Source organism: Microcaecilia unicolor, chromosome 5, assembly GCF_901765095.1.
Source record: "Microcaecilia unicolor chromosome 5, aMicUni1.1, whole genome shotgun sequence".
NCBI lineage: Eukaryota > Metazoa > Chordata > Amphibia > Gymnophiona > Siphonopidae > Microcaecilia > Microcaecilia unicolor.
This window is the reverse complement of record NC_044035.1, coordinates 224,165,566-224,309,744: the sequence shown is the minus strand read 5'-3', so window position 1 is coordinate 224,309,744 and position 144,179 is coordinate 224,165,566. Positions and strand designations below refer to the sequence as shown.

Sequence of the window (144,179 nt, the reverse complement as noted above, 5' to 3'; positions counted from 1 at the left end):
GGAATCAGTGTCTGTGCTGGTTTCTGTCTATTTCTGAGTTGGCTCTGTTTCTGTCTCTGGGTGCTGGCCACTTCCAGCATGGCGCTGATTGCCTCAGTATACTGCACCTGTGTGGGTTTAACCTCTCTGTGCTTCAGTATACTGTTCCTGAGTTAGCTCTAGCTCTGTCTCTGTGGGCTGGCTGCTCTAATGGCTTCACTACTCTGCACTTGTGTGTATTGGGCCTCTCTGTACTTCAGTGGGCTGTTCCTGAGGTAGCTCTGTCTCAGGCTGGGTGGGTAATTAGTGTCAATTACCTCAATAGACTACACCTGTGTGGGTTAGGTCTCTCTGGGCTTCTGTATGCTCCTTGCCTGTGGCCTGAAGGGGTGACCTCATCTGTCAGGGCCTTCTTAAGGAACTGGTGTTCTGGTCTTCAGCGCCTTTGCATTGCCAATGCCTACGCAGTGCCTTAGGTCCCAAGGTTAGTGTGCTGTTTGCACAGTTAGCTTTCCTTGTCTTTTCTTGTGGGCTTCCAGCCCTTCTGCTTTGTTACTTACTATCACCTGTGGGCCTTGCCTTCTGGCTCAGGGTATTATTGCTCGTGGGCTTTCTGCCTAGTCTATTACTTACCTGTGGGCTTCTTGCTTTCCAGCTCTGGGTATTATTGCTCTGTGGGCTTTTAGCCCTTCTGTGTCTATTGTTCTGTGGGCTTCCAGTCCTTCTGTGTCCAATGCTCTGAGGGCCTCCAGTCTGTGTATATCCCTTTTATCTGTGGGCTTCCAGACTGTATTACTGCGGCCTGGGGGTTTCTAGCCTTTCTGGGTGTATCTCTCTGACCTGTAGGCTTTCAGCCTTTCTGTGTATATTATTCTCTGTGGGCTTCCAGACTGTATTACTGCGGCCTGGGGGTTTCTAGCCTTTCTGGGTGTATCTCTCTGACCTGTAGGCTTTCAGCCTTTCTGTGTATATTATTCTCTGTGGGCTTCTAGCTTTTCTGTTATCCCTGTGCAGTGGCTCTGCTCCCTGTCTGAGGTTGGTTAGCGGCTGATGCTGCAGCCATTTCTCTCCTTTCTATCTGTTAGCTACTGTAACTCCAGTCTAACCCTTCCTCTGGCAAGCGTATCTGTCATTCCCATTCCCTTGAGCTTAGCTTGTATGTAGCTCCTGTATCCTGCTTCTCAAGCCTGAACCCAGCTGTAGGATGTTGTTCCTGGATTCCTTGTTGCTTGCCTCTTCAGCTCCAGCCCAGCCACTCCAGTCCTGTCTACTTCAGCCCGTCTTAGGGTTCCTGTTGGGTGGTTTTGCCTGCTGCTGCCACCTCCATGACAGCGGCCCAAGGGCTCACATTTCCCCGAGAGACCTGACACCAGTAAACCAGTTCTCTACATTCCTATCAAATCACCAGCTACAGCAACCACCCTAACCCTTACCTCCTGGGTAAGTGTCCCTGGAGACAAACTGTCAGTACAAGAAGGTAACATCATCTTGAGGGCAGGCCTAGCTACAGGATTGCTTCCTGCCACACCCAGGTGATGGGCTACTGCACGAGTAGAAGGCAGCAAAACACTACCGCCAGGCGTGCCCGGGCGCCCTGCGGTAGTACTGCTTTTTCCACGTGCCATTTCCCATACTACAAAATCATTTTTACTTTCTAGCATGGGGAACGGGGAGTAGGCATGTGGGCACATTGCAGTGTGCTGTCCATTTTCTGCACTAATAGCATGTAAGCCCTTACTACCTGCTAAGTAGGTGGTGGTAAGGGCCCAGATGGTAATGGCCATGCGCTAATTTGGAAATTAGCGCATAACCATTAATGGCAGAAATAGAAATTCGGCAATTTTAGAGCCACGCTAAAAAGTCAATCCTAGGTCACTTAGAGAACCCAGACTGAGATATAGGCAAGGAGGAAGGGGAGTCCGTCTGAGAGGGCAAAGCAGAGCCTAAATCTCCCCCAGCACGTTTTAAAATAAACGCCTTGTGCATAAGCACTACAAATTCTGGTGAGAAAGGCTCTGCTACTGAGCTAGTCACCATCTCTGACAGTCCTAACGGCAGCTCACTGCCTGACACGGGAGCTGCAGCCTTTTCGAGCGCCATGCTGTCCAAGCGCGGGAACTCTGAAAAAATGTTGCCCGCTGGTGCGCAAGAAAAACCAGACCCAGAGCCATCCGTTACACCAGCACCCGACGCTGCCCCGCCGTTGGACTCCCCAGGGGAGGCTAAACCACGGTCCACTTCTAGCGCTGCCCGACGCTCACACGCCTTGTACTCCCCCGACGCTGCTCGCCGGCTCCCACACCGGGAGCAGTGCTTCTCAGCCTCCGAGGGCACAAACATGCTGCACAATGGAGCCTCTCACTCCCCCCGCCGAACCACAGGTCTACAAGGAGTCCTTCCAAAGCACAGATATTCTGCTTACCTCGAGGCTGTTTAACTTTTTTTTTTTAAGAGGCAGGAGAGACAGCCAGCAGGATTTTCACCAGCAAATGAGAGGAGGGTCTGTGGGGGGAGGGACTTGGCACCACCAAGTGTGCACCTCAAATGCCCAGCAGAGGCCTCAACCCCAGTCCAGGCTCAACCAGATACTTAGAAAGCACCAGGAGCCGGATCCATCCACAGCTGCACAGTTATGACCACCACCTGCTAGAGGCTGCACATGACCACATATAGCAAGCCTCTGGCGTTCTATCTTCACCTGCTGGTAGGGGGACATAACCCACAAGTCTCTGGATTGATCTGTGGGACATTATGGAAAGCCTCAATAAACAGGTGGGCTTTCAGGCCAGGTTTTGAAGGCTCTAAGCAAAATGATGCCAAGAGAGCATTCCAGAGTAGTGGCACTGTGCAGTAAAAGACACGATGGGTGAAATCCAGTCTGGTACGAGAGACTGGAGGGACATATAGGTAACAGTCACTGAGCAAGCATAGGGCTTGAGCAGGAAGTATGTGGAATAATTAGTTAAGAAAAGAAATGTAGTCTGAAATATCACTATTATTGTAAACTACTAATTGCTTGTTTGAAGAGCAGAATATGAAGAAATTAAACATATGTAAGATTTTATGAGTAAAGATGAACATTTTAAGCTGGATTCACTGCTATATTGTCCCTATAGGTCACTTGTACATATATCTGTGTCTCCCTCAGATACTCCAGTTGTGCCACTCTAACCTCTAGAGATCAGCCTCATTCACTGAAAACTAGGGACCCTTTGCACCAACTCTCACTACTGGTAGATAATCTTTATCCCTACCCCCACACTTCACTGGTAGTCCACTGTCTGCACTTAATTTTGTCAAGTAGTTAGCTATTTAAAATTTCTAAGGAAGCAGGGTTGTTCAAACTAATTAAAGTACTTTTACTCTACAGGTTTATTTTATGTTTGTCTGTAAATAATCTTCAAAGGGATAACAATTATTCAGTTGAAAGGTCCTGCTTACTTACTTGCAGTTACTTAAACTTCTATATACTACTGATTATTCCACAGCAAAATTATGAAAACTAAATTATAACTATGGCTTCTGATTTTTAGCTATATCTGGAAAACCCTGATAAACCCTCCCCCCCCCCCCCCCCACAAAAAAAAAAAATCAAATACCAGCCATTCCTTGGTGTTCTGATGATGCCACTCCATAGCTGCTATTGCAGCTAAGTTCATCAGCAGTGGCAGGAGCTTATGCTTTGCCAACTCTGCCGGTAGAACTAGAAAGGCTTTGAAATGTGAAAAGGAGAAATTAGTTCTTACCTGCTAATTTTCTTTCCTTTAGTTCCTCCAGACATGTGAGTTTGTCTTCTCCTATGAGCAGGTTGTCTGAGAACTACTAACCAGTGACATCACTTAAGAATCTTGTGCAGGGATCTGACTAGTCAGAATTTCAGCAACAAACCAGATGGAAAGGACATACCTACTCCCCAATAAAATCCACAAAAAGAACATTATCTAAGAAAAATAAATAATTGCTGAAAATCAAGGACTGCAGATCCAGATGGTACTGTTTAATAAATAAAGGCAAGGAAGACCATGTGGCAGCTTTGCAAACATACTATAAGGAATGACAACAAGCTCTGCTCAAGAAGAGGTCTGAGCTCTAGCAGAATGCACCTTAAGTACCTCAGAGACAAGTCTTTAAGAATATAAACAGGCTTGATTTCCTACTTAATCCAACAAGATATAGCAGCTTTAGAAGCTGCTTCAATTTTGTGTCCTCTGAACAGCACAAACAGCTTATTTGTAAATCAGAATGTTTCCATTCTCCTTAAATAGCAATGCAAGGTCCTCCTAAAATCTTGATGGACAATCCTATTCCATCAACACAACCTCTTGACCACTCTCTAAAAAAATGGAAGCTCAACTGACTGAGGTGAAACAAAGATACTGTCTTTGGGAGAAAGGAGGGCACCGGATGAAGCACTACCTTCTTGTAGAACAAGAGTAAAAAGGATTCACTGGAAGATAAGGCCTGCAAACTTGAGATTCATCTCTCCAAAACAAATAGCTACCAAAACCACTATTTTTAAGGTAAGATCTTCAAGGGAAGCTTTGGGACTCTGCTTCAAACACTTGTGGCTAAGAGCACTCACAGATGTAGCATGGTGGCTGCAACAGGGAGAGAACACCTCAGATCATGCTTCTAAAGACCACAAAGCCCGCCAAACATTAAAGTGCTGTCAAACACTTGTATACAAAGTAAACATTCCCCTCTCTCTTCTGCTAAAATGTGGCAACTCGGAGACCTGCAAAATGGTCTTGGGTCTCAGCTAAAATAGAGTTGCTGAATGAGCATAATAGCAAGGCACAAAAAAAAAATCTCTTCTTTTTTTTTTTTTTGCAATATACTCCCAGTGTGCTCTGAAGCTCTCAAAGTACCCTTCATGGAATTGGGGAGGGGGACTGAGGCACAAATCAACAACCTCAGAGACAGGAATAGCAGCAGAAGGAGAAGGGAGTAGAGACTCAGCACCACTGGGTTTAGCACCCCACAGCAGGCAATAGTGTTATAAGAGAAAAAAATATCCTGTCAGTGTCTTTAAAAATAAGTGTATGTATATATATATATATATTATATCAAACATATAAATTGCGAGTGACCGTACTCACCTGCAAATGCGCAGTAGAGACTTTCCCTCTCTGTCCCGCCCCCGCGTCAATACGTGATGACGGGGGCGGGACAGAGAGGGAAACTGCGCAAAGGGGAGGGAGGGAGGGAACCGCCGAGGTCGCTACCGCTCCCCCCAACCAGAGTCACCGCCGCCGCCCCCCTTCACCCGGACCGGGCCCTCTCTTTGCAATTCAACTTACAACGCCGAAACCGCAGCAGGCAGATCAGCTGAGCTGCCGTTGGCCTTCCTTCGCTGCCTCTGTCCCACCCTCGCCAACGTTACGTCACAAGAGGGTGGGACACAGGCAGAGAAGGAACACCAACGGCAGCTCAGCTGATCTGCCTGCTGCAGTTTCAGCGCTGTAAGTTGAATCGCGAAGAGAGGGCCCGGGCCGGCGACTCCGGGGGGGGGGGGGGGGGAACGGTAGCTGCGACCTCGGGGGGAGGGGCAGCGGCGGCGACCTGGCAAGGAGGGTAGCTGGAAATCTCGCCCGTTTTAACGGGCATAACAGCTAGTATATGTATAATGGGAAAATACATGTCAATATTCTAAACCTAGATTAAGAATGGAAAAAAGAAGGCCGGCCCTGACAAGCATTTGGCCGACTTTACTTGGTCCCTTTTTGTTCACGACCAAGCCTCGAAAAGGTGCCCAAACTCACCAGATGACCACCAGAGGGAATCGGGGATCACCTCCCCTTACTCCCCCAGTGGTCACCAACCCCCTCCCGCCCCCCCAAAATTTAAATACATTTTTTTGCCAGCCTCAAATGTCATACCCAGCTCCATCACAGCACTATGCAGGTCCCTGGAGTTTTTAGTGGGTACTGCAGTGCACTTCAGGCAGGTGGACCCAGGCCCATCCCCCCCCTACCTGTTACACTTGTGGTAGTAAATGGGAGCCCTCCAACCCCCCCCCCCCCAAAACCCACTGTACGCACATGTAGGTGCCCCCCTTCATGAGTGGAGTGGAGTGGAACAGGTGGATGTGAAGCGTCTGTTCATGCTTTCCAAAAATACTAGGACTAGGGGGCACACAATGAAACTACAGTGTAGTAAATTTAAAACAAATCGGAGAAACTTTTTCTTCACCCAACGCGTAATTAAACTCTGGAATTCATTGCCGGAGAACGTGGTGAAGGTGGTTAGCTTGGCAGAGTTTAAAAAGGGGTTAGACGGTTTCCTAAAGGACAAGTCCATAAACCGCTATTAAATGAACTTGGGAAAAATCCACAATTCCAGGAATAACATGTCTAGAATGTTTGTACGTTTGGGAAGCTTGCCAGGTGCCCTAGGCCTGGATTGGCCGCTGTTGTGGATAGGATGCTGGGTTTGATGGACCCTTGGTCTTTTCCCAGTGTGGCATTACTTATCCTTAAGGGCTATGGTAGTGGTGTACAGTTGTGGGTTTTGGGGGGGATTTGGGGGGCTCAGCACCCAAGGTAAGGGAGCTGTGCAGCTGGGGGCAATTTGTGATGTCCACTGCAGTGCCCCCTAGGGTGCCCGGTTGGTGTCCTGGCATGTGAGGGGGACCAGTGCACTACAAATGCTGGCTTCTCCCACGGCCAAATGGCTTGGATTTGGTTGGGTTTGAGATGGCTGCCATTAGTTTCCATTATTGGTGAAAACCAATGGTGGCCATCTCTAAGGCCGGCCCAAATGTTGAGATTTGGCCAGCCCTGACCGTTTAATCGAAATGAAAGATGGCCGGCCATCTTGTTTCGATAATATGGTCGGGTACGCCACTTTATGGGGCCATCATTGCAGGTGGCCGCCCTTATAGATGGCTGGCCCCATTCGATTATGCCCCTCTATGTAATAACAGTAAATCCATTCTTACATTCAAGTTCATAAAAAGAGACCAATGTTGAAAAAATAATTTTACTCACAAAATTGTAAATGAAATTGTGCATCCAGAAGAACATAAGAACCTACTTACATGCATTACATATTCTACAGAAAAATTATGAAAACTACATTATAACCATGTAATAACACTTAGATCCATTCTTACATTCAAGATCCATAAAAACAAATTAATGTTGAAAAAATAATTTCACTCAGAAAATTTGTAATGAAAATGTGCATCCAGAAGGTGGTAAGAACAAACAAGTCAATATTAATTTGCTACTCTTTAAAACACTGGTTGGGGTAGTCAAAACATCTGGATTTTCAGTGCCACTACCTGGATATTAGCTGGCGCTGAATATCTGGATTGGCAGTCAATGCCAGAACTTATCCGTATAGTAGCAATCTATGATCCAGATAAATTAGGACAGCCTTCCCTTATCCAGACAGCAAACTGAATACTACCACTATTCAGATAAGTTCCCGAACCACCATGGCTCTGTCCACGCTCTGCCCCAGCACTATATACATCAAATTCAATTCTGTAAATGGCGCTAAAATATGAGCAAGCCTCCAACTGTGGCAGGAGTTCTGGCAGCAGTATGGGATTCGAAATGGCAGTGGTTCCCACCAAAACTGAAACCAGCGCCTCAACGCTGCCTCTGAGGAGTCTCCTGGCTCTACTGCTGCTCCCAGCATTGCCTGCGCTGGAACCACAGCTGACGCTGAAGCCAATGGAGCCTGTTCCCCCACACAAAATGAGCAAAACCCCCCCAGCGCTAACAGGAGGGACAGAGCCTCAGACGCTGTGCCACCATGGGGACAAGACAGCAGGAACTAGGCACACACAAAAAGAAAGTGCCTCCGGGACCACGCACAGCAGCTGGGGTGCCAAACAGCCCCTCAGAGCAGAACCCAATAAGCTCCAAAACTTTCCCGTGGAAAATAAATCTTTTTTTTTTTTTTAAATAAGTGAGAGAACAGCTGCAGGCAGACCCCATCACCTCAAGATAATCCTGCTGCCCTGCAGAAGCCAAGTAGAGTCAAGGGCACAGAGTAAGTTCAAGGGGAAAGAGGGGAGGGACTTGGCCATCCACGTTTGGCACCCCTGGGGTGACAGACACCCCCAAGGGACTCAACCCCTGTCCAGTTAGCAGGTAGCCTGATTGTCTAGATGTCTCAAGTTTTTTGTGTGTGTGTGTGTTTTTTAAGGTCCCTTGCAGTGGTCTCTACACAAGAGCCGGGTCAGAAAGATTTTTTTTTTTTAAGAAAGGCCTATAACTCAAAGGAACTGCAGAGACTGAGAACACAATGACTTTCACCACTTATACACACACTTGATATATGTTCTCAGTCTCCATCTATTCTTTAAATGGCATTCCAAGTTGGGTGCTGTTTATAAACTAACACTTAACACCAGGATCTGGGACTAATTTTGGGTGCGAGGATTTACACTAACTGAACTCTGGTGTAAATTCCCACACCTAAATTAGACGCAGATCCCCCGAATTCTATAACACTGTGTGCAAGTCCAAGGAACGCCCCTGACCTACCCATGCTCCTCCTATTGCCATGCCCCCTTTTTGGATCCAAGTGGAAAAATTGACACGCACCTCTTTACAGAATAGCATCTATAAAGATGCACGTGTAAATTCCAAATTATTGCCAATTAGCGCCAATAATTGTTAGCACCCAATCAACAGCATTAACTGGCTAGTTGAGTAATTAAATTGTGCACACTATATATAGAATTAGGGAGCTAGTGCTGAGGCATTTTGTAAGGATATTCAAAGGCACTACTATTCAGAGCGCCTCTGAATATTCCCATCAGCAGCATTTATCCATATAGCAGGTGCAGTTACCCAGATAAATTCTGCTGACTATGGAACTGATAATCTTATATATATCGCTAGCGTAAATATTTAATATAATTGCTAATCCTCAGTTACATCTTCAATTCTCAGCTCATCTCCACAGGTGCCCTCTGCTAGGCCAGAAATGCTAGCCTTAATTAATGGGTGAGTGTTGTCACTGTCATAATATGGCTCCAAGTGGGGGCTTCTTTTCAAGGATCTTCTCCCAGATGTTTCTGACATAAAATAATCCTCAGTAATGCTGTCATTCATTTCCTCTTCATTATTTTCACATTCATCATTCAGTTTTGGCTCTTGACTGCTAGCCAATGCTTTGCTCAGATAATAACCAACCATTTCATTCTCTGATCTTTCATCCTCTTCAGTTACATCTGGGGCTGTAATTCCCAAATTACGGGCATTGTCTAGTAGTTTGGCTAGAGCAGTTTTGGAGAGAGGTGGGAAGTCTTTGGCTGAGCAACAGGAGGAAGTAGTTCTATCAGAGTCCAAGGCTTCCTCCTCGGTAGCAGCACTGCTGGATCTCTGAGAGCAGAGACAGTCCTGAAGAAGGGACCTTAGTTGTTCTTCGGATAGAGACGCAGAGCGATCAGACAGAAAGTCCATGGTCCTCAACTGATGATCTATCTCTTTAAGCCGATTCTGCTGCTCCCTCTGCTCCCGATTATCTCTCAGCACCCTCTCTCCTGGGGCGGTTTCCTGGTTCCCATTTATGTAAACTACTGACTGCTGGTAGATTTGACTAGGAATGCTAGAGTAGGAGCTACGCAAGGCAGAGAAATCCTCTACAGAAAGGACAGCCTGTAGTTCAGCGTCTATTTTTACCAGCTGTTGGTGCTCCCTGGGTTCTGGGGTGTAGCCTTCTCCTGCCACTATCCTTTCACACACGTCTTCCTCTGTGCCTGGAGTGTCACTGATTCCCTCGTCCATATCTTTGAGCAGTTCCAGCAGTCGATCCTTCTCTTCCTCCAGCAAAATCATCACCTGATCCCCTGCCTCTTTAACGAGCTCGACGTTCCTCTTGATGAACTCTGTTTTCTTTTTCCCCCTTGCTCCCTTCCTTTTCCTTCCCATCTGCTGGCTTTGCTCTCCATCCCCATCCTCATCACTGGGAACCTGCGTTTGGAAAACCGGAGTGAAGGCGACTAAGTCCTCCTGCTGGGCAGATTTGGTGAGGACCAGGAAGTGTCCAGTGTTGGCCGCCTCCTCGGGGCTTGGGCTGCTGCCGGGCAACACAGAGGCCCGCAGCTCTTCCCACAGCTTCCTGCTGAGCTCCAAGCCCTGGGCCTTCACTTCCCTCTCCCGAGCCTGCTTGCGGGCTAGGATCTTGTCCAGCCTCCGCATAGTGCGCACGGCTTGCTGCAGCCGTGGATCTCGGTTCTCTCGCTCGGGTGTCCAGCTTCCCCCCCACGCATCCGGGGTGGGTGAAGGTGCAAGCTCCGCGCCGGCTTCAGGAGTTTTGGGTTCCGGGGGTAATACCTCCAAACTTCCAGCCGCCATGCTGACGATACCCGTTTTGGCCTTGTCCGAGCACGGCGAAACTCGGCTCCCGGGACGCGACTTGCCACTGCAGGCTGGTCTTGAGATCTCATCCAGGCTGCTCCGGACAATGTCCATGGCCTGAGCCACGGCGTTACCCGTTGTCCGGGCAACCGCGGCACCCGGTGCGCATGCGCATTGTGGCACGCGCCTGTACCCACTGAATTACGTCTGTAGTGGCCGTGGGCCCGGGGCCCGGGGCCCGGGGCCCGTTTCTGCCACGGCCCTCGGCCGAGTCAAAGGTGTTGATATCGCGAAGGACGTGCGCGTGCCTTCCTCAAAGCCTGGAGACTCATAAGCAGTTGAAATTTAACTTCCTTATGGCGTAGACCCTTCTGGCACCAGGGCCGCCCCCGAGGTCGTCGTTGCCGCCCCCTCCGTCCACTACCGGGCTGGTAAATGGCGCTCTCGCCGGTCCACCTCTGCGCCCCCCCCCCCCCTCCACAAAATTACAGAGCTCAGCTGGCTACAGCGGGGAGAGAGCCTGGGGGGGGGGGGGCAATGCATTACTCCAGGAAAAAAAAATTAAATGAGCCCAGGTTCCAATCTAATTCATGTTTAATGTGGGATAAAATGCCATAAATCTCTCTATATAAAAGACAACACCAACGTTCTATGAAGCCTCCAGCCGGAAGTGTGAAGGGGGCAAGATATCCAGTTTCCCTATGAGTGTCTGCCCCGCCCTCTCTGTAACACAGTCAGTGAAGGAAAACAGCAGAGCACGAAATCAAATCGCTGGCTCTGTAACAGTGAAGGACTCAGAGGGGGGGAGGGGAGAGAGGCCAGAGGGCAGGGACACACACACTCCCACATGCACACAGAAGAAAACATTGCTAGCCCCCGTTCCATTTGCATCAGAAATGGGGCTTTTTTACTAGTAAGTAAATAAATATAAACTTTTAATGTTGAGGACCTGATTCTCAAAGTGGACATATTCCAAACACTATAATGAAAATAAAATGATTTTTTTCTACCTTTGTTGTCTGGTCTTTGTTTTTCTGATCATGCTGGCCAGGGCCGTGCCAAGGGTCTGTGGCGCCCCCCCTCCCCCCCCGCAGACGAACAGTGGTGCCCCCCCCCCCCCCCCCGTGAAGGTGATTGCTGCCCTCCCGCTCCCTGGGCCATGTCCCAACTGCCCGCCCTCTTCTCCCCCCCCCCCCCCAAGATCCCTTTTAAATTTACCTCTGGCAGCGAACGAAGGCGCAGCGTCAGTGAAGGAGGCAGCGCTCCCGACGTCTCTAGTCTTCCCTTCGTTCAATGTCCCGCCTTCTTCTGACGTCGGGAGCGCCGCCTCCTTCACTGACGCTGCGCCTTCGTTCGCTGCCGGAGGTAAATTTAAAAGGGATCTTGTGGGGGGGGGGGGGGGAGAAGAGGGCGGGCAGTTGGGACATGGGAGAGGGCGAGGTAAGCATGGCATGGCGGGGCGCCCCCAGAGGACGGCGCGCTCCTGCGTGCTTACCTCGCTTACCGTGTTGGCACGGCCCTGATGCTGGCCCAGTATCCGATTCTGCTGCTACCTGTCCTCTTAACTCCGTTTCCAGGGCTTCCTTTCCATTTATTACTTTACTTTCCGTCTTTCTTCTTCATTTCTTGCCCTACATCTGTAAGTAAAAGCTGGGTCCTCTGCAGCCTTGACTATCCAGTGGCTCCAGCTTCTGCCTATTTTCTTCATCCATGTGCAGTTTTTCTCCTCTCTTTTCCCTCATCTCATCTCCTTCCTCACTCTTCCCTCCCCTCCATCCACCCATGTCCAGCAACCCTCCTCTCCCCTCCAGCCAGTGGTGTGCTGGAGCAGGCTCGTGAGAGCCGTTTGTTAAATTTTGAAGAATTTTGGGAGCCGGTTGTTAAAGTAGGCCCTCCATGGCTACTTTAACCACTGGCTCCCAAAATGCGGGCTCGGGCCCCCACCTCAATTCTCTTTTACTTTGCTGGTGGGGATGCTGAGCTTCGCCAGCCAAGTGAATAGACTACTGCTGTTCCCCGCTCCTGATTTCCAGCTCTGAGCAGCAGGCTGGGACTTCTGCATGTGCAAGAAGTCCCAGCTTGCTGCTCAGAGCCAGAAACAAGCAGTGGGGTGTGGTGGCAGGCCATAGCATGCCTATATGAGGTGGAGAGAGAGGGGCATACGTTGTCCCCCCAGTCCACCCATGCCCTGCCCCCCCCCAAATTGCAGGGCTGGCTATGCCCAGAGAGAGAGAGAGAGCCCGTTGTTAAAAATTTACCAGCACAACCCTGCCTCCATCCACCCATGTCCAGCGATTCTCTTCTCTCCCCCTGCCCCCCTCCAGCCACCTATGGCCAGCGATTCTCCTCTCTCCCCTGCCCCCCCCCTCCAGCCACCCATGGCCTGTGATTCTCCTCTCCCCTGCCCTCCCGTCAGCCACCCATGCCCAGCGATTCTCCTCTCTCCCCTGCCCCCCCTTCCAGCCACCCATGGCCAGCGATTCTCCTCTCTGCTGCCCTCCCTCCAGCCACCCATGCCCAGCAATTCTCCTCTCTCCCCTGCCCCCCCTCCAGCCACCCATACCCAGCGATTTTCCTCTCCCCTGCCCCCCTCCAACCACCCAGGTCATCCAGTGGATTCTTCAGGGCAGGCAGGAAAGATCCCCAGTCTTTCCTGCCCGCTGGCGGCGCTGACTTTCCTGCGGCGCTACTGCAGCGCTCTTCAAAATGGCCACCAAGACTTACAAGGGCGGCCTCCAAGACTTCAGCAGAAGTCTCACGAGGCCACAGCTGGAAGTCTCGGCGGCCATTTTTATTTATTTACGTCAATTTATATACCGTATCTTATTGCTACTGCAAGACAGAACGGTTTTAAAGAGCGATCCGGCAGCGGGAGAGGATCAGCGCTGGCAGCGGGCAGGCAAGACTGGGCATCTTTCCTGCCTGCCCCGAAGAATGCCTTCCTCAGGTACTCAGAGGGACCCTGCTTGGGGGAAGGAGGGAGGGAGGAGAGCCGGCTCGCCCTGAAGAACAACCGGCTCTTGCGAGCCGGGTCCAGCACACCACTGGGTGGAGGGGACTATGGTGCCGGGCCCCCCTTGGAGGCCCGGGGAATTTTGTCCCCCCTGCCTCCCTCTCTCGGCGGCCCTGTCTGGCACCTTTGTTATAGCTGGATCTACAAACCCCGTTCTGTTCTGGCTGCTAGAAGAACTTTTCCAACAGTTAGGGCTGGGGGATTCCCCCCAGGTATTTATTTTATTTGTTGTAGGTTGCTGGTGGTGCAAGGCAGAAAGCATTGTGGGAGGGGAATTATATGCCCACTGACTTTGGACTCAGGCCCAACCAAAATACCCATCCCACACTTTGTGTTGAGATGCCAAGTTACTCAGTTCCAGGTTGGAGACTTTTTCGGCAGTCCTGGTTTTGAATTTTTATTCCAAAGCAGCGTGGGATTTCTAGTTCCTGATCCTACCCATTGACATAAGTGTTACAAGTCCCATAACGTACCAGAATGGCGTGGTCAGAAATCCAGGACTGTCCCAAAATCTCTGTGTCAGCATTCCTGCACTAACAGCCACTAGCAAGGCTTTATAAAAGGGGGTAGTAGGGTAAGAGGGTAAAGTTTCTCGATGTCAAATTACTGCTTCATAAAACAGCTGGTCCTAGAAATGGGGGTGGGGGGGGGGGGAAGAGAGAACTGGTCTGGATTTCATCCATTAACATGAAGGACCTACAATTCGTTTTAACACAATGGGGGGGGGGGGGGGGGGGAGAGAACTAGTCTGGACTTCATTCTCTCATCTGAAGGACCTGCAATTCTTTTAACACAATCTTACGCTTAGTGACCTTTCTTATCAATCTCCTTACCGCAGAGGGACTGACTCTCAGATGGAAGGCGTGATTGAGATGGATGCCTTTTTGAAAATGCTACTCAAAGTCAGACCGTCCCAAACAGATGTCATGTTGTTATGAGTTCTCAAAAGAAAGAATAATAAAGTTACTACTTAGTAGCTTCATTCCGTGCCCCCTAGTCCTCCTGGTATTTTTGGAAAGAGTAAACAAGTGATTCACATCTACCTGTTCCAATCCACTCCGTATTTTATAGACCTCTATCACATCTCCCCTCAGCAGCAGCGTAGCCAGACCTGCCATTTTGGGCGGGCCCCGCATTAACCTGGGTGGGCTGTTCCCAACCCCACCCCTAATTTTAAAATATTCCCTCCCCCCCCCCCCCCCGGCATTTTCTTCTGTCTCCCTCGGCCTATCTTGGCAGCGCTTTCTCCCTTCGCCATCCCCTCCCTCTCTTCTGACGGCTCTCCCCGTCTGCATGATCTGTTTATTTTTAGTCCTTGAAGCGCCGTTCTCCCTCCAGCACCGCACCGGCGATTCCGATAGCCTTTTGCCAGCGTGGCGTGCGTCATCGGGGACGGGGCCTCTCAGGCGCATCCTGAGGTGGGATGCGCCTAAGGAGAAGCCCCGCCCCCGACGATGCATGCTGGCAGAAGGCTATCGGAATCGCCGGTGCGGTCCTGGAGGGAGAACGGCGCTTCAAGGACTAAAATTAAACAGACCACGCGGATGGGGAGAGCCAGCAGAAGAGGCAGGAAAAGATGGCTTGGGTTGGGGCTTGTTAGGGTGGGCGCTGGGCGGGCCTGAAGGAAAAGTGGCTGGGCCTGGGCCCATCCAGGCCCACCCGTGGCTACGCCCCTGCCCCTCAGCTGTCTCTTCTCCAAGCTAAAGAGCCCTAGCTGCTTTAGCTTTTCCTGATAGAGAAGTTGTCCCATCCCCTTTATCATTTTTGTTGCCCCTGTACCTTTTCTAATTTCGCTATATCTTTTTTGAGATGCGGTGACCAGAATTGCACACAGTATTTGAGGTGTAGCCACAACACAGAGCAGTACAAAGGCATTATAATATTCTCATTTTTGTTTTCCATTCCTTTTTAAATAACTCCTAATGTTCTATTTACTTTCTTAGTCGCTGCTGCACACTGAGCAGAGGATTTCAATGTATCATCAGTGATGACACCTAGGATCCTTTTCCTGGTCGGTGACTCCTAATGTGGAACCTTGTATCAAGTAGCAATAGTTTGGGTTCTTCTTTCTCACAATCATCACTTTACAGCGACCCCAGCACAGAACCCTAGGAAACCCCATATCTACCCTTGTCTATTGAGAATACTGACCATTTAACCCTACTTTCTGTTTTCTATCTTTTAACCAGTTTTTAATCCACAATATGATATTACCTCCTATCACATGACATTCTAATTTCCTCAGGAGTCTTTCATGAGGGACTTTGTCAAATACCTTTTGAAAATCCAGATACACAATATTGACCGCCTCACCTTTATCCACATGTTTATTCACCCCTTCAAAGAACTGTAGTAGATTGGTGAGGTAAACTTAGAGGCAGCATAGAATGTAACAGCAAATGGACTGCAAGACCCATATAGAGTGCCGTTAGCTCTGCTTTTTTATTTTTATTTTTAAATTTAGCTCATGCCTTTAAAGTAGTAATTTGCTTCCATTAATTCTTCTTATTTCATACAAATATAATAAAAATAATTTGATTGAAATGGCAGAAAATAGTATCAGTCTTTGTTGTTTTTCTCATTACAGTTCTGAAAACGAATAAGACAGCTACTTGAATAAACATTTTTACTTTTATTCCGATTGTAATCTGAATTCTTTATCCTGCTAGACCAGTTCAGACAAGTGAGTTGTTCTCCCACCTCCAGCAGATGGAGACAGAGAAAACAGCCTCAGTGACATTATCCCTGCCTCCAGCAGTTTTTCTTTGCAGCCTGGCTCCCTGTGGCTCCAAGGTTTAGGTTCAGTGCCTTGACCTAAGCTCTTAGGGATTGGTCTACAGATCTTTGCCCAAATGAGCCAGTGGGAGCTCCATTGCCAGGGATCTGGACCCATGGTCTCACCTTTTGGGGCTAAGTGAATGAGGCAGACTTGGCTTTGTGGGTAAATGGGAGCCTGAGTGTGTGGTTGCCAGTGATCATCCCCCTTTCCCCTTCTTGGTATTGGTTTTGCTGTATCATCTTTGGCCTTCTGTGGGAACATGTGTCTCCTTTGCTACAAGTCTCATTGTCTAAACGCCCTGGCACTATCCCTATAGCAAAGGCACAGAGAGGGGGCAGGGTAGCAATAATATCCATGTAGCAGTGATATTCAGCTTCTATAGGGATAAGCTATATATTTAGACTTCTTCAACAGACATCAAGTAACAGATATCAGTGGCTACAGTCACTGCACTACACATATATTCAGCACTTGTGACTATACTTATAAATTAATACATATAGTGAGCATTGCTATATGTAGTGGCTAGCATTTAAATACAGTGACCACCACTGCTGAAATTCACCTGCTGTTTTATAGTAAACAATGGGTTTATGAGCCTAAAAACTATTATTTCATGAAGTGTATTTCTCAGTTGGTGCTTATTTTGAGTTTTAAAGCTGTTGCAGAAAAAGACTCTCTCTCTTCCAGTTTCAGCTTATGGAAAGGCAATCTCTGCTGTACCATTGGGCAGCTACTTTCAAAATTGATGCCCAGGGCTCTAATTGGCCCTGGATTTCAAATCTAGCCTGAAGGTACTGGATTCCCCCCAGTTTTGACAAGGGAACGGAGAGAGAAAGATCTCTTTACTGAGGTCCTGTGAACAGCTACATTTCCTGAACTACCCAGATAGTAAACAAATGTTTAGATAGTTTTATAATTGATCCATATTCAGTTACCCGTTATTGCTTGCTGATTTCACCTTTTTTCTGTTTACTGTTCAAATTCTGTGACAATAAACCTTATTTATTGACTCTGCTGTCCTGGACTAAGAATCCTGGTTCGTATGTTTGGGTCTATGGGTGCTTTCTGGGAACTGTGGGACCCCTGGAGTGTGGCCCTGGTGTCTTAGAAATCACCGAGGAATAACCTGAGAGTGGGAGACTAGCCCAGAGGCAAGCGGGACCCAGTTGGAAGGTGCTAGTATAGAGCACGAGCCCAAGCGCAGGTGAGGCTAGGCAGACCCTTCAGGTGGCCACAGGGTAACCCCAGGCACATACTAGGTGTTTTGTGACAACACTATTAGACTAAAAGAGGTTTATTGTGAGGGGGTCAAGATCAGGAAGTGTCCGAGCTTGTTTAGATTTAAAAGCAGTCTCAAAGAGCTGGGTTTTTCAGTGGAACTTGGACAAGGCCAGAGATGGAGCAAGACACAGCTCTGCAACACAAAGTATGGAGTCTGGAGTTAGCAATCAAGTAGAATGGCACAGAAGTGAGTAACTTGTCCAATGAACAGAATTTAGGAGGAGGGATAGAGGAGGACACAGGAAGGCTACAGAGCTGGCAAGTTACCCATCCAGGAAGAAGACTTTTCTGATTGGTCCTGGATTTCTGCCAACTTCATCCTGGTGCATTATGGGACTTCAGTACAGATTTTAATGGGTTGAATCAGGGACTACAATACTACACTGTTTTGGAATGTAAGTTTAAAACCATCCAAAAAGTCTCCCTCCTGTAATGGGTAACTTGGCAGCTCTGAAGCTAGCAGGTAACTTTATAGGGGAGGAGTACTTTGAACTGAATGCAGAGGCAGATAGGTACGCAATATAGAACTCTAAGTCATGGGCGTAGACTGGGGGGGGGCGAGGGGGGGCATTGCCCCCCCAAACGACGACGACCCGCAGCGGCGAACGGGCGGCCAGCAGTAGTAAAGGCAGCAAGCAGCAGACAGGCTCGACTCCGCCTTCCTCTGATGTCATTTCCTTTCGGGCGGGAAGCAGAGAGGGCAGAGAAGCAGAGTCGAGCCTATCTGCTGCTTGCTGCCTTTACTAATGCTGGCCACCCGTTCTCCGCTTCAACTTCGGTACCAGGGGCTGTTGGTAGCGGCGCTGCAGCGATTACAACAGTCTGCCTCGGAGCCTCAGCCTTCCCTGCCACACGTCCCGCCTATGCGGAACAGGAAGTTGTACCAGAGGAGGCGGGACATGTAGCAGGGAAGTCCGAAGCAGACTGCTGTTATTGCTGGCTGGCTGCAGTGCCGCTACCGGCAGCGATCAATGCAAGTGAGTGAGGAGGAAGGAAAAGGGAGAGACGCTGGAACCGGAATTGGGGGGGAGGTGAGAAAAGGAGAAAAATGGAGGTACTGTTCAGCTGCACCTTTGGGAGGAGCGAGGTGATGGAACCATGTGGGTAGGGGTGAATGGTGGCAGGAGGAGGATCTACAGGATGGAGGGAGAGAGCTGCAGGTCTGCTGTGCTGGATATTTTTTTTGGGGGGGGGGGATGATGAACAGAGAGGAAGAGGTGATGGATTGGGGGGGGAAGGGATTGCTAGATGTGGATTAGCTGGTAGGAGGGAAGAAGGGAGAATGGATGGTAGGAGGAAGGGAAGAGAAAAGAGAGTGTCAGGGAGACAGAGAAGCGAGATTCTGGTCATTGAGGGAGCATAGAGACAGGGACACAAAGGGACAATGCTGGACAGAGAGGGGATAAGGGCATACAGGGACAATGCTGGGAGGGAAAAAGGGATAATGGAAGATGCAGGACATAGGGTGGGTAAGAGGACAGGGGAGATGCTGGAAATGGGGCGTAAGAAAATGATGGGGGGGTGCTAGACATTGTACGGGGATGGGGACAAAGAGGGGATATGCTGGACATAGGAGAAATAATGATATAATGGAGAAGCTGACATGGAAGGGGACATGGAGGGATGCTGGATTGAAGTAAGGGAAGGAGGATATGCTGGACAGAAGAGGGTGAGAGAAAGAGAATATACTGGTCAGAGGAGTGAAAATAGGGAGAGAGGGTGCTGTATAGAAGGGAAGAAATAGAAAGAGAGGGTGCTGGAAGAGGGGAGAATTAGCACAAAAAACAAAAAACCAGGAATAACAGGATGAAGATTGGGGTGAGGGACACATTGAGGGCAGATACTGAAACTCCAGGAAGGGTAGGGACAGGGCTACTGCATAAAGAAGGCACTGCATAAAACAGAAGACACTTGGGACCAAAGCGAATAGAAAAACTAAATGATGAGACAACAAAGGTAGAAAAAAGTATTTTATTCAGAATTTATTAATTGGAATATGTCAGCTTTTGGAAATGTGCATCTGTGATATTTTGCATGTAAGTTTCAATTTTTCTGGTATTGCTGCATGCTGAGTCTGTCCTTGGAATTAGTGCTGTTATGGTTTAGTAAGAATATGAGTGTGTTTTTGCACAAGTTTGTGTATAGCGTTTTGCAGTGGAGAGATTGTGTGTTGGCCTTACTGAGGTGGCACCAAAACATCAGAAAGGGTGTAGAGCCTAAATCATGACACACTACCTCTTGAAGGATCTACATATAGCCTATGCATTTCTAAGGTCAACACTGGCATGGTATGGGAAAGGGGGTGGGGAAATACTACAGGAGAGAAAGAGGAGGTGCTGGGTAAGGAGGAAAGAAGGAAGGGAGAAAGAGCCGGCTTGATATCTCATATTCATTATGGTTATTCCCAAAAAAAGCCAGCTCTTTTTCCCTTCCTTCCTCCCTATTAGCATATTCATTTGCATATGTATATATGCATTTAAATACAGTGACCACCACTGCTGAAATTCACCTGCTGTTTTATAGTAAACAATGGGTTTATGAGCCTAAAAACTATTGAGGGCATATGTATATATGCAAATGAATATGCTAATATGCTCCGCCCCATCCTTTGCCCCCCCAAATGAAACAGTCAAACTAGGCCTATGCTCTAAGTAGAATGGTAATCTAGCCCAAAAATGCCAAAAGGAGATAACTCAGCAGCTAAACTTTAGACAGACTACAGAGCAGGGCCACTGAGGGGGAGGGGAGGCAGGGGTGGCAAGATTCCCCTGGGCCCAGCCTCCAAGAGGGGCCTGGTGCTGGTAGGCCAGATGAGATCCAGGATCTTTCCCTCCCATTGCCCCCACCGTCCTCTACTTGCCTGAAGATTTTAAATGGCAACTAAAGAACTAAAAGTGTGGTGTGGAAGCACAACAATATCCAAACGAATCAAAAAAATCCACTTGATGAAAATGACTCAATTAATAGAGAAAAGGCCTCAAAGAGCTCCGAGATCAGAAATTAATCTCACGGGGCTTAAACAGACACCATGGTCTTCTCTTCATCATAGGCCAAAACCCCCAAATGCCACAGATCTAGAAAACATTTTTTAAACTTTGGTCAAAAAACAGTTATATGATAAACATAAATGTATTGTCTGTGTGTAGAGCACTACTGGAGCGTAGCGTGCTATCCAATGTACACAATTCCACTTATCTTTATTAAGTAGTGTTCATTGGGTGTTGCTCTCCGCTGTGCGGACCTTCACTTGCTGCCCTGAGCTGACGATGGGCAGTGTTTCGCTGCTTCTTCAGGGTCTCAGGCTGCAAATGGAACACTCGCACAGCTCTCCACAGCAGGCAGCAGTTATTGAGAGACACTGCTCTGCCAGCCACGGGGCATTCTTCCTGCCATTTCCCGCCTCCTATGAAGTAACTTCCTGTTTCTGCATAGGCAAGTAGTGGTACCAAGAAGGACCTGTGGCTGGCAGAACAGGGTCTCTCACTCACTGCTGTCTGCCATTCAATGACTCCAGCAAGTAGAGAGGGGGAGGGATGGCAGCAGGCCCCTTAACATTATTTGCCCCGGGCCAGGCTTTGTCTCTCAGCGGCCCTGCTGCAGAGATGCCAAGTTACCCAGTTCCAGGCTGGAGATTTTTGGCCAGTCCTGGTTTTGAACTTACATCCCAAATTAGTGTGGGATTTTTAGTGCCTGATCTTGCCCATTGAAATCAATGCTCAGAAATCCAGGATTGTCCCAAAATCCCCAGTCTGGAACTCAGTAATTTGGTATCTCAGACTGTAGCAGAGAAAGATGGTTCAGAAGCAGACCTGTGAGGACAAGTTGCAGTAGTTTAACCTTGAGGTGACTGAAGAGTGATTAAGGATTATGATAGTGAATTCAGAAGGGAAATGGTGGAATTTGGGGGATATTGTGCAAAAAGAACCAAAGTATTGTAGCAGTGTTTTGAAGGAGAGAGAGAGTGGAGTCTGATAATTCCAAGGTTGCAAGGAGAGGGAGGCTGGCAGTGTTATCCATTGAGATAAATTTGGAAAAGAGAAAGTGAGTCCTGGCTCCATTAAGTTTAAGGTTGTGGTAGGACATCCAGGAAGCTGAATTCTGATCTATTTTCAGCAGAGCAGAGCCCAAGCAGCACATGTTCTTGCTTAACTTACATGTGATGGGATAGATTGTTACAGTAACACCCCAGCCTAACCTGCTCAGGAGTCTGAGAAGCATTCAGACTGCCTCCTCTATGCAATGTGACTAGCAAGCACAGCCTTTTCCTGGAGGTGAAATGCTGCACTATTTCTGGTATAGCCCTGGAGCAGCTCACCTTGATTGCTTAATTTTGTCTGACAAAAGCCAATGTGGATAATGTAGTTTGGTTATCATATTAGTCTACCTGAATGCATGGAATAAAGATTAATAAATAAAAGCAGAACGTATAAGATGATATCTTTTAAATTGAACTGACAATACAACAAGCAGAAAGACCTACACCTGGAGATTTGCCTCCTGTGTGTTCAGTTTTTAAGGAAAGCCTAGATGGGAGGGACAGTACATGGATAAACTCGGCTAAAACTACTGTGAAATTGGTATTTAGGTATGTTATGGCAATAATGCACATTATTTGCCCCTTAATGCACATTAAAAGCACAAACTTGCATTATATTACTGTAACACACATTACTTAAGTTAACAGGGGACACATAGTAATGAGATGCAAAGAATGTAAAACATGACAAATACCTCATTATTATGTAAATAAGATAAAGCAGCTGAATTATTTTTCTTGCCTGGGAGCGTCTGGTCGCTATCTTATTGCTTGATGGAAGGAGGGGTGGGATTTGATAGACCACATGTCTGAGGCTACAATCAAAGCAGTTAACATATTATATACAGGTACTTATTTTGTACCTGGGGCAATGGAGGTTAAGTGACTTGCCCAGAGTCACAAGTGAGGCAGTCCTGGAAATAGGAGATAGTTTAGATTTTAAATAAATTCTTGATAATTTAGATTCTGTCTTATAAGAAATTCTGATCTCTGCTTATTTTAAAATATGTTTTATTCTGTTTAATTTTTAATACTTTCTTTTAATAAGTTCTATTTCTCCCTGTAAAATATCTTTTCAATTCAGTGTTTACATCTTTGTCTGACTTTTCAAATGAGATTTTCTGCAATTTAAGAGGTCATCATCTGGTTTCAATTATCCACATTCCTAGCTAGTTCTGTGTATGAAGCTAAAGGTGAAAGAGGTCTGGTAGGACTGGCCCCTTAATGAATGTCCTGAGGGGGTTAGAGGCCAGCTAGCATTTTAAGTTATGAAGTTAACTGGGAATCTGATTATGTGAATAATAAAACAGAGGATTGAGTTATTGGTAAAATAATAGAATTTGAGAATTTAATAATAATAAAATGCAGGAGATAGGTGCCGCATTGTCTAGTTTGAGAGGCCCCAGGTCGTAGGTCAGTTTAGGAAATATCTGAAACCTATGTAACTGATATTGTAAGTAATGTGTAGAGATAATTAGTTCAAGACAGGGTAATCAATCTATTCCTTACCATCTGGTGAGAAAGGGGGGCTAGAGGGGTTTAGAACCATATATAAATGAGAACAGAAGCAGCTTACAAGAGAGACAGGAAAGACACAAGACACAAAGAGCCAAGAGAAGGAGAGGGCTAGCGCTGATGTCCTACTTTGGTTGCTGGCAAATAAAGAAGATTTCTCTCTCATTCTGGTGTGTGGTATTTGACTCCTGAAGTACCATAGATTCTGCTAACAATAGTGGTAATTCCTGCATCACAAGGAGCTGCAGTGGGAATTGAACTCAGGTCTCTTGGTTTGCAGGCAAGAGTACTAACCTAGTCTACGCCGTAAAAGGGAGTGGGCATAATAATCTTCCTTTTCTACCCTCCCAAAAGCCCTTCATTACAATTCCTCCACCCCACCCCACCATCACACTTATACCCATTACTTCTATCCCCAGTGTCTAAGGAGGTTCAGTGCAGAAGCAATCCTTAGTTGCTCCTGCCCTTGCTAGAACCTTTTTGAACTTGGCGACTCTTAGCAGTATTCTCACAGTGACACCCTCAAGTTCAAGCTATGGCTGATAGCACACTACATTACTCATGTATCATGGAAGTTGAGAACCTGCAGTACTGAGATACATCATGTTAGTGACTGCTAGGGTGAACTAAGGTACAGTAAAATGCCTACGTTTACCATTCCTTAATATAGTTCACATGCACACTCACAATGCTTTTGCTTGTTCTTGGGCCTGAGTTTAGAAATTGCTGCCATGACACATCAGTCAGGTCTGGTTTAAAGTGAGTTCACAGGATATTTACCATGTAGATGTATGAGATATATTTGTATAGGTTTGATCTGAGAAGCAGGTTATTATGTATACCCTGAAAACCAGGCCTGTTTTCACACAAACTGGCTCTGTACTAGTTACAAGTAAAATAAAGGGGTGGGGGGTGGGAAGCCAACATTTGGATTCTTAAAACCACAAAACAAATTGTTGAGGTGGTTATATTTAAATTCTGCTACACTGTGGTGTTCCATCCACACCCAGAGTGTGTTATGAGGCACGAGACATGAAGAAACGTTTTCAAGTGGGCAGGGTAGCTTTTTCAAAGGGATTTATTCACTAATAGCAGCATGAGGGAAAGTAAAGTAAACATCTGGTGCTATCATAACTATACAAAGTCAATGAACAAGGCAAGAAAGTCAGGCAGAACTACTGGAAAACACCTTCTGATTATCCTATTACTGCTGTTTGTAAATGTGTTCACATCCTTATACGTATGTCACAGTCTAAAAAAACATAATTCAAAATGCATTAAAGAAGTTTATTACTCTGATCTACACCACATATTCTGTGTTTTCAATATGAAAATATTTCTATAATTAAGAATAATAAACCAAACTAGTTTTGATTGGATAAGTCTCGACACTCCTTGTCATAATGCAAGCCAATACACTTCACAATATTATTCCAGGCCTTAAATCTTTGCACTGGTTACCCATTCAACACTGGCAGTTTAGAATACTTGTATTGGTTTTTAAGGCCATTAGGGATTTCTGTACAAGCTTACTTACAAGATATTACGCAACATGTGTACTTCATTCAAGCCAGTGTGAGCTATGTTTTCCCCTCTATTAATCTATATTAAAAAGTTTGTTACTAACCTCCCTGTTTAGTAAGCTACAATAGTGTATGCCGTGTGCTGCCAACACAGCCCATTCACTTTGAATGGGCTGAGTTGGCATTGCCATGCAGCTTAGTAAACAGGGGAGTAAGTTTTTATGTGGAAGACTTTGGAATGTATTGCCACTGGAGGTTCTACTCTGAGCAGCCCATCATGTAAGGAAATAACCTAGTGGTTAGATCAATGGACTGATCAGGGAAGCCAGGGCCTCTTAGGCTTCTGCAGCTGGTGTCATGGTTCTTGCAGGTATCCAGGTAATGCCACATCTGAGTTTGCTTCACTAACATTTCAGCCATCTTACTGTGACTTTCTACAGTGTGATACTGTGTGGAATGGCTGTGGGCTAGGTTTTATGTAGTGGTTCTCAGTCTGGATTGGTTGATGACTGTCCAATCACATTTTAAACTCTTGGGCTGGAAAAGTTATTGGTCTGTATCTTATCAATTTAAACTCTTAACAGTGGAACCAGTGGCGTAGTCAGATGATGTTTTTTTGGATGAACCAATGAGTGGAATTGGTGGGCATGAGACATTTTCTTTCTGGTCTGCATCCCTCCCCCCAACAATGAATCCATTGGCTGACAAGAGATCCCCAAGCCCTACCAGCTAAAGATATCATCAATGCGCATCCCCAGCCATCAGAAAACTGTGGCAGGCAGTGGTCATGATGCTGGCACCCTACCCATGCTCAATCTGTGCCTGTGAGCCACAGACTGAAGGAAAAGGAGCTGTCCTTAAGCCCAGGGCATTAGAATGGAAAAACAAAATGAATGGTCCACACTAATTGAAGACACAGTGCCCAATGCCATCTTGAGCTCAAGAGCTGGATCTTTTCATTAGCTTTAATTGTAGTGAAAATGGATATTTTGCTAGAGGTTGCCTAATAGTAGTACTCTGGACATTAATCTAGATCCCACATACCTGCAATTTAATGGATTATCCCCATCCAGGGATATGGAGCCCTGTTATCCAAGTTGAACTGGATGGGACTCCCCTTTGTGCACAGGTTATGTTAGCAGGGCATTATATTGTTCAGGGCCTAACCTGAAAGTTTATCTAACCAAGGATTCAGAGCCTACCCAGAGAGTTAGCCAAAGGCTTCTGGGAGATACTGCAGGCAGCTCTGAACAGCCGCCATCTGACCTGTGGTGCTGTCAGTGTAGGTAGACAGGATGTCTCCTTACCGGATAGGATTAGTTTACATAGGATTAAGTGCTCAAGGGTAGCCAGACAGGCTGTCTCCGAGAACTGGGCCTTCAAAGGAATCCACAGCACCTTGGTAATCAGAAGACATCAAACAAACCAAATTATGACACTGGCAGGTGCCTGATGAATTCAGAGGGACAATCATTCATACACAAGACACACCAACATTCAGACACAGGATACACACATGCATTCATATTTCCACACATTTTGGGCACACATATACATGCATTCATATATTCACACATTTTGGACACAGGAAGGACACTCATACACATTCAAACCTTTGTCACCAACATTATTTAATGTGCTAATGTTCTCCTTAGGCTTGGTATTAAACTGCTCTGGTTGTAAGATATGTGGATGGCATAACGATTTTACTACCTGTTACTTGGACAGTTGAAATCAAAGCAGTGAGAATAAGAGATTGTATTCATTCCTTGGCACTTATGGATAAACCAAGTTCCTTTTTCTTGGCCAATCAGACAAGATCTGGAATGATGATGTTGAAATTGAGTGGTCAGCTTTTCTTCTTCAAGAAAAATATTAAGGTTTTAGGAGTCATATCATCTGGCTCTCTAACAGTAGAGTCACAAGTAAAATCACTTATTAAGCAGTATTTTCTTTTGTTTGACACCCACATATTTCGACTGGTTGTCCAAAGTCTACTCCCTATCTTCTGGACTATAGTAATGAGGCAGCCATGGGCAAAGAAAGTGTTAACTCTGAGAAATAATTATATATATATAAGAAATGATATTAAAAGCTTGAAGTTTGAATTCTTTTCACTCTGCCAGCAAAGTAGTGAAGGAATGCAGGCTGGAATTAATTAGAGTCTAGTTTGGCCGAGCTAAGGTTAGGAAAGGTCAGTGAGAAATGAAACTCTGTCCCTTGTGAATTGCCAATGCTAGCTGGCACATCTGTAAATTATTAGGCTTACTGAATAGTTTTGTAAGCAGGCACGAGCCAGACATATGACATATTGTAGTTTAAGAATAGGCTGAAATACTATTTAGAAGTGCTTAATATGTAGATAGCTTAGATATAGATATATCTGATTATGCTTATTTTAGAATATGCTGTATTCTGTGTAAATTAATAAGTTTTGTGTCTATGTAGAATGTCTGTTAAATCCTGTATTACTCTTTGTCTGACATTTCAAGCAAAGACTGCTGTGAGGAGATCAACATGTGTTTTGAATTAACTATGGTCTTAGCTAGTTCTGTGTATGGAGCTGAGAGGTGAAAAAGGTCAGAACTAGTCAGCTCTCTTCTCCTTGATTAATTATAGGTAAAATGCAGGAATGGTCTTGGAAGTAATAACCTGATATGTATGCTATTAATTAAGATTGGCTTTTGACCTCTTTAATGAATGCCAGAGTTTAGTTAGCAGTTAGTATGAACCAGACTAGGAATATGAGAATAACCAATGTTAGATGGGGCCTCTTAGTCTCTAAGGGAATCCAGTCTAAGCCATAGATGAGACATCAATCATAATGAGAAATGTAAGAGTTCTGGAGACCAAATGTCTGGCTTGAGGGGCCCCAGGTCACAGGTCAGTTTAGGATGTCTGGAACCTATGTAACTGATATTTCAAAAGTAATGATTGGTTGAGGCAAGGTAGCCAATCAATGTCTTAACCAATTGGGAGTAAAGGGGGCTGGGCTAGGCTAGGCTAGGAGGAGGGCTTAGGACCCTATTTAAGTGGGAGCAGAAGCAGTTTACGTCAGAAGGAGCTCAGAAGAAAGAGAAGGACAGAAGGAACAGACAGAAGAAGGAGAAGACAGCATAAGAAGAGAAGCAGCTGAGACAAAGACACAGAGAGCTGAGAGAGAGGAGAAGAGAGCTAGAACTGATGTCCTGCTTTGTTTGCTGGCAAATAAAGAAGATTTCTCTCTCATACTGGTGTGTGCTGTCTGACTCCTGAAGTATCACAAATTCCTATCTCAATTCCTGCAACAATTCTTGGTGGCAGCGGTGGGATTCTGAATCCTGCATTAATCCCAGCACCCAACTGACTGGAGAACATTCGCCGGGTATGTATTCTGTATTTTGTATTGTAATTCTAGCTAGAAAATTGTAAACCAGCCCCTCAAGAAGGAGGGAAGGAGAATCTGATCAATTCTCAGCAAAGGCCCTAGTACCTTCTAGTCGCGGGGACTAGAAGCGAAAACGCTTGAGCTTATCTGTATCTGAGAAATCTGAAATTGTTGGGTGGGATTTTCTGTATGGAATGTGTGATGAGTGAATGCTAAATGAGTGCGGACTTCTTATAGCTGCATTTCCAATTAACGCGAGTTCAATTGGTCAGCAACGGAAGGAAGCGATTGCTGTCTGTCTACCTAGTGTCTCGAGAGTGCGGACCCCTTACTGCACTCTCAAAAATTCCCCCCCTCTTTGTGTGTTGTAACTGTAAGCATTATGGGTGGGACATCATCTAGACAAATTGTTACCCCCCTAGACTGTATGCTTAGAAATTTCAAGAAAGGTTTTTTAATTAATGATTATGGACAGACTTTAAGCTCAGGTACTTTAAGAACCTTGTGTGAAGTTGAGTGGCCATCTATGGGAGTGGGGTGGCCCCCTAGTGGCAGCTTAGATATTGAAGTAATCCGGAAGGTCTACAGCATAGTTGTAGGAGAACCAGAATATTCTGAACAACTCCCTTATATAGATTCCTGGGACAGCCTTGTGACTGACCCTCCCTCGTGGTTGAAAACTTATATGGGATCCCCAGTAAAATTCATGTTAGGTCGTGTTCAAAGAAAGATTAGAAAATCTAAACTAGAAGAGGGAAAGAGCCCCAGGAAGCTTACCACCCAATCGGTGGCTTCCGCCCCTACCCTGTCCGAGAAACCCATACTCTCTGATGACCCCTCAGACCTTGAGCCACCACCTTATGGCCCATTGTTGGGGTTCCGTGCCGCCCCTAGAGATCCACGCCGCCCAGCTCAAGCCTCTCCAGTACAGGCTTCTCCGGATAGTTCTTCCCCTCCTGTGCGAACCCCACCACATCCTAGGTTGGACTTTTCACCTGGCCTCTACCCTTCTGTGCCAAATCCTCTCCTGTTAACCTCTGTAGACCCACTTTGGGCTCCACTCCCTGACTCCTCAACTCCTGACAGCCCAGCCTCTCCCTCTAGCACCCCTACCCACTCATTAGGGGCCCGGCATCCCTTTCAATGGACTGAATCACCTGTGACCACCTCTCAGTCTATGAGTACCCCTCCCCATCCCTCAGGGGTTCAACACACCTCCACTGAATGGGTTAGACCTGCTGCAATCACCTTTGAGCATGATAGGAGGGTAGCTCCTAGCTCTACCTCAGGTTCCATCCCCACTTCCTCGAGAGTTCTGCCACTTCGTCAGGTAACTACCACTCGACCGGATCCTAATAATCAGGGTCAGGTTATACAGGCACAGGCCTACCAGTATGTACCCTTCACAACCACCGATCTCCTGAATTGGAAGACGCATTACCCCTCTTATACTGAAAAGCCTCAGGCAGTGGTGGACCTAGTGACTAGCATTATGGCCACCCATAACCCAACCTGGACTGATTGTCAACAACTTCTCCTGACCCTCTTCACAACTGAGGAGAGGCGGAAGATTTTGCAAAATGCTGAGGCCATCACGCGAGAGCGTGTTCCCGACGGGACACAGGATCCAGAGGGATGGGTTAGAGCTCGGTTTCCTCGCGCAGCTCCAGCTTGGGATCCAAATGATGGGCAGCACTATGAACTGTTGTCTGGCTATTGCCGGGACTTACTGGAAGGTATGAGGAAAGGCATAAAGAGGCCCATTAATCTGGCAAAGGTCTCTGAAATTCTCCAAGGGGCAACTGAATCCCCTGGGGCCTTTCTAGAGCGACTAATTGAAGCCTACAGAACATACACCCCATTTGACCCTGAAGCCCAAGAAAACCAGAGAATGGTGAATAGCGCATTGGTGGCCCAGAGTATGCCAGATATCCGGAAGAAGTTGCAGCGTCAGGAGGGATTCGCAGGGATGAATACCACCCAGCTAATTGAGATCGCAACCAAGGTTTTCATTAATAGAGATCAGGAGGTGCGCCGAGAGGCTGACCGGAAGATGCAGAAGAAGGCCGACCTTTTAGCGGCAGCCATTACTAATTCCACCCTTAACCGAGGTCGACCTCTAGCTAATGGGAAGCCAAAGTGGGACCCCGGACCACCAGCCAGGCCCCGAGATTCCTTCAATCAATCCCGGCCAAGGGGGGAGAATCCCAGACCAAGATTGGAGAGGGACCAGTGTGCTTATTGTAAGGAAAGAGGGCACTGGAAAGATGAATGCCCCCAGAGGCGCCAGGGACTGAGAAGGGGACCAGGAGATCGAGGAAGCCGAGGCCGAGTTCGAGAGGGAAGATATGAGCCTCCTGAATCTGACATCATCGGGATAGCCGAGATGGCAGAATGGGACGAATAGGACAGACCGGGTTCCTACAAACTGGGCTCCCAGGAACCTATGGTCAAGTTAACTATAGGGAGCCGCTCAATTCCATTCATGATTGATACAGGAGCTGAACATTCTGTTGTGACGGAGCGATTAGCGCCTGTGTCTGGAAAAACTGTCCGAGTGGTGGGAGCCACGGGGGTGCAGAACCGGAGGCCCTTTCTGACAACCCGTAGATGCCAATTAGGCTCACACATAGTCACTCATGAATTCTTGTATATGCCAGACTGTCCAATCCCTTTGTTAGGTCGAGACCTGCTGTCCAAGCTTAGGGCCCAAATTTCTTTTGACTCTGATGGCCAGACTTCAGTCTCCTTTCGGCCCCCAACATCCAGCCCTAAGGGTATATTGAGTTTCTGCTGCCCTCTTGAAGAAGAATGGCGGCTGCATCAGTCGCATGGCCAAGTTGACCTACCCCTGGCAGACAGCTTTCAGGTCAGTGGGGTATGGGCAGAAGATAATCCCCCAGGGTTGGCCCGAAATATTCCTCCTGTACATGTAGACTTACTTCCAAGTGCCCGGCCAATCCATCTTCGTCAATACCCAATTCCCAGAAAGGCTCTGGAAGGGATTCAAGCACATTTGAATCGTCTGTTATCCCATGGAATTATTCGTCCTTGCCAGTCTCCATGGAATACGCCACTATTGCCAGTTCAGAAGCCAGGGACTGAGGACTACCGGCCAGTCCAAGACTTACGAGTGGTCAATAAATCCACTATCTCATTACACCCTGTAGTGCCTAATCCATATGTCCTGCTAGGATTGATACCTTCTGGGGCTACCCATTTCACAACACTAGATCTAAAAGATGCCTTCTTTTGTATTCGGGTGGCCCCAGCCAGTCAATTGCTTTTTGCCTTTCAATGGGAAAACCCAGTAACAGGAAGGAAGCTTCAGTATACATGGACCCGCCTGCCACAGGGGTTCAAGAATTCCCCCACCATTTTTGGGACAGCCCTAGGACAAGACCTTAAGACTTTTAAATCTGAGCCTTCCAGGCGAGTTTTACTCCAGTATGTAGATGACCTCCTGATTGCAGCAGTGACCCAGGAAGAGTGTTTTGAGGCTACTAGAGAATTGCTGGAGCTACTCTTGGATGCAGGCTATAAGGTCTCACGCTCAAAGGCCCAACTCTGTCAGTCAGAAGTGAAGTATCTGGGCTTTTGCATTTCCCAGGGAAGTCGGAGACTGGATGCTAGTAGGAAGCAAGCGGTAGCTGCAATTCCCCAACCCAAGTCCAGAAGAGAAGTTAGGGAATTTCTGGGAGCAGCCGGATTTTGCAGAATTTGGATTCCAAATTTTGCATTGATGGCGAAACCCCTTTACCAGGCCACAAAGGGGGGTGAAAAGGAACCATTTGAATGGGGACCTACTGCTCAACAATCCTTCATTGCCATAAAGAAAGCCCTACTTCAAGCCCCTGCGTTAGGCCTTCCTGATGTGGAGAAACCTTTCTCACTGTATGTCCATGAGCGACAGGGGGTTGCTCTGGGTGTGCTGACCCAGATGATGGGATCCTGGCAGAGGCCTGTTGCATACCTGTCTAAACAGCTGGATGGAGTGGCTAAAGGATGGCCAGCCTGCATGAGGGCCATTGCAGCAACAGCCTTACTGGTCCAGGAAGCTGATAAGTTGACCTTGGGGCAAGAACTGGTTGTTAAAGTCCCCCATGCAGTTCTCACCCTCATGGAGTATAAGGGCAACCACTGGTTTACAAATAACCGCATGGTTAAGTACCAAGCTAGCTTGTGTGAGAATCCACGGATACACCTGGAAACAGTGGCTACATTTAATCCTGCCACCCTTTTGCCAGCATCTGAGGGACCACCGGATCATGACTGTATCCAAACCATGGATGAAGTGTACTCTAGTCGACCAGATCTTAAAGATGTTCCATGGAGGGACCCAGATGTAATTTATTTCACAGATGGAAGCAGTTATGTGGAGAACTCCAAGCGACTGGCAGGCTATGCTGTGGTGACAGAGGACAAGGTGATAGAAGCAAGAGCCCTGCCCCAAGGAACTTCAGCCCAGAAAGCAGAACTTGTGGCCCTCATACGAGCTCTGGAGTTAGCAGCAGGACTGGTGACCAACATTTATACTGATTCTAAGTATGCTTTCACAACCCTACATGCTCATGGAGCTTTGTATAAGGAAAAGGGACTCATAAATGCTGCAGGCCAACCTGTTAAGTATGGACCTGAAATACTTCAGCTGCTAGAGGCTGTGTGGGCCCCTAAGAAGGTAGCTGTCATTCACTGTAGGGGACACCAAAGAATAGATACTCCAGTGGCCCGAGGGAACCGCCATGCTGATCGGGTGGCCAAGGAAGCTGCTCGAGGACCCCCAGCAACTACTGTGACTCCCCTGTTCCAAATTCGATTGCAAGAATGGACACCTATGTATACCCAAGTGGAAGAGAAATGGGCTCAAGAAGAAGGTGCAGTAAGGAGACCTGATGGCTGGTTACATCTCCCTGATACCAGAGTTCTGGTGCCACGCCACCTAGCTTGGCCTGTAGTGTCTCAAGCTCATGACCTATCACACTTAGGGAAAACAGCACTAGCCCGTCTACTCAGTCGAGTAGTGGTGCTGGAAGGATTGGATAGTCTGGTTGCCACTGCCTCTGCCCGATGTACTCTCTGTGCCCAGAATAATGCTCGTCAGGGACCCCGTATTCCACCAGGAGTTCAGTCTAGAGGTCTAACACCCTTTGAGTCCCTAGTTATAGACTTCACAGAAATGCCCAAGAGCGGTAGGTTCCGATACCTCTTAGTCATGGTCTGTACCTTTTCTGGGTGGGTGGAAGCATATCCTACAGTCACTGAGAAAGCCACAGAAGTAGCTCGAGCTCTCCTTAGGGATGTCATCCCCAGGTATGGACTGCCCCTTGCCATAGGTTCAGATAATGGTCCCGCCTTTGTTGAAGCTACACTTCAGGCCCTGTCCCGCGCATTGCGCATTACCTGGAAATTGCATTGTGCCTATCGTCCCCAGAGTTCAGGGCAGGTTGAGCGAGCAAACAGAACCTTGAAAAATAGCCTAGCAAAGATTTGTCAGGAAACCCAACTGAAATGGCCACAGGCACTGCCACTAGCCCTCTTCCGCCTCCGATGTACCCCAACTAAAGGAACAGCCCTCTCTCCCTTTGAAATTGTGTATGGGAAGCCCCCAGCCATTTTACAGGGAATTAAGGGAGACATAGGGATTTTAGGGTCTACCCAGGTGCAGGAGCAGGTAGCCCTCTTGGGAAAGATAATTTCTGAGCTTCAGTCTTATGTGAGAGAAATAAACCCTGTCCCCTTCCAGGCTCAGGTACATTCCTTCCTGCCAGGGGATAGAGTTTGGGTGAAAGACTGGAGGCTTCAGCCTTTGGGGCCCCGATGGAAAGGACCTTTTACTGTTTTGCTCTCTACCCCTACAGCTGTGAAGGTCGCAGGGATTACTCCATGGGTCCATTGGTCTCGAATTAAGTCTGCTGATCAGACTGAGCCCAGCACGGATCAGACGGAGCCTAGACAGTGGAGAGCAGAAAGTGATCCAGCGGAGCCATTGAAGTTGCGCTTGACCCGAACCAAAGAATCTACTAGCTGAAAAGAAGGGTCAACTGCATACTGCAGGAGCGGCTGAACTTCGGCTTCACACTGAGACTCTTTCTTGCCTGATTCTGGCTTTTTTGGAATTTGAAAGCTTGATCCTTGTCAGTTGAGGGTCTATCCCAACTGGTATAAGAACTCAAAGACTGAGAACATTATATGAGAGTAATCTGTGATTAGCACAGACTGTTGAAATATTATTGCTTAATTAGTTTGCTGTATTTGTTTTAGATTAAGAAGAAAGAAAATGTTAGTAGTTTGGATGCTTTTGTTGTTTTCTACTCCTTGCCTCCTTGTTCCTAATACCCCAACTCGCTCCAACCTTTGGTTACACTCAGTCCAGGAACTAATTAGCCAAGCAAAGATTACTTCCCCTTGTATTGTGTGTTCCCGATTTTCTCCTTATACCACAGATGTCCCAGCTGTTCCTGTTCCTGTGCAACTCCCAGCTCTTATACCTCCCTACTTTTCGAGTTCAGGTCCTTGGAGCCAGGATTATACTTGGTGGTCCTTTTATAATGCTACTTCCCCCTCTGAATCTTCTCTAAGGCCAGTTTTTACGTCTCCCTATCCAGCCTCTGGAGTGTTTTGTTTAACAAGAAGCATCTCAACTGTTCTTCCCATTCCCTGTAACTATACTAATGTTCTCCCAGAAAAAGGAGAATCTGTGTGGGTAGTTTCTCCAGGTACTCCTATGTGCCCTGCTACCATACCTGTAGATTATGACCCAGGTGATTATCTGGCTCCTAAGCGTACCACTGAGAAGACTATAGTGTCCAAGCTTATTTTCTACTTTCATAAGTCCCCGGGGTATGAAGAGTTACTAACAAATGAGCAGCCTGTCACAATTGGGGATTGGCGCCTATGGTGTGCAAAGTCTCCATTTCGTCTTCGTTCCCCCTGGGATAGGGGCTCGCATTATGGGCACCCTAAGTACCCTGTCCAGCCTGAGCCAACATTTATTGGGAACTTTCCTCACCCTCTCCTTGGTCATTACTGGCTCTGTGATAATGTCCTCCACATGATTCTTCCCTCCACATATGATTTTTGTGTATTGGTAACCTTGAATTATTTTCCTAAAGTTATTCCTCTTAAGCCGCTATCCCCGCACCGCTCTAAGCGAGAGGCTTTGTCCTTACCATCCTCCGTTGCCACAGAGGATGAGGCGATTGAATTAGCCCTCCAGTATATTAATTCTACTTATCCTCTGACTAAAAAGAGACTTGTAGCCCTTTCTGCCACGGCCTGGATTCCAATTGGGGGCCCGGTAGCGGGTATTACTGAACTAGGTATGGCTACCCGGAGACTTCAATCCCTACTCCATGTTTTAGTTCATGAGCTGAACGTGGTAGTCAATGCATTGCAGGATCAAATTAATGAATTAAGTATAGTTTCTCGGTATAACCGTATGGGTCTTGATTATCTCTTTGCAGCCCAGGGTGGCCTCTGCACAGTGCTAAATTCTTCAGAGTGCTGTACTATTGTCATAAATAGGACGCATGTAGTTAGGCATGCCATGGATAAAGTCCTACAGTTGGCTAGCCTTAATGTGGAGGATTACCGAGGAGGGTTAGATCTTACCTCCTGGTGGTGGTCATTGACCTCCTGGATACGTCCCTTGTTCATTTCCCTAATAGTCTTAGTTTTAGCAGGGTTTTTGTTTTGTTTCCTGGCCTCATGTGCTTCGGCAGTATGCCGTCGGACCTTAACAAGTAGGGTAATGGTGATTCACAAGTCTATTCCTAGTTAGGATCACTATAATCTCCAGAGTTTGAGATGTGAGACTTATTTCTGCATAAGCTGATTTTAGTCTCAAAGGGGGGAATGAGGCAGCCACGGGCAAAGAAAGTGTTAACTCTGAGAAATAATTATATATATATAAGAAATGATATTAAAAGCTTGAAGTTTGAATTCTTTTCACTCTGCCAGCAAAGTAGTGAAGGAATGCAGGCTGGAATTAATTAGAGTCTAGTTTGGCCGAGCTAAGGTTAGGAAAGGTCAGTGAGAAATGAAACTCTGTCCCTTGTGAATTGCCAATGCTAGCTGGCACATCTGTAAATTATTAGGCTTACTGAATAGTTTTGTAAGCAGGCACGAGCCAGACATATGACATATTGTAGTTTAAGAATAGGCTGAAATACTATTTAGAAGTGCTTAATATGTAGATAGCTTAGATATAGATATATCTGATTATGCTTATTTTAGAATATGCTGTATTCTGTGTAAATTAATAAGTTTTGTGTCTATGTAGAATGTCTGTTAAATCCTGTATTACTCTTTGTCTGACATTTCAAGCAAAGACTGCTGTGAGGAGATCAACATGTGTTTTGAATTAACTATGGTCTTAGCTAGTTCTGTGTATGGAGCTGAGAGGTGAAAAAGGTCAGAACTAGTCAGCTCTCTTCTCCTTGATTAATTATAGGTAAAATGCAGGAATGGTCTTGGAAGTAATAACCTGATATGTATGCTATTAATTAAGATTGGCTTTTGACCTCTTTAATGAATGCCAGAGTTTAGTTAGCAGTTAGTATGAACCAGACTAGGAATATGAGAATAACCAATGTTAGATGGGGCCTCTTAGTCTCTAAGGGAATCCAGTCTAAGCCATAGATGAGACATCAATCATAATGAGAAATGTAAGAGTTCTGGAGACCAAATGTCTGGCTTGAGGGGCCCCAGGTCACAGGTCAGTTTAGGATGTCTGGAACCTATGTAACTGATATTTCAAAAGTAATGATTGGTTGAGGCAAGGTAGCCAATCAATGTCTTAACCAATTGGGAGTAAAGGGGGCTGGGCTAGGCTAGGCTAGGAGGAGGGCTTAGGACCCTATTTAAGTGGGAGCAGAAGCAGTTTACGTCAGAAGGAGCTCAGAAGAAAGAGAAGGACAGAAGGAACAGACAGAAGAAGGAGAAGACAGCATAAGAAGAGAAGCAGCTGAGACAAAGACACAGAGAGCTGAGAGAGAGGAGAAGAGAGCTAGAACTGATGTCCTGCTTTGTTTGCTGGCAAATAAAGAAGATTTCTCTCTCATACTGGTGTGTGCTGTCTGACTCCTGAAGTATCACAAATTCCTATCTCAATTCCTGCAACAGTAATAGTATATATGCAGGCTTAAATTTTTTCTGCTTAAAAAGCGATAGTTTCTCCTCGGGTTACCAGTGGAGGCCTGCATTCAACTTAAGGTCTGCATTTTTCTCCACTCCTGATGGACCTCCACATTCAACTGAAGGTCTGCATTATGGTGTATAAGATTCTCTATGGTTTAGCACCAGCTTATTTGATAAATTGGGTCCAGACTACCAGTAATTATAGAGGTCTTTGTACCAATTTTCAACTCCATTATCCCAGTCGTAGTAGGTTAAAGCATAAGAATATTTTTTCTGCAATTCTCTTGTATCAAGCACCGGCTATTTGGCATTGACATCCATTACTTTCAAGTTTTTTTCTCAAACCTACCTTGTATTTAGGAGACTATTTAAAAATTATTTTAAATAAATTTCTATCAAAGTTAAGCTAGGCTACTTTTTATGCTGGGATTGCTATACTACAGTGTCTTATATTTTGCTTATGCACTGTATTGTATTGTCTTTATTTTGAATAGCCCCTTGAAGGATTTCCCTGCTTATTCTTGTGATCAGCACTGAAGTCCAGGGATAGTTGTGCAATACTAGAAGTAATATAATGTAATGTGAAGTGCTGTGCAGTTGTAATAAGCCTATCTAATATAATAATTTGTACCGTCAATGTTCTATGGCTGGCTGGGTTCGTAACATCCTGACGTCAGCTCGCCTCCAGCGTTCCCTTCCCTCTCTCTGTCCCGCCCTCGTGTAAAGACAAAATGACATCAGAGGAGGGCGGAACAGCGAGAGGGAAGGGAACGCTGGAGGCGAGCTGACATCAGGATGTTACGAACGCAAGCAAGTGAAGGCAACGGAACACTTGAGGGGAGTGGAGGCCAAGGCAGAGGACAATCACTGGACATGGAGGGGAGGCCAAAATCCTGGGATATGTAGGGGAGGGCAGGGCAGAGGAGAATCGCTGGAGGGGATGGGAGGTGAGGGGAGAATCGCGGCACACGGAGGGGACGGCAGGGCAGAGGAGAATCGCTGCACATGGGATGTCAGAATCACAGGACATGGAAGGGATGGGAGGGGAGGGAAGAATCGCAGGACATGGAGGGGAAGGCAGGGGAGAGAGGAGAAATTGCTTAGACAAGAGCCTTCCTAGGGCCTGTTTCATTTTTGATGAAATGGGCTTGGTTGCACTAGTTTCTGTATAAAATACCCTTTTCCAAGCTGCACCTGGTTGTTGTCTTATTTATGCTACAACCCCACTGCCTCTGAGAAGCAGATCCAGGACCACAACGGAAGGAACCATGAACAAGACTAGAGGCAAAGTTTACACCCAAGGAGCCTGTTTCTGGTTTCTCAGCGGCTCTCCAGCCGGGTAAGTAGCACTTTAATGTTTTGTATATTAGGTACATTGTATGCTGCATGGATAGGGTGAGATTGCATAAGCAACAGTCCCTGTGCAGCTCTGAACATGTATATTAGAGACAGGGTAAGACAGAAAAATCAACAGACGTTGTGAATCTCTTAAAAGTTTGGTTATAGGCCAGATGCTACTATGTAGTGAAGAGTTCAAGTGATACCTTTGCATTGTGGGTTTATACAAGGTGAAATTTTCTTAGTCAAAAAACCCTTGATTTTTATGTTTACCTTCTCCTAGTGACATTCTATGGGGTGGTTAGCATCTTTTTCTATGTAGTTAGAGGCCTGGTAGAGTGTGTTACAAGTCACAAACTTTGGTCTGGTATTTGAGCTACTCAGAAATGACCGATAGCTATTCCAACTTAGTTTTGGACGTGGTACTAAATACAGACTTTCATTTAATACACCACATATCTCTCCCTGGTAACAACTTAACTTTTTGTAACATTGCACTTTATTTCTCTCTTTCCCGTCAGTATCTGTCTTAGTGAAAGAAAGCTCTGGATGTACTGGAACTGACAGCTGGCATCTCTTAATTTTTTAACACCTGCCTTGCTTACTATATTTTCATTCTAAACGTCTACCCTGTTAAAGGTGGTACCCCTTTTTGCTCAAGATGTAGGTCCTAGCTCTGGTCTTTCTGCCAGTACTCTTTGCCGAACACATTTAACCTCCCTCCAGTTTTTTATACCTACACTCCAGGGGCATAGCCAAACACCCAATTTTGGGTGGGCCTGGGCCCAAGATGTGTGGGCAGAAGAACCTTGCCCCGTCCCACAGGTGATTTGGTCTCTCCTTCTCTCGCCTGCATGCCACATGGTCTCTCAAACATCCCCCCTCTCCTGTATACCTTTTAAATAGCATATTTTCACCAGCAGCAAGCAGCAACTAATACACACTGCTCATGTTGGCCCCACACCCTTCCCTCTCATGCAACTTCCTGTTTCCACCTAGGCAGAAATACATCAGAGGCCGGTGCGAGCAGTATGTATGTCACTACTCACTGCAGGTAAAGATCTGCTACTTACGAGGTATGCAGGAGGTACACTTGTTGGGAGTTTTCAGCTGATGGGGCATCATAGGTATGCTGCTACTGGGTGGGCCTGAACCTAAAGTGGGTGGGCCTGGGCCCACCCAAGCCCACCCTTGGCTACGCCACAGTCTCTCTTCTTCCTAAAAGGAAGCATTTCTACATCTAATGTTACACATATAGATAGTAAAAGACCCCTTTATTGACCTAAGGCGTACTAATGTTTTTAGCTTGCACTACAAATCAGCTGGCACTAACCACTGACATGCCCATAGGAATATAATGGGCTAAAAATGCTAGCACACCTTAGTAAAAGACCCCCCTACATAAATAACTAAAAGAGTCAGGTCCCTGTACCAATTATAATTTTTCTGCAGTCTCAAATATGAATGCATTTTACTTTAAAGAACTGAAAGAAATTGTGTAGACATACTGTAAGAAACAAGGAGGCCCAGATGAGGATGAGTTCGCCGAGGGCTCATGGTATGATATCCAAAATTAAATAAAAACCCAGTACCAAGCAGTGGCGTTCCTGGGGGGGGGGGTCCGCCCCGGGTGCACGCCGCTGGGGGGGGTGCCGCATGCCTGTCCACTACATTCATTCTGTGCTCCCTCTGCCCCGAAACAGGTTACTTCCTGTTCCAGGGCAGAGGGAGCATGGAAATGAACGAAGCGGGCAGGCACACGGCACCACCCCCCAGCGGCATGCACCTGGGGGGGGGGTGTTCCTTCGCCGGGGGGGGAGGGGTCGCGCTGCACCCGGAGGGGGCGGGGCACATCGGCGATCCGCCCCGGGTGTCAGCCCCCCTAGGAACGCCACTGGTACCAAGACTTCAAAAAGAAAGCAAATAAAAGAAAATGTCTTTTCATCCAAGGCATGTGTAGGGGAGCTCACTAGTATGAAACAGGAAAATACTACTCAGTCAACTGCCCAGGGACCTAGAAGAAGTACAAATTTACATATCAATGCAACATACTCAAATAATCTGTTAACGAACAATTAGAAGAAGCTAAGACAGACTTGTAACATTTTAAAGAGTAAACTTGCGTCCTAGGGACAGATTAAGTCTGTGCACTGGTCAGCCCACATGATTTCTCTTTCATCTCTCCTGCCTATGATACATCCTAGCCTGTTTGCCACCCGGGGTAGGCCACCGCTGTGCTCCCCCCCCCCCCCCCCCCCCCGAAGCGCATCACCAGACCTTTCCTCCCAGCAAGGGGGTGTGTGGAGCAGGTGTGCAGCTGTTGGCTCTGCCGGTCCTCTGCCCCGGAACAGGAAGCAATGTTAGAGGGGGCAGGGGACCGGCAGAGCCGACAGCCTCGCGCCTGCTCCATGCACCCCCTTGCTGCCTGCACCCAGGGTGGACTGCCCCCACCACCCCACCCTTGGTACGCTACTGCATCCAATTTATAGAGAAACAGAAGAATAGCAGGACAGAAAAAAAGGGGAAAATGCTGTGGAACCTGAAGAGGGTAATCAAATAGGCACAGTGGTGGAATATCATTTTCATAATTTTCCACAGCCAGGCCTGAGCAAATAACCAGAGGCAAAGGAATGTTACAGAAGACCGAGAACCCGAAGCCAATGCAGAACCTAGAACTCCAGTAAAAGTGGTGATACAGGACTCATTAAAGGATAGAGAATGCCGGGCCTATGCTTTTTAACATAAATGAATGGTGCAAATGGGCCACTGATATTTTGATTCACTGTGGTCTAGGAAAATATGAGGAAAAATTCAGATTTTGACAAGCTTATACATCTAGCTTTGGGACCACACCATTAACACATTTGACTGTCTCACCCACCCATATCAGTTTGTGAAAAGGGGTATTGAACAACTCTTTCACTGTACCCCAATGCAAATATTTAAGAACCATTTCATCTCTGCCTACTGATACACTAAAACCGTTTGCATACAAAATGTGGGTGCTGGAAGCAGTCCTTAGAGAGCAGGAGTGTTAGCCCAGTACAGAAGATTATGGTCAGAGACAGCATAAGGAATTTGTATTATAATTACTATCTACTGAGATTACTAAGCACTTCTGTTGTTTTCAGAGGACCCTAAAGCAACCCCTTTTGACATGTTAATGTTCAGGATTGAGTCTGTGTGGAAGACCCAGCCATCACAGATAATTACAGCCAGGCAGAAGCAAGGAAGTGGCAAGCTGAGGTGCAGATTATCAAAAGCCCTGTGCTGATCCAAACAGTGCCTAAAATTAGCCACTGGAATAGCATGGGGCAATAATGTCCCTATGATCAAAGAGCATGCAAATGTATGTGTGCTATTAGCTCTGATTATAGGGGTACTTCTGCAGGAGGATTGTGCCTGGGAATGTATCCAAGGCACAATCCTTGTTCAAAAAAAAAAAAAGCCTGGACCTGTCAAACATTCCAAAGGATTGGAAGTCTGGTGGACCATCAGACCCCTCTCCCCCAGAAGAGCCTGATGCAATACAATCCCCCCCCCCCCCCCCCCCCCCATAGAATAGAGAGCTGGATCTCCAACCCTCCCCTAGTGGTCTAGCAACTCCCCCCCAATTCTCCCCAATACCTTCAAATGAGGGATGAAGGAGTAGCACTCCCTTCTCCTTCCAGTGCCACCTCCAAAAGGCAGAGCCATGCCCAGTGCATTCTGGGATGTACTAGGCAGGGCTTCCCTACCATTTAAATGCTACTGCCTCCTCCCTCATTTGAAAGTACAGGGAGAGGGTGTGGTGGGGTGCTAGACCACTAGGGGAGGGCTGGAGGTCCAGCCCTCTGTTTTGGTGCTGGGGGGGCTCTTCTGGGAGGGGGAGATGGGGGAGGGGCTGCTAGCATGTAGGTGCATGCTGGATAGGGCAGTGGCATAGGAAGGGGGGGCGGTGGGGCGGTCCACCCCGGGTGCACGCCGCTGGGGGGGTGTCGGCTCCGTTGGTTCCCTGCTCTCTCTGCCCCGGAACAGGTTACTTCCTGTTCCGGGGCAGAGAGAGCAGGGAACCAGCGGAGCCAACGCGATGTGCACTTGGGGCGGACTGGCCCTCCAGCCCACCCCCTTTCCTACTCTAGTGGTAAGAATGTGCTCCGGGGGGGGGGGGTGCGTGCACCGAGGGGAGGGGTGCGCAGCGGCGAACCACCCCCGGTGTCAGCTGCCCTCACTACGGCACTGGGATAGGGCTCCCCATTCCTCCCCGATACTCTGTAAACCCTAATGCCAGCTGTTGTAGAGTTTACAGCAGTAGCAGCGCCTTAGTTTGGTGCGCTGCCTGCTGAGAATTGGGGAGGAATACAGAAATCCCTGTTCTGCATGCTTTAGATGCTATTAGCGTTCAGAGCTGGCAAGAGCATTGTTACATGCCCTGGCTGGCTCTGATCCTGGGGTGCAGGCAGTGGTGTGCTGGTAAATGTTTAACAGGCTCTCTCCCCGGTCCACCTCCGCGCCCCCCCCCCCAAATTGCAGAGGTGGTTATAGCCGGGGGGGGGGGGGGGCAATGCATTACTCTCTCCAGGAAAAAAAATTTAAATGATCCCAGGTTCCAATCTAATTCATGTTTAATGTGGGTTAAAATGTCATAAATAAGTAAATAAATATAAACTTTTAATGTTGAACACCTGATTCTCAAAGTAGACATATTCCAAACACTATAAAGAAAATAAAATGATTTTTTTCTACCTTTGTTGTCTGGTGACTGTTTTTCTGATCATGCTGGCCCAGTATCCGATTCTGCTGCTATCTGTCCTCTTAACTCCGTTTCCAGGGCTTCCTTTCCATTTATTTCTTTACTTTCCGCCTTTCTTCTTCATTTCTTGCCCTACATCTGTAAGTGAAAGCTGGGTCCTCCATAGACTTGACTGTCCAGTGGATCCAGCTTCTGCCTATTTTCTTCATCCATGTGCAGTTTTTCTCCTCTCTTCCTTTTCCCTCATCTCATATCCTTCCTCACTCTTCTCCCCCCTCCATCCATGTCCAGCATTTCTTCTCTCTCCCTTCCCTGAGGAAGTTCCCTCTCCTCCATCCATGTCCAGCAACCTTCCACGCCCCTGCCCTCCCCTCCATCCACCCATGTCCAGCAACTCTCCCTCTCCCCTGCCCTCCCCTCCATCCACCCATATCCAGCAACTCTCCTGTCCCCTGCCCTCCCTCCCTCCATCCATACATACATATCCAGCAATTCTCTTCTCTCCCCTGCCCCCTCTATCTATCTGTACCCAGCAATTCTCTTCTCTCCCCTAACCCCCTCTCTATCCATACATACCCAGCAATTCTCTTCTCTCCCCTGCCCCCCTCTATCCATCCATACCCAGTGATACTCTTCTCTCCCCTGCCCCCCTCCATCCAGCCATACCCAGCGATTCTCCTCTCTCCCCTCCCGCTCCCATCCATGTCCAGCGATTCTCTTTCGCCCCCATCCTTTTACACTTCAGCTTCAGTGAATTATGGTAATTAAACCCTGTGAGAGAAGCAATCTGCAGCTGGATATCAGAATAGTGTGGGTGAGCTCCAACACAGTATTGAGATTCAGAAAGAGGGGCTGGTGTTACATTGTAATTGGCTTTTCTGTGATCCTCTTGTTAATTTCATTATAGCTAAGTACAGCATTGCTGTTGAAAGTTCTCCAATAGAAAAAAATTGGTCTTACCTGCTAATTTTCTTTCCATGAGTCCCCTTAGATTTGTCCAGATGCTCAACTTGCTTCTTTACAAAGGAATGGATTGACCTCTGGTAGAATGAGCTTTTAAAACTGAAGGTACTGGATACCCACAAAAAATATAAACCGACAAAATCACTTCCTTAATCCAGCAAGCTAAAGTTGATTTAGATGCCGGATCTCCTTTACAGGTTCCTCCAAACAAAAACCAACCTGTTTTCCTTATCTCAGCCCACATCCAACTTATGCAAAAGACTGCAGACTCTTGTTTATTTTTCTCTGCCTTAAAAATAGGTAGAGAGATGGACTAAGAGTTTAAATGAAAAGTGTGTAAACCACTTTAGAAAGAAAGGATGGTATCAGTCAAAATACTACTTTCACATCTACCCGTTCAACTCCACTCATTATTTTATAGACCTCTATCATATCTCCCCTCAGCCACCTTTTCTCCAAGCTGAAGAGCCCTAGCCGCTTTAGCCTTTCCTCATAAAGAAGTCGTCCCATCCCCTTTATCATTTTCATCGCCCTTCTCTGTACCTTTTCTAATTCCACTATATCTTTTTTGAGATGCAGCGACCAGAATTGAACACAATATTCGAGGTGCGGTCGCACCATGGAGCGATACAAAGGCATTATAACATCCTCATTTTTGTTTTCCATTCCTTTCCTAATACTTAACATTCTATTTGCTTTCTTAGCCACAGCAGCACACTGAGCAGAAGGTTTCAACGTATCATCAAGGACGACACCTAGATCACTTTCTTGGACCGTGACTCAGTGGTGTAGCTAGGGGGGTCACTCCCCCAAAGAGATTCTTAAAAAAAAAATGGTACCTATGTAGTTTTGAACCAGTGCCCGGTGGAACTGGAACATTTTTTTTTTAATTTGCATTTTCTCCCCTCCCATCTCACCACACTGTTCCACAGCATACTTCTCCCCAGCAACAACCTACTTGATTGAACCCAGCATTGGATGATCCTTCCCTCTGCTTGCATCACGAGTCCCACCCTCGCACAGACAGGAAGTGTCTGAGCTACAGCGAGTCATGGTAGAGGGAAGGATTTGATGCCGGCTCTGGCAGCGTGCTATTGCTGCAGGGGCTGTTAAACGAAGCAGGTTTGATGGTCCCGGGGGGGGAGGAGGGAAGAGACAGAAAGCGGTGCTAGACGGGGGGGGGGGGGGGGGGAGGGATACAGAGAGGGCAACAAAGCGGCGCTGGACTCAAGCAGGAGAGAGAGAGGCAACAAAGTGGTGCTGAACTCAGAGGAGGGGGAGGGGGCAACAAAGCAGTGCTGGTCTTGGAGGGGGGTGTGAAGGCAACTGGTAAGGAGGTTAGATAAAGCAGGAGACAGGGGAGGCTATCTAGACCTTTGACCCAAAACAATAGTAAATGCTATTGAAAACAATAGCCAAAAGATCATTAGAAATAAGGGACTGCCTATGCTTAGACCACCTGAAAAAGTCTAAAGCTGTTCTAGTTGGATAGGCAGTGCCTTATAAGGTGGAAGATAACTTTTTTTTTTTAAATAGATTTTCAATTTATTTGAAAGCTTCCCATATGTAGATATAAATATAATGAAATGACAATTGAATATCACTAAAACAGCTTAAAAATTATTGTAGTTTGTAGAAACAGCACTAATAAATGCTGTATGTTGTGCTCATTTTTCTACACTGTTCTATATATTACAGATGGCCAAATTTCAGTGAAGGTATCCTGTTTCTTGATGGGTTCTTGCTAACTGCTATAATCTGCCTTGGGAAGCCTGGCGTTATAAAGATGGAAAGCAGGAAGAGAGGAGGAAGATGGTGAACCATAGGAGGAGGAGGGAAAGTGAGAGAAAGAAGGGGCGACATGCTGTATCCACAGATTCAGCTACACAAACCCTGATGGTTTGCTCCTTCCCAGATTGTATATGCAGTAAACCACACTTATTAGGCTTTCACTTCTGGTGTGCAGTTTGCTGCCTATACCAACTGGAAGGCTCACAGCATTAGGGATTTGTGTAGCCATTCCTACCAGCACAATAAGGAGGAAAGGGGGAGAGAGGGGACTGGGAATTGCTGAACCATAGGGGTGGAAGGGACAGGGAGAGGTGATAGGGAAATGCTGGATCATAGTGGTGGAGGAAAGATAGGGGTTGGGGGAGATATTGGCATGGTGGAACAATGTGGGGAGAGACAGTAGCAGTTCTCAAGGAGAGATGAGTGAGAGGAGGATGGTAAGTGCAGAGGGTAGACTTGTATAATGGGGTGAAAGAGAAGGGAATATGAGGCCAGAGAAGGAGTGAGACAGGAGAGGTAGGGGTGAGAGGAGAAGATGGAAAGTTGATAGGTACTGGTAAGTGAAATATAGGTGGAGGACTGAAGAGTGAGAAGATAAAATCTGAGGGGGAGAGAGAAAACAGAGAAAGAGGAAATGTGTTAGAGACAGACATAGTGAGGAAATAGAAGAAGAAGAAGAAAGTGAAGAAAGGACAAATGGACCGCACCCACTGGGAAGAAAGCAGAAGACAGACAGGAAAACAACAGAAGAAACTGGGACCAACATGCTTGAAAAAATAAAACACCCAGACAACAAAGGTAAAAAAATGTGTTTTAGTCTGAATTTATTTTTTGCAATGTGTTAGGGTTGGGAAATGTGCAACACGGATGTCTTTGTAATTTTTTTTTTTTTCAGAACAAGAGGAAATACATTTGTGTTTTCATTTCTTCCATGTTGTGGAATATGCCTAATTTGAATTCTTGGGGTTCCCAAATTAATTTTTATCTTTATATTTCTAATTTGTGATCCCTTGTTCTGTATTTGGTGTGTGATCAAGGCGTGGTATTCTGCTGTGTCCCACCTACACTGACATAGGAAGCTGTGTCAAAGGAGGTGAGACACAGCAGAAGAAACACTTGCGGGGCCAGCCAGAGGCAGTTTGCTTTACTTGCTGATGCTTCTGGTAGCCATAGAAACACTGGAGGACTAGCGAGAAGGAGGAAGAAGAAAGGATGATAAATACCAGACCTGGGGGAAAGGAAGAGTAAAAGATGCCAGACTGTGAGTAAGGGAAGGGAGGATGAGAAATACCAGAAGGGAGGGGGACAGAGGCATTGAGGGGAGATGCTATATAGGAAAGATAGGGACATAGAGGGAATGATGGTGGACATGGAGTGAGAAAAAATGTCAACCGGAGAGGAGATCTAGAAACAGCAGATGTTGAATGGCACTTGGGGGGGGGGGGGGGGAGGAGATACAGAGTAGCAGATGGATGGCACTTGGGGAGGGGGAGAAGGGGAACAGAGCTGAAGATGGGGCAGGGTTGGGAGAACAGAGAAGATGAATGGAACTAGGGGGGTGGGAAGAAAGGGAACAGAGCAGAAGATGACTGGGACTTGGCAATCAAATGAGGGTTGAAGAACAGAGCAGGGAATTATAGACAGAAAAGATGGAGAAGGAATTTTGAAGGGATAGTGAGTGCTTGGCAATTGATAGTTATGAATAGGTATATGTTAATGGGTTGGGAGAATGAGTGAGAGTGTGAAATATGAGATAAGAGAAGAGAAGAGGGGCAAGAAAAGGGGATGACGTTTAGGGAAAGGTTGAGACATAATATGAATGACCTGGAAGACTGGAGAGGATGAGAGGCTATGAAAAGGGATGGGGATAAAAGATGTTGAAAGAGAGGCAATAGGACATGGGGAATTGGGTAAGAGATAGAAGAATGATCTGGAAGGAGAGATAGGGATGGAGCTGGTGAGGGGATAGGAGGCAGTAGAGGGTAGATGAGGATTTAGAGGGTGTGTACAGAGGATGGGGGGGTGGGCAATGGGAATGTTGGAAAGAGAATAAGAAGAAGATAGGAAAATCCAATAGGTAGATGAGAAGTGAAAAGGAGACTAGAGGGTGAGAGAAAGGCAGCCTAATTAGAAAAATAAAATTCACAGACAACAAAGGTAGAGGATACATTTAATGTAATACTTTAAGGACTGACATGTGCCTGCTTTGTAAAATATACAATTTTTTGTATTTTTATTTTGCAAAGTACACGGGACAATACATTTATGTTTCTCTTTTACCAATATTGCCCTGCTTATAGCCTGGATTTTTTGAGGGGAGGGGTGGAGTCTCCATTTCAGTTTTTGTCTGTTTCTTGTGGTCCCCTATTTTGTATCAGGTGAGGGTCTGTCCATATTCTACATGTGCAGCTGAGGTGAAGGATTCTGCTAGTGTGTGGTATCTGTGTAAGAATCTGTAACAGTCCAGCTTGTTCCAGTTTCCCAGTAGAAGGTGCTCTAGGGCCCAGTGTAATATTTATAGTAGCAGCTTTTCATAGGTGGAATAGGACTGCTAAGGTGTGGTAAATTTTCTGTATAGGTTTTAGTGTCTTTTTGCAGGGTTGTGCTATTTCATAAACTGGATAAAAAAAAAACGCACAAGGTGTGGGAGTACCACACAAAGTGTGGAGGTGCACTTAATCCACACGAAACAAAGTAAGGGAAAAACAAAGAGGGGGTGGGGAAGAGAGGCACTTTTCAAACAATGAAGAAGACGTATGATTGTAAATAACAAGTAATGTTTATTACAACTTGACTCAACACAGCCATGTTTCGGCGCCGTAGCACCTTCTTCTGGAGTCTATAAAAACAAATATAAAACAGGAATAATGCAAACGAAAAGCAATTGAAATAAACTTATAAAAACATTTTTGTAAAATATTCAATAATGGACATATGAAACAAACATAAAAACATCTTCGTGAAGCTTAAAACATAGATGATGCAAATGCCAAATAATCATAAAATATAAACATGAATAATGCAAAAATTAATCAATAATAGTGTAAACAAAAGGCAAATAATAAATGTATAGAAAATTGTATAAAAAATTATTATGAGACATATCAGAGATGCAAAAGCAAAATCATAAGCATTAAAATACACTTAAAAACATACTAAAAAAAACACATAGTATTAGACACTGTAAAATGGTGTTGCAAGGGAAAAATGTTTGTGTGAAAAAACAAAAAACAATGTATTGTACGATATTGTATATAGTTATCATAGGTTGTAGACAAAAATACTATGAAATGGTTAGAGTATCCAAAAAAGCAATACAGATATTCTTTAATGATATATAACAACAACTAAGAGATAATACCTATTTGGGTTCAAGGTAATTGGTATTCATGATTTCAGACAACAAAAATACTGGAGTATAAAATAACTGATATGGAAGTGTATGACAGCAAGACATAAAATTCTCAGTGGAGGAAATCAATATATAGATAAATATGTTTTTCCTTTCTCATATGAAAAACTAAGGTTATAAGCATTGTAATGAATATGAATAAAGTGTGTAAAAAAGGGGATCAATATGCATGGTTAAATGTAACTTTGTCTCAGAGCAAACATAGAACAATAAAAAAGAAGAAACATTTGTTCATAATATTTCGCCAATCTCTCCGCTACTGCTTTGTCTTCCCTGATCGCCCCTTTTACTCCTCGGTTATCTAGCGGTCCAATCAATTCTTTTGCTGGCTTCCTGCTTTTAATATACCTAAAAAAAAATTGTACTATGTGTTTTTGCCTCCAACACAATCTTTTTTTAAAAGTCCCTCTTAGCCTTCCTTATCAGCGCTTTGCATTTGACTTGACATTCCTTATGCTGTTTCTTATTATTTTCAGTCAGTTCCTTCTTCCATTTTCTGAAGGATTTTCTGTTAGCTCTTAATAGCTTCCTTCACCTCACTTTTTAACCATGCCGGCTGTCGTTTGGTCTTCCGTCCTCCTTTTTTAATACACGGAATATATTTGGCCTGGGCTTCCAGGATGGTGATTTTGAACAGCATCCATGCCTGATGTAAATTTTTGACCCTCACAGCTGCTCCTCTAAGTTTTTTTTTCCACTGTTCTTCTCTTTTATCATAGTCTCCTTTTTTACAGTTAAACGTTAACGTATTTGATTTCCTATGTATACTTCAAACCTAATATCAAATCCGATCATATTATGATCACTGTTATCAAGCGGCGCCAGCACCATTACCTCCCGCACCAGATCATGTGCTCCACTAAGTACTAGGTCTAGAATTTTTCCTTCTCTCGTCTGCTCCAGTACCAGCTGCTCCATAAAGCTGTCCTTGATTTCATCAAGGAATTTTACCTCCCTAGCATGCCCCGATGTTACATTTACTCAGTCAATATCAGGGTAATTGAAATCACCCATTATTATTGTGTTCCCCAGTTTGTTTGCGTCCCTAATTTCCTTTAACATTTCTGCATCCGTCTGTTCATCCTGTTCATGCGGACGGTAGTACACTCCTATCACTATCCTTTTCCCCTTTACACATTCAATTTCAATCCATAGTGATTCCAAGAAGTGTTTCGTTTCCTGCACAATTTTCAATCTATTTGATTCAAGGCTCTCCTTAATATACAATGCTACCCCTCCACCAATTCAATACACCCTATCAATACGATATAATTTGTACCCCAGTATGACAGCATCCCACTGGTTATCCTCCTTCCATCAGGTCTCAGAGATGCCTATTATATCTAATTTTGCAGTTAGTGCAATATATTCTAACTCTCCCATCTTATTTCTTAGGCTCCTGGCATTCGCATATAGACATTTCAAACTAAAGATACCTTATCCCGAACCTTGCGCTTTTGAGCGACTGTCGGCCTTCCCCCCGTTTCTAGTTTTAAAAGTTGCTCTATCTCCTTTTTAAATACCGATGCCAGCAGCCTGGTCCCACCCTGGTTAAGGTGGAGCCCATCCTTTCGGAATAGGCTCCCCCTTCCCCAGAATGTTGCCCAGTTCCTAAGAAATCTAAAACCCTCCTCCCTGCACCATCATCTCATCCAGGCATTGAGACTCCAGAAAATGCTACCCTAGAGGTTCTGGATTTGAGCTTTCTACCTAAGAGCCTAAATTTGGCTTCCAGAACCTCTCTCCCACATTTTCCTATGTCATTGGTACCCACATGTACCAAGACAGCCGGCTCCTCCCCAACACTATCTAAAATCTTATCTAGGTGACATGTGAGGTCCACCACCTTTGCACCAGGCAGGCAAGTCACCAGGTGATCCTCACGTCCACCAGCCACCCAGCTATCTATATCTCTTCCAAAAACACCTTAGGGAGAGGACAAGCAAATTGGAGTGCATATCCATCATGAATGACCTTTAGTACCCAGAGATCTGTGGTTATTTGGGTTCACCTCCTATAGAACTATGCCAGTCATCCCCCCACAGGAGGTATCAGAGAGTAGGCCCACATACCTTCATTGTGTACCTTTGGAATTCCCCGCTGCATAGGGAACCCTCTGCTGCCTCTGCAGGAACTTTGAGAGGACTGATCTCTGAAGAGAATTCTCACCCTCTGAGTAGTACTTACACTGCCCTATCTTCTACCCTCTGTAAAATATCCCCTGCCAGAGAACTCTCTAGCTACAGAGACTGATCTTCTGGTAATGTAGGCACCTTGGAATCTGAAAAAGTCTTTACCAACTTTTCTAAATTTTCTCCAAACAGTAAACTTCCTTTAAAAGACAACTTACTAAGTCTAGCCTTAGATGCAATGTCCACAGACCAATTCTGGAACCACAGACAACAGTGAGCAATAATCAGAAGCACCATATTCTTGACCAAGGCCCTAATGAAGTCATACAGAGTGCCAAATAGAAGTGCCCAATTCCAAAAAGGTTGGCTGTGAAATATTCCCAGGTGAGGCGTGTTCCAAATTCTGTACCTGCTGCTCAGTCCACCTGAAACAAGCATGAACTGCATAACCTCATACTGCTGCCTGTAACCCTAGAGCACAGACTTCAAAGGCTGAAGGTCCTTCAATGCAGCACCACTTTTCACTGGTATTATAATTTTCTTTGTCACAGGTGAAATCAGTACATCAACCCAAGGTAGCAGTTTGGAAGTCCACTGGATAAATTTGAGACAGAGATCACTACACTCTAACATTCGCATCAGGAATTTCCCATTCAGCAGCAGTAATATCATCCATTACCTGAAGCAAAGGGAAAGCTTTAGATGACTTACGGATCCCTACCAGCAAAGAGTCCTAAGAAGAGGAAGAAATGGGAGGGCATGCCACCTAAATCTTAAGACTAGACAAAATCAGCACAATTAAGGTTGGAAATTCCTCGGGAAAAATACAGACTGCAGGAAGGATTCTTCCCCAGAGAAACCTCCTCACTTAGATGTAAAATCTCCTTCTAAGGCCTTCTAACTGCTCCTTTGCAGATATATCCTGAACCTACCCCTCACCAGAGTACTTATCTGAAGTTCTCCAAAGCCTGGTCCAAATTTAGCCTAGGACATTTTGCAGGGTCCACCATGGAAAGTTCCAGAGCTGTATTAAGCTCCAAGGTAAGGAAGGGCACCCCTTTCCCCATACATAAAGCTTTCTGTAACAAAAGAATGAACTCTAGAGAGAAAGATTTATTCCTGGGGGAATACTGCACATTGCAGAATTTCACAGAATTTTCCCAGGATGCAGAAGGCACAGAATTTACTTTGAACGGCACAGAATTTGCTTTGAAGAAGGTGGGTGATGACCTGGTTGAAATGCAGCTGCTGCAAAAGCCTTTCTACACCATACATCTCTTCCAGCTTGTAATCAGCACAGTGCAGGATTTTGAGCTGGAACTGAAAAATGAGCTTAGAACTGAAAAATGAGCTTGCGGAGCTACTGCTAGTGATATGCAATTTATCCTTAAAATTGAGCGTGGTATGGGAGGATTGGAGGGTGGCCAATGTAACGCCCATTTAAAAAAAAAAAGGTTCCAAGGGAGATCCGGGAAATTATAGACCGGTGAGTCTGACGTCGGTGCCGGGGAAAATGGTAGAGGCTATTATTAAAAACAAAATTACAGAGCACATCCAAGGACATGGCTTGCTGGACCAAGTCAGCACAGCTTTTGTGTGGGGAAATCTTGCCTGACCAATTTACTTCAATTCTTTGATGGAGTAAACAAACATGTGGACAAAGGGGAGCCGGTTGATATTGTAATCTGGATTTTCAAAAGGCGTTTGACAAGGTACCTCATGAAAGGCTACAGAGGAAATTGGAGGGTCATGGGATGGGAGGAAAAGTCCTATTGTGGATTAAAATCTGGTTGAAGGATAGGAAACAGAGAGTGGGGTTAAATGGGCAGTATTCACAATGGAGAAGGGTAGTTAGTGGGGTTCCTCAGGGGTCTGTGCTAGGACCACTGCTTTTTAATATATTTATAAATGATTTAGAGATGGGAGTAACTAGCGAGGTAATTAAATTTGCTGATGACACAAAGTTATTCAAGGTCATTAACTCGCAACAGGATTGTGAAAAATTACAGTAGGACCTTATGAGACTGGGAGACTGGGCGGCTAGATGGCAGATGATGTTTAATGTGAGCAAGTACAAGGTGATGCATGTGGGAAAAAAGAACCCGAATTATAGCTACGTCATGCAAGGTTCCACGTTAGGAGTTACGGACCAAGAAAGGGATCTGGGTGTCGTCGTCGTCGATAATACACTGAAACCTTCTGCTCAGTGTGCTGCTGTGGCTCGGAAAGCGAATAGAATGTTGGGTATTATTAGGAAAGGTATGGAAAACAGGTGTGAAGATGTTATAATGCCGTTATATCGCTCCATGGTGCGACCGCACCTTGAGTATTGTGTTCAATTCTGGTCGCCGCATCTCAAGAAAGATATAGTGGAATTGGAAAAGGTGCAGCGAAGGGCGATTAAAATGATAGCGGGGATGGAACGACTTCCCTATGAAGAAAGACTAAGGAGGCTAGGGCTTTTCAGCTTGGAGAAGAGACGGCTGAGGGGAGATAGAGGTATATAAAATGAGTGTAGTGGAACAGGTGGATGTGAAGCGTCTGTTCACGCTTTCCAAAAATACTAGGACTAGGGGGCATGCGATGAAACTACAGTGTAGTAAAAATTTAAAACAAATCAGAGAAAAGTTTTCTTCACCCAACGCGTAATTAAACTCTGGAATTCGTTGCCGGAGAACGTGGTGAAGGCGGTTAGCTTGGCAGAGTTTAAAAAGGGGTTAGACAGTTTCCTAAGTCCATAAACCGCTACTAAATGGACTTGGGAAAAATCCACAATTCCAGGAATAACATGTATAGAATGTTTGTACGTTTGGGAAGCTTGCCAGGTGCCCTTGGCCTGGATTGGCCGCTGTCGTGGACAGGATGCTGAGCTCGATGGACCCTTGGTCTTTTCCCAGTGTGGCATTACTTATGTACACACTGGAACAACTGCACTGTTCAGGAAAGCTACGGCAGCAGTGTTTCAATGGGGGAAAGCCCATCGAACAATGACAGTGCTGGCCAAGAGAAGGAGAAATTAGATCTTACCTGCTAATTTGCTTTCCTTTAGTCCCTCCGGACCGGACCAGGATTGGACTGTTGGGTTGTGCCCGCCTACCAGCAGGTGGAGACTGAGAAAAACTCTGACTCTAGAGAGCCAATAGGAGCCCTGGCCATGTGACCTTAGCCTCAGTATTTGAATAACAAAGCAGGAAAGAAAGAACGAACTTCTGTGCTGTATGGAATCCTAGCAGCCACAAATTCCTCGGCAAAACCGAGTACTAGAGCTCACCAGCAACTCTCACCAGAGAAGTGGTATGGCCCATTTGTATTAGAGCTCACCAGCAACTCTCACCAGAGAAGTGGCATGGCCCACTCAGAGCTCACCAGCAACTCTCACCAGAGAAGTAGTATGACTCACTTAAGGTTTCATATATATTCCATCAACTGAGCTCACCAGCAACTCTCACCAGAGAAGTGGTATGACATATTTAAGGCTTTATATATATTCCAGCAACTGAGCTCACCAGCAACTCTCACCAAAGAAGTGGTATGACCCATTAAGGCTTTATATATATTCCAGCAACCGAGCTCACCAGCAACTCTCACCAAAGAAGTGGTATGACCCATTAAGGCTTTATATATATTCCAGCAACCGAGCTCACCAGCAACTCTCACCAGAGAAGTGGTATGACATATTTAAGGTTTTATATATATATTCCAGCAACCGAGCTCACCAGCAACCACCAGAGAAGTGGTATGGACCACGCAAAGTCTTTTTTTTTTTTTTTAAACATTCCACTTCCAAACTTAATAAAAGAATCTAAAGAGTTGATAGAACATGGGAGGGGCCTGGTCCGGTCCGGAGGGACTAAAGGAAAGCAAATTAGCAGGTAAGATCTAATTTCTCCTTCCTTAGCGTCCCTCCAGACCGGACCAGGATTGGACTGTTGGGAAGTACCAAAGCAGTAATCTTACGGGAGGGACAGACATTGAGAATGCGGTAGAGTCCCTGAAAACACCCAAACTAGGATGAATACAAAGCCAAAAGCTTGACGATCCAAGAACCGCCAATAAACTAAATAGAATGACTACAAAGCAAAAACGCTGAAAAGTCCAGGCGATGCTGAACATTGTCCCCTACCGCACTATCAGTGCAGCGCAAAGGACAGAGAGACTCGAGAGAAAAAAAAAAACGACTGAAAGAAAGATGGCAAAGGTAGAAGCAGAGCCGCCTGGAAACAAAAAACTGCAATGAATCTACCTCAGCTGAGAAAGTGGAAACCGAGATCCTGAAGTACAATACTCCAGATATCGTAGACTATTGCTGACCTAGCAACAGATTGGAAGTACGTAAAGCCTGTCAGTGAGAAAGTACCTGATCACTAGAAGCTAAATAGGTAAAAACAAGAATGCAGTTAAATACTATGCAGAAGAAGAAGGTACCTAAATCCCTGCTGCAAACTAGACTGAAGGTCCAAATAAACTGACAGCCGCTGCAGTTACCCAACATGAAGAAAACATATCTCAGAGCGCAATTCAAATGAGAGAGAAAGAATCATCTGTAGCTGTTGCCTCTGCAAGCAGATCACCTGAGACTCTTGTCGTAGACACCAATTAGTGAAAACGGGAATAAATCAACAGTAGACACTTGTTAGTACCTTTCATCTGTTAGATACATATAGAAGTCCATAAAACACTACACAGTTCCAGGAATAACATGTATAGAATGTTTGTACGTTTAGGAATCTAGCCAGGTGCTCATGGTCTGGATTGGCCGTGGACCGAAAGGTGGGCTCGATAGGCCCTTTGAGCTTTTCCCAGTGTGGAATTAAATATGTACTTATGTAGTAGAACTATAAATATACATATATATTTTCACAGATGCAGCCATCAAAAAACTGCTCACTGTGTATATGCTCCCGGCATACTTGCAGGAAGAATGCTCAATCTCAACCACCAGACCCAAGTGCTGCACTAGTGAGAATACAGAGGCCAACTGAGCGGAGGGAATTCCATCCGAGATAAATATCTGGATACGAGAGGGCATCTATCTCTGCCGCTGACAAGTCTTTTTAGCAAGAGAGTAAGCGAGGCACATGGAAGGTCAGAGCAAAAAGAAATAGTTCTAGAACTGGGACCTCCCCTTAAGGTACTATGCACTGAGAACTCCCAGAAGTTTTTTTTTTTTTTTCAATGGTCACAAAATTGACGGAGTGAAAATCTGCCAAAAAAGACTACCGAGACTCCAAAGAGAATGAAGAAAAAATTCCTTCTTGGGAGCTAGAAAGTAAAATTTTACTCTGCAAAATAGAGCAAGGTAATGGCCGAAGGCCCAAGAACATCCAGAGAAAACAGAAAGTGGGACGCTTGTAGAGAAGACAAAAAACAGTCTGCGCCAACTTGAGTAAACAAAGAGAGAAAAAATAGAGACATGCTACGAAATCTAATGAGATCACACGAGAGCTCAAAAGAGAGATCAAATGAGAAACCTGGCTACATGCACCCCGTAACCTAGAGTGTGCCCGAAATGCACCACCCGTTGCTTGACCTGACAACTCTGCCAATAAGACTGTCTGTAATGAACCAGACATCTAGAAAAGGATGAAACGAGGAGACGTTGTTTCATGAGCGCCGCTGCTACTACGACCATAACTTAAGAAAAAAGTGCGCGGAGCAGACGAGAGACTGAAGAGCAGGGCAAGAAAACTGGTAATGAGGACCTTATCATCCTCGTATCGTGGACATTACTCCTCCTATACTGAGATGTACTAAAATGTACCGCCCCACACCCATAAGAAATGAATGTGGTACTTGCAACCTGGATTGACCACAACTGAGGACAGGATGCTGGGCTTAATGGACTCTTAGACTTTCCCCGTATGACAATACTCATATACTAATAGCAAAAATGCACAGGAAGTGAAAGAATCCCCTTCCAATTGAAAGGAAGGTCTGGAGTGAGGACGTATAGAATGAAAATGAAAGGATCACCATATGTTGAGCGTGGACTGAGACACACTGGCCTTTCATTTTACCGGATCTCCCCAAACCTCGTATCATGTCATGCCTCCTTCCTCACTGAGATGTACAGAGATGAACAGATGCACACTCACGAGATATGAATGTGGTATTTGCAATCTGGATTGACCCCATATGAAAACAGGATGGGGACTCTTGGCCTTTCCCATTATGGCAACACTTATGCCCTTATGGCAAAAAATGCACAGAAAATGAGTGAATCTCCTTCCAAGAGAAAAAAACTCTGGCGAGAGGAAGAATAAAATGAAAATGAAAAGGAATAGACTTGGAAAATACCTATTACGGAAAAGGTGGTGAATTTGTGCCACAGGAGACAAGACTGTACCTGACATCAAGAAAGCTTGAAACAAGACCCTAAAATCTGTAAGGAAGAGAAAGGGATAGCAGATGTTATGGATGGTCATACTGGACAAAACCAGAATGTTTACCATGTGCCCAGGCTGAATAGAGGAAACAAAAATACAAGTAGATGGCGTGATGACCTCCTACTATCCTTAAGTGGGAGAAAATGCAAATTGACCGGATAACTTTACTCCCTAAGTGGACATATCTCTTGTAAGTCCTAGAAGAAAACTAAGATAAACACATGAGAAACTCCAAGACAGCTGGAAAGTAGAGAAGACGTGAATAAAACATGCCTTCTAAAGCAGCTGAGAAAACTGGGTGCTCGGTAGACAGGACTGAGTCTCCTAGAATATGAGAACCATCTGAACCATGTAGCCTATGCAGCTGTCATCTGCTATGCCAAAGAGAACGCATAGCCATGAAAGAAAATTGCTGAAAGGAAGTAAGACCTTATGTCCAGAATTGCAAAGTACGCAACAATTGAGTATCAGACAATGTATTTCATTGCACATGGCATCTGAACCATATAGCCTACGCTCTAGAGAACGTTTGTTAAGATCTTAAAACACTGTATAAGAGCATAGCCATGGAGGAAAATTTCCTGAAAGGAATTAAGATCTTATATCCAGCATTGTAAAGTACCAAACAATAGACTATCCGGCAATGTAGTTCTATCCACATGGCACCTGAACCAGATAGCCTATGCCATAGAAAATGTTTGTTAAGTTCTTAAAAACACTGTATAACATCATAGCCATGAAGGGAAATGCTTAAAAGGAACTACGATATTATGGCCAGATTTGTAAAGTACTAATCAATTGACTATTAGACAATGTAGTCCTATTCACCAGGAAATGAGAAAGACACAGAGTGACATACACTGGACCCCCATAAAAACTGCGCTAGACAATAGCGAAGACCTTTCCTCCAAACATCACACACAAGGGAAAGGAATAGGAAAATGGTTATTTTGGAGCTGAGATACAATTTAATTCGCCCAATTGTCAAAAACAGAGAATTCCCGACTGAGCTGCACTTTGAATCGGAGTCTTGCCAAGAACAAAGAAATCGCCAATTGAGCTGCACTTTAATTCACAACATTGCTAGCAACCAAAAAGTCCCCGACGGAGAAAAAACAGAGGGAAAAACAAAATGAGCGCCATTCGCATCGTAGCATTTCTTTTTTTTTTTTTTTTTAAATAGCTTGAAAAATACATGTAAAAATTAATTGCGGGGCAAATATACTACCAATTGCCCCAACTACCGGAGAAACAATATCTCCTTTCCATTGCACAAACTGCCAAACACAGTAAAAGCAGAAAAACGCTACCGCGTCAATGGAAATTGCAGCTGCAAGCAAAACAATGGCGGCCAAGCGCGCCAAAATCAGAAGAATAAATTTCGAGGGAGAAACACACTGACCGGACCGACGAAGAAGCAGGAAATCCGTGCCGCCGAAAAACAGATAGCCTCCGATGCCGCACAAAACATGGTTTAGCCTCTGGCCTGAACAGGAACCGTCAATACAGCTCCCAAGCTATACAGACCCGTCCAAGAGCGATCACGCGCTTAACAGTTCGCGCCTCTTTTTTTTTTTTTTTTTTTACAACTACCGCCGCTAACAACGCCGGATAGCAGAGGAAAAATAATGAAGATAACAAAAAAAATCGCCAATTAAAGTCACAGACGCTGACTTATCACTTTTTTTTTTTAAATAGCTCCGCCAGAAAAGAAAATAAAGACTCTTCAAACAGAATAAGACAGAAGAGCTACCTGCTCGTTATAAGCCTGGGGAAAGCAAAAACTACTTCCTTTAAATTCCTTTCAATTGAATTAATTCTTTTAATTTTCTTTTACTTGATTTAATTATTTAAAAACAGCTGCTTATTAAAAGTGGCTGCCTCTCCCTAAGACGGTACACCTTTCCAGAGAAAGGGACGGCCCTTCCCTGCTAAACCAGGGAGATGGGGAGGAAGGGGGGTGGACTCGAGACACCCGAGTTTAACACCCCAGAGGCTGTCAAAGAAAGAAAAGAAACCCTGTCAAGCCTCTAATTACGATTCCAGGCAAAGAAGTATTATAAATATATCTGTAATATCTTATAAAGAAAAAGAGAGAGAGAGAGAGACTAATGGGCTCACTTCCTACCTGCTGAGAGACTGAGAAAATACTGAGGCTAAGGTCACATGGCCAGGGCTCCTATTGGCTCTCTAGAGTCAGAGTTTTTCTCAGTCTCCACCTGCTGGTAGGCGGGCACAACCCAACAGTCCAATCCTGGTCCGGTCCGGAGGGACGCTAAGGAAATGGAGTTTAGGGACACAAAGAAGGAATGAAGGTATTGGGAGTAAGGAAAAATAGGAGAGGGAGCACTGAATTAGTACAGTCTGCACGTATAGAAATGGAGATAAGCTGGAGGAGACCAGGAATATGCCATATATGTGTGTGGGGTGGGGGGGGGGGGGAACTGGGAAAAACAGAGAGTAAGGGGATGTGTTGATGTTGCAGGAATTACCACTATTGTTAGCAGAATCTGTGGTACTTCAGGAGTCAAACAGCACACACCAGAATGAGGGAGAAATCTTCTTTATTTGCCAGCAACCAAAGTAGAACATCAGCACTAAGTCTCTTCTTCAGCTCTCTCTGGATCCTGCATCTCTTGTCTGTCCTCTCTCTCCTTCTTCTGTCTGTACCAACGTAAGCTGCCTCTGCTCCCAGTTATATACAGTTTTAAACCTCCTCTCTAGCCCCCCCCCTTCTCACCAGATGGCAAAGAATAGATTGATTACCCTGTCTCAACCAATCATCTCTATACATATTCAAAATATCAGTTACATAGGTTTCAGACATTTCCTAAACTGACCTATGACCTGGGGCCCCTCACATTAGACAATGGGGCACCTATCTCTTGCATTTTATTATGATTAAATTCCCAGATTTCCAGCTAACTTCATACTAACTGGGTTCTGGCATTCATTAAGGGGTCAAGGGCCAGTCTTACTTAATGGCATACATATATGATTTGTTATTACTTTCAGAACCAGTCCTATACTTAGCTAATCAATCAAGGAGAAGAGAGTTGACTAGTCCTGACCTTTTTCACCTATTAGCTTTCTTCACAAAACTAGCTAGGACTGTAGATAATTCAAACCAGATGCTTGACCTCTTAAACAGCAGACAAAGGCTCACTTTAAAAAGTCAGGCAAATATGTAACACTGGATTTAAAGATATTCTACATATTAATTACACAGAATGAAACATATTCTACAATAAATAGAAATCAGAATTCCTTATAAAACAAATCTAAACATCAGGAATATCTACACTTACACTATCTCCTTCTAAGCATTTTAAAACTAATCCTTTTAAAACTACAGTATGTCTGCAACATGCCTTGTTCATAATGGCACCCATATGTGGTAAACTAATACCTATGACCTAACATTTAACACAAAAAGGGACAAAGAGTGTTTAATTTCTCACTGACCTTTCTAACCTTTCAGTCTAGCAGAAGCTAACTTCTGAGTAAATTAAATCCAGCTGGCATTCCTTCACTTTACTTTACAGAACTGAGAATTTAACCACCAAACTTTAAACAGAATTAACAATTAATATAATTTCTTTGTCCACTGCCTCATTGAAGGGAGATGAGGGGCAGCAGATGAGACTGTGTATGAGAAGAGAAGAGCTGGCAACAACAGGGGGTAAAGGGACATGTACATGTGTGTTGGGGAGCTGAAAGCCATAAGCTGTAAGCACGACACACTTATTGTACTTTAAAATTTTGCATCTTTAAGAATTTTTCAGTTTAGAAGTTTAAAATTACTGTTCAGAAAGAGTGGTTATACTGTATTTTGATGAATACAATATGCAGAATTTTAAATATTTTTGTGCAGAGTTCCCGCAGGAGAAACGATTGAACAAAAAAAACAAACCCAACACCCCCAGGGTTGAAAACTCCTAGGAGACAGAACATTTCTTCTTGACCTCAGGGCTTGAAAATGGCTCCACTGAAAAAGGCTCATCTGTTCGGGCAAACCAGCTACAGCCAACATAATGAGGGAGGGAGAACCGTGCTGCATAGACACCAGTTCCTCTCCCAAAACTGAAGGCATGGTATCAGCCACATAGAGCACATTTTTCCACTGAAAGGTTCACCTTATACATTCCACACACATCAATTGTCCTTTTTCATGTGGTGCCACCATTAAGGCTTACAACAAAACTCCAGCAGAGCAAGAAATTCACAAGAGTCCACTGAAACAACAGTATTTCCACACAAGGCTACTTTCCTTCTCCCCAGTTGCAGCCAATGTTACAAACACCCTACTTAACGGAGAAAGAAACAAAATTGTCTGTTGAACTTTATTAGTTCAGGCTCTCAAGAAATTCCTGTACAAGGAATTCTAAGGCACAAATTACCTACTCCTCAAAAGAAAGAGGAGGCTGGGGAGAAAGAGGGGGGGGGGGGGGGGGAGAGGAACCTGGAATCTCCAGGTGTGACACCCCAAAGAAGAGACAGAAAAAAAATTCAGCACCGTCTCTGTTTAAGCCCTCATTTCTTTTTAAACTCACTGCTTGAGAGACCAAAAATGTGCTTCCAAAATGAAGACAAATATTCTTATCCAATGATTGTCAACCAGTGTGTCGGGACACACTTGTGTGTCACCAAGAGCAGAGAGGCACGTCACCAAAAAGCCCTTGTTTTACTTAAAAACCATGTGCCTGCGGGCTGGGGAGAGCAGAGCAGGGTGTCAGGTACTTGAAATCCACATAACTGGGTTTTTTCTGCTTCACCATTACTCAAAATTCTCACTGCTGCCACCAGCCCCAACTGCAAACATTGTAAGTCTGTTCTTGCCCACCCAGCAGTCACCACCTTTCTTTGCATAATCTTCAGCAATAATGAATGATATTCACAATTTTTTGTTGTTCAGCCATGAACTGTAGTGTTCAGTGTGTCATGGATGTGAACATTGTCTGTCAGGAGTATTACAATGGATAAAAAGTTGAGAACCACTGTTCCTACCAGATCACTGCAGACTACAAAGGATTATTAGACTTACCACCTGTTGAAGACTGAGAAATACTGGCTGGCCAAGCTGCTGCAAGGGGTTCTTAAGCAATGATATCACAACTCAGTTTCTCAGTCTCCACTTGCTGGTAGGAAGGCACAAACCCAAGTATCTGGACTGGTCTGGTGGGACAATAAGGAATGGTAGTATATAACTGGAGGCCATGCACAGACTCGAATGAAAATCGGTCATTCTATAAAATACAGACACTACACAGCACCATATATCATTTCAATATACTTTAATGATAAGAAGAATGCGCTGAAGAAAGCTGAGCACAGTGGTGTGCATTAAAACATACACAGCTTATAACAGAAAATATACACTGTATACATGCAGAGATGTAACAGACAGAAACCTTATATACACAGTATATTTTATATTGCTCTGTATCACAATTTATTATTTCATCATAAGACTTGCTATGGCACTAGCTAATGTGGAGTACCAGAGGAAGAATGGGTGACATTCACAAGTATAGTTTTTGCGATGGGATGTAGGGGTGGGGGAAGGGGGGATGCTTAGAATGAAAAATCCTACTGTTTCCTATGAACCCCGCAGACAGAAGTCTGCATTTAGGAAGTCTGAATTTGGCATGTACCTCAATTTACTATAATCTGGTCACCCTCCAAAAAGTTTTCCAATGCTATATCAGTGTACAGTGAAACCTCTTTATAAGATCCCAGGTTGTCAATACAATACAGTCTGTATCTGCTACACCTCCTTTTGCGGAAGCCATGAAAATGGTTAACAAATAGAAAAAAACCCATGGTGAAATAGTCCATAAAGAAGCTGACTGATGCAAAGTCAAAAACTAGTTTTCTGCTGATGAGGTTTAACTGTATAACATTGAATATGTCCATTTACTAATTTAGACATTTCAAATTATGTGATAGGTTATCAATAGGTCTATTTTGTACGATTGCTTTGCAGGAGGACAAACAAGTAAGGAAAGCATGAGGAGCGTAGCTCATGCAATTCTTTTCAACAAAGCTATATATTATGTGGGTGAACCTATGTCTGAGTTGCCTATGGGTTCTTGAGTATGGCTGCATGTATGTGTTAGTGCCTTTGTGAGGCAGTGTTAGAATATATATTATAGTAGTTGGTTTGAGGAGTGATGGGGCAGTTATTGGGGGTAGATTTTGGGATAAGATTTTGAGTGTGGGTCAGTATACAGCGCTGAGGCAGTTGCAAGTGGCAGTTTTTGGGTAGGTGGGGCAGATGTAAGGGTTAGTACAATGAAAGGAGATGCAGTTTGAAAGTACGAATTGTCACTTTATGCTGCAGTAGCTGGAACTCCTTTGCCACAGAAAAGCCCTGGACCATATTTTAGGTGCTTTCTCTGAAAGCCCTGGCCCAATCAGGCTCACGTTCAAACTTGGATTTGTTTTTTTCACTAGTTTTACTCACATGCCAAGTCTCACAACTCCTGCTCCCAAAGAAATGCATTTGGAAATTTTTTTTTTTTTTGGGGGGGGGGGGGGGGGGAGGGCTTATTTCTCTGGAACACCTGGTCTAATTTTGCACACTATGGGGGTTTTTTACTAAAGCGTGCTAAATTTTTGCATTTGGTGTACTTTTATCTTTTGCTGTTAAGGCATGCCAAGTGCAAAGGATGTGCGCTGTTTGGGGCATGTCCAGCAAGTCCTCAGCAATTACCTCACTGCAAAGTTAATCAGCATGGGAACAATTTTTGTCAATTAGTGCAAAGGTACTTAGCACCTCCTATTTAGGAGGTGGTAAGTGGTCCTGCGCTAACAACAAAAGTTAGTTAGTGAGCAGTTAAGTACTATAGGCCAGTACAAAAGTAGCTCTGTCAGAAAACTACCTGAAGGCTACTGCAGAGAGGGACACCCTCCAATAAGAGAAGCAAAGCTCTTTCAGTCAGAGGACCCATCTACTCCTAAGGAAGAGAAACGTGGAGGAAGGACTGGCCACAAAGAAAAACAGCAGTGCTTGTGGTGTGGTGCTGCAGACAGACCTAAGAATCTGCTGTACGTTACACTGTACCTGAATGTAACTCACCTTACTACTTGAAAAAGGTGTGAGCAAAATCTAAATAAAATTTGCATGTTGCAGTATTACGCACCTTTGGAAAAGTGCCCCTGTGTGTCTTTTTACTAGTTTTCCCAATGTGCCAAGTTTCATCCCATTCCATTAACTTTTTAGAGAATTAATTTGTGGACAGACATTCACAACCCCTTTTGTAGAATTCTTGCCAACTTCCATTGGTTTGGAAAGAATAAAAACTAATTAAAATATACAGAGAAATGACTAACATATCAAAGTCTATACAAAGAATTAAACTTATTCACTTATAAAATAATGAAGGATCATATCTGCTTGTAGCAGCAGGAAAACCTAAGATCAAGTCTTAGCAGTCTAGAAAGCACAAAGGCAAAACATCCATTAATAAACATCCTGAATGGCACAGGTGGATGGAGTTCAAGATACACAACGTATTGATCGTAAGTAGTGGTTGTTTCAAATTGGAGTCTTTGTAAAATTGCCCATGAAAGGCATACTTCAGCACACATGAAAAACTGGAATGATGCTGGTCCATGGCCACTGGGTTCAAGGAACAGAATCTTGACAGATATTGGCTTTTATCATGTTTGGAGTAAGGTGAAGACAAAAAAACAAACAAACAAAAACATAGTGGCCTTCTCTCTCTCTACTGAGCTATACCCAGGAGGTTTCTCCAGTTTTGCTCATATAAAGGAACTAGCACACTACTACTGTCTGTTCCCATTTGCTCTGCTGTTCTGTGGAAGAAAAATACTTGTATTGCTTTGTTAACTTTCACTTTGAATTAGGATGATGGAAATGTTGCTGAAATGCTGCTGTTCTCTTTTACATCTTGCAGTGGCGCTTGGGGCAACAGATTACTTGAGTCAATAAAGGCGCCATGTTTTAGAAGAACATCAACAGTTTTTGAGTATCCTCCTCGGATTGCCAGTTGTATGGCACTCAGTCCTTCTTCATCTGCTACATTGAGGTTTACTAAGCTAGCAAGTTCATCAACAACTGCAGTATGCCCATTCTCTGCTGCCAAATGGAGTGTTGTTCTCTTCCAGGGGCCACCAACACCGGCATTGGCTCTCTCTTCAATCAGCAATTTCACAATTGGTAAGTGACCATTCTGAGAGGCTAAATGAAGAGCGGTATATCCTTCTGTTGTTACTGCTTCAATTTCAGCACCCCGATTGAGGAGGAGCCGAGATGTACTGGTGCGACCCATTTCAGCAGCCATGTGGAGAGGAGTCTTCAGTTGTGAGCTACAACAGTTGACATCAGACTGGAGTTCAATGAGAACATGAGCTACTCTATAATGTCCTCTCTGTACTGCCAGGTGTAAGGGGGTTCTCCCATCAAGGGTCTGAACGTTGATAGTGGCACCTTGCTGTTTGGCCAGAAGCTTTACAATGGATAGGTGACCTTGCCAGGCAGCATAATGCAGAGGCATCCAGTCATCTTTCCCCTTGACACCTACATTGACACCCTGTCTCAATAGGATACGAACTATGTTTTCTTGCCCATGCTGGCATGCTACATGCATGGGTGTCCTGCCCTCAAAATCCACTTCATCGAGTGAAGCATTCTTGTCGAGCAGCAGCCTCAAGCTGGTCTCATCCCCATTTTGTGCTGCGAAGTGTAGAGCTGTCCACTGGTCTTCATCCTTTGCATTGATATTGATTTTCCTCCCTAAAAGCAGTTCCACAATGCTCTTCATCTTCTTCTCAGCAGCCAGATGGAGAGGTGTGGATCCTTTCTTATTAGTGAGATTGGGGTTGGCATTGTACAACAGGAGCCACTTGACACACTCTTCTTGGCCAGCGTCCACAGCCAGGTGCAGAAGACTCGAATTACCATCCAGGACCAGGTCCACATCCTGAGGCTGTAAAATCTTCATCAGTTTGCTCGTGTCTCCAGACATAATTGCTTCTGTGAGTTTTCTCTTTTGAACATCTAATATGCCAATATCTAGGATGCAGAAAGGAAAAGAGTTAGAATTTAGTTGAACCTTTATTACAAACAGGAGTATTAAGTGTAGTATTTTCAACTATAGCACAGGTTTCACCAAGGTCTCTCCTCAATGTATTATCAAGGCCTAGGTACACAATGACTTGACTGATTTCCAGATCACCAAGGAAAGCACTGCATTACTCATTATACATTTAAAGTGCATGGTAAGAATGTTTGGATGTGAATCCTGAAATCTGATAAAGCAGTCTGGGAAACCGGGCATTACTGAAGAACAGCTGCCTTATTTTGTAATTTACTGGAGGAGTAGCCTAATGGTTAGTGCAGCGGGCTTTGATCCTGGCAACCTGGGTTCAATTCCCACTGCAGCTCCTTCTGACCTTGGGCAAGTCACTTAACACTCCATTGCCCCAGGTACAAAACAAAACAAAACCAAATAATCTAAGTTTTTTTTTTGTGAGCCCCCTAGGGACAGAGAAAGTACCTGTATATAATGTGTACAGCGCTGTGTATGTCTAGTAGCTCTATAGAAATGATTAGTAGTAGTAGAATTATATGATAGGAACAACAAACTGAATAGTCTATCAAGAAACCATCGTAAAATTGGCAGCTCCCATAAGTCATTCACGAATTGGTACTAATATAGAGGGGAAGACCCTTACCTTTAATGGACTGAAAATGGGAGAATTCTACCCTATCAGTCCTGAGTGCTACTATCTGAAACCCTCTACCTCCAAAGAAATCCATACATTTAAGCTTGGCCGCTGACTTACATTATATTCTTTAGGCTGTACATTTTGTTTGTTTGTTTGTTTGTTAGTGCTATGGTGGCCTAATGGCCTGAATGAATCCAATCAAAGCAACAGCTGCCAGGAAACACCAACATCCAGTGTCATTACTATTGAATATTAATATTATTTGGTCCCAGGCCTGACTTTGGCTCATGATCCAAAGTCATAGAAAAACTTTAAAGACCTGTGACTGATTTGAACTCCAGTGTTGCTGATCTATTGAGACACTGCAGAGCAAGCAGACATCTGCAAGAATAAGGAAGGGCGGGAGTCTAACTGGCAGAGTTGCATGAATGTGGCAATATGGTGGTAACAGATGTTCTTGAAAAACAGAACAAAGATGGCTTCACAGGAAGATGACCAGGGGGCTCATTTTCAAAGCACTTAGCCTTCCAAAGTTCCATAGAAACCTATGGAACTTTGGAAGGCTAAGTGCTTTGAAAATATGCCTCCAGGTGTCACAGAAAGTGTTTTGAGGAAGATATGGTCACAAATGTAGAAATGAGTGATCTTGCAAGAACATGACTTTGTCTTCCAGTAAAAGGTGGTCTATTGTTAGCTTTTCCAGTAAAATACTAACCACTTCATTACCATAGCCAATCAGTGTTAACTATGACATTAATATAGATCCAATAAGGTGTGATTACTGTCATATTATCTGTATCCTGAATGGGCATATAAAAATGAGTGTACTTCCTACTTCAAGAGAGAGATAGCCGCAGTAGGTACCCTTGAACCAGCCGAGCTGTTCTCTCCCTATGAGAAACCAATCAAATTGTATCTGAATTGACAAGTAACCCAAATGCTTTCTTATAAGTAGCTTTGAGTATTTTATATCCACTAAATGGCTTTGGTATTAAAGACTCAGACCCAGAAAACCTATGTGTAGCTGGGGTATGGTATTCCCATAAGGATGTGAGTGTATATATTTTGGAGTCTCAGATATAGAGGTAATTCCATGCAGCAATATTCTGTACTCCCAGTGAGATATCACTAATCTGCTAATTATATAAATACCTGATGAGGTATCTAATAAAGAGCAAACTGATGCAGCCTGGGGTGATTTATCCCTTTCATATATATATATTGGTATGAGAACTGCCATATTGGGAGGGATAACTACACACTAAAATATACACTATTTGAGAATACTCTATGGAAGCCAGCTGATAATGCATTCCCAATCCATTATATTAAAATGGATGCATTATGTATACACACAGGGTACTCAATACATGAAGGAAGTCTCCTCTTGTTTCACATAAACCATACAATACAAATCAAGCGAGGAGATCGAGAAACATCGCAGCATGATTACCACTAAGAAAGTCGCTACGCCGCTAGCCCACCATTGTGAGACAGCACAACATTCATTTACACAGTTTAAATGTTTTGTATTGCAACAAGTTGAAGTTTCCTTAAATCGGATTGAATGTAACAGGAAAAGAACATTGATTCAATGTGAGCAAAAATGGATACATCATTTGAATTCTCTAACCCCTGAAGGACTGAATGGAAAGATCGAATGGGGTTACTTTTTTTGACAGTTTCTGTGAGGAAAAGCTGATTGGACTATGATCTAATACCCGTTTTCCAATGAACAATGAATTTAAGTAAATATCAGAATCTGATTGGCCATTCCTGCTCTTGGCGTCTATTTATATGCATAAATAGCAGAGGGGCCATTTTGTGGGGCCGGTCCGTGAGGAGTTGAATCACTTTTTCGCCCGACAGGGCTGCTTCAGGGGCTACAAGAGAAATATTTTATATTATTTCATATTATTTCTCTTGTAGCCCCTGAAGCAGCCCTGTCGGGCGAAACACGGCCTGTGTCGGGCTATTTATGTATATATAACTTCAGGTTTTAATAATAAATTACTGTTTTATTTTTGCGATCTGCTTCGTTTGTTTTCCGATACAACCAGTCTTTCTATGAACACAGATATCAACGCAATCTTGATATTCGGTGAATCCAAAAAAACGCCGCCAGTACAAGAATTACCACTAAGGAAGGAAGAAATTTTTATTTTCATTACTGCCTCCCAGTTGTATCAGTAGTATTAAATAAATGCTTAAATCAGAGGTGTAAAACTGCAAAACCTGGAGGGCTGCAAATCAGTCAGATTTTCAGGCTAACGAATACTTATTAGAGATATTTGCATGTACTGCCTCCACTATATGCAAATGTAACCATGAATATTCATTAGGGATAGTATGAAAACCAGACTAGTTTGTGGCCCTCCAAGATTCCAGTTTGATACCTCTGGCTTAGGTTCAAGTCACTTTTATTAAGACAAAGAAAAATAAATTATAGTTACAACCATTGTATACATTTACACTGTAGTCAATACAAATGACACTTGCAAATAAACAACTGAAACAAAGCATTCAATGTACCAAGATGACTAATTCACAGACACTTCAGCTGTAACTGCTGCAAAACATTTTGACATATAACCCAAACAAGTCCCATAGATCTTCCCCCCTCCCTCCTCCCAGTCATGAGGCTGACAGTTGTAAAAAATTATGGTTTATTAGATGGGGAGGGATATGCAGAATATAAATGTTTTAAATAAATTTTCGATACAACGTCTAAATCTGACTTTGGACATTTTGCAGAAAACGTCCAATAATCTAATAGTGAACATGGCCACTTTCAAAACAGAAAAATGTCTAACCTTTTTGTTTTGAAAATGGCCATTTGCTAGACGTTGTTGTGCTCAGCGTGTATCTTTTTGGACCATTTTTGAAACAAAAACGTTCAAGTGAAAAATGCACACGAACAAGCCACTAGGATGTAAGAGGAGACAGTAGACTGGCCACACAGACATCCTAGCAGAGCAGTGGGGTACCCTAGGGAGTACTTTAGTTGACTTCACATAAAAGGTTCTAGGTAGATGTCTCATTGTTATTCCCTTATATTGTATGGAGATATATAAAACATTTTCAGTGGAGAGGAAGGGAGAGGGTGAAAACTCTAAAATCCAAGAAAGCCAGGGAAAAACATTGGGCATCATTAGCAGTGGTGACTCAAGGTAAAGCCAGAAAACAAACAGGTTTGCAATATAGCAATAGATAGAAAAATGGTGAAAACTAGATGAGCCTTGCAGACTTATCTGTCGTCATCTTTATTTGTTGTACAATATTTCAAATAAATAGTTTGTCTTATGTTCCTGAAGCCTTACCATAGCTATAATTCTCCTTCTCAAAAGACAGCGAGAGGGAGCCTCGAGAAGAAAAGGCCGAATCCACAGAGGAAACTCCAGAAAGCCTCTTGCTGCTGGTCCTAAGCTTGGATTCTGAAGTACTCTGGCTAAGATCTTGGGGGTCTCGCAGACTTTGAGAAATGCCCGAATCCAGCTGAGAGAGTAACTGGGAGAGGCTGCAGTCCTGGTCAAGTGCTGGCATAGAGCCGCATTTCTGAGAACGTGGTATTGACACCTGCTTCAACAGAAGAACAGAGATAGGTAGAGCAAATTAGATCAGATATATAAGTGTTACACCCCATGGAATTATGTACCAAAAACTACAGAATCAAGCTAAATTATGCAAGAATACTTTTAATTTTTCACCTAATAGATTAAGGGGGAAGTTATCAATGTGGGCTACCATTATCACAGGCAGTGGCATTCCTAGGGGGGCGGACACCCCCCCCCCCCGGGTGCAGCGCCCCCCCCCCCCCCACGAAAGAGCCCCCCCCCGGGTGCATGCCGCTGGGGGGGGGGGGGGGGGTGCCGCAGCGCCCGCCTGCTGCGAGTTTACTAACTTTGCTCGTTCGCTGCAGCTCCCTCTGCCCCGGAACAGGAAGTAACCTGTTCCGGGGCAGAGGGAGCTGCAGCGAATGAGAGAAGTTAGCGAACTCTCGCAGCAGGCGCACGCCACGGCACCCCCCCAGCGCGTGCACCCGGGGCGGACCGCCCCCCCCCTTGGTACGCCACTGATCACAGGTTATCTTACAACTAACTCATGCTATGCTACCACAGGTCCTATTTTATGATACTTACTAATAACCCAGTTAACTGTAGCCCATGTGAATAACTTTTCTCCTCAATAATGGTATAGAACTTACTTACAAACAGATGCAGATTGTCTTGCGACACAGAGCGTGGCTCTATCTCTTTGTGTGCATGTGCATAATAACTAAAGAGCTGTGAGGAGACACTGAGAATACCGAAGGGTGTGAATGAAAAAATATTTGTGTAGGAAGGAGGGGTATACACAGATTGTCCCATCCCAATTCCTTCCTCTTCCCTACTATCCTCTCCTCCCTCTATGCCTTCTTCCCCTTCTCTTATACTTTCCTCTGCAATTTCTACCTCTTCCCATCCTCCTCAGACCCTTTTCCTGTTCTCTCACTCATTCCTCTCTTCATAGCACCAATGATGATCCCTTTTGTTTGTGTGTGTGGGGGGGAAGAAGGTAGGGGGGGACATAACTAGATACAAAAGGCCATAAAATGACTTTTTATAAAAATGAACATAAATTTACATAATTTAATATGCAAATACATACACATTTTTGAAAAGTGCCACATAATTGCTGCAGAATGCGTCAACGCTTGCATTTGAAATTTATCTTGGTTTTCCAAATAATTCTTAAGCATTTTTTAGAATTCATATAAAATAAATTCTCTATGAAGGAGCTTACAAAAGACATTAAATAACATTCAGAAACACTGACAAGATCTCTAGAACCTATATATATATATATATATATATATATATATATATAAAACTCCATAACACATTTTTACTGTTTAAAAGTTTGTGGCAATTTTCAAACTGTATATTTTTGTGCAAACTCTACAATAACTTTACCCATTGGCTTTGCCCCAATTTCTAAAGAGCAAACTTTCCCTTTGAACCATGCATACTTAAGGTGCTTTATAGGGTTAGGTTTTCCACAAGCCTTAACCCTGTCCTAATGGCATTTGAAAATTGTCCTCTTTTGATCCAGTTATGTGTTTTTATGGAATTGCATGTCCTGTGAACAGCACTGAAGACTTAGCCATCAGGTCAGTTCTCGACGACATTTAAAGTTAAGGGCTGCAACATGGTCAAGCTTGAATATTCTGAATTAGACTATTGTCTTCCAAGTAAAAGAGAAGCAAGTACCTCGGGAGCTGGTTCCTGCAAATTTCCATGCTGATCTGCTTCATTCATTCCATCTTCTGGTTTCTCGCAGAGGATCTCCGTCTCTGAAGTAATTTCTTTTAAGACATAAAAGAAAGTCATTCAGTAAATGGTGCCTGTCAGCAGCACAGGCGCTAGCATCCATTGATGCTCATATACACTCATCATAAGGCCACATTCAGCACTCAGAAACTGCCTCATCTTCCCAGTTCTGCTCATGCAGCTATGTTACAAAGCCCACTATTTATTTATTGGGATTTATAAACTGCCTTTATGAAGAGATCCACCCAAGGCGGTGTACAGCTGGTACAGTTTAACATAAAACTTACAATTTTGTTAACAGCATAACAAATAATAAAATAACCAACTATGTTATCAGACTTTTCTCCAGAAGTAAAATAATTTCATATTAAACATATTCCATTTACAAAACACCTTCCCAGTCCACATAAACTTCAACCAATAATCAGTCTGCCATACTCATCACATTAGGTTGGATGGCACAAGACAGAAAATGGGGGGGGGGGGGGGGGGGGGGGAACTCCCAAATATTTGTGAAAACAGGCTTCTAGCACTTTAGTCCATTTAGGGCCAGGAAACCCCTGGGGCTAGAACATAAATGTCAACCAAATACTCAAAAATCCACTTATTCACAAAATGACTTAGTCTGAAGGAAAAAGGCATTTGAAGATTTTTTGGCCTATGATGAAGAGAAGACCTTATTGGTCTGTTTAAGCTCCGTAAGATCACATCTAGTCTTGGAGCTCTTTGAGGCCTTTTTCCTTCAAATCTAAGTCATTTTGTGAATAAGTGGATTTTTGAGTATTTGGTTGACGTTTTTATAACTCCACTCCACATTTATAGTGTTTTGCTAGCACATAAATAACACGAGGTGTCATCTCATTGATCAGTAATTGTAATTAATGGCACAAAGATTTAAACTGCAGGAAAATATACATCCAGAGTTTTGCCTGCAATATTACCAATTAGTGGCTCTATAATAAGTGGATTTCTAACTAGCAGACTGAACAAGCATGAACTGTCATGGACCTAAAAAACAAAGATTGCAGTAAAAAAAACAAAACAAAAAAATAAACCAGATACTTGGTAGCAGAACTAGGGTTAGATATGAAGCAGAGAGAGTTAAAGGCAGTGCCGTAGCGAGGGCAGCTGACACCTGGGGAGGGTCGCCGCTGCGCACCCCCCCCCCCCGGGTGCAGCACGGCACCCCCTCTGGAGCGTGCACATCCCCCCCCTCCAGAGTGCATACTTACAGCGCCGGAGAGCAGCGAGGGACGGGCGGGAGGGCCGATCCGCCCTGACTGCACATTGCTGGGAGCTGCGTCGGCTCCGCTGGTTCCCTGCTCTCTCTGCCCCGGAACAGGAAGTAACCTGTTCCGGGGCAGAGAGAGCAGTGAACCAGCGGAGCCGGCACCTCCCCAGCGGCGTGCACCCGGGGCGGACCGCCCCACCTTCCTACGCCACTGGTTAAAGAGACTTGTTTCAAGGTCTGAACTGATTTTCCAACACTTGCCCTGACTCGTAGTCCAAAATTCCAACCACTACAATTTTTTCTTCCCACTTTAGTTTTAAAATATCATGCATATATTGTCATTTTTATATAAATCTAAAAGTCTAGAATTCTGTGCCGAGGCTGGTGGCTCCCTGCAGGAAATACGGCTTCGCGGGTCACTGTAATGTACTATTGCCATACCTTGAAATGAGGGCCTTTTGTCAGGATTTTCATGCCAGCATCTCTGCATCAGTTTTATCAGGATACTGCACTCCTTGGGCCGGGACTTAGGCAGTGCTGATAATTCTGGCCGCTGGTTGCTCACAACTTTGACCATGATATGCAAAATATTCTTGTCTTCTACAACACAAAAGAATAGAGGTTTCAGGCTACTAAAGTATATTCATTCCTCATCTGCATGTCCTTTTTGGCTGCCAAGTGGGATGAGCTCCACCAGCAGCGTGATGCTGGCACCACAACCATTTTTTAAAACTGTGTGTCAACAAGTCCACTGTTCTTATAGCTGACATCATGATACATAACAACACGAAATTAAGGAGTGCTTCTCTCCCAAGTACGTGTAAATGTCTGCAGCTTCATAAGAATATAAGCGTTACCACACTGGGACAGACCGAAGGTCCATCAAGCCCAGGATCCTGTTTTCAACAGTGGCCAATCCAGGTTACAAGTACCTGGCAACATCCCAAAACAGTACAATACATTTTATGCTGCTTATCCTAGAAATAAGCAGTGTATTTTCCACAAGTCCATTTTAATAATGGCTTATGGTCTTTTCTTTTAGGAAGCTATCCAAACCTTTTGTAAACCCCGCTAAGCTAAATGCTTTTAGCACATTCTCTGGCAACAAATTCTAGAGTTCAATTACACACTGAGTAAAGAAATATTTTCTCCAATTCATTTTAAATTTACTACTTTGTAGCTTCATTATGTGCCACCTAGTCCTAGTATTTTTGGAAAGAGTAAACGATTCACGTCAACCCATTCCACTCTGCTCATTATTTTATAGACCTCTATCATATCTCCCCTCAGCTGTCTTTACTCCAAGCTGAAGAGCCACTTTAGCCTTTCCTCATAGGGAAGTCATCCCATCCCCTTTATCATTTTTGTCGCCCTTCTCTGTACCTTTTCTTAGCGTGATTTCTTATGCTTTGCCCCTACCATTTTATAAAGCCACCTAGGCTCCTGTGTGTCTATAAAATAGGTGCCTATTTGGCCTTCACACATAGGAGACTAAGGTGCAGTGAAAGAGACTATTAGAGCCAAAAGAGCATTCTTCAATGAATGGAAAAAGGATCTGAATTAAGAAAATAAGGGGCAACATAAGCAGTGCTAAGCTAGATGCAAAGCACTGATAAAGATGGATAAAAGAGAATATGAAGAAAAACTTGCCATGAATTCAAAAACTCATTGTAACGCCTTTTTCAGGTACATCAGAAGCAGAAAGAATCCGTGGGACCGTTAGATCAGGAAGCAGAAAAAAAAAAGCACTCAGGGAGGACAAGGCTACAGTGGAGAGATTGAACCAATTCTTTGCTTTGGTCTTTATGGAAGAAGATGTAAGAGATCTACTTGTATCAGAAAAGGTTTTCAAGAGTGATGATGTGGAGGAATATTAAAAAAAAAACAAAAAAAAACCTTGGTGAACCTGGAAGACGTACTGAGCCAAACTAACAAGTTAAAAAGAGTGAAAAATCACCTGAACCAGATGGTATACACCCCAAGGAACTAAAAGAACTCAAACATGAAATTGCTGATCTGTTGTTAATGATCTGCAACCTGTCATTAAAATCATCTGTAGTACCTGGAGATTGGAGGGTGGCCAATATGATGCCGATTTTTAAAAAGAGTTCTAAGGGTGATCCAAACAAATTACAGACTGGTAAGCCTGACTTCAGTGCCGGGGAAAATAGTGGAAACTAGGTGTCATTGTAGACAATACACTGAAATCTTCTGCCTAGTATGCAGCAGCGGTGGCCAAAAAAGCAAACAGGATGTTAGGAATTATTAGGAAAGGGATGGTAGTTAACAAGAATGATATAATGCCTCTGTATCGCTACATGGTAGAAGCTCACCTTGAGTATTGCATTCAATTCTGGTTGTTGTATCTCAAAAAAAATATATATATAGCAGAATTAGAAAAGGTTCAAAGAAGAGTGACCAAAATGATAAAGGGGATGGAACTCCTCCCATATGAAGAAAGGCTGAGGGGCAAGATGATTGACGTCTATAAAATCCTGAGTGGCGTAGAACGGGCAGAAGTGAATCGATTTTTCACTCTTTCAAAAGGTACAAAGACCAGGGGACACTTGATTAAACTACATGGAAATACTTTTAAAACAAATAGGAGGAAATATTTTTTCACCCAAAAAAATAAGTTAAGCTCTGGAAGTCATTGCCGGAGGATGTGATAAATGTATAGTCTGTTATTGAGGTGGAAATGGGGGAAGCAACTGTTTGCCACGGGATTGGTAGCATGGAATATTGCTACTAATTGGGTTTCTGCCAGGTACTTGTGACCTGGATTGGCCACTGTTGGAAGCAGGATACTGGGCTAGATGGACCATTGATGTGACCCAGTATGGCTATTCTTATGTTATGTTCTTTATGGTCTAAATGTCGCGCAACCCATTGAATACCTATGGGCTGCATGGCACTAATGCACACTAATTCATTAGCACCTTAGAGGACCTCCCTATATTACTCTCCACCCACCTCATTCCATAACCTTAGCACCTAAACTTAAAGTACCATGTATGCACTAAGATTATAGAATACTAGTTCTTACATGTATGAACATTACATTCAAGCACATAACTGCACTCTGCATGCTCAGCAATATTCTAAAACATGAGAATGCAGGGTGCACCAGTAAATGGTGCTCAAATTTGTGTGCTGAAAAAAATACACACCGAGCACTATTTGCATACCAAGGAGGTAATGCATGCAAATTTCTCTCATGAATATTCATTGTGGATATCCTGAAAAACTGAATGGCTGGGGTGCCTCCAGGTCCAGGTTTGGGAACTACTGCTCTAAACTGATGTTTCCTGTACTAATCAGCTCTGCTCTACACTGATGCTATGGTAAACTCTAGAATAGTCCCTTAATTGCCGGTCTATGAAACTGTAATAGAGGTTTTACAAGCTAAACAAACAATTAAAAAAAAACATATTCCTTAAATTGCCTTTGTTAAATAAGCAAAGTTAGCTTAAAAATAAGAGACACTGAGATTATCTACCTTTCCCCAAGTTTAAAAGCAATTTCCCAGCAAATAACTTCCCAGTGAAGTTATGTCCCCCTCTGGAAGTCCTCTCAAAGCACCTCTTTTGGTTAGAGAGGAACTTAAAAGTCTGGCTTACTTATGTGGCTGTGCTACTTTGATGACTTATAGTGCAATCAGTGTGACAATAGGGCCATTTTCAATTTTCCTCTTTAATCAGTCACTGTGACAGATAACTGAACACTGTCACTAACACGGTGTTTTTTACTTTCTAACAGGGAAGACCCTGTTAGAAAGTAAGAATCTTTATAGAATAGCGCTTAGCAAGATGCGTGTGCAAGTCCAAATTGTTGCCAATTAACACCAATAATTTATTAGCACCAAAGTATTGGCACTAATTGGCTAGTTATTCAGTGCTCAGCATTTTAGCACCCAAATCTGGGCAACCTTTCAAGAAGATGTGCCCACTAACCCCCGAATTCTACAAGTGCAAATTTTGGCATGTGCCCAATTAAATGAACCAATGCCGATAATTGGAATTTTAACAGACAATTATAGGTACCAATTGGCTTCAATTAAAATTTAAATGCTTAAATTTAAGTGTGGGTTCATAAAGGGGGCACGGCTATGGGAGGGTCAAGGGCAGATTAGTGGCATTCCTTTACTTTATGCATGTTGGCATAGAATTCAGGGAACCTGCTCCTAATTTAGGCATAGCCAGGGTTCCGTTGGTGTTAAGTGGCTATGCCTAAAAGTAGTTGCAGTTCCCAGCGCTAAGCGCTACTCTATAAACTGTGCCTAACTTTAAGCACTGTTTATAGAATAGCACTTTTTCAGCGCCAATTTTGGAACATTTAGTACTACATTTTATAAATGGTATTATAAGTGGGGGGGGGGGGGGGTAGCATTTATTACCTGCAAAAGGCTTCTTCTGTGTAAGAATTCCCCACATTACTATGGCAAAACTGTAATAAAAAAAACCAACAGATTTTAAGGAAGTCTTTTATAGTTTAAATCAAATGTTAATGAATCACAGAGTGTTAAGGAAAAAGAAAACCGTAACCTAGTTTAAAGCAGCTATGTTGTCTATTCAGAATCAAATTAAAACATTAAAAATAGAAACAGAATTCAGATTAAAGTACAAGGAAATTCCTCAAACCACCTGTTTCAAAAGCAACACAAAGACAGTGGGGTCAGGTGCAGAGGTGTCAATACATTTTCCACAGAAATCCTGCAGAGCTTTGCCTTAGTTCACAATGATAAAAAAAAATGGCAGCTCTTGTCTTTAAAATGCACAATTTGAAACTTTCTGCAGATCTCTGGCAAAATTTCAACAAACTTTTAACAAGGATCATTCATCATGTGATCATCTGGTTTCTGAATAAATCTGCGATTCAAGGATTTTGCAGACTACAGGTCTGAAAAGTGAAACACTGCATGTCAGGGTCATGACAGATATTAATTTCTCCAGAGCTTTTTCTTGGTCCATTAAAATGTGTCACAACTTACAAACAGGGCAGGATTAAGGCATACGGAAACTAGGCACATGCCTAGGGCCCAAAATGTTTAGGAGGGACTCTCTCAAATGTGTCATTTAATGGCTCCCAAGGCAGATTTTGTGTTGATATATCAGTTGCTGGCAGAGAGAATGGGGGAAGGGGATCAGAGCCACCGCTCCCTTCAAAGCTCTATCTATTCTCCTTATCCCCTGTCCATTGTCCTCCAGTCAGCAGGAATCAGAGCAACACTTCTTACTTGCTGCTTCCTTCTCTGCTGACTTTCTTCTGCAGTCAGACTTAAGTGTGGACTTGTTTGTGGGAGTTTTAAAATGCAGTTATATTGCAAAGGAAAGCCCAATGCATGTGGTATGTTTAGGACCCACAAAGGGGTTAAATCTGCTCAGCTTACAAAATCTTCTGCAGGATAACACAGCTACTCTACATTACTAGTTAACGTTTTCTAAGAATTTTGCTTAGGGAAAGTACTATTCTGGTCCGTCTCTAAAGAAACAAAGAGACAGATTTGACAGAGGCCCACTGGTATTTTCTCATGATTTAATCTGCTTGCCATGCTTTTCAGGCTCCCTTCTTGTCTACATACAGGAAGAAAGGCATAGTCCAACAGCCTGTAATAAACCAGGAGTACATAACATTTTTCTCTTGATGGACTTTGGGCAGCTAATTATGCTTAGGTTACTGGCAAAACTCAAGCAAAGAGGAATGCATTATGTCTCTGGGTCACACAGAGTCAGAGAAAGCAGAGGATTAGATATGAGGCACAGTGACTTCCTCGGATCATTGGTGAAGATAGCTTTACAATTTATAAATTCTAGTAGCTTCCCTAGCTCATAGGTCTGTGATCAATGTCGGTCCTAAATCCTTTACTTGTTTCCCCAGGATTCACAAATACCCGAATACAACCCAGGAGCATTAGGTTCTTGTATAAAATTTGTGGGACATTTTTGTTTCTTTGTGCTTTTGAAAAAGCAATTACTCAAACCCTCCAGGAAGGAATAACTGGGAATTATCCAGGTCAGGAAGAGAAAACAGTTAATTAGTCACCATGAATAGTTAGTTATACTTGATCTCACAGTGTGAATTTGAATATTCCTGTTCCTGGTTCCACAGCACATGATGCGTAATGGCCTAAAGTGATGTCACTCTTGCAGTGAAGGGTTACTCATCATGGACATGAATTTTAAACTAACCTGTACACGTCATGCTTGGTCTCGAAATACCGGTTCTTCTCTTTAATGCGCTCTGGGGGCAAGTACGCAATGGTCCCACAGAGACCATCTATACTGATGTCATGGGAGTGTGACAAGCCATTCCACTTTGCCAATCCAAAGTCAGAAATCTGCAGAAAGAATTGACAAGGGTTAGTTCGTATTCATTTTCAACAATGCAGATCTGAACTCAAGACTTTCCCCTCAAAGACTTTCCTCCAAATATTTCCATTTTCCTTCTTTATCTCTCCCACTCTTCTAACTTTCATTTCTACTGGAACATATCTCATTGTATTAGGAAAACATGCCAGAACAGAGGCATATTATAGGGTACAGAGGATGGAAGTTGAAACAAGTACCTGTTCAAACATTCCATAAGTAGTAGGTAGTGATTTAAAACAAATTGAAAAAAGGTATTTTTTGTTTATGCAAACTTAATCAAGCTTTGGAATTTGACAAAGAATGTAATCGAGGCATCTAGTATACCTGGGTTTAAAAGGAGGTTGGCCAAGCTCCAGGAGGAAATCTCCACAAACAATTAAGCAGATGGACTTGGGGAAAGCAACAAGGTATTCATATCCTCTTTGGGAAGTTACCTTATGTTCAAGCCTATAGTCTGGGGGAGGGAGGTGGGTGAAAAGGGGGAAATCTGGGATGATGCCTACAACTTTGGGCATTACAGTCCTTTGGAAGTCACTATTTCATAAGGGCTGTAGTTTTCTCTGCGATATACTGGAAAGTCCAGTTCATCTCTCTTCAATCAAAATGGGGGAAAATAATTCCACACATGGCCCGCCCATGCTCCACCCTTGTATAATGCCCCCCTCCTTGAAGTTACGTGCTATAGCATATAGGCAACTACCTTATAGACTAGCATCTAGTGCACATTTACATGTAACCACCAATTAGTGGAGCCTATTTGTACTTCTAGGCACCAATTTATAGAATTACCTCCCAAAATGGCCCTTTCTCCAATGGCCAACAGTTCAATAGGTTATGAACTTTAAAGTGGCATCCTGGGTCAGACACTGATCCATCAAGCCCAACGTTCTTTCTCTGTCAGTGGCTAGTCTGAATCACTTGGAAGTATCTCGCAGATACTCATGAGAAGATAGTCACTATGCTAAATGCTAAATTGACATGTCCTCCAGAACTGCTTATTAAGAACTTTATCCTTACTGATAATTTCCTTTCCTTGAGTTTTGCTAGACTAGTCCTGACTGACAGATTATGTCCCTCTTATCAGTAGATGGAAGCAGAGACTCGAAGATTCCAATGACATCGGCATAATAGGTGATGAAGTTAGGAATACTCCCAGTATACTAATGCCAAAGCTATGAATTAACTTAAAGTACCTATATATACACGGGACCCATTATCAACTGGGGAACCCTCAACAGACCCCAGAACCTTAAAGAAAACTATGTATATGAACAGGAAAGGCAGGCCAAAGCTGCATACTACACAAGAGACTGTGTTCCTGGGTCCTGGATTGGTTAAGCAGTAGTCAAGGAAAATAAATTATCTGGTAAAGGTAAATTTAAATTTCTCCTGTCTTCTCATCCTGCTATACCAGTCCAGACTGACGAGATGTAGCAAAGCTTTATCCCATCAAGCAGGAGGAAGACATGGCATCCTGCTACACAACTCTGCTAAACACAATACCTCCTCTAGCCTGAGAATCAAGCTTGTAATGTTTCAGAAAAGAATGTAGAAAGGACCAAGTGGCTACTCTACAGATAGCCTCAGGGCTGATTATTTGAGCTTCCACACAAGAAGTCCACTGAGCTCTAGTCAAGTGAGCTCCGAGATCTGCTGTTACCTCTTTTTGACTGATGAAGTAAGTAAGCTGCTCCTATGGCCTCCTTAATTTAATGAGCAATGGTAGATTTTTAGGCTGTTTTGCCTTTGCTCAGCCCATGAAACTATATGAATAACCTATCTGACTTATTTGTGGCCTCCAAGTAACACAAGAAGGCTCTTGATACATCCAGTTTATGAACCATTCAGGAACAAAACCTGTCCGAGAAAGATGGAAGCATGAACACCTGAGTTAGATGAAAGGGAGATTGGGAGGGATCACCTTCAGAAAAAAGGATGGCATCATTCTAATGGAACTGAGTCAGCTGAAAGGTAAGGATCTCTGCAACAAAGCGACTGCAATATGGATAACTTTGAACATAAAACCACTAAAAAGACTATTTTCAATGACGAATCCTTCAGCAAAGAATGCTGCAAAGGCTCAAAGGGCAGCATGGAAAGAGTCCTGAGGAACAAAATGATGTCCCCAAGGAAGCACCAACCCCTGTGCTTAACTGCCAAAAAAAAAAAAACCCAGCCCAAATCTGGTTTAGTAGCTAGAGAGACCATCAATCCTACCTCTGAAACATATAAAAGAGCTGCCAGCTGAACCTTTACAGAAATTGGCTAGGTTCTGGTCAAAAGGCCCCATTGCAAAAAGGCCAAAATCAATAGTAGATTTGCATTCCTCTAAGATACCTTCTGCTCCATACTGCAAGCTTCAAAGGCTCGCTGGACAGATGCCAAAGTCATGGAAGACCTATGAGCCTCTAGCAAGGTTGCTACAAAAGAGGGATGGTAACCTCTACGCTTCAGGCACTCTCTCTCAAGGGCCAAGCCATAAGTCAAAAAAAGATCTGGATCCTTCATGAGGACCAGCCCTTACCATAGGAGTCACAGTTCCCTTGGAAATAGAACTGGGGACCCTGCCAGTAGCCAAACAAGCTTTACATAGCACAGCCGATGGGGCTAATCCTGTGCTACCTATTAGTACATGGATGCTTTGCCACTTTCTGGAGGACCTGCCCTATTAGGGGGCCACAAAAGGAATAGAGAGAGGTTCCACCTCTGACCAAGGCTACAGAAAGGCACAGAACCCTGCCAAACCCTGCTATTTCCTGTATCTGAACAAACATGGACAACTTCATATTCAGGATGGGTCCTATGAGGTTAAAATGAGGAATTCAGATTGCAATTTCATTTACATGTATAGTTATGTTTTTATACATTCACAAGTTTTATATCACCCCTGAAGCAGCCCCACTGGATAAAACATAGTCCTGTCAGGCATTCTTGTACCTGCTCTCTACAATAAAGGCTTTTAACTTCATCTTCCACATAGTACCTGTTATACTAATGTAATCAGAATCTTCTTCAAGTCTCTGCCTCTATCTGCTGATAGAAGGACATAACTCATCACTCTGGACTGGTGTAGCAGGATGATAAGGAATTCACTCTGCCTGTAGGGGTTGCTAGATGTGAATCTACTTGTACTATTAGTTATATTTATACAAAGATCTGTAGTTTGGCTTCTAGGAACTTAGCGCATCCTTCTGCCTCAAAGCTAGTCCATCAAGATTATTTTATGGGTAGACTAAGGACTCTTAAGTTATGATCCTGAAATCGAAGGCATGATATTCTGATGAAAGCAAAATATTTTTTTTACTTGCTGCCTGAGGAAACAAGATTTCAAAAATACAAGGAGTTACAGTCATTCGCACAGAGTGAACAGAGGACTTCTCCCAATATCACAGCCTAGGCTCTAGCCACTAGCACTTATCTTTTTCTAAAAGACTGGGGCAACATATACTGCTAAGTGTCATACAAATTCTCTGTGGGGGAAGAAAACAAGTAAGTCTCCTGTTGCCAGAAATGGAGCACTACTCGAAGGATCTGTGGGAAGCAAAATGAGCCAGTCACCAATCTTGCATGAAAAAGGACAATAAGTGAACCAGGGAAAAGAATGATTTTCAAAAGCATCAGAATAGATTACAAATTCCATGGATACTTTAACCTGTGGACTTTGTATCTATTCTCAAATTGAAAAAGTACAAGCTTACTTTCCCTGCGAAGAAGAGTACTCATGGAGATTTCTCTCTGCTCTTTGTGTCAATACTTTTCTCTTAAAAAAAAATACACAAATATACAAATCTAATCTATGTGCACTCTGTCCCTCCTCCAAACAACGCTGCCAAGATCACCTTCTTTTTACCCTGGGTAAGAACATCTGCACTGTTAATTGTCAAGCATACTTTTACCAGGGTAAGAGCTAAACGATTTTCTAGCAGCCGCTTTACCCAGGTAAATCAATATTTACCAGAGTAAATGGTTTACCCTCATAAGCACCTGCACTCACTAATCTAAAACACAGCAGGCCCAATAGTCAAAAAAAGCCAAGTCCCTATATTCCGGGTCCAGGTAAGGGTAAAGGGTCTTGGATTTGATATTCTACCTTACTGTGGTACAAACAAAGTGGCTTAGATAATTTATATGCAGGTACTTTCTCTGTCCCTAGTGGGCTCACAATCTAAGTTTTTGTACTTGGGGCAATGGATGGTTAAGTGACTTGCATAGAGTCACAAGGGGCTGCAGTGGGAATTAAACCCAGTCCCCCAGTTTCAGTCCACTACCCTATTAGGCTACTTATTTTACTTATTTTAAGTTGGATTCCTAAACGTCTGCCCCATTCAGTCAAATATAGGAAGTTTTAGCAAAAAACTCCCCTACATTTTGGAGCTTAAGATTTAGGCCTGCCATTCATTGTTAGATTTAAGAGCATAAATTCAGGGGCTAGTGCTAAAAATCAATGCTAAACTCCTCCTCCTCCCTCTCTAAATCTACTCTGTTGCCACCTACCATTTAAGCTCTTAAGTTTAGAAGTTTAGTGAAATTTTGAGCATAAAATTTAGGCACTCCTTCCTAGTAAAATTTTAAATAAGATTTAGGAGCATAAACATTTTGAATCTTTGCCTCAGCATTACATAAGCATTTTAAAAACCTTTCAGTCAGTATTCAGCCCATGACAGACCACCCTGGGGAAAATTGGCTCTGGATATTCAATGCCAGGCCATGTTCAGGCCCTGGCATTGAATATCTGGGGCTAATTCTACATGTGGTGGCCACTGGAGCTTGCAAGTCACAGCCAATATTCAGCCATGATCTGCATAAGATACTTATGTGGGCCTCAGCTGAATATTGGCTAGGACCCTCATAAGTACAAGCAGGTTCCCTCACTCTCTCTCCAATTCCTTCTCCCTGAAAATAAATTGTATGACAGCCTAAGCCCCTCCCCCACCCTTGTAGGTCTCACCTTTAATCTCCCTGGTGGTCTAGGGGGTCCTACAAGCAGAAGTGATACCCACTTGCTCCTGCCAGTTGTGGCTCCGGCTTCAAAATGGCCACTGCGATTCCTAGTGACAGTCTTGTGGCACTCATGAGATTACCGTTAGGTGTCATTGCGGCCATTTTGAGGCTGGAACTGCAACGGGTAGAAGTGAGTGTGCATTGTTCCTGCCCGTATGACCCCCCTAAACCACCAGGGAGATTTGAGGTAGGCCTGGGGCTTGATTCATCTTCGGAGAGGGGAGCATTGGACTGGGAGAAGGGGAGGGACCGAGAAACCCCAGCACTAGCCAATATTCAGACTGGTGCCCAGTTGAATCTGTGGCTAAGATTAGGACAGCTTTTTTGCTGTCCTAATTTTACCTGCTTACTTAACCAGTTAACCCGTTAGTGATGATACTCAGACCATTAAGTACTGGCCCCTCCTCCTATAGACTGTCCTGGCACTAACTGGACAGTGCAGAAGTGGTTAGTGCTGATATTCAGCAGTGCAATCCAGTTAAGTGCCACTGAATATCAGCGATTAGGTGGCCATAAGTGATTTAACTGGGCAGAAGGCTCCACTGCCAAGTTAAAAATCGCTTTGAATATTGGGCAGCATATTTTTAAAGGTTATTCATACACTTTTCTATTAGAATGCAAAGTAGGCAGTGTTGACATATAAATATCAAACATGTCTACCATAAGAACGTAAGTGTTGCCGTACTGGGACAGACTGAAGGTCCATCAAGCCCAGTATCCTGTTTCCAACAGTGGCCAATCCAGGTCACAAGTACCTGGATCCCAGAACAGTAAAATAGATTTTATACTGCTTATCCTAGAAATAAGCAATGGATTTTCCCAAGTCCATCTTAATAATGACTTTTGGACTTATCAAACCTTTTTTAAACCCTGCTAAGCTAACTGCTTTAACCACATTCTCTGGCAACGAATTCCAGAACTTAATTACATGTTGACTGAAGAAATATTTTCTCTGGTTTGTTTTGAATTTACTACTTAGTAACTTCATTGCGTGCCCCCTAGTCCTAGTATTTTTGGAAAGAGTAAACAAGTGATTCACCTCTATGCATTCCATTACACTCAGTATTTTGTAGACCTCTTATCATATCTCATCTCAGCCATCTATTCTCCAAACTGAAGAGCCCTAGCTGCTTTAGCCATTCCTCATAGGGAAGTTGTCCCATCCCCTTTATCTGTACCTTTTCTAATTCCGCTATACCTTTTTTGAGATAAAGTGACCAGAATTGCACACAGTATTCGAGGTGCGGTCACACCATACAGCGATACAAAAGCATTATAACATGTTCAAAATGTTCCAAACACATAGTACACTAGGTACAAAGACATGTTTCTGCTATTGAATTAAAGCATTTGTCATAAGCAGCATAAACAACACACAAATAAACTGAATGATTAAAAAGAAGAATCTGTTCTGAATCCTCTCTCTCACACTACTTGGGACTTGCCTCTTGAATAGTGAAGGAGCTACTACAGAACATGTAAGATCCATTGCCTCTAGATTTGCCCAGCACTGGAAAGGAAGAAGAACTCTTGATGAGCACTAAGCTTAGATATGATAGAGAAAACCACTCAGGCCCTAGGAAAAACATTACAGTGGGTTTAAGTGCTCTGTATGCTGCCAAGCTTCAGGGAACAAGTTGGGTTCCCACAGTAGTCAGAGCTGGTGGAGCAACAAGCAGAGGCAGGCTCATGCAGGTCAGTACATCTAAACATGTCTAACAGGCATGTATTTACTCTTTTGTGTGTAGTCAGGGCACCGATGTGTTGGGGCTGAACGTAACCCCAGGGATGGGTACACACATTGTTGTTTGTGGCTTTAATATTAAAATGTCCTCCAAAATCCTCTCCCAAAGCACACAGAACAAATACAAAAAATATAAGGAACCCCTGACGGCTGGTTGTATAATCTGTGATTAGTCTGGACAAGCTCACAAACACACCAAAACTGGCTCAGGAAGGCTTTTATGGATTACACTAAGACTCCCATTTATTTGGTCCTCCCCACAGTCACAAAAAAATATTGTTTTTATAGCATGAGGCATAAAGTCCAGAAAAAAACAAAGTAAAGTGATATTTATAGCTCTTGATCTGGTCTCTTACTTCTTCACTGGCAGGTGGTTTTGAACCCTCCCTCTGCCCCTTTGTGAGTGCCTTTTCAGTCTCAGGACTTTTAGCAGTCCCAATCTCCTCCTTGCTACTTCAATGTGTTGTCAGATTTTAGGGCCTGAGCAAGTCCCTCTCCCACTCTTCTCAGCCTGCACAGTCTTTCAGCACTTAGAAGAAAACATCCCTCCTCTCTTCTTTACAACTTAATGCTCCTTGCTCATTAGCATATGCTCCTCAAGCTCAGCCTCTCTGAACTAGGCAAGTTAGGACAGGACGGTTCCATCACCTATCAGACAGGCTTTCAAACATGTACTCACACTGCTTCTGGGGTCCAATCCTTTCCCTCAACTTGGATGTGGAACAGGTGGAAGCACCTCTCTATACTTCTCGAAGAGGATAGGACATAGAAACCTCCAATGATCCCTCCTTTCTTCTCTTTAAAAGGCACATTGAGGCATATTTTCAAAGCACTTAGCCTTGTGTCCTAGAGTTCCACTTGACTTTCATACTGTCTGCACTCCTATCAATCCTGTCCAGCACTGTCCCTCTGCTTCCTCCATGCTCAGCATCTCTTCTCTGTGTCCCCATCAGTTCTCATGTCCAGCTCCTCCCATCTCTTCCCTTCCCCCCCCCCCCCCCCCACCTCAGGGCCAGCATTTCTTCCTCTCTCTCTCCCCTCCCCCAACATCTCTGCCCCTCTCAAACCCCATGTCCAATCTTATTTTCTCTCTCCCACACCCTTCCCTCTTTTCCCACTTCCCCATCTGGCATCTTTCTTTTGCTCCATTCCCTCTCTCTCCTCTCCACGTCCTTCAAACTTTCAGTGCGTCACTGGCAGCAGCAAAGAAGACAGGCTGCCTACTATAGCCAGCCCTGAGACCATTTTTCTGCCATGTCCCACCCTCCTCTGATATAAGGCTCTGGGGGCTGGCCAGAGGCAGTCTGTCTTCATTGCTGCTACTGCCATTGACCCCCAGCAAGATTGGAAGAAAAGGATAGAGAAAGATGCAAAACACGTGGGAGGGGAACAGGATCGAACTGAGAGCTGTGAATGGTGCAGCCATATGGGGCACAAGGGAGGTGGGGAGTCAAAACTGCCCACTGTCTCATGGGCGTAGACTGGGGGGGGGCGAGGGGGGGCAATGCCCCCCCAAACGCAGGGCCGGCAACAGGCAGCTCTCCCTTCACCCCACCCTCTCCTCCTCCCCTGGCCCCCCCGTGAGCCGGCTCTCCTCCCTCCCTCCGTATCCGTCCCTCACCGACCTGATCTTCGAATCCTTTGCCTGCCCGCTAGCGCTCTCTCCCCTGCTGGTTCGCGCTTTAAAAATGGCCGCCGAGACTTTCAGAGGCGGCCTCGCGAGAAGTCTCGGCGGCCATTTTGAAGCGTGAACCGGCAGTGGGGAGTCAGCGCTAGCGGGCCGGGCAGATGAAAAATTCGAAGATCGTTGGTGAGGGACGGATCCGGAGGGAGGGAGGAGAACTGGCTCGCTCTAGTGGATGGAGGGCAGGGGAAAAGAGGGCCACTGGGTATGGGGGCAGGGGAGAGGAGGGTCACTACTGGACTGAGTGGATGGAGGGCAGGGGAAAGGAGGGCCACTGGGCATGGGGGCAGGGGAGAGGAGGGTCACTACTGGACTGAGTGGATGGAGGGCAGGGGAAAGGAGGGCCACTGGTTATGGGGACAGGGGAGAGGAGGGTCACTGTTGGACTGGGTGGATGGAGGGCAGGGGAGAGAAAAGAAATGCTGGACATGGATGGAGGGGAGGAAAGAGTGAGGAAGGAGATGAGATGAGGGAAAAGGAAGAGAGGAGAAAAACTGCACATGGATGAAGAAAATAGGCAGAAGCTGAGGACCAGAAATGAAGAAGAAAGGAAGAAAGAAATAAATGGAAAGGAAGCCCTGGAAACGGAGTTAAGAGGACAGATAGCAGCAGAATCAGATACTGCACCAGCATGATCAGAAAAACAGTCACCAGACAACAAAGGTAGAAAAAAATCATTTTATTTTCATTATAGTGTTTGCATTATGTTCACTTTGAGAATCAGGTGCTCAACATTAAAAGTTTATATTTACTTATTTATACCCCCCCCCCCCCCCCCCCCAGGCTCTCTCCCCGGCTATAGCCAGCTCTGCAATTTGGGGGGGGCGCAGAGGGGGACTGGGGGGAGAGCCTGTTAAACATTTGCCAGCACACCACTGCCTGTCGCCAAACCCGCTGCCTCTCTGATTCAGTGGCTATCCATTGGCAAACGAACACTGGTTATTCCCAAAAAAGCCAGCTCTTGCTCCCTTCCTTCCTCCATATTAGCATAATTTGCATATACATATATGCAAATGAATATGCTAATATGCCCCGCCCCTTCCTTTGCCCCCCCCCCAAATGAAACAGTCAAACTACGCCTATGCACTGTCTCCTTTTTGCTGTGCAGGAGGAAGGGGGTGCAGGAAGAACACACATGAGAGAAGAGCACTTCAGCTTGTGAACTAGAAAAGAGGGCCTAATGCTTGTGATTTGACAAGCCTGCATTTTCCTTCTTACTGGACTCTGGAGGTTGGGGGAAGGGGAGGAAAGCCAAGGCTTTTTTATACTTCCTGTTAACTCCTGAGAATCTACTGCTGTTGTTGGATACTTCTGCAGAACAGACCACTCCTTCATTAGCTTGACTGGCACTTCTCTGGAGCAGAGAACAAGAATGTTCCTCCTGCTACCAAACAGGCAGGTAACATTGCAAAATCCTGCTACATGTGTAAAGTAGGTCAGTAGAAGGTCCTTCTGGCAAATATACTAATGGAAAAATGAATATAGCTTCTAAATATTCCAGAAAAAATTTCCCTGGTGAACCAAAGAAACGTCTATAGCAGGAGTTTTTAGTGCTATCCTATTTTAAATGGTGTTTTCTCTCTTTAGTTTATTTTATTGTACGCTACTGACTTGTTTTTGGGTGTTCAGACTGAGCTGGTCAAAGCACAGCAGTGGTTTTCAAATTTTATCCTGAAGAGCTCCAACCAGGTCTTGCTGTACAAGATCAAAACGGACCAAGACCAACGATGGCCAGCGTTTCATCTAGCTGCTTCAGGGTCTGGCCTTCGTTGGTCTGGGTCCGTTTTGATGTTGGAGAAAGGAATGACAATACAGCTAAGTACTATTTAACACAAAATTGAAGAATACTTTTGTATGCTGTCACTTTGCAAGGAGGTTTTTTGCCAATGATGAAGCAGTCCTGCTCCTGTGGTTTCTTTTAGCCGGGAGCTTCTTGAGGCTTTTTCCTCCTTATTTCCAATTATACTGCCCAGAACTGAGCGTTAACAGAGAATTATTTTTGTTTTAGTTTGTGTGTATTTGCATGCACTAATGTTGCACTCACCACCCACTTTTGTAGTTGGTAAGGGCTCTTGCAATATCCATTCGCTAACCATTTTATTTAAAACTAGTAAAAAAGGCCCGTTTCTGTAGGCAAGGAAACGGGCCTTAGGCAGGCAATTCCCCCCCCCCCCCATGGTACGGCCCCCTCAAACCCCCCTTCCGCGAACCTGTCGTTCCCCCCCCCCCCGCCAGCGAAAACTGCCGCCACCGCCGCTGTTGTGCTACCTTCCCTTCCCGTAGGTTCCTCAATCATCTTCTTAGAAAGTTTAACTCCGTGTGTCTGACTTCAGACGCACGGAGTTAATCTTTCTAAGAAGATGATTGAGGAACCCACCCGAAGGTAGTGCACAACAGCGGCGGGAGGGGTGTGTGGTTTTCGGCGTTCCAGGGGGGGGGGGGAATCGACAGGTTCGCGGGAGGGGGTGGGTGACAGCTGATTCCGAGGCAGTCAGCCTTGGAATCAGCTGTGTTGATGTCAGTGACGTCCGTGCATGTCTGCCTCGCAGACCACTTGCAGCCAGGGAGCCACGGGCCCAAGCATAGAACGTTAGAGGTGAGAATTATCTAATATAATAAAATGCACCGTGAACGTTCTAATGAGGACAACGTTCTGAAGTCACTAAAACACTCCCTGAAGGCTGAAGGGTTCGTGGCGTTCGTGGTGTGAAGCCAGCCAGGCTGCCAGCCGTCTCTGCCCCGCCCTCGTGTCAAACGTCATGACGTCGACGGCGCAAAAAAAAAAAACGCAGCGTCAGGGAAGGAGGCGGCGCTCCCGACGTCTCTAGCCTTCCCTTCGCTGTGTTCCGCCTTCTTCTGACGTCAAGGATGACGTCAGAAGAAGGTGGAACACAACGAAGGGAAGGCTAGACGTCGGGAGCGCCGCCTCCTTCCCTGACACTGCGCTGCCAGAACCGCCGCCACGGAGGTAAATTTAAAAAAAAAAAAAAAGGGATGTAGGGGGAAGAGAAGAGGGTGGGCAGTTGAACAATGGGAGCGGGAGGGCAGAGGAGAAACGACAGCAAGGATGCGAAGGGGGGGGGAAGAAGGGGGCGGGACATGCTGGGACTTGGGAGACAGAAGAGCATGGATGCGAGGGGGGGTCATGGAAGGGAGAGAGGGGAATTGCTGGAAAAGGATGAATGGAGGGGGCAGGGGACAGAGAAGCATGGATGGGCATGGATTGAGATGGCAGGGCTCAGGGAGAGAGGGGAATTGCTGGAAAGTGATGAATGGAGGGGGCAGGGGACAGAGAAGCATGGATGGGCATGGATTGAGATGGCAGGGCTCAGGGAGAGAGGGAAATTGCTGGAAAAAGGATGAATGGAGGGGGCAGGGGACAGAGAAGCATGGATGGGCATGGATTGAGATGGCAGGGCTCAGGGAGAGAGGGGAATTGCTGGAAAATGATGAATGGAGGGGGCAGGGGACAGAGAAGCATGGATGGGCATGGATTGAGATGGCAGGGCTCAGGGAGAGAGGGAAATTGCTGGAAAAGGATGAATGGAGGGGGCAGGGGACAGATGGGCATGGATTGGGAGGGCAAGGCTCACACTCTCTCTCTCATATACAATGTCTTTCTGACTCTCACTCTCACACACTCTGTCTCACAATGTATCACATTCACTCTCTATGTGCCACACAGTCACTCACACACTCGCTTGGTCTCATACACTCACTCTCACAGAGAATCTGTGTCTCACACACACACACACACTCTCACACTGTGTCTCACATACACACTTGCACACACTCTCATTCTCACACACACACTCTCACAAACACACTCACACCCAGACTCACGCTCTCTCTCACACACACACACTCACACTTTCACTCTGACTCTCACACAGTCACTCTCACATACACTCTCCCAAACATACACACTCCGATGAAAACCTTGCTAGCGCCCGTTTCATTTGTGTCAGAAACGGGCCTTTTTTACTAGTTATATAGGATTTCCATCTTCAGTAAAGTGGTGTGGTAGCTGTGTTAGTCCACTTATAAAGGTAGTAAACAGAAATAAGAAAACAGCAAGAAGAGTCGCCCCCCCCTCGAAAAAAAATAAAAAGTTTGTAGCATATGATTAGCCCATTTTTTTTGCTGCATTAAGCGCATGTTTGCGCCTAATGTGGCTTAGTGAAAGGGCCCCTAAATTTTTTAAGCTACACTATGAAATGAACAATATTTGTGTGTTACATTTGTATCCTCAATGTGGCTTACACTGTTCCGGAGAGGTGGATTACAGACTCCAGAGTAGATGAGTCTGTAATCCACATCAAGGATACAAATATATATATATATATATATATATATATATATATATATATATATATATATATATATGTATGTATATGTATATATGACAGAGAGAGAGAGATGGAATGCACATCCCAGTTTGATTGTAGACTCAGGATTTCCCCTGGGTCAGCCAGGGCTCAGGATACTGTAGAGGTAGTTACATTAGCCCCAGGGGAGGGTGGAGAATGAATCAGTGATCATACTACAGAGTTCTGGAAGAAACCTAGTGCAATACCCCCCCCCCCCCCCCCCCCCATCACCACCACCACAACCACCACAAGGGCTATCTTACACTAACAGGACTAAAACTAAGATGGAATGGAATGGAACATAAAAAAAAAAAAGTGGAAAAAATCCCTAGGTATTTGTAAATGAAGGCCTACGATGTCAGAACACATCCCAGTTCTGAATGAAGCCCCAAGAGGGAAGGAAACTACCAGGTAAAATAAAAAATTAAAAAAATTATATATATATATATATATATATATATATATATATATACACACATATACATACACACACGTACAGATATATACACACACACACACTATATTTAAGCATGTAAGCATGAAAACATAACACCATCAGATGTTGTAGCCCTGTCCCTAGCCTTCCTCGAGTTTTAGTGTCTGCCCTCAACGTGTTCCAGGCAGTTTTCCCTCCATCCATATCCTGCATTTCTCCACACTCCCCTCCATCCATGCGCATCCTCTTCCTGTCTTCCTTCCCCTCCATCCATGTCCAGCATTTCTCCTCTCTCCCTTCCCCACCATCCATGTGCATCTCCTTTGTCTTTCCTTCCCTCCATCCTTGTCCAACATTTCTCCTCTCTTCCCTGCCCTCCATCAATGTGCATCTCCTTCCTGACTTCTCTCCCCTCCATCCATCCGTCCAGCAACTCTCCATTATCCCCTGCCCTCTCCTCCATCCATCCATATCCAGCAAATTTCCTCTCTCCCCTTTCCCCTCCATCCATCCATGTCCAGCAATTGTCCTCTGTCCCCTGTCTCCTCCATTCATCCATCCATGTTCAGCAATTCTCCTCTCTCCCATGCTCTCCCCCTCCATCCATCCACGTCCAGTAACTCTCCATTCTCCCCTTCCCCCTCCTCCATCCATATCCAGCAAATTTCCTCTCTCCCCTTTCCCCTCCATCCATCCATGTCCAGCAATTCTCCCTCCTTCCCCTGCCCTCCTCTCCATCCATCCATCCATGTCCAGCAACTCTCCATTCTCCACTGCCTTGTCCTCCATCCATCTCCAGCAAATTTCCTCTCTCCCCTGTTCCCTCCATCAATCCTTGTTGTCCAGCAATTCTCCTCTCTCCCCTGCCCATTCTGTTTCTTTCCATCCCCTTCCGCATTCTATCCAGCGTCTTCCCCCTCTTCTCTCCCCCTTCGCAGCATCTCCCATCTCTCTCTTTCTCTCTCCTACTGGCAGCCTGGAGGAACGGCTGCGCGGGGGGGAGTGGAAACAGAGATTTACCAAATGGCTTCCTTCCTTACAGTGGACTAGATAGGCTGGCTCACTTCCACTCCACTCTCTAGTACTGAAGTTGCAGTGGCGAACTGGTGGGCGGCGGTAGTAAAAGCAGCAAACAGGCAGGCTTGACTCCGTCCTTCGCTTCCCTGCCCTCTCAGCGTCCCACCTGCCTGAAAGGAAATGACATCAGAGGAAGGCGGGACGCAAAGAGGGCAGGGAAACGAAGGATGGAGTCGAGCCTGCCTGCCTGCTGCTTTTACTACTGCCGCCCGCCAGTACCGGCACAAAAAAAGCACTGGGTAAGACTAAGTCATTTTGGGGGGCAATGCCCCCCTCGCCCCCCCCCCCCCAAACTACATCCATAGTCTGTTCATCCTGGCCAGGCGGAAGGTAGTACACTCCTATCACTATCCTTTTCCCTTTTATATGTGGAATTTCAATCCATAAGGATTCCAAGATGTGTTTTGTTTCCTGTAGAATTTTCAATCTATTTGATTCAAGGCCTTCCTTAACATACAATGCTACCCCTCCCACCATCCACCCTATGATATAATTTGTATGACTGTGTCCCACTGGTTATCCTCCTTCCACCAGGTCTCAGAGATTCCTATTATATGTGTTATCTCTGCAATATTTTATACCATACATTGTAAGCCATCATCTCTGTGATACTTTGTACTGTACATTGTAAGCCGCACTGAACCTGCTACTGAGCGTGAAAGAGCGGGGTATAAATGCTACAAATAAATAAATAAATATCTAATTTTTCCATTTAATGCAATATATTCTAACTCTTCCATCTTAATTCTTAGGCTTCTGGCATTCGCATACAGATATTTCAAACTATGTTTGTTGTTCCTATTTATATCATACTCAGTACTTGACTATTAAATTGCAATCTTTTGTCTGATTTTTATTTAAGGACACCCGATTGTTGGGCAGACTGGATGGACCGTGCAGGTCTTTATCTGCCGTCATTTACTATGTTACTAGATGTATGGTAGCAAATTGCGTGCAGTCATATTTTGCAGATGGCCTCCTCCTTCCCAGGTAGCAATCCACTAGTCATTCTTCTCTCACTTTGTAGTCTTTCCCACCAGGCAGGCAGCGCCAGCCTTTAACGAGGAGAGGCATGCTTTAATTACAGGATGGGCTTTAAGGACTAACTCTGCAGCAATGGGAGGTACACACTGCCTGTCTGACTCATTGCCTGGGCGCACCTGCTAAGCAGTATTGAATCACTACCCTTCACTTTGCTTTGGATGTCTGCCTCTTTAAAGCCACAGTAAAGTGCACCAGAGCAGGTAAACCATGTCTGTAAGAATGAATTAGACACCAAGTTTTCCAAGAATGTCTTTATGAAATTTAAGTATTGATTTTATCAGGTCAGCATCACTGACAAAGAGGGAAAGGAATAAGCAGATATCATCAGAAAATGCAACTACTACTTATAACTTGCCTCTAGTGTTACCAAGCCCAGGCTACAGCGGTGCAGCACACAACATCCTTCTACAATTTTAAATGAAACTTTATAGTGGGATATTGATCGTTTTAGTGTAGGACAATGCAAGTAACATCACCACATCAACACAATATATGAGAAAAACTTACTCAAATGACCTGGGCCCTCACTGATCCTGGGAGAATTCCATAGGGTAGATAGTGGGGTTCCCCAGGAGTCTATGCTGGGACCGCTGCTTTTTAACATATTTATAAATGATCTAGGGATGGGAGTAACTAGTGAGGTAATTAAATTTGCTGATGACACAAAGTTACTCAAAATTGTTAAATCGCGGGAGGATTGTGAAAAATTACAAGCGGACCTTACGAGACTGGGCGTCCAAATGGCAGATGACGTTTAATGTGAGCAAGTGCAAAGTGATGCATGTGGGAAAGAGGAACCCGAATTATAGCTATGTCATGCAAGGTTCCACGTTAGGAGTCACAGACCAAGAAAGGGATCTAAGTGTCCTCATCGATGATACGTTGAAACCTTCTGCTCAGTGTGCTGCTGCGGCTAAGAAAGCAAATAGAATGTTAGGTATTATTAGAAAAGGAATGGAAAACAAAAATGAGGATGTTATAATGCCTTTGTATTACACCATGGTGCAACCGCACCTCGAATATTGTGTTCAATTCTGGTCGCCACATCTCAAAAAAGATATAATGGAATTAGAAAAGGTGCAGAGAAGGGCGACGAAAATGATAAAGGGGATGGGACGACTTCCCTATGAGGAAAGGCTAAAGTGGCTAGGGCTCTTCAGCTTGGAGAAAAGGTGGCTGAGGGGAGATATGATAGAGGTCTATAAAATAATGAGTGGAGCTGAACGGGTAGATGTGAAGTGTCTGTTCACACTTTCCAAAAATACTAGGACTAGGGGGCATGCGATGAACCTACAATTTACTAAATTTAAAACAAATCGGAGAAACTTTCTCTTCACTCAACGTGTAATTAAACTCTTGAATTCGTTGCCAGAGAATGTGGTAAAGGTGCTTAGCTTAGCAGAGTTTTAAAAAGGTTTGGACGGCTTCCTAAAGGAAAAGTCCATAGACCGTTATTAAATGGACTTGGGGAAAATCCACTATTTCTGGGATAAGCAGTATAAAATGTTTTGTACATTTTTGGGATCTTGCCAGGTATTTGTGACCTGGATTGGCCACTGTTGGAAGCAGGATGCTGGGCTCAATGGACCTTTGGTCTTTCCCAGTATGGCAATACTTATGTACTTATGGATTTTGCTTACACCTTTTTCAGTAGTAGCTCAAGATGAGTTACATTCAGGTACACTAGGTATCAGATATTCCTAGAAGCTCTCCATGTAAGCTGTACGGAAGCCCCTAGGTCATATGAACAACCCATATCAACTGGCAAATAAGAGATGTAGTAATATATTGTACTTCTGAGTTATGTTGCCAGAAATCAACTGTGCATGAGACATGCAACTTCCAATTCAATGTTCTAGCCAGATTTTGATTAATATGATGACTCTGACTCTCAGCTGTACTTTGCCTTAGGAGGTTCTCACAACACGCATACAGGAGGGGCATATGAGGGAAAATAAGGAAACACTGTAAAAACACCATGACTATTCCCCTCACCCCTGCCAAGCAACACTGTAGCCTACTCACTGTAAAATTCAACTCTGTAATGACACGAAAAAGGTAGCAAAAACCAAACCAAGTTCCATGGAGAACTGATAAAGTTTACTTTCCGGAACAGACCTCAAGATGCAAATGTGTGTGGATCCCCAAAAACATCCTGTCAGGATCCTCTTGGACCTATGACATTCTAAAAATTTGGTGTGGATAGGACACAAGCACAAAAAGGTTATTGGGGAGTGGTATGGACACATATATGGTAACCTCAACTATCATACTTAAGTGTCTTTTCACAAATGCATGGTAGTGTTTTTAGCGTGCACTAAATGCTAGAGACGCCCATACATGGGCATCTCTAGCATTTATTGCATGCTAAAAACACTACCACGCCTTTGTAAAAACCCCCTTAATGTACCACCTAATAACCTCTAACAGTTCACAATATAACTAAAATACTTAAAATAATAGTTGTTGGATTTGTCAGGTTCACTAGTCCAAATGAACCTATCAAAATAAATAAAACAGATCCAAACAGACCCCATCAGTCATGGGAAGGCCAAGCTAAACAACCTTCTCTTCAGCTGCTTCTGGAACGTCAAATTCTGTTCAAGTTAAAATGAAAACTGAAGTTTATTCCAAAAGATTAAGGCAGTACAGCTAAAAGCTGAACTACTTTTGAAACCTGCCTAGCCAAAACAACATAAGGAACATCTAACATATTTAATTGGGATGAATGTAAAATAAATCCAGGCACATAAGATGACAAGACTAAAGAGAGGGCCTGGACAACATTTGGTGAAGACATTTCAAAACTGGCATTATAGTTTTAAAAACTTATCCCTCATTGGTAGCCAATGTAACTTAAAAAAAAATTGGAGTAACATGATCCATTGGACATAGCTCCCACCAGTATTCTAGCAGCTGTATTTTGCAAAAGCTGTAATCTATGCAATGTGTAGTTTGGGGAAGCCTGAATTATAGTAAACAGCTCTAATGAAAGCTTGTAGAATAGTCTCACCTCATCTGGGTCTAAATAAGGTTAAAACTCTCTAATCTTATGTAGATACACAAAAGCTAGACATATTACAGAAGACACATGGAGTATGTCTACTAAAGGGAATTAATTGTGGGAAATGTTATCAGATTTAAAAATAGCGGTCCAGGAAATAAGATCCATATGGGATTGGCAGGGTGGTCACATAAAAGAGGATATCTGAAGCCCGCCCATCTAATGTATGTTGGAGTGAAGGAGTAGCCTAATGATTATTTAAAATATTTCTAGGTGGATTACAATAACACATGCATAAAATCACTAAAGAATACAAGCATAGATGCAACAGTCCGAGAAAAAAAGAAAAGCAAAGGAGCAGATCAGAAGAAAAATCCTACATTTAAAATATAAGATTTTCTTCAGATCTGCTCTTTTGCTTTTACCGCACTGGATCTTGCAGATCATCTGCACTATTGGTTTTTATTGTTGTTGTTGTTTTTTTTTTTGGGGGGGGGGGGGGAGGAAGACAACTGATTTTTCCCCATTTATAATACTGATGCCATTTAGCTGCTGAAGGTATTTGTACATACATTAGAAAGTATTTCTCTTAGTAATACACATAGCATTAAAGGCAGAATTACCCCATGGCTTCACGTCACAAACAGGCCAAGGCAAGCTTTATCTACCTTCATGCTTGCGTGGGCCTACACTCCTCCCTTCCTGTAGCAAATCAAACTTACATGTTCTTACATGCAGCAGAATAAAGGTAAGACTGGCTCGTCTAGTCTCTTTTGGTAATAATTGAAGGATTTTACATTTCTTCACAATAGTGTTGCGAGACAATGGCCAACATTAACAGTGCCAGAGAACATTACAATGTACCTTGGCCTCACTGAAACTTCAACTAAAAAATAAAATGTAATTTTTAAAATTTTAAAAGGCAAAATCTCTTGTTTTTTTCACTCTCCCACCCCTGGCAGAGTGATCTCTACCACACTCTTCCCTGAACTCCCCAAATTTTAGGACATTATTCCATGTGTCATCCGCTGAAAATTTTCAGGACACCTCCCAAGTGTTTCTGGTGGACATTTGTCATCTTGTGCCTCAACACAACTGAGATATGCATCAAAATCATCTTGTGTTCTCCATGGGTTTTTCCTTTTCAAAAAACACACACTGATCTTACAAACATTATGTAATGTGTTGACAATTTAAAAGTAGCATACTATGCTATACTTTGTGCTGTTTGAATATTTTTACTGCTGTAATTTTCTATTATCTATGTTCAACATATTTTTGCTGTAAACTGCCTTGGGTAAAATTTCTTCAAGAAAGCAACATATAAATCTGAATGAATTTTCTGCAATATCCTCTCCTTCAAAATCTTAATTTTTAAATATATAACTGCCCCCTTTACAAAGAATGCTAGCAGCTGCTGCGTGGTAACAACGGCACAGCCCATTCACTTTGGGTTGTGTTGGCATTACCGCAAAGGCAGCTGCTAGCGTGGCTTTGTAAGAAAGAAAGGGGGGTAAGAGTGGTAATTTTTTCTATTTTCTTGTATGGTCATCTATCTTAAGAGACAACTCGATGCAGTCAGAACATATATTGCCAGTGGCTGCAGCCTTGCAATGTGCAAGTTAGCCCCAGAGGGTGGCTTAAAAGACTTATAAAAAGAAAAAGCAAGGGTTTTGATGGATGGATGAGGCAAAACACCCTAGGGATTTTGCTGGAATGATTCTCAAAATGCTAACACTCCAAAAAATGTATACACAAGACAAAGAAAAAAAAAAGGCAAAAGTAAAAGAGCAAAAACAGTACTGTACCTGAATGTAACTCACCTTGAGCCACATCCAAATATATAAAACTAGTAAAAAAAGGCCCGTTTCTGTCAGAAATGAAACGGGCGCTAGCAAGGTTTTCCTCGGAGTGTATGTTTGAGAGACAGAGAGAGAGTGTGTGTGTGTGTGTGAGAGATGGAGAGTGTGTCAGAGACAGTGTATGTGATAGAGTGAGAGTGTGTGTACGCCCCCTCCCCCCTCCCTTTACGGTCTGAGGCCCCCCTTCCACCCCCACCTTTCTGGTACTAGGACACCCCTCATCCTCTTCCTGCAGCCACCCCTGTCCAGCAACCCTCCTGCCCCCTGCCCCCCTGTCCACCAACCCTCCCCTCCCCCCCGCTGCAGCCACCCATGTCCAGCGACCGTCCTCTCCCTTGCTCCCCTGCAGCCAGCCATGTCCTGCAACCCTCCTCTCCCCTGCCCCCTTGCAGCCACCCATGTCCAGCGGCGACCCTCCTCTCCCCCTGCCCCCCCTTGCAGCCATCCATTTCCAGCGGCGACCCTCCTCTCACCCTGCCCCCCCTGCAGCCACCCATGTCCAGCGACCCTGCTCTCCCCCTGCCCCCCCTCCAGCCACCCATGTCCAGCAACCCTGCTCTCTCACTTGCTCCTCCTTCATCCACCCTGTGTAACGAAATCTTTGGGGCAGGCAGGAAAGATTCACGGTCCTGCCTGCCGCTGCTGGCGCTGGTGCTCCCCTGCTGCTGGATTGCTGTTCAAAATGGCCGCCGAGACTTCCAATGGCGGTCTCGCGAGACTTCTGCTGAAGTCTTGGAGGCCACCCTTGTAAGTATTGGCGGCCATTTTGAACAGCGATCCGGCAGCGGGGAGCGTCAGCGCCTGCAGCGGGCAGGCAGGACTGGGGATCTTTCCTGCCTGCCCCGAAGAATTTGTTACACAACATGGGTGGATGAAGGAGGGGCAGGTGAGAGATCAGGGTCACTGGACATGGGTGGCTGCAGGGGGGCAGGGGGAAAGGAGGGTCGTTGTTTAATGCTCCACTCCCTGTCACTTGGAATCAGCTGTTAGTGACGTCAGCCTGGCTTCGGAGCCTAGCTCAAGAAGGAGGCACGGACACAGGCAGTTCTCGATTAGAACGTTGGTGGTGAGAATTATTATATAGGATAGATAGCAAGGCTCTGCTGTTGCTGCCATCCAGCTATCACGCAATCTTCAACTGACTCTACTAGCAAATTTTCTGGAGAAACTAGTACTGCAAACTAGCACTTCAGTACTTAGAAAAATCTCTGGCTCTTCACCCATGACAGATTGGATTCCATGCTGGAGATTGTATAGAAACTTTATTAACTGCAATGCTAGCTGTAATTCAAACAACAATGACCACGCACACTCCATTGTCTCACTCGACCTTTCATCTGCTTTTGATTTGGTTGATCATACCCTTCTTAGGAGCTTGATGGCCTTGAGGTTGGTGGTACTTGTGGTTCTCATCTCCGACTGTTCTTATTAGGTTCAGCCAGCCTCTCAATTGTCATTTTCTCAAACTGTCATTTGTGGGGTCTCTCAGACTTTGATCTTCTTAGCCCCCCCTTCCTCTTTTGATACGGTTTTTAAAGCTGCAGCCCCTATATCTAAGTGGATGACACTCAGATCCTATTCACCAGAGGCTCTACTTCTAAAACTATTCTTCTTAATGGGTGTTTTCAAGCCATATATTCTTGGCTCCTGGAGACTCTCCTATTTCTTAATTCCACTGAATGTGAAGCAATACATTTTCCCAGTCCATAATCTACAGTTCCTCCTCGTCCCCTACTGGAGTGTAGTGTTTTTCACTAATCCAGGAACAGTAAAGTATTGGGATTTTTTTTTTTAAATCCCAATCTTAGGTTCAAGCCACAAGTTGTAGTTCCTTCTTTACCCTAGTACACTGTATTTGTTTAGTCATGCCTCATCTCCCAAGCTCACTCCTTCACACTCTTATTCTCTACTTAGTTTTTTCTCCAATTCAATTATTGTAACACACTTTGCAATGGTCTTCTGCTATGGATGCTCAAGCATCTGCAGCTAGTTCAGTAAACATATTCCACAACCGCCCCCCCCCCCCCCCCCCCCCCCCCCCCCCTCCAAATGAAGAAAACTGGCTCCCCATTTCTGCACAAATTCGCTAAATAACCTGGGACTTGAGTGCGACAGGCTCTCGGTACCAAGACCAGGATTTTATATTTAAATTTCATCCTTTCTTTCCTCACAAGTTAGGTTGCTAGTCCTTTCATACCCTGCACATATATGGTTTAGACACCACCAGGGATTCTGATGTTTTTTAATCTTGGGTTGTACCTCTGGAAATAACTTACAGCACCAAAACATACTGAAACATCATAGACAAAAGTTTAAAAATTAATCAAGATGTGGCCGTTTCAAATAGCTTACTGGGAACTGCACTTTTCACCCTTCCCTACTAGATTATCCTCTCGTCATCTTCATCAGTGTTGCTTTCCCTAATGTTCCTTCCTTTCCATTCTCCGTTTACCCTAATCTGCATCACCTTTTTCTTGACTTCCACCCTCTCCTTTTCATATTTCCTGTTGTAAGCTGCTCTGATATGCCTTACCTTTAAATGGTAGTATAAAACATATACAAATAAAATAAATGACATTCTATAAAATTCTGAATAGCAGCAGAGTACGCACAGGTCCATGCATAAATTACAAAATATCGTCTAGCAGTGGACATTTACACCAGCGGGTGTAGGTGGTCAAACCTTAATGTAGTTAGGTTTTTGGCCATTTGCACTACCATTTGTAGTGAGCCGAGATCCTGGAGAACTAGGTGTGATTCCCACTGCAGCTCCTTCTGACCTTAAGCAAGACATTTAACCCTCCATTGCCCCTGAGCTCACAAAGTACCTGCATATAATATGCATAGTGCTGCATATGTTTAGTAGCGCTATAGAAATAATTAGTAGTACTAGTATTCTATAAAGAAAGGTTTATAGAACAGGCTTAAAATAGGCACCATAACTAGCACATACACTAGGCACCCTGTTACAGAATTATCCTCCAAATATTCTATTACTATAATAGATTTTCCTACACATGGAATTTATTGACAAATGCAGTAAGACAACAACCAATCTTGGCAATAGTAACATAGTAGATGACGGCAGAAAAAGACCTGCACGGTCCACCCAGTCTGCCCAACAAGATAAACTCATGTGCTACTTTTTGTGTATACCATACCTTGATTTGTATCTGCCATTTTCAGGGCACAGACCGTAGAAGTCTTGCCCAGCACTAGCCCCGCCTCCCAACCACCAGCCCCGCCTCCCCCCACCGGCTCTGCCACCCAATCTTGGCTAAGCTTCTGAGGATCCATTCCTTCTGAATGGTGATGTTACTTGCCTCTGTCATGACAACTCCAGGCTTTCACATCAACAAGATTTTTTCAACTACTGACAAACAGGCCCACAAATAAGCCTCAAACCCAGTCAAATCACACTCTGAACTTTTTCTTCCAGAGAACAAGATTCATATATATTATACTAGCCGTTAAGCCCGTTAAAAGGGGCGAGATTTGTAATTCTCACCTCCATGTCCAGCAAACCTCCTCTTTCCCTTAGCCCTTCCCTCCCCTGATCCATGTCCAGCAATCTTGCTCTCCCCCCTGCCCTCCCCCCCATGTCCAGCAGCCCTCCTATATCCCCTGGCCTCCCCCCGTCCACCAACCATCCTCTCTCCCCTGCCCTCCCCCCATATCCAGCAACCCTCCTCTCTCCCCTGCCCTCCCCCCCATGTCCAGCAACCCTCCTGTATCCCCTGGCCTCCCCCCCCATCCACCAACCATCCTCTCTCCCCTGCCCTCCCCCCATGCCCAGCAACCCTCCTGTATCCCCTGGCCTCCCCCCATCCACCAACCATCCTCTCTCCCCTGCCCTCCCCCCATATCCAGCAACCCTCCTCTTGCCCTTGGCCCCCCCGTCCACCAACCCTGCTCGCTCCCATGCCCTCCCCCCATGTCCAGCAACCCTCCTCTCTCCCCTGCCCTCCCCTCCATCGATCCATGTCCAGCAACCGTGCTCTCTCCCCTGCCCTTCCCCCCCATGTCCAGCAGCCTTCCTGCCTCCCCTGGCCTCACCCCGTCCACCGACCCTCCTCACTCCCCTGCCCTCCCCCCATGTCCAGCAACCCTCCTCTCTGCCCTCCTCTCTTCCCCCTGCCCACCCCCCATGTTCAGCTACCCTCCTCGCTGCCGCTCCCTCCCCCTCCGTGCCGGGCCCCCTGCACTGACATGAGAGCGCCTCTCACCTCCGTGTGAGAGAGTGTATTTCACACAGATACACTGTGTGTGAGAGAGTGTGTGCGCGATACACAGACTCTCTGTGAGACCAAGAGAGTGAGACTGAGAGTGTGTGTGAGACTGTGTGACACATAGAAAGTGAATGTGATACAGTGTGAGACAGAGAGAGAGAGAAAGACACTGACTGTGAGACAGTGTGTGTGTGTGTGTGACAGAGATACCTCCCCCCTCCCTCTGTGGTCTCAGGACCCCCTCCCCCCCTGGTCTCAGGATCCCCTCCCCTCCCCCCCCCCCCCCCCCCCCGTGGTCTCAGGACTCCCTGCCTCTTCCCCCCTCTACATGGTTGGCAGCACCGTGCAAGTGTGTGCGTGTGACAGAGTGAGACTAGGTGCGAGTGTGTGTGTGAGAGAGAGAGTGTGTGATTGTCCTCTCTCCTCTGCCCCCTTCCAGCCACCCAGCGATTCTCTTCTCTACTCTGGCCCCCCCCCTCCAGCCACCCAGCTATTCCCCTGGCCCGCCCTCCAGCACCGTGCAAGTGTGTGTATGTGACAGAGAGTGAGACTGGGTGCGAGTGTGTGTGTGAGAGACAGAGTGTGTGATTGTCCTCTCTCCCCTGCCCTCCTCCAGCCACCCAGTGATTCTGCTCTCTCCCCTGCCCCCCCTCTCCAGCCACCCAGCAATTGTCCTGTATCCCCTGCCCCCCTTCAGCCACCCTGCAATTCTCTTGTATCCCCTGCCCTCCCTCGAGCCATACAACGATTCTCCTCTCTCCCCTGACCCCCTCCATCCTCCCAGCGATTCTCCTCTCTCCCCTGCCCCCCCCCTCCAGCCACCCAGCGATTCTGCTCTCTCCCCTGCCCCCCTTCAGCCACCCAGCGATGTTCTTCATACCTTTGCCAAACTTTGAACACAACGTTCTGAAGCGCTTCACTGAAGGGTTCGTTGGTTCGTAACGGTGTTTTACCCGCCCTCGACGTCATGACGTTTTGACGCGAGGGCGGGGCAGAGAGACATGGGCAGAGAGAGCTCTACACCGTTACAAACCCTTGAGTGAAGCCATGGAGTCAGCTTCAGAACGTTGGAGGTGCTTTTTATTATAGCAGATATGTATAATGACTGTACTTGAGAGAATTTTTTTTTTTTTTTTTTTTACATTGGACAAATAAGATGAGCTTTGCAGTTTCTCTGTTCCAATTCTTCCCATTCCTGCAGCAGTACAGTGATTTCAAATTTTACTCACAACCCCACAGTCCTAAATCATAATACAGTTTTGTCTCCAATGCCTCTGCTAGGATGCTACTTCAATGCATCTTCTACCTTTATTGTGAAGAACTGCTTTGTTACATTACTCCAGATTGAAAACTCTCAAGCCTCGCATCATAACACCTTATGAGTTCCATTAGAGGTGAGTCAACATAACTCTGAATTAATGTTGGGAAACGTCCAGGCACACTCCATTCAAAATTCTAGTACTGCTATTTTGAAAAACATCCAACAGCATCGTCTGCACTGACCACATCCTTGATTCTAAGGCTATTTTTGCTTGTGGCTTGCACCACCCTTTCAGTTATATTATTTGTAGAAATAATTCAACATAACATTTGTGAAAATAGTAGAACAGTTTATGTAATGCCAAGCAACCTAGCTCTATGAGCCTATGGTTGCCCTAGTCACAAACCTATGCTTGTCAAAATTAGATTTGTGTGAGCATAACACCTTATCTACTCCATTTAATGAGTTTTTCTATTTCCACCCCTCACTACCACCACCATAAAAGATGTTTTTCTCGGAGAAACTCATCCCTGGCTCCAACACCTCCTCCCTCCCCCACTGTCTCAACCTGACTCTGATTAACTTCCTTCCAATACCGCCTTCAGTTTGCCCCCCCTTAGTGGTTAAAATTTTATTTGCATAAAGTGATCAACATAAAACCCAACATGTTTTCCCCCAACAGGCTGCATCTGGGAAACGAACATGAAACTGCTTAAAACATCAGACAGAAAAACACAGATAGCTTCACTCTTTCTCTCGGCAAGGTGATTTGGTGCTTTCTTTCTATACTTATGCCATTTGTGAGTGGGAGTTAGAGCCAATTTGCTCAGGAAACATTATAGTGAAGCTGTCAAACTAGGGTTACCATATAATCATCTTTTTGAGGACACCATGGGGCATCCAGGCAGGTTTTGCTAGCAGGCAGGCAGGCTGCTGGCTGGCTTGCTTGCAGGTGAGCCCTCAGGGTGTCCTCCCCTCCCCTACTGTACATTTCTTATGCCTGGTGGTCTAGTGGCTTCTTCAGGGTAGGAGAGAGCCCCCTCTTTCCTGCCTGGGGCTGCCGCAGACCGCCCACTGCCAACACCATTTCAAAATGGTTGCCAAGAGTTTCTGCAGAAGTCTCGCAAGGTTACCACTGGAATACTCTTGGCAGCTATTTTAAAGCGGTGCCAGAAGCGAGTGGTCTGCAGCAGCGACGGGCAGGAAAGCCGAAAAAGAGCTCTCTCCTGCCCTGAAGAGGCCTAAACCACCAGACACGATAAGGTATAGGACGAGAGGGGAGGGGATGGGATGTGAATGGAGTCAAGGTGGGGGGTGGAAGGGTAGAGGGAGGGAGGAAGCTGTAAAAAAAAAAAAAAAAAAAGAGTGGGTGAAGGGAAGTTGGAAAAAATATTGGGGAGGGTACATACATGAGGATCGGAGAAGAGGGAGGGAAAAAGAGGAAAACACATAGAAGGAGGATGGGGAGAAGAGGAGAGGGAGATATGCTGCTCATGGACATGAGGGAAAAGAAAGGGGGGGACATTTGAAGTGTACATGTCTAAGCATTTCATGAGCATGTCATGTTCATTTTGTATTTAGCATGGAAATGCATTTCTGTTACTTTACCAGTATTTTCGCTGCTTACAGAATCTGGCTTTCTTGAAGAGGGGGGGGGGGGGGGGGTCAAGATGACACTGCAGTGCGGGGACGAGAACAGTGTGGGCTGAATTTTGTGTCCTTTCTTTTTTTTGTTTTTTGTCATGGCAAATATGGTAACCCTATGTCAAACCATGCTCTTTTTGCCCAATACTAATAAAATGTTAGTGCAGAGCTCTGCTTTTTGGTTTGTCTTTTTTTTTTTTTTTGGGGGGGGGAGAGGGGGAAAGAGTGTGCTTCCTGGTTTTTACATTGGTTATTGTGGTGCACTTGCCTCTCCCATTTTCCCCTGATCTTTCTTCCAATCCAGGGAAAAAACACCTCAATAAGAATCTACAGCCAATGGAGACCACTGCTCTATATACAGAAACTGGTCTGTTTACAATACTGAGGGCATGCTGGAATAACATGCCAGAGCAAAGGCGTGAATACAGTCATGAAAGTTGGCATTCAGCATTTAAGTGCTATGTTGATGAATACAAGGACCCACATAAACTCTTCCAACTCGTGAATAAACTATTAGACACCACACCAGTCAAGACACACCAGAAGCCGACAACCTCGCGAAGTACTTCAAGGAGAAAATCGTACAACTGCGACTCAAAATACTTGTCAGCCCCATTGAATACGCTGTACTCCTAGACTGTCTAGACCCAGACCCTGGAGTATACCCAGCAGATAGAACTTGGACCGAATTCGAGATACTATCGGAGGATCTCATCTCCCAAATGCTTAAAAGATATGCCAAATCTCATTGCAAACTAGACATATGCCCAAACAACCTTATGACATCGGCCCCCCAACAATTTATAACAGACCTAACGAAACACATGAACTTTATGCTACAAAATGGACTCTTCTCGAAGGAGAAAGGAAACATTCTACTCACCCCCATACCCAAAATGCTAGTGAACTAACCAACTATAGGCCAGTAGCATCCATTCCCTTAATAACCAAAATAACAGAAGGGATAGTGACCAAACAACTCACAAACTATCTAAACAAGTTCTCAATACTACACGACTCCCAGTTAGGATTTCATTCTAACCACAGTACTGAAACAGTACTAGTTACGCTCAAGACAAAATTCAAACAAATGATTGCAACTGGCAAGAACATACTACTTCTACAATTCGACATGTCTAGCGCCTTTGACATGGTTGATCATGGAATTCTACTACACATCCTCGAATACTTTGGTATCAGAGGCAACGTTCTCAACTGGTTCAAGGGGTTCCTAACCACATGCTCATATCAAGTGACATCAAATTTGATTACATCAGCCACATGGACACCTGAATGTGGAGTTCCACAGGGATCCCCCCTTTCACCGACCTTATTCAACCTAATGATGATACCCTTGGCCAAATTACTATCAAACCAAAACCTCAACCCATACATATACGCTGATGATGTAACGATCTACATCCCATTTAAACAAGACTTAAAGGAAATTTCAAACAACATCAACCAAAGTCTACATATCATGCATTCATGGGCAGATGCATTCCAGCTAAAACTTAATGCAGAAAAAACCCAATGCCTAATACTCACCTCTCAACACAACACGAACAAGTTTACCACATAAACACACCAAAACTGAACCTACCAATTTCAGATACCCTAAAAATTCTTGGAGTTACCATTGATCGGCACCTAGCACTTGAAAGTCACGCGAAAAATACAACCAAAACGATGTTCCACTCAATGTGGAAATTAAAAAGAGTAAGACCATTCTTCCCAAGGACAGTCTTCCGTAAATTGATACAATCATTGGTACTCGGTCATCTAGACTATTGTAATGCACTTTACGCTGGCTGCAAAGAGCAAATACTCAAAAAACTCCAGACAGCCCAGAACACTGCAGCAAGACTCATATTCGGAAAATCAAAATATGAAAGTGCTAAACCCCTATGAGAGAAGCTACACTGGCTCCCACTCAAAGAACGCATCGCGTTCAAGGTGTGTACCCTAGTTCACAAAATCATCCGTGGCGATGCCCCAGCCTACATGTCAGACCTGATAGACTTACCATCCAGGAATGCTAAAAAATCATCTCGCACATTCCTCAATCTTCATTTCCCCAACTGTAAAGGTCTAAAATACAAACTAACACATGCATCAACCTTTTCCTATATGAGCACACAACTCTGGAACGCGCTACCGCGCAACCTAAAAACGATCTATGAACTAACCAGCTTCCGCAAACTACTGAAGACCCCCATCTCTTCAACAAGACATATCACAAAGATCAACACATGTGAAATCCCTCACATGTATCCAGAACTGTCTTATAATGTTTTCTTGTTATATCACTATTATGCTTTATCACTATCATGTAACCCAAAATCCTTCTGTAATACCAAATATCTATTCTCTTCTTATTTCCACTATTCATGATGTATTGTATGCCACATTGAGCCTGCAAAGAGGTGGGAAAATGTGGGATACAAATGCAACAAAAAATAATAAATAAAATATATACCGATTTGTCAATGTGAAACTTGCATATTTAAGATGAATTAAGTTTATTTTAATGAAGTAGTAAAATGATGACACATCATTTGCCAAACTGCATGCTACACCAACAACAACATTAAAGTGATAATTTACCAAAGAACCTTAGAAAGAGAACACTGAAAAAGAACTGTCTTGCTAAAGAGAACTGCAGACCTTTCATTCACAGTCTCCGTTTTCAGTCTCAGGGACCATCGTGATACCAGTGACCTCCTGTGACCTAGGACAATGTTTCTCATTAGCCAGTCAAGACATGATACTACAGAGTACGTCACCCAGCCTTTTCCAGTAAAAGCTATTGCTGTGGCATGGCATTTCCCTATTTCATCTCAAATTGTAAAACACACTGAATCTGGTTGACCCTGCTCCCTAGATTCCTAATAAAATTATATGCATAAATTTTATTTTCTCCTAGCTTAGATTATAACATGTAAATTATTTTTATATATTTTTATTATTGTATACCTGTTTTCCTTTTGTCTCTCCTTTTCTAGCTCCTTTCATTTAAATTTTATTTTTGTAAAACCATTTAGAAATGTTGCATTATTTGTGGTATATCAAATAAATTAGAATTTTATCACCACGTACCTTGACATGATAATGGGCATCCAGTAATATGTTAGCTGGCTTCAGGTCCAGATGTAGTAATGGTGGCGACATGCAGTGCAGGAAGTTCATGCCCACTGCAGTCTCATGAATGATACGGAAGCGTAATTCCCATGGCAAAGGTTCCGAGGCCAGGAGCTTCTCTAGCGACCCTGTTTCCATGTACTCCATGACCAAGCCAACAGGCTCACTGCAGATACCATACACAGGAAGGATATAGCGAAATTTGGCCATCTCCATTTTCTTGGCCTCCTCTAGCAGCTCTGCACGTTCTCTAGAAAAACACACAACCCAAACAAGATTAAAAGGGCCATCCCAAACACTTCAAAGCAGTATTAATATAACTTGGGCAAAACAGGGAGCATGATAATATTATCCACAGAAACAGGGGAGGGGGGGAGACATGGGTTTAGGGGGAAGGATAAGAAGTTCTTTCTTGGCCATGTTCAGTTAGATGGTGGTGGGACATCCAGGCAACAAATTCAATGTCTGACAAGCAAGCTGATACTTGGGGGCCTGGATGCCTGGTGAAATTCCTGGTGTAGCAAGGTAGAACTGGAAGTCATCAGCATAAAGATGGTACTGAAAACCATGTGAGGAGAGCAGAGCACCAAGGGAATAAAGTACAGAGATAGAATAAAAGAGGTCCCAAGACAGAGCCATGAGGTACACTTACTGATTATGGGATAGCAGTGGAGGAGGATCCACAAGCATATACTAAAAAGTGCTACAGGAAAAATAAGAAAAGCAAGACATAACAGTCCAGAAATCCAAGTGAGGACAGTGAACTCAGGAGTAGGTAATGAACAGTACAGTGAAAAGCAGAAGATAGGTCAAGAAGGATGAGGATTGAGTAAAGGCCCTTGGATATGGCAAGGAACAGGTCACTGGAGACTATTTCTGTAGAATGTAGAAGGTGAAAACCAGATTGGAGTGCATCAAGACTAGCTTGAGATAAAGTCAAGATAATAGTCAAAAGCACTTTCAAGTAGCTTGGATGTAAAGGGAAGAAAGGAGATGGGATGATAGTTGGAAAGGCAGGTAAGGTCCAGTGATGGTTTTTTTTGAGGAGTGATGAAATCATGGCATCTTTGAAAGCATCAGAACAGTTGCAGTGAAAAGTGAGAGGTTAATGATTTAACAGATGAAAAGGCTGACAGTAGGAGAGATGAGAGCTGAGGAGATTGTTATGAAGAGGATTAGAGGAACAAGTAGTAAGTTTGAAGGAAGAGAGACAATGTGCAGTTTCTTCCTCTGGGACTTTAGAAAAGGAATAACAGGTGGCAGGAATTGAAAACCTGAATGAAGTGGAGGAAGGGTGACCTAATGTAGAACTCAAAGATTAAACTTGTGAACTTTGTTATGGGAGTACTCTGCCATAGATTTGGCTGAAAGTGAGGGGGGGGGGATAGAGATGGAGGCACTTTAAGGAAGAAATTCAGTGTGGCAAAGATAGTGAGAATTGAAAGCAAGAGAGTTTGTCAATGGACATGGCACTCTTGTTTGGCATGTACAATAGCAGAGTGGAAGGAGGTACGTGGGATTTTAGTCAAAAGATGCTATACAGAGTAGACAAATGTTGGTAGTGGATTCTGGAGGTCAGCCAAGGATGAGATTTGGTACACTTTACAGGGTGGGGAATAGGAAGATCAAGAGCGTCTAAAGCAGTGGAGATTATAGGGTTATAGGAGGAGACTGCCTCATTGACAGACTTGAATAATATAGTGAATGAGAGGAGGAATGAGACACTGGTAGAGAGACTGCAAGGGTCAATTCCCTGAAGACTTCTAAACGAGTTGGTGGTAATTGGATGAAACTGTGCGGGTGGGTGGTTAAACCTGAAAGTGATCTAATAATGGTCAGATAAGGGTTGAACTGAGATGGAGTCAAAGTAAGAATCTGGAGAAAAAGACAAGATTGGCCATGTTGGTGAGTAGAAGTAGTCGAGCACAGCTTGAGATTGAAAGTGGAGGTTAATGCAAGAAACTTTGAGGCATAAGAGTCATACGGGGTCAATAATATGAATGTTAAAGTCCGCAAAAAGAAGGGAAGGGAAGATGGTTCAGGAATGCAGAGGAGCCAGGTGTCAAAGTCTGTTAAAAGAGGAAAGGGATTTATCATGGGGTCAATAAATGACAACTATCTGAAGAGGAAGGAGTGAAAAATGGGCGGTATGGACTTCAAAAGGAAGAAAAGGAGCAAAACCGAGTTAGGAAATGAAAATTACAGGAAGGGGAGAGTAGTGGCTCAACACCACTACTGTAGCCAAATGGGTGATGTGTATGGAAGAAAATTGAACCTCTGACAGAGGGCAGCAACTTAAGCAGTCTTCAAGGAAAAAGACAAGTCGTAGAGCAAAATGATGGAGAATGAGAAATAGAGGTTGTGAATATAGACAAGCTTGTTGGAGCAGAGCACAAGGCACATGAGAACAAAAGAAAAGGGAGGTTGAAGGAGAAAAATAGGAATAAGATTGCAGGAGATGCAGCTATCTGCACAGGTGGGATGAGAATTGTCTTATAGGACCAGGATTGGAATCTATACTCCCAGTTGAAAACAGAAGGAACAGAAGAAGAGAGAGTAGGGGAGGAGTGACAACAATGATAAAGGTGAGATGGGCTCGGATAGAATGGAAATGGCTGAATGAATGGAAGAAAACATTGAAGCTTAAGAACAAATGAGAGGGTAGAAGACAAAATGTCTGCGGAAGTTTCAAAAGTAGAGAATAAGCAGTGTATGTTTGAGGTATGCAGTGGTCCGAGATAGGAAATAAGAGTGGAATGTCAGGAGATGCTCCAAATACAGTGTTGATCAGTTCACTTTTACCTACATGCTTATTCATGACTTTAAAAAGCTTCTAATAAATTAGACACATCTCCTCTTTTCTAAATCCATGGTGATTCTTCGCCATGTTTATCCATACAGTAACAGACTAAGTGATCACTGACAGATACTTGTTTCCCTGCTCCCAAATACACAAGTTTAAAATAGAGAGAGAGAGAATGGGGAAAGTAGACAGTGAACAGGAGGATGGTGGAGACCCCATTCTCCCCATGACTCTGTAGCCAGTTAATAACCTCATCTTGTTTTAGGCTGGGTTTCTAGATATTAATCACGCTTGACAAACAAAATGAAAAAAAAAAATCCCTCTTTAAAAATAATCAATACATATGAGAAAAGGATTTCCACAGCTACCAGTAATGGATTCTCTCTCCATGCAGGAATTGTCTGCTGAACTTTGCTACAGCAGAGAACGCTCATGAAGGACAAGCTGAACCAATCTTGGTTTTACCCCACTACATCTATTAAAATTTTAGTTCTCCCCACCAGTCCCGATTCCAATCCCCCTCTACACAAATAGCTTTCCCCACCAAACACAGCTCCAATTCTGAAGGTCCCCACTCCCTGCAGGACCCTGCCAGGCCTCTCAAGTGTCCTTGATTATCTACTGTAGGAAGGACAGGAGCAATCACAACTCACTCCTGCCCATGGCAGCTCTGGATTCAAAATGGCTGCCTCAGCCTCTAGTGACAGTCTTGTGGTACTCTATAGTACCACAAGACAGCCAATAGTTATCACCACAACCATTTTAAACCTGGAGCCACTATGGGCAGGAGCAAGTGGAGATTGATGTTGCCATTCCTATGCTATAACACCAGCTCTCTTAAGCTAGGCCTTGAGGGGGGAGGGCACTACCCAGTAGTTATGCAGGTGCCAGCTGATACTCAGTGCTAGCACCCACACAGCTACAGCGACCAAAATTAGGACAACCTTTTGTGTAGTTCTATTTCGTCGCTTACCTGTATGGACACCAGCACCCACATACCTCCTGTATCCTCCTCCAGAACACCCCTCCACTGGATGGATTTGACATGGCTGGTTAAATGTCACTGAATACCTGTGGCCAGTCTGCTGGAACAATTTAAATGGACAGGAGAGACTCCTGCCCACTTAAATCACTTTGAATATCAACTCCCTATATGTTTTTCCTGGGTGGTGACTTTTCATGTGGAACCTAGCATCATAGAACTATAATTTGGGTTATTCTTCCCAATATGCATCACTTTGATTTCATCTGCCATTTGGATGACCAGTCTTCCAATCTTGTAAGTTCCTTTTGCGATTTCTCACAGCCCGCATGTGATTTAACAAAAACTGCATAATTGTGTCATCTGCAAATCTGATCACCTAACTCATCATTCCCATTTCCAGATCATTTATAAATATGTTAAAAAAGCACTGGTCCCAGTACAGATCCCTGTGGCACTCCACCATCGAGAGAATTGCCCATTTAACCCTAATCTGCGTTTGCTATCTTTTAACCAGTTCCCAATCTACAACAAAACAATCACCTCCCATCCCATGGTTTTTAAAAATTTCCTCAGACACTCTGATGAGGGACTCTGTCAAAAGCTTTCTGAAATTCTAGATACACTACATAGCCAGCTAAATCCATGTTGACTGTCCCATTAAACCATGCTTGTCTACAAGCTCCAATTTTGCTCTTTGTAATAGTTTCTACCAATTTGCACAGCACTGATTTCAGGCTTACCAGTCTGTAGTTTCCCAGATCACCCCAGAACCCTTTTTACACTGGTCACTTTCTAATCTTCAGCTCTTTGAGCAGGGACTGTCTTTCTTCTATGTTTGTGCAGCGCTGCGTACGCCTTGTAGCGCTATAGAAATGCTAAATAGTAGTAGTAGTAGTAGTAGTAGATACTGTGGACAATTCTAATGATAGGTTACAAAATTATAGGTTTAAAAATTTCATTTTTGAAATTACTAATAATAGATTTAAAATTTCATTTTTTAATTCTTTTAGTACTTTTGGGGTGTATACCAGCCACTCCTTTGCTGCTCTTTAGCTTGTGGGTTAGAGGCTCTAAGTGGCAACGAAGGGTCGAGGCTTGCTGTATGATTGTCTATACGGGGGGATAACCTAAACTACTAAACGTTGATTCGTGTATAGTTTTTCCGGGTTTATTCCCGGTACTTTGGTTTCAGGGTAAGGTGTCTCACTTTGCTAATTAAAACTATTAGTGAAGGAGAAAGAGTTTTTTATATATCATTCGTTTTTCTCATCTATACATGAGTTTTTGTGTATGATTTTTTTCTCTTTTTCTCCTCACTGGGACCAACGATATTACTCTACTCCTGATTTTAATAGTGGATTTTGCAATATTTTCAGTATTTTCCCCATTAGGAGCTTTGAGGTTCCCTGTTGGTTAATTGAAATTGAGGATTTCTTTGGTTTAATCCTTGAACAACAAAGAGAGACACCTGCAAAACATATGTTTCAAACTCTCTTTAAATAAGTAGAATTTACATTGAATTAGTTAGAAAATCCCTGTTGAAATATAGAGTTTCTCTAAAAATAAAGTATGCAAGTAAATCCAACTAGGGATGTGCTTTTGTTGGTGCTTGTTAAAAACCATTTTTTTTTTTTTTTAAACTAAAAATAATCCAGCCGATTTTCAAAACGAAAAAAATATTTTGTACACTAAAAATAATCCGGCCAATATTCAAAACAAATTTAACCAGCCAGTATTTACACACTTATCAAATAAATACTGAAAACCTCATTTTAGAAATCCAGGATTTACATGTGGGGACATGGTTTGGATGGGACTAGGGCAGGACCAAATAAAACATGTGTATTCCCCATTTCAGAAGAGGAATGCACGCATACGATCATTGTGATCAACACCAAGATTTACAGCTGCTCCCGGGTGTGTATAGATTTTCCAGAAGTGCTCATTTTGGTCAGCACTCTACAGGAGGGATTAGGAGGAGGTTGCTCCCTTCATACCTCAGAACTCCCCTCACCCACAGAAGACTGTACCAAATAATTGCAAACTCTGTACTGAAATTGGGAGGACTGATTCTTTGACTGGGTGACCAGAGAACCTTTTGACTGTCAGATGACAGAGTGGAAGTGAATGGAGTTTGCTCAGAGGAAAGGACGGTGGGTGGAGTGTCTCAAGGAGTGGTACTGGGGCCAACTCAAATTTGTGAGCGGCATTGCCCAAGGGTTAGAAGTAGATGGATGACATGAACATATAAAAAAGAATGGACACTATACAGGGAGTAGAAAGCATGAGAAGAGATTTATAAAAATAAGAAGAATGCCTAATGTTTGGGGCAATTAAAATTTAACACAAAGAAGTGCAGAGTGATATACTTGGGATATAGAAATCCAAAGGTGATGTGTGAGATAGGAGGTGCCAGACCGGAGGATCTAAACAATGCAGGCTAGCCAGAAGGATGTTAGTTTGCATAGAGAGAGATAACCAGCAGCAGAAAGGAGGTGTTAATGTCCTTGTACAAGTGTTGATGAAACCCCACCTGGAGTACTGTGTTCAGCAGTGGAGGCTGTATCTAGCCAAGGACATAAAAAAAATTGAAGTGGTCGAAAGAAAAGCAATGAAAATGATATGGGGTTTGTGCCAAAAGATGTATAAAAAGAGACTTGAACTGAAGAGGTGATAGGCACCATGGCAAATTGTGAACTGCCCTTTTTGTGATGCCAATGTTTTGTCCTGAAGGAGTGTGGCCTGAACAGAGTGGTGGGTATGGCCCTGTTCGCCTTGTTGGGCAGACTGGATGGATCATACAGGTCTTTATCTACCATCATTTACTGTCATCCCCCTCCTTAGACAGGAGCACTGGCTGCCCATAGATGCACGAATTATAAACACTTCACATTGGTTCATAAAATCCTCACTACCAACCAGCCTCCAGTTGTTGCAGGCTATTTGGCTCCTTACTCCTCTAGTTGCCCTGTTCGATCTTTGCAACCCCTTTTTATCTGTTCCTTCCTTTCATACAATTTTCTTGAGTGCTTTGTGGAAATCTATGTTTAATATCACAGGCCCTAGCCTTTGGAGTGCTCTTCTTTTTGGACTGTGCATCTTGCAATCTCACTCGGATTTTAAGGTGGCCCTTAAAACTTACCTATTTAGGCAGATATTTGAGTCCATAAGGATACATACGTTAGTTACTATGTAAACTTTTTAAGTCTATATGCTTTGAAAATGAGCACCCAAGTCTGTTAGTTTTACCGGTTTGAATGTAGTTGCTTAAATGCAGATTCAGTGCTCTGATTCTCTTCTTCTTTTCTATCCTAATTCTAGTTCCTTTCATTATGCTGCCTCTTCCCTTATTTGTAAAACTGTAAACCGCTCCAATGGTACGCTCCCTGTAGTGGTATATCAATTAAAAGATGAAGTTGAACGCAAAAGAGCATATTGTAACACTGCCCCCAAAATTAAAAGAACAAAAAATAAAAGTTTTAATAATGGGGGGGGGGGGGGGGGGGGGATCCAATAAATGACAAACCTAAACAAAATGAAAACTTTTGGCCTGCAGACCCTTCATGTTTGAATCCAAAGGATAAAGGTACTCATCAATAGTACCTAAAAGGGAAAACACCAACATACACCAATTTTTTTTTAACCTCTTAATTAGCTGGGGAAATAAGCCCCAAACAATAGAGGCCCTAGTTATAAACTGCCCAGGACCTGGGCTATGTGTATGCTTTACCATCCACTGACCAATCACGTTCTTAGGCAATTTTTGAGTTATTGTACAATATGTAGTGCATTTTTTCTAGCAAAAAAGGTGCCAGTACTCAAATATTAGGCCACCCTTCAGGGGTGGGATAATCACTGAGGCACCCACCCCACAATAGCCAGGCCCCCTGCAACCAGTCACAGAATCTATGACAAAGGATAATTTGTGTGTAGAGCCTGAGGTCTTTCATTAAAACTTGGAGCCCATGGATCAATTGTAGCAGATTGTAAGCTCCTTTGAGCAGGGACTGTCCTTCTTTGTTAAACTGTACAGCTCTGTGTAACTCTAGTAGCGCTCTAGAAATGTTAAGTAGTAGTAGTAGACAATGGAAAAGGTGCCAGTACTCAGTACCCCCTCAAAAAAAGCCCTGACAATAATTTAAGCAATTGTACATTATGCTGTACGACAATATAATATACATGTGCTAAGCAGTTCCATATGGTTATGGTAAATAGGCACTTAGATTAATTTAATTAGGCCAGAATATCATTACCCCCCCCCCCCCCCTTTCCCAGTGCTTCAAAAAACATATGAATAGAGGAGTAGCCTAGTGGTTAGAGCACCAGTCCTGACATCCAGACGTGCCTGGTTCAAATCCTACTGCTGCTCTTTGTGATCTTGGGCAAGTCACTTAACCCTCCATTACCTCAGGTACAAAATTAGATTGTGAGCCCTCCAGGGACAGGGAAATATCCCGTGTACCTGAATGTAACTCACTTTGAGCTACTACTGAAACAAAGGTGCAAGCAAAATCCAACTAAATAAATATGTATCCCCATTGTTTTCTAAATTTGTTCAGATTGTGAAGGATCGTAGGACCTCAAGCTGAAAATGTGCACTGAACACATTGCCAGGCATTAAGCAATCAGGCAGCAGCTTTAAATGACATCCAAACAACATCACAAAACACATTTTGTGGGTGTTGGTTGTCTGGCTATTTTACAGCTATAATAATACACTCCGGGGTGTGTCTTTAAAAGGAATGTTCTGATGACACCCTGCCCTTTGCAAGTTTGCATGCCTTGCCACAAGAGAACTAATTGCTGGCATGTGCAGGGGTGGAAGGTATTTAGAAAAACAATTGCCAGCCAGAAATGTTTAGGAGTCAGAGAAATGTATTCTTTTTCTTTACACTGCCCTTTTTCCATCTATTTATTTTCTGTTCTTCCAGCCATTCTCCCTCTCACTCACTCCCATTATTCTCCTCCTGTGCAGCCCAGTAATTATTATTATTATTTATTGCATTTGTATCCCACATTCCCCCACCTATTTGCAGGCTCAATGTGGCTTACATAGATTTGTTAACATTGTAATGTAGCAGCCCCTCCTCAACTTCTCCCTGGATTTGGCCCTGGCCGGGGCAGCCACTGCAGCAGCAGTTTCCTGATTCAGGCTCCGCCTACACCTCTTCCATTATATATTAAGCCCTGAAGTTAGGTGCCTGGGCAACGATGCCTGTACTTCTTCAACCTTAGGCAAGTAGCATGATGGGACTTTGAACTTCTCCTGCTCCCACTAACTTCTCTGTTGCTTGTAGGAGAATGCATTTTTACCTGGAACAGGATAGCTTTATTTAGGATATACTGCCATTCAAAACTGAGAAATAACAGCATGGCAGAAAGGTATAAAAGGCTGGACAAAATAAAACCATAAATCCAAAGTTGGGGGAATGTACTAGCACAACAATAAAAACAGAAAAATGAGAGGTTGGGGGGGAGGGGGAAGAATAAAAAAGTGCCAGTACCTCCAATAATTGACAAAGTTCAGAATATAAGGCCTTATTTGCCACAGAAGACTGGGTTCAGTGACCAGGAAATCATTGTTCAAATAATCTAAGTCAGTGTTTACCAAGCCTGGTCCTGGAGTACCCCTTGCCAGTCAGATTTTCAGGATATCCACAATGAATATGCATGAAAGGTTTGCATATAATGGACGCAGTGTGCAAATCAAGTTCATGCATATTCATTATGGATATCCTGAAAACCTGACTGGCAAGGGGTACTCCAGGACCGGACTTGGGAACACTGACCTAAGTTTTAGCTCCAAGCCTAAATTTACAGTGAGAACTCTCAGACCTCAATCAGGGGGGGTAAGCATAGTAAGCACGTCAGGGGGGTGCCATGTGGGGGGCACCAAAGCACAGAACAACTGTCCTCTACAGATAAAACACAACCAACACACAACAGTGGAGGAGATCAAAAACCACAGTTAAGGGTGTCCAAAAAACGTACTTCTCACCAAAGTTGCCCAGACCTGTTACACTAGCCCTGAGGAGCTGTAAAAGAGGCTTCAGATAACAGGACACAGGCTAATCCTCCTTCACCACTCCTGCCCTTTCCCCCTTTGCTGCCTCTGGGCCAGGTCAACCCTCACCTTTCTTTCTGTTGCTGCATCCGGGTCATGAGTTACACTACAGTTACACCTTTTATATTCTGCTAATTCCTATCAATGGTTCTAAGTGGATTACAAACAAGACGACTAGATTATATAGCTTGGAATTTACATATAAGATAACAGACATACTATAGCAAGCCTAATGCTGCCTTAGTAGAAGATATTTTCAAAACAGGGCAGTTTTGATAGCTTTTTGAAAAATAGCATAGCTAGCTAAGAATCTTATCTCACTAGGTAGAGTAGACCAAGCACTAGCAGCCTGATAAAAAATAAAGAAGAAAATGCTTTCACAGATGAAATACCTCTAGGACATGGAAAGGATAAACCATAGAATTGCATGTTAGGTGATATCAGTTGACTGCTGGCCTACAGATAAGTTGAAGCATATACTTCAGCATTGTTCCTTAAAGGATCTTAAAATAAGACGGTAAAGTTTGTTTAGAACTCTGGCTTCTAAAGAGCCAATGCAGTAAAACAAAAAAAGGGGTTATTTTTTTTTTTAACAGAAAAGATGAAACAAACTGCTACATTAGGTACAGACTGCAGTGTTTTCCATAGATATTTAGAAATGCCCAGATAGACGATATTACAATAATCTAGTTTACTCAGGATCAGGGATTAAACCGCTAATCTAAATTTGTTGAATATATTTACGGGTTCATGGGACAAAGCATGATGGAACCACAATAAACACCGAAGAGCCTCTGAGCTTATGTGCTCGTGAAGGCCCTGCTGCTCCCACCCCCCTCTGATGTGTTCCATATGTGTCAGAAGAGACGGAACCAGCAGGATCTTCGTAAGCACATGGGTTCATAGGCTCTCTGGTGCTTCTCATGATTTCTTCAGAGGCATGGCAATGGCAGTAGAAAGGAGGTAGGTAGGTTAATTTAAAAGGAAATGATGGAAGGGTGAGTGGGAGGGGAGAGAAGAGAGATACTGGATCGGGGAATTGGGGAGGAAGGGGAGAGAAAGAGCGTTGATGCATAAATTTCAAGGGGGCACCAGAATCTCTAGCACCGGCCCCAATGACGTGGACAAGGTATTCTAAAGAGAGGGATCCAATACAGAGAAACAGAAACACCTAGTAAAATCTAGACGTAGCATGGTACGGATAGGAAGAACAAAGGTTTGCTTGTGATGAATGTAGAAAGTGTAGTGGTTGATATGGGATCGACAGTGAATTCAGATAGAGGGGCAGGCTGGAGTAAAGTTTGATGGGTCAGCATCAACATCTTAAATCTAATTCTGCCTACAATGGGAAGCCACTGCTGTTCCATTAGGAGAGAAGTTACATAATCCATTTCATTTGCATTGTAGTTCAATTTCACAGCTGTGTTTTTTTGTATAAATTGAATACATTTTAGGATAGCTTGAGTAATATCTGACAATAGTTACTGTAATTCAGTCTGAATGGGGAAGTCCTGGTTCATAGTGAAGGGTGTACACTAACCCCTAACAACATCTAATTCTAAATTCAGTGCTTCCAGTAGCACTTTCTGTAAGCGTTCACCATTTCCAAGGTGGCAGAGCACCTCACCGGCACGGCACGTTGCACAGGACTGCTCATGAATATTCCATAGCAGGCAGCTCCCTGCCCCCAAGTCACATACATCATTGGAGCTCCGGAAGCTTCTGGCACCTTAAGATCAATCAATGCCAGACATGTCTGGACACATATGACTGGGAACCCTCTCGTATCTTGCACCAGCCTAACAAATTAGCTACAGTAACAAGCAAAAACAGAGAACTCAACACAACATCAAAATCAAAGAGAAAGAGCTGCCAAGTGACAAATACTGAAGGAGACTTTTGGATGATTCCAGGGTTTGGGTTTTTTTTTTTAAAATTTAAAATTAATCTCCTGGGGTATTGGGGGAAGGGGAAAATCTTGACTCCTGTATCCCTTGTATGAAATCAGTATCTAAAGTCTGCTTCCAGAACCCAGGTTATACGGCAATTCTGACATTTCAGGAAAAATACTTGCTATTTCCCCAAAGGTCATAGTGGTCAGTCATGTTATAACAAATACAAAGCCAGCATTGCTTACAACAATTCCCAATGTTAATTTGTCTCTTGCCCATGGAATAGAGGAGCAGTTTAGTGGTTACAACACTGGGCTGGCATCCAAAGAAGCTCAGTTCACATCCCACTGCTGCTCCTTGTGATCTTGGGCAATTCACTGCCCAAGGTACAAGCTTCAATTCTGAGCCCTCCAGGGCCAGGGAAAATACCGAGTGTACCTAAAAAGGTGTGCGCTAAATCCAAAATAAAATGTGTTCAGTCAGGGAGGTTAAGCAGCTTCTTCCACATCATACAGTAAGCAGCGAATGAAGATTGGCAACCAGGATCAGAAGGTTCAGAGCTCTGTCAGCCTCAAATCAGTTTTACTGATTCAAACATTACCAACGTCATTGAGGAGAGGGCAGATTCCCATGGCACACTTCTGCAGTCGTTTCTGGCTTTGCTCCTTGCTTGCAGTTGTCAGCAAGAAATTACAATATACACTGTTGCAGAATCTGGAGCACATGGACATCTACTGGAAGGGACTGGGAAAGGATGCAGTTGGCCAAGACTCCAAGTTATCTCCTTGCTTACTGTACATTGCCCTGTCTTCACCTAATGCTGCAATACCCAATTGGTGCTCCTCCATTGAGCATGAACTGTGATCCTGTGCTCTCATCCCTACCCTCTAATTTTCCAGCTTCTGCTGGAGACCCTGGTATGCTCAGCGCCACAGCCAAATGCCCATAAGTATACCATCTTCCATCCCAAGCTATACAATTTTCATTCTGGTCCTTTTTAGATAAAGGCTACAGGGACACAGCTCTGTCTTGTTCCAGCTTGTAATATCAACATTGCACTTGTGTTAATCCACTTAGACACATTAAAATAAAGGTCAACAGATAATGTCTTGACTGTAACTTTTTACCAGATTAACTAAATGCATCTTGTACAACCTGTGTCATGTTCCAAGGAAAGAAGGCAAGTAGGAATTCCCTGTCAACACAGGGGCTAACAGGACATATCCACAACCAATTAGGTTGGACTGAAGTAGAACCAAGTATCTTGCTAGTCAGACCACCCATATATTGGGTGCCTGGTACTGCACATGGGAACATTTGCGAAATTCAGGTATGTGAAAATTTCTGCACGGGAGCCAAATCTCTGTAGGATATGGAGTTGAATATATGTCCCATGCCAGCCAAAACCTCTACTTTCCAATATGGGAATCCATCCGCTTCTTTTTACGGGTTCTCCTCCTTTTTCTAGATGAGTCTGTTGTCTCATGAATTCTCTATCCATTTGTTGTTTTTCTTGGTTATTTTAAATAATTATATTTCTCCATGGATTATTGCAGTTGGAAGTAGTACAGCCTGAGACTTTTTCTGCATTTTACTCTCTTTTAGGCATGTTTTATTTGTGTGAAAACACCTGCTGGATGGTCTGTTCTTCTGTATGTACAAGCTTGTTTGCACTCGCCCAAACAAAGTTATGCATATGAATAAAAAGAGGAAGAGAAAGAGGGCAAAGTCAATGAGGTAAGCAGGGAAGTCAGGCCCCGCTACCTGAAGACGAGTGGGGAAATGAGGAAGCTGGTCCAACCCCTGAAGTACCAAAGAAGTGACATAACCCAAGGCAATGCCATTTTCAACATGCCACCAGGAATCCAACCCCCAAGAGAGAAAGAGTTGTGGCCATGCTAAAGAAAGCTGCAGAATGCTCCCAGGAACTCAATCCCCAGCTGCAGCAGAAGAGCAACATGAGTGTGCCACAGAGGATCCACAAACTGGCTGCAGCAAGTCACCAAAGACCCAAACCCTGATGGTAGGACAGAGAAGCAGACCTAGCCACAGATTAAGGTACTAGGAATTCAGAGGGGAAGGGGAGTACAAAGAGGAAAGGGTGTGTGCAAGGGGACGGGAGCTCAAGGAAGCAAATGCAGGGAGGGCAAAGGAGACTAAATCTATATGCTTGTACTAGAAATCCATACAAACACAACCCTACACATAACAGCCATACCGTCAGACCAATGGTTCATCTAGCCCAGTATCCTGCTTCCTAGCCGTGGCCAATCCAGATCACAAGTATCTGGCAGAAACCCTGTTAGTAGCCCTATTACATGCTAGAAATCCCAGGCCAAGCAGTGGCTTCCCCCATGTCCATCTCAATAACAGACTATGGACTTTTCCTTCAGGAACTTGTCCAAACTTTCCATATAGACAAACATAAATCATGCCACTTGCACACTCCCAAAACAGCCCCCTACCAACCTATGAAGACACCATGGACCTGATATTCAGGCAGTGGGAGGCAGCCCGTATAACTGCCGTGATCGGTGCTGACCCCAGATATTCAATGCCAGGCCATGTCTGGTGACTGGCATTGAATATCTGGGTTTTCTTTTGGCCAGCTCAAACTTAACTGGCTAAGTGAACATTCATTGCTGGCTGGTTAAGTTTATAGTGACCAAAGATAGGATTCCTATCAGTCTGATTTGGCCGCTAGACTTTGCCAGCCAGCATGCGAATGTTCACAATATAGCTGATTAGCTGCTATCCCCTGGATTCTATATATAGCATGCCTTGCATTTTGTGCCAAAATCCAAGTGGATTCTATAACAGCGCAAGTAACAATTGGCTTAACAAGCCAATCAGCGTTGCTAACAGCATTTAACAAGCAATAATGAACACTAATTGACAATTAGAATTTAAGTGCACAAATCGCTAAGTATATTTTGTAATGCAGAGTGCCTAAATTTTAATGTGCACAGGCAAAAAGGGGCATGGTTAGGTGGGGAAATGGACCTTCTAAAATTTACATGCATAGTTCTAGAATATGGCTCAGTGTGCCTAAATCTACGCACTGGGATTTACGCCATGCTTTTGTTGGTGTAAATGGATGCGCATAATTTTAGGCGCTGGGATATCAACTAGGCATATCTATATACTACGCCCAAATCTAGGCACCACTTATAGAATATGTTTAGGCGGAAATGTTTTCCGCATGGATCTTTTAGGCACCATATATAGAATCTCCCCCATGCGCTAACCATAAATATTAGTGGAGATAACTGGCTACCTCCCACTGAATATTAGCAGTTAGCTGGCTAATTAACTGGCCAGAAGCTGTTCCTGGCTAGTTAAATAGCACAGAATATTGGCCGGCACGTCCTCCCACAAAGCATGCCTAATACACTGTAAAGAATGTACTTTTCAACCTTCTTTTTCACTTTACTTGGAGAAAACATACATTTCAGGTTGATATCTTCAAATAATTTTGCCATTTATGCAACTCCAAACTATTCCATAATTAAGGTCTTTGAGGGCTGATTGAATACAAAATTAATGCACTGAAGATTGAGTCTTTAGTGCTTTCAAAGCTACAGGAATCCAAACTGGTCAGTGCCAATGCTACTGAACTAAAAAACATGGAGCAAATTAAAATATATTTAACAACGCATAGTAGCAAACCTACCTATGACTAATATTTACCACACCATCTTGCAGTAATGTAATATACTGAAGGAGAGAGGAATTTTCTAGTGCAGTGAGAATGTAAACCTAAGGAATCGGGGGAATATTTAAAACATTTTTTTCTCCACCCTAAGTCTTCGAGGACTGGGAATTGGTAAAGCCCAATTAATGGCTTTATCCAAGACCGTAGGGTTTTGGCTAAGTCTGGTGACTCCTGGCAAGTCAAATTCCAGACTTAAAACCAATAAGAAAGGAATGAGGGCTAACAGGTAAATTATTAACCTGGACAGAAAGGCAGGTCTGTTCAGTGCCAGGTTCAACTGCTTCTACACATACAAGATTCTGGAGATTAAACATTCACCACTGATTTCATCCCACTAGGAAAAAACAGAGAAAAAAAAAAAACTTCTACAGGCCAGTGTGTGGAGAACACCATAAAAAGACTATGTGGCCCATAAAAGGGCTAATTGGAAGGAAATAAAGGAAAACCCTCCTTCAGTAACTTAAAATAATCCACATTTTGAACAGCAGCTGTCCACAGTGAGTACTAACAATCCGAAAAGAAGCAGTCAGTTACTGTATGTTAGTCAATACCAAAATATCTAGTTACCAATTACTTTTCATTACTCTCCAGAAACGTATCAACTTGAGATTTATAAGAGAAATCACATCGCAAACATTTCCACTGTGCAGTCCACCTTAACTTGACAGTACTAGTACTGGGGAAAAAACCCACACAAAAATGCCACCTTTATTTGCATTATCGATTGAGAGAATAAAAGGTACCTAAACATTAAAGTCATACCTCATAACAAAATACAGCAAGTTATGCAGGCAAGGTAGGCATCATCTCACCTGACGAGCAAAAGAACTTTACAAAAATTCCAGAAGAGGGCGCACGTCTCACTGCCCTGTTTAATGCCGAACGGCAGCCCCTCAGGAGCGGCACTTATACTGCGCTTCCTCTGCAGAACTTACTACCCAGGCCGCACAAAGCAATTAAAATTTTAGAGGCGCCAAGTAAAACAAAATTAATGCTAAGAAAAAAGTTACTAACTGTCTGCAACGCACAGAGAAGGTCCGCGGAACAGGGATGTTTACCACTGCAACCCTCCCACTGGCAATAGGTAAAAACCGGATCCTAGGTTTCTTCTCTATAGCCCCATGCTCTGCCTTGCACAAGGCATGGGATAGAGGCGACACTGCTTCCCTTTAACCGTCTACTTACTTCTCGTCCACATGCAGGCTGGGAGGACACTTGATCGCTAAGCAGGTTTTCCAGTGCAAGTGCCGTACTTTGTAAACCTGGCCGAATCCCCCGGAACCTATCTTCTCCCAGCTGCCGAATTCGGTGAAGTCAAAGGTTTTAAGGAGCCCCAGATCCCAAGGGGCTGAGGCCGACGCGTCTCTCTCCATGCTGCGCTCTTTTCCTACTATCTCGCTCACCTTCGTGTCTCGGTTTTTCTGTTCTGCCCAGGTGACTAAGGTGTGTTCTCTTTCCTAGCAGTGATCTCACTTCCTGGCTTGCCTGCTTTCTTTTTTTAATTGGTTTAAAAGCGCCTGCAGGAATTCATCGCCGAAGTACCTGTGTCTGCTAAGATCAAAGACAAAACTCGCTTTTTGTTCCAAAGAGCTTATCTCATAATTAATTCCCTACTGTAACACGACAAAATAACTCAATCATGTAATCTTTGCTTTCTGTCTCTTGATCTGAATGAGTAGTAGAGATTGTAATTTCTTTTCAGAGTAGCTGCCCACATTAAATAACACTATTTCTATAATTCAAACTTTGCTAAAACTAAAAATATTCCATGGTGAGTTTTTATTTATCATAAAATCAAGTGATTCTGTTTGGGGAATAGCAAGATTTTTCACTTTCTGCTATTATAGGGAAATGTGTTCATTATATTGAAAATAACATTTATGGAACACATATTATTTGCAAGCAGTGTTAGATTGAAGATTTTGGTGCCCATAAACTTTTTTGTCCTCTTACTGCATTTCTCCAATGGAATAGTAGACGAAGTGCTAACCAATGCAACATTCATAGAAGAGGATGTGAATTGTTCAGCCCCAATGATCAAAAACTCTAGCACATAATGCCGGAATAGCGCAGCAAAACAGCTCCCTAATGCTCAATGCTAATGGATGCAAATATAGGCACACTGTTATAGTATTGAGCATTAGGAAGTAAGGGGTTGGGGGGGGGGGGATGTGCCCAGCACATGCTCACGAGAGCTATGTGGTAAGCATGGTTCTTTTGCTCATGTGCAACAGTGGCGTAGCCAGACTTAACATTTTTTTGGGGTGGGGGGTCTAGAGTTAACATGGGGGGGGCACTAGGCATATAGGTGTGAGTAGTGTTTAAGAATATACCAAATAATGCCTTAGAGTGAACTTTATAATGGCTTTCTAAGTAAACAGTCTGTTCTGAGTCAACAAACTACATTCATGACATTTAAAAAAAAAATCTTTTACTGCAGTCACTCACAGAACACAGACCAATCCTCACCAATTACAAAATAAAGGAACAAAAATTAGAAAAGGAAACACTAAAAAATCACATTCTCTATCAGCAGTACAGCACAGGAGAAATAAAAATGTATTATCTACTGTAAGAAGCAAAATGCAAGTTCACTTTCTACCCCAAAATAAAACCCACAAATAAATTATCTGGATATCCATGAAATGTTAAAAACTTGTGGGACACAGTGGAACCGATATTCAGACCACAGGAGGCAGCCCACAAAAGTGCCCCGATCTGCACTGACTCTGGATATTCATTGCCAGGCTGTTTCCAGTGACCAGCATTGAACATCCAGTAGGACCCAAAACAGTGCAAAACAAGTAAAGTTATAAACAACACAGTTCATACCAAATTGTTTAACCATCCTTAGGTTTTGCTTTTGGGTTTAACAAGCAATACCAACTGCATAAATTGTAGCTTGCTCAGAGTGCCCTGTGAGCTCTACCATTACCTGTGGCTGACTACCTCAAGCTCACAGTTCACCTCTGAGCTCAGAGACAATTAAACTAAATTTGTCTCCAAAGTTCTAAACTATGTAGAGGAAAGGAAACTAAAAGGATTTTAAGACCCAGTAACCAGACAGATGGTAAGTACAAGTTACTTTTTTAAAATTTTAAGCCCAATTTGGGGTATAGAAAATGTGCTGTTCTTAACAAAATTGGTCCTTTTGTTGCATAAATATAAATTCAAACAATTTTTGTAGTGGAACATTAACCAGCAGTTAAACAAAGCACAACAACAAAAAAGTTTTTCATGTGCTACTGGGCAAAAACCATTTGTCCTATAGTAAATTCAGTGTGCGTATTCCAAATTTGAAGTCAGAATTGTTGTAACACGTCAGGAAATTTTGTTATGCATAAGTTTGCCCAAATGAATTAAGCACTTGGAAAGCATTGAATAATTTTTTACAGAACGAGTTTTACTCCAACAATTACCTGATCTACATCAAAGTTTCATAGTAAACAGTATATGAAAATGTAATGGAATAACAAAAATTCAAAAAAGTCTCGTATTCCAGTTTAAAAGTCATACTTCAGGAAGGCCCAGCACTGTTAAAAGTGCTTCAGGCATCTACGTTTGCGTTTGTGACTGGTCATATTTTCCCTTTGCAAAAACCAACAGTAGTCCCCCATCATGTTGGGATTCCAGCGGCCTTGATATCTGTTCTCCATTGTAGAAATGTCTTTATGGAACCTCTCTCCATGTTCGTCACTTACGTGTCCCAAATTGGGTGGGAAAAAGTCAATATGGAATAAGAAATGCATTTTCAATGACATTTGGCAACCAAGTTGTTCATATCTTTTAAGCATGTTGTCTACTAGTTCAGCATAGTTTTCAGCTCGTCTGTTCCCAAGGAAGTTCTGCACTACTAGCACAAATGCATCCCAAGCGTTAATATTATAAGTGAATAGGCTTTGCATGTATAAAAATCTAGATGTGTCAGGCAAATTCAGAGTTCATATTTGGAATCGGCGGGTTCAATTTAGTATAAATCACATGTTTTTCTCTCAGCAAAATCATTGTTGCGTTGTGAATCTCTTTAACAGGTACAGTAATACAGCTTTGGAACCATGAAACCATCAGATAAGTATTGAACAAATTATCTTGTTTTCTTTCTTTTACTCAATAGCTAACTTTCTTTTTTGTAGTATATGTCTTACGAATTGATTCTTTGTGAACTATTTTATGTTTTCCAGGTACAGACACCCAAAACCAGTCTCCAGAAAAGGTAAGTTTGTTTAAACTAAATAATTTCTCAGTGTCCTTTCCTTTGCTGTAAATGGAGGTGCAGACTTATCTTTACTTTGGTCTTTCTTTGTGTTTCTTTTCTTCACCTTGCTTGACCATTGGAGCTCAGGTTCTTCTCTTCCAGCTTTGGAACCTACTGCCTCACACTTAAAACAAATCAATAGACAGGAAGAAAGTCTTTTTTTTTAAACATCAGGAACAGCCCTAGCTGGTGCACAGGGATAACTGTGGATTTCTAGCTGAGCAAATAAATGATAATTTTGCAACCCTAAATAATTCTTCTATTCTTTCACTGTGTACCCTAACTAAGGGGTTCTTTTTCTAAGGCACGCTTGTTTTTAGTATGTGCTAAAAATAGGTTTGTGCTAAATGTTAGAGACGCCCATAGGAATACATTGGCGCGCGCTAAAAATGTAAGCGTGCCTTAGTAAAACACCCCCTAAAGAAGGGCACTCTTCACTGAACACTGCAGTTACACTGCCCACAGTAACTCGGTCTCTCCAAAAGGGTGCAAGCTCCCACACTGTCACACTAGCAAATCATGCACAATACTAGCTGTTTCACTTCGATCCAAACCCCAGGCCCTGAAGGTCAGATTCCCTTGGGACTTAACTGGGGCTAAGCTGCTTAAACAAACTTGTTTCACACAGTCATTCAATTGGTTTCTCTCCCTCAGTCTTAATTACCAAACTTTCAAACAGCAGAAGTAACAGGAAAAAAAATCAGTTTTCAGATTTTTCCTGAACATATCGCACACCTTTCACTTCCAGCCCACTTTACCTTCACTCAGTACTTTAGCATGTGCAGAAAAATTAACTTTTAACCAGGGCTGTGCCTAGGGTCTCCGGTGCCCCCCTGCAGTTGGCCCCGCGCTTGCCCCCCCCCCCCCCCCGAAATCGATCGCTACACTACCCGCCCTCTTCTCCCCAGATCCTTTTTGTTTAAATTTACCTCTGTCCGGCGGCAGCATAGCATTAATGAGAAGGAGGCAGCGCTCCCCCGCCCCGACGTGTCAGTCTTCCCTTTGCTCAGTTCCCGCCTTCTTCTGACGTCATTTCTGATGTCAGAAGAAGGCGGAACTGAGCGAAGGGAAGACTGACACGTCGGGGTGGGGGAGCGCCGCCTCCTTCTCACTAACGCTATGCTGCCGCCGGACAGAGGTAAATTTAAACAAAAAAAAAAGGAAAAGGATCTGGGGAGAAGAGGGCAAGGTAAGCATGGTGCGGCGGGGCGCCCCCCAGAGGATGGCGCCCTCCTGCCATGCTTACCTTGCTTACCGTGTTGGCACGGCCCTGCTTTTAACCACTTTTTGGCGGGGGAGACCACGTGACGCGATGAGCTGAGCAGCCGTGCTCTGCTGCAGCTCGAGAGCCCTCGCCCCGTGTTTGAGGATTTACTGCACGAATAGCGTTTGTAACTTACAAAATTAGATTTTGTACTGCCTTATGGACAAATATCTTAGCAAATCTCCAGCTGGAATGGCATTACGAACCGGGAAAAAGGAGAAAGACAAGGCTAAATCGCTTACCCCAGATTCCAAAATGGCGGTGGACCCGCTACCGACGGAACAAATGTTTTCGGCGCCACAACTTGAACAGATCATGATCACAGTGGCAAAAGCCTGGCAGCCGAAGTGGGACGCCCTGGAGCTTTAGCTGGACGCTTTTAACATGAAACTAGAGGGATTGGGGACCCGCACAGAGGATCTCGAGACGAGAGTATCGGCCCTTGAGGATGATTCTCAGGGCTATAGTGCGGATTTACGCGAAGTCAAGCAGCAGCTCCAAGAACACATGGAAAAACTGGAGGACCTCGAGAATCGCTCCCGGAGAAACAACATCAGGATTGTGGGCCTTTCAGAGAACATCCCAGACAGAAACCTGGTGGAGTGGCTGGCTACTTGGCTTACTAAAGAACTAGCACTGTCGGATTCTTTTGGGCCCCTAATAATTGAAAGAGCGCACTGCGTGGGACGCCCCAGAGAAAATCAAGTAAGACCTTGGGCGATCACAATGCGCTTGCTTAACTACCGCCATAAAATGGAAATATTAAATGGCTTTAAGATCCGCAGAGGGGACCTATCACATGATGGACGGCAAATCTTAATGTTTCAGGATTACTCGGCGGGGGTCCAGGAACAGCAACGGAAATATCACCCTCTCTGCTCTAACCTGGCCCAGAAACAAATTCGCTTTTTTCTTCAATATCCTGCAACCCTGAGGGTCTTGATTCAAGGGCAGTGGCGAGTATTTAAATCTTCTGAAGAGGCAAGAGCTGGCTTACATGAGCAAAATATTTTAGAAGGCGATTGAGTTTGCTGGTGTTAACTGCTGGAGACTGGTAATATAACTATCATTCGTGCAGCAAAGCATAAAAAATGACTGTTTGACGGGGTGGAGGGCTCTCCGCAACTCAGGTGGTCTCTTGCCAAATCCAGGTTTGTCCTGGGATGCTGGCCAAAGGGTTAGTAATGAGGGGGGCGGGGGTGTAGGGGAGGATTGGGGAAAGGGATTAAGTTTATTATCAGACCTGAGGGACACTCAAAGGAAAGACCTGCTTTTGGATGGGGTTGGTTAGGATTGGTATGGAGAGTAGACTGGGGATCTGGAGCGAGGGGAGAGATCTTGGAGCCGAGGGGAACCTATAATGCCTTGGAGAAAGAAGGGAAATTTTTCATGAAACAGGAATACGGGGACAAATGTCTACCAGGATAATATCCTGGAATGTAGGGGGTATCAGTTCTCCAATTAAAAGAGCAAAAATCTTATCAGCCTTAAAGAGGCACAAAGCTGATATCGCCTGCTTACAGGAAACACATCTTACAGATAAATAACACGCTAAACTGCAAAAATTATGGGTTAGTGAAGTTTTTGCAGCTTCCCCACAAAATAGAAAAAAGGGAGTGGCAGTGTTGTTCCGCAAAGGACTGCCATATAAGGCAATGGTGTTGGATAAGGGGGCTCAAGGGGATTACCTTTTGTTAAAAGTATGGTTGTTGGGTAAAGACATTTTATTGTTAGTCTTATATGGGCCCAATAATTACGATGCGACCTTTCTTCAATCTATAGCAGGAAAGTGCCTACAGAGTGGGGGCGGGGAGTTGGTAGTAGTGGGAGATTTTAATGCTGTGCTCGATCCTAGGTTAGATTGCTCCAACGCAGTAGATTCCCAATACAGAGGGACGCGAGCTAGAGAGTTTCAAATATTTAATCGGACCCTTGACCTGGTAGACCCGTGGAGGATACACCATTCAGGAGAAAAAGATTATACACACAGGTCAAGGGCCCACGGCACATTTGCCAGGGAAAGGTTAGAACAGCTGTTGTAGTTGGTGATTCGATCATTAGGCATATAGATAGCTGGGTGGCTGGTGGACGTGAGGATCGCCTGGTGACTTGCCTGCCTGGTGCGAAGGTGGCGGACCTCACGCGTCACCTAGATAGGATTTTAGATAGTGCTGGGGAGGAGTCCGCTGTCTTGGTACATGTGGGTACCAATGACATAGGAAAATGTGGGAGAGAGGTTCTGGAAGCCAAATTTAGGCTCTTAGGTAGAAATCTCAAATCCAGATCCTCTAGGGTAGCATTTTCTGAAATGCTACCTGTTCCACGTGCAGGGCCCAAGAGACAGGCAGAGCTCCAGAGTCTCAATGCGTGGATGAGACGATGGTGCAGGGAGGAGGGTTTTAGATTTGTTAGGAACTGGGCAACATTCTGGGGAAGGGGGAGCCTATTCCGAAAGGATGGGCTCCACCTTAACCAGGGTGGGACCAGGCTGCTGGCATCGGCATTTAAAAAGGAGATAGAGCAGCTTTTAAACTAGAAATGGGGGGAAGGCCGACAGTCGCTCAAAAGCGCATGGTTCAGGAAAAGGTATCTTGCAAAGATACCTCACAAACAGGGAAGATAGGGTTTCTGGATAGTGAGGTTGCACAACAGACCGTGGTACACCAGGTGCCCTTAAATACAACTAAAGATCAGACAAAAGATGTCAAATCAATAGTGTCAGGTACTAAGCATCATGCAAATAAGAACAACAAACATACTCTGAAATGTCTATATGCAAATGCTAGGAGTCTAAGAAATAAGATGGGAGAGTTGGAATATATTGCACTAAACGAAAAATTGGATATACCGTAATAGGCATTACTGAGACCTGGTGGAAGGAGGATAACCAGTGGGACACTGTCATACCGGGGTACAAAGTATATCGTAGTGATAGGGTGGACCGGACTGGTGGAGGGGTAGCATTGTATATTAACGAGAGCCTTGACTCAGATAGATTACAAATTCAGCAGGACACAAATCACACCTTTGAATCATTGTGGGTTGAAATTCCATGTATAAAAGGGAAAAAAACGGTGATAGGAGTGTACTACCGTCCGCCTCGCCAGGATGAACAGGTAGACACAGAAATGATAAAAGAAATCAGAGACGCAAACAAAATGGGCAATGTGACAATAATGGGTGACTTCAATTATCCAAATATAGACTGGGTAAATGTAACATCGGGATACGCTACAGAGATACAATTCCTTGATGAAATCAAGGACAGCTTTATGGAGCAACTGGTGCAGGAGCCGACGAGAGAAGGAAAAATTCTAGACTTGGTCCTTAGTGGAGCGCATGATCTGGTGAGGGACGTTATGGTACTGGGGCCGCTTGATAACAGTGACCATAATATGATCAGTTTTGATATCGACCTTGAAGTAACTGTACACAGAAAGTCAAATACGTTAGCGTTTAACTTTAAAAATGGAAACTATGATAAAATGAGAAGAACAGTAAAAAAAAAAACTTAGGGGGGCAACTGAGAGAGTAAAAACTGTACAACAGGCGTGGACGCTTTTCAAAAATACCATCCTGGAGGCCCAGGCCATACATATTCCGCGAATTAGAAAAGAAAGACGGAACTCCAAAAGACAGCCGGCCTGGTTGAAAAGTGAGGTGAAGGAAGCTATTAGGGCTAAAAGAAATGCCTTCAGAAAATGGAAGAAGGAACCGTCTGAAAATAACAAGAAGCATCATAAGGAGTGTCAAAGCAAATGCAAGGCGCAGATAAAGAAGGCCAAGAGGGATTATGAAAAAAAGATAGCATTAGAGGCAAAAAAACATAGTAAAATTTTTTTTCGGTATATTAAAAGCAGGAAGCCGGCAAAAGAATCGGTTGGGTCGCTGGATGACCGAGGGGTAAAAGGGGCGATCAAGGAAGACAAAGACGTAGCAGAGAGACTGAATGAATTCTTTGCTTCGGTCTTCACCGAGGAAGATTTGGGTGGGATACCGGTCTCGGAAATGGTATTTCAAGCGGACGAGTCGGAGAAACTTACTGACTTCACGGTAAACCTGGAGGACGTAATGGGGCAGTTCGGCAAACTGAAGAGTAGCAAATCTCCTGGACCGTATGGTATTCATCCTAGAGTACTGATAGAACTGAAAAATGAGCTTGCGGAGCTACTGCTAGTGATATGCAACTTATCCTTAAAATCGAGCGTGGTACCGGAAGATTGGAGGGTGGCCAATGTAACGCCCATTTTTAAAAAAGGCTCCTGGGGAGATCCGGGAAATTATAGACCGGTGAGTCTGACGTCGGTGCCGGGGAAAATGGTAGAGGCTATTATTAAAAACAAAATTACAGAGCACATCCAAGGACATGGATTACTGAGACCGAGTCAGCACGGCTTTTGTGTGGGGAAATCTTGCCTGACCAATTTACTTCAATTCTTTGAAGGAGTAAACAAACATGTGGACATAGGGGAGCCGGTTGATATTGTGTATCTGGATTTTCAAAAGGCGTTTGACAAGGTACCTCATGAAAGGCTACAGAGGAAATTGGAGGGTCATGGGATAGGAGGAAATGTCCTATTGTGGATTAAAAACTGGTTGAAGGATAGGAAACAGAGAGTGGGGTTAAATGGTCAGTATTCACAATGGAGAAGAGTAGTTAGTGGGGTTCCTCAGGGGTCTGTGCTAGGACCGCTGCTGTTTAATATATTTATAAATGATTTAGAGATGGGAGTAACTAGCGAGGTAATTAAATTTGCTGATGACACAAAGTTATTCAAAGTCGTTAACTCGCGACAGGATTGTGAAAAATTACAAGAGGACCTTACGAGACTGGGAGACTGGGCGGCTAAATGGCAGATGATGTTTAATGTGAGCAAGTGCAAGGTGATGCATGTGGGAAAAAAGAACCCGAATTATAGCTACGTCATGCAAGGTTCCACGTTAGGAGTTACGGACCAAGAAAGGGATCTGGGTGTCGTCGTCGATAACACACTGAAACCTTCTGCTCAGTGTGCTGCTGCGGCTAAGAAAGCGAATAGAATGTTGGGTATTATTAGGAAAGGTATGGAAAACAGGTGTGAGGATGTTATAATGCCGTTGTATCGCTCCATGGTGCGACCGCACCTTGAGTATTGTGTTCAATTCTGGTCGCCACATCTCAAGAAAGATATAGTAGAATTGGAAAAGGTGCAGCGAAGGGCGACTAAAATGATAGCGGGGATGGGACGACTTCCCTATGAAGAAAGACTAAGGAGGCTAGGGCTATTCAGCTTGGAGAAGAGACGGCTGAGGGGAGACATGATAGAGGTATATAAAATAATGAGTGGAGTGGAACAGTTGGATGTAAAGCGTCTGTTCACGCTTTCCAAAAATACTAGGACTGGGGGCATGCAATTAAACTAAAGTGCAGTAAATTTAAAACAAATCAGAGAAAAGTTTTCTTCACCCAACGTGTAATTAAACTCTGGAATTCATTGCCGGAAAATGTGGTGAAGGCGGTTAGCTTAGCAGAGTTTAAAAAGGGGTTGGACGGTTTCCTAAAGGACAAGTCCATAAACCGCTACTAAACGGACTTGGAAAAATCCAAAATCCCAGGAATAACATGTATAGAATGTTTGTACGTTTGGGAAGCTTGCCAGGTGCCCTTGGCCTGGATTGGCCGCTGTCGTGGACAAGATGCTGGGCTCGATGGACCCTTGGTCTTTTCCCAGTATGGCATTACTTATGTACTTATGATTACATTTTGGTAGCTAGATCACTGTTCCATTTGGTAGATACTGCGAGTATAGGTCCGGAAGAAATAGTGGACCATGCCCTGATATGGGTGGACCTAAAATTAAGTAATGGACCTAGAGAAGGGCAGGGGTGGAGGTATCCTGCAGGTCTATATCAGGACCTGCATTTGAGAGCACACGTGCAGAAGAGCTGGGCACAATACATAGATCATAACCGCACGCCCAATAAAGATCAACCCTGAGCTGTTCTGGTCAGCTTCTAAAGCAGTTTTACGAGGAGCCATTATAGCCTATTGTAGTGTCAAGAATAAAAAAAGAGCGGTAGGAATACTGAGACTAGAGAGACAATTACAAAGAGCTAAAAGAACCCACTTACAGCACCCTACGGAGGTAACCCTAGAAAATTTAAAGGCCACTCAAGTGGCATTAAATAGTCTCTTGCATGAAAAAGAAATTAAGTCGGCTTTGTTTTATAAGTACAAATTACAAAGGTTCGGCAACAGGGTGGGAAGAATGATGGGGCGATTAATCAAACGTTCGGGAGCCCCGAGGACAGTGACCTCATTGAAAGATTCTAAAGGGAACATTATTACTGATAGTAAAAAGATAGGGCGGGCATTTACTAATTATTTCACTAATTTATACCAAGCAACAACAGCGCCCACAGAACAACTGATGCAAGATTACCTAGGCCAGATAGGACTTCCTAAATTGTCAGGGGAGCAATTGGAGACCCTAAATAAGCCCTTAACACTGCTCGAAATACAACAGACAATTAAGTCCTTAAAGTTATGGTCAGTGCCGGGCCCTGATGGGCTATCTGGGGAATATTACAAAGTATTACCTGGGGAGGCCATAGCAGCACTCTTGGATTATTACCAGGCAGTGGTGGAGGAGGGGAGATTCCCGAGATATGCTAATTCGGCTTATATAACCTTAATACCAAAGCCAGGGAAATCATTAGATAAAGTGGAATCCTACCGTCCGATATCACTATTGAATGTTGACAATAAAATTCTAGCAAAGATGATGGCGGAGCGCTTGGCACAATGTCTACCATCCCTGATAGGTCCTGAGCAAGTGGGGTTTGTAAGAGGTCGTCAATCAGTCCACAATGTTAGAAAAACCTTATTGGCCCTGGCAGAAAGTCAACGAATTGGTGCTCCCACCCTGATTTTGAGCTTAGATGCTGAAAAGGCTTTTGATCAGGTTGGGTGGGAGTTCATGTACCAGACTATGACAGCTGTAGGCATTACAGGTTGGCTTATGTGTGCAACCCGAGCACTCTACCATCAACCTCGGGCGGGAGTGGTACTGAATGGCATTCGGGAGCCAGAATTTTTAATCAGCCGGGGCACCCGACAGGGGTGTCCCCTATCCCCCTTACTATTTTTATTGACATTAGAGCCCTTGATCCGGCAGGTTTCCTCGGCTCCAGATCTCCAAGGGACTACTCTGGCGGGTCAGGATATTAGAATTTTAGCGTATGCAGATGATCTTTTAGTAGTTTTAAGAGAGCCCGTTTCGACCCTAGAAATTTTGCTGCAGCTAATTGAACAGTACGGGAGATACTCTGGCTTCAGATTAAACCTGCAAAAGTCCATAGCTCTACCGGCGACACCAGAAATGAGTACAACATGGCCAAGCACATTGACCCTTCAATGGGCAGAGACTTCTTTGAAATATCTGGGAGTCATCATTCCAGCAGATCTGTCTCATCTTTATGAACATAATGTACAGCGTCTGATGCAAGACACTAACAGACAGCTACAGGCATGGGGGCCCTTGCCGCTTTCATTAATGGGGTGCATCGCTTTATTCAACATGGTTATAGCCCCTAGGTGGATATATGTTTTCCAAACGCTCCCCCTTTTTTTAAAAAGGGTTGATGAGCGGAAATTAGCTAAAATAGTGCAATCCTTCTTGTGGAAGGGGAAAAAACCCCAATTGCCTATCTCCACTCTATGTGTTCCGGTGGAGTATGGGGGCCTAGGCCTGTTAAGTGTGAAATTTTTGACTGTTGCCAGTGGTATGCGTCATATTAATGACTGGTTCAGGGGTACCCAAGACTACACAAACACATCAATAGAACTGAATCTACATCCAGGAACCCACTTTACCAGTTATTTACATGCACTGGGGCCCCAGCCACCATATACACTGCAGAAAACAGGTGTGATGGGGTCAGCGAAAGCTGTATGGCAATGGATTTGCAAACTACATAACTTCACAGCTAAAGTCACCCCATATCTCTCAATATGTGGAAACCCGGCTTTTGAGCCCGGGTATATCTACCCAGCATTTCGGCGGTGGCAGCGCAAAGGACTTATGTATCTTCTACATGCCATCACTTCCGAGGGGCGGATTAAGCCTTTCTCAGAGCTGCGGACTGAATTCGCCTTGCCAGCATCGGATGAATTTCATTATCTTCAGCTGAAGCATTATGTACAATCCTTGCCTTGGGAGGAGCTGGCTGAGGATGTTCAAGAAGAATTGGCCTCAGCCTTTTCTTTAGCAGCACAACAGAAAGTCCCACTAAAGTTCCATCACAGGCACATCAGGGATACTGCTGAGGAGTTGGACTATGGTAAACTGTTGGACATGTGGAAACAAGACATATCTATAGATCTTACATTACTACAGTTCAAAACTCATGTCCTTACATTACGTAAGCACACAGCTATGGTATCACACTGGGAGACGCAGTATAAAGTGGCGCTTTGGCTTTATATTTCCCCTAGGAGGGCCTTCCATATGGGGCTTTCTCCTTGGGGGGAGTGCCCAAAATGCAGAAGTTCTGGAGCCACTTTGGGACATATGTTGTGGTCATGTAAGGGCATAAACAGGTTTTGGAAAGAGATAACACAATTTGTTTCACACATTTGGAAGGCAAGGTGGAAATGTGACTCAGGTCTACTGTTGGGTCATCCAGTGTTTGTGCATCCCATACCAGTTGGCCTTACAGCCTTTGTACATAAATCTGTTGTAGTTGCTAAGCAAGTGATATTGTCTGAATGGTTGTCTAAACATTACCCTACACAATCCCAGTGGAGGACTTGCATGCTTACGCTTTTGAGGGTTGAGAGGATGGGAGTGAGGAGTTTCAACTCTAAGTCTGGACTTTGCTTCCAGAATACCTGGAGTCCATTTCTAAATACATTAACCTCAGCTGCCAGGAGCAGGTTACTAAATTTCTAAGGATGTCCCAGTGGTGAGATAGTAAAGAGAGAGGGGGAAAGGGGAGGGAGGGGAAAGGGGGGGAGACGAGAGGGGAAGGAGGGGGATAGGTGGGTGGGGGGTTGGAGGGGGGAGTTGATGGGAGGAAGGGGGGGGAAACCTAAAAGTTGGATGAACATTTACCTCTTCTTAGGCGCATGTTTGTATATACACGAGAAGTTGTTACTTATGTGCATGATTGTTACCATGTGCCTTGGTTGTTTTGTCATCAATAAAAATGATATACCATAACCACTTTTTGGCTCAGAAATCCATCATGCAGTCAGAACTCCCTCACACACATCCTCACTTTTCGGTGTCTTCAGCCCCTCTCCCCACTTCCAGGCAAGCTGTTGCTAAGGTAGATGGTGACTCTTAGTCACAAGCTGATCTCTGCTAGCCAATCAGGTCTCAGATCACAGGATGTTTTGAAGCATGGACCTTAAATAAACTTTTTATAATCTCCACTTTGAAAAAGAATTTCTCCTTAGAAACTAATGGAAAAGTTACATTTTTAAGGAAAGACCACAAAAATGACTAAAAATTTGTTCAGAAATGCCCTTTAACAATTAGTGCCTTCAAACTATACATACTATACTTTTTTCATACATTTTAACACACATTTAAGGATGTTTACACATTTTTGTCAAAAATCACTATCAAAACTCCCATAAAACCAGAGATGTCCACTGTTAAAAAATTCTGTATTGCCCCACGCACACCATCGAATGACGCCCGCTGAAAACAAAAAAAAATTAAAGCTCAAAACAGGCCCAACCTAAAACCTTCTCATTTGACACATAACCACAAAAAGAATTCAGCAAAATTTAAATGCCAGCCCAACGGGACCAAAAAATACATTTAAAAATTAAACTAAACAATTTATTGGGCCACAAGACCCCTTTTGCCTGGTCCCCAGAAGGGTCAGGACATGACCTCCACCAATGATCCAGGTCCCAGAGGTTCCTCCACAGTAGCAGTAAACCACTGTGATTTACCATGGTGACTGTGGAACTCTAGCCGGAGCACCTCAAAAATCGAGGTCTGGGAGTGCTACTGCGCATGTGCGAAAAGTCATACATGCTCGGAGCCTCCTCCTCAGGCCGAAACTGGCCATTCTCCAACTTGTGTCTGGCTGGGAAACATCACTCCTCAGCTGGGCAGCATTGAGGGAGGAGCAGGAAAGCATGGCTCCGCTCTGGGGACTCTGATTGGGCACCGGAGCTCCAGAAGAAGAAAACACTGGCCACCGATGACTCCACCAGGGCCAGGAGCCTTCCCCCCCATATGCCAGGTAAAAAAACCCACTGGGTTACACTAAGGTCTAGATAAATGAATTTGAACAATCTGTGTTGAAGGCTTATGCCCTAAATATGTAATATTTGGTAGCAATAATGAAACGGTGATGAAATATTCACATAGCAAGCAGCCAACAGATTTACTTTCCACTAAAAATAATTAACTTTGTATGGACTTGGTGGCTAATACTGTGCTGCTTGCTATTTTGTATTTTTGCATAACAAAATCGCACTTGCAAATATTTTTCTGCCACAGCTTTAATTAACAAAAGTACAGGATTTCCTACTGGATCACATTCATACATGTGATCTGACAAAACAGAGAAAATAAGAAGCTTCTCAAATAGAACTAACACAGACTGCACTATTTCAATACCTAAGAAAGGGAAGCTGCTGGGTTAGTTGGATTTGAGATATGGTACCTAAAAACATTTTCACACTTAATATAAATTTTAGTAACATCTATTAAGGGGAAAATACAATCACCTTTACTGCTCTGTGTTATCAATGAAAACAGTTCACTGCCACTATCATCACTAAAAGCGTTTATGCAGGGCTCACATTTGCAACTTTAACACAACAAATCCAGCAATATATACAACAATTTTTTTTTTGAACAGATGGACAGGTCTTGGATATAAGTGTAATCGTGGTCTGGTATTACACTTTCATCAGGATCAATGAGACTGTGCCCACTGTTAGAATTATTAAGGATTTATGCTGAGGGTGTTACTTCAGCTATGTAATTGCTTGATACAGTTAAAATGAGAAGTTTCCAGAAGCAGGAAATTACCTTGGAGAATACCTTGCAGATCTTTATGCACAAACATTTTTCTATAAGCAGCGATGAACTGCCTAGCTGATGGGTTGTTGTTACAACCCAAAGACGCCAAATATTGCCAAAACATAACTCTATATGATCTTGGCATACTTTAAAGGCACACAGGAATCTCATTTGATATGCAGGTTTACCAATCAGGAAGTCATAGAGCATCAGCAACCTGTCAAAGAAAACTATAAACCCCTGGAATCCAGTTTTACGAACTGAATCTAACATAGACTGCCGTGTCTGGACTCCTTCAAAGACGTTATATAAGACCGTTCAGTATGTGAAATGGACTTCCTATCAGCTATGTTTGCTGATTGTAATGGAGTCTTGGAACCTCAACATTTCAAATTTCACAATGTCAGCACATCAAAAAAGCAATTAAACATGCAAATAAATGTAACAGTCGCCTCACAACCAACAAGCTAAGAAACAATTTACTCTGGTCTTACAAGGACATCCCATCAAGCTATGCATCACCATTTTGGACAACATACATGTCATTCAGTTCCAGTTCTTCTACTGCTGCTTTTCCTTAGCCATCATTATTCCCAGGACTCATCTATATACAAACACACAGCCAAGAGAGGAAGATCACCCCCCCCCCCCAAAAAAAAAAAATGCCTTTTACAACCAAACAAAATTGAAGAAGAAATAAATATATACCACAGAACTGGAAGATGTTGGCACATTTAGACTGACTTTGGACTTCTGCATGAAGGTAGCTCTGCCCTCATTATTCAATATCTCTCTTATAAATAGTAGTAATAAACAATATTAAGTGCATTTTTATAATATACCACTGCATTTCACAAAACAAAGGGAGCACGTTCCCACAAACTTTCTTTCTCTTTTGATCTAGGCACAGGAAAAAAGATTTAAATCTTCCCAGGCTTCAACCTAATTATGTTTAATGTGGGATAAAAATGTCATAAATAAGTAAGATAGATAGATAGATAGATAGATAGAAACTCTGAATGTTGAGCACCTGATTCTCATAACATGATGTCTGTTTTAATGGCCATTTACCAGGAGAACAAATCTCTACATGAATACACCATGTGCTAGATTGTCCCTATAACCAGCCCCTCCAAATGACACACTGATTACAATTTATAACAAATTACTACTCTACCTATGAAAAGTTATTCTGTTATTATACTTCCTCTGTGTGCATCTGTATGCTGCACAAGCTGGCATGTTTAAAAATATAAGTGGGATCAAATAAAAAGGGTACCAACAATAAAGAACGAGAATGTGGATGGAGCAGCTCATAGGTTTGTTTGTTTTGTTTTGAGTGTATGGGGAATTGGGA

General features: G+C 44.1%; 2 protein-coding genes across 3 annotated transcripts; both read right to left on the bottom strand.

Annotated features, from left to right (window-relative positions):
• Nucleotides 1–8,474: 8,474 nt before the first annotated feature.
• FSIP1 (fibrous sheath interacting protein 1) lies at nucleotides 8,475–10,598 on the bottom strand. Its single transcript, XM_030204942.1, has one exon. The coding sequence runs from the start codon at nucleotides 10,413–10,415 to the stop codon at nucleotides 8,862–8,864; it is 1,554 nt and encodes a 517-aa protein (XP_030060802.1). The 5' UTR covers nucleotides 10,416–10,598; the 3' UTR covers nucleotides 8,475–8,861.
• A 53,225-nt stretch (nucleotides 10,599–63,823) lies between these two features.
• On the bottom strand, nucleotides 63,824–127,713 carry RIPK4 (receptor interacting serine/threonine kinase 4). Of its 2 annotated transcripts, none has more exons than XM_030203818.1 (8): nucleotides 127,456–127,713; nucleotides 110,770–111,061; nucleotides 80,135–80,283; nucleotides 78,343–78,392; nucleotides 74,388–74,546; nucleotides 72,656–72,750; nucleotides 70,727–70,985; nucleotides 63,824–66,750 (listed from the first exon to the last, which is right to left on the bottom strand). In XM_030203818.1, exons 1-8 carry the CDS (start codon nucleotides 127,641–127,643, stop codon nucleotides 65,579–65,581), a joined length of 2,364 nt encoding a protein of 787 aa, XP_030059678.1. In that variant the 5' UTR covers nucleotides 127,644–127,713; the 3' UTR covers nucleotides 63,824–65,578. The 2 variants fall into 2 exon arrangements, with proteins under 2 accessions (XP_030059678.1, XP_030059679.1); XM_030203819.1 differs by having other exon boundaries at nucleotides 70,727–70,982; nucleotides 127,456–127,712.
• Nucleotides 127,714–144,179: the final 16,466 nt, after the last annotated feature.

Bases quoted from the DNA above. Each gene is read 5' to 3' on its own strand.
- FSIP1 (XM_030204942.1), bottom strand. From the start codon at position 10,415: ATGGACATTGTCCGGAGCAGCCTGGATGAGATCTCAAGACCAGCCTGC.
- RIPK4 (XM_030203818.1), bottom strand. From the start codon at position 127,643: ATGGAGAGAGACGCGTCGGCCTCAGCCCCTTGGGATCTGGGGCTCCTT. The intron at 74,547-78,342 runs GTAATAAATGCT...TTTGTGTTGTAG, and splicing joins ACAGAAGAAGCCTTTTGCAG to AAGACAAGAATATTTTGCAT. The intron at 70,986-72,655 runs GTACTTGCTTCT...CTTCTGTTGAAG, and splicing joins TGCAGGAACCAGCTCCCGAG to CAGGTGTCAATACCACGTTC.